At 39.6% G+C, this 136,295-nt stretch overlaps 4 protein-coding genes and 1 long non-coding RNA gene across 9 annotated transcripts; 1 reads left to right on the top strand and 4 right to left on the bottom strand.

Moving 5' to 3' along the window:
• Positions 1–2,561: 2,561 nt before the first annotated feature.
• Positions 2,562–7,276, bottom strand: calua (calumenin a). Of its 2 annotated transcripts, XM_036576792.1 has the most exons (7): positions 7,153–7,276; positions 5,773–6,009; positions 5,450–5,643; positions 5,151–5,317; positions 4,311–4,371; positions 3,846–4,045; positions 2,565–3,665 (listed from the first exon to the last, which is right to left on the bottom strand). In XM_036576792.1, the coding sequence occupies exons 2-7, from the start codon at positions 5,991–5,993 to the stop codon at positions 3,561–3,563; spliced, it is 948 nt and encodes a 315-aa protein (XP_036432685.1). In that variant the 5' UTR covers positions 5,994–6,009; positions 7,153–7,276; the 3' UTR covers positions 2,565–3,560. The 2 variants fall into 2 exon arrangements, with proteins under 2 accessions (XP_036432686.1, XP_036432685.1); XM_036576793.1 differs by lacking the exon at positions 7,153–7,276 and having other exon boundaries at positions 2,562–3,665.
• A 1,461-nt stretch (positions 7,277–8,737) lies between these two features.
• LOC118812085 lies at positions 8,738–11,096 on the bottom strand. The gene is made up of 3 exons (XR_005007523.1): positions 10,988–11,096; positions 10,513–10,703; positions 8,738–10,420 (listed from the first exon to the last, which is right to left on the bottom strand). It is a non-coding gene; the product is annotated as an uncharacterized LOC118812085 (long non-coding RNA).
• Positions 11,097–21,045: 9,949 nt separating this feature from the next.
• On the top strand, positions 21,046–43,555 carry impdh1b (IMP (inosine 5'-monophosphate) dehydrogenase 1b). 4 transcript variants are annotated; one of them, XM_036576789.1, is made up of 16 exons: positions 21,046–21,297; positions 23,194–23,292; positions 23,375–23,449; positions 30,715–30,763; positions 33,866–33,967; positions 34,057–34,131; positions 35,747–35,953; positions 36,627–36,714; positions 36,955–37,154; positions 38,551–38,641; positions 38,731–38,826; positions 39,057–39,200; positions 40,584–40,728; positions 40,891–41,034; positions 42,085–42,168; positions 42,925–43,555. In XM_036576789.1, the coding sequence occupies exons 2-16, from the start codon at positions 23,195–23,197 to the stop codon at positions 42,944–42,946; spliced, it is 1,620 nt and encodes a 539-aa protein (XP_036432682.1). In that variant the 5' UTR covers positions 21,046–21,297; position 23,194; the 3' UTR covers positions 42,947–43,555. The 4 variants fall into 4 exon arrangements, with proteins under 4 accessions (XP_036432682.1, XP_036432680.1, XP_036432683.1 ...); XM_036576787.1 differs by having other exon boundaries at positions 23,372–23,449; XM_036576790.1 differs by lacking the exon at positions 23,375–23,449.
• A 1,486-nt stretch (positions 43,556–45,041) lies between these two features.
• On the bottom strand, positions 45,042–85,140 carry LOC118812083 (proline rich transmembrane protein 4). The gene is given in 5 exon segments (XM_036576786.1): positions 45,042–47,152; positions 47,154–47,974; positions 59,680–59,769; positions 77,528–78,932; positions 84,928–85,140. Coding segments are annotated over 4 exon segments (3,456 nt in total). The 5' UTR covers positions 78,858–78,932; positions 84,928–85,140; the 3' UTR covers positions 45,042–45,937.
• Positions 85,141–101,639: 16,499 nt separating this feature from the next.
• On the bottom strand, positions 101,640–103,619 carry lepb (leptin b). Its single transcript, XM_036575507.1, has 3 exons — positions 103,547–103,619; positions 103,209–103,356; positions 101,640–102,012 (listed from the first exon to the last, which is right to left on the bottom strand). The coding sequence occupies exons 2-3, from the start codon at positions 103,353–103,355 to the stop codon at positions 101,677–101,679; spliced, it is 483 nt and encodes a 160-aa protein (XP_036431400.1). The 5' UTR covers position 103,356; positions 103,547–103,619; the 3' UTR covers positions 101,640–101,676.
• Between the last annotated feature and the right edge of the window lie 32,676 nt (positions 103,620–136,295).

Genomic DNA, 136,295 nt, shown 5'->3' with positions numbered 1-136,295 from the left:
TTACAATACATATACTGGATTGAGGAGATATAATTGTAAAAGTCATTTTTAAATGCAGTGTAAGATGGGATTCTCTTTGTAAATTTCATTTTATGGGTAAAGTATTTACCAAGTAGAATGAACAGATTAAGCAAGTAGCAAATGCCCTTTATAATAAAATAAAATATCAAATATATCTATTCTTAATATAATGTTCATTTTTTGTCCAATATCCTTCATTGCATCATATCAAAAATTCTTAGAATGAATACAGTACAGAAGAAGATTACCACAAAAGTTACATATATTCTCTACTTGTAAGTTATATTTTGAGACTATACTGTTGCAGAGGTAATATTTATGAAGGATTTTGTATGTTACTTCTTTGACTTTGTTATTTAATGCATATTTGTTAGAGAGGGTCCATACTATGTTCAATCAATGACAAATTTTGATGTCCATTGAGCCAATGCCGTGGGAATACTTCTTGGGATCAGACTGTTTTTAGAAGCCAGATAACTAATGTTACTGCTAGGAAACTGAATACCTTCTTGCAAATGACCTGGCAGATGAGAACAACAAGCTAAAAGCTAAGGTTAGCAAGATAGCAACCTGTTTATCTCCATACCTCATCTCAGGTTGGCTTCTTTTCTCTGACATTCTTCTGTTGTATTGTCTTTAATAAAGAAAAAAGCTCTGTTGTTTGAAAACTCAGGTAATAGTTACACTGATGCAGCGTTATTTTTGTCAATGAAAACTATGACGAAAAATGATATAATAATAAAATAAATAAACCGGATGTTGTTTTTTGGACGCCAAACGCCTCATTGTTGGATTCCAAATGAACTCAGTATTGTACAATAAAGTAAAAGAGTACGTGTGTTACATGTTTGTAATGCAACAAATTTTAAGTTATTGTTTACAAAAAGTTAGAAATAAATAATACCTCTAAAACAGTAAAACCTTTAAAAATGAATGACTAAAATTAGACTAAATGTTTTAGACATTTAATTGACTTAAAACTAGATCAAAATGTTTTTAGTTTTCGTCGACTAAAACTAAATCAAAATCAGCTGCACAAATAAACACTGCACTGATGCTAGTTTGGTAGTATTTATTAGCCTGTGGTGGCTAGGCTAGCAGTCAGGATTGGTTGAGCAATACAGGGATTCCCAGTGACTTTGGGAATGACATATTTGTGTAAGTCCTGCTGGGTATTGTACTGAGTGGACATTGATGAAGGAAAACATAGAACAGATATAAAGCTATACATCTGTTGAATAGATGGGGCTGAGGGATGTAATTCTGAACTACACAGTACTGCAAAACATTACAAATAACATACTAAAGGGCCCATATCATTGGGAAACTTCATTTCCCTCACTTTTTTTTTTTGAAATAAAGGAGTTTGAAAATATGTTAATTTCAAAACGTGCCATTCACTACGAAGTCCATATGAGCCATATATGGAATCCATGCTGCAAAGAAACCCTGCTTTGAATCTACTGTTTCTGTAGTTACAACATTTACATATATCCACCAATTCAGCCTACAGCAGTTTAGCCACGCCCTTATCGAAGTTCTGAGTATTGTTTCAGCTCTGAGTGCTTTTTGAATGAATCACAATACAGAACAACAAGTCAGAACACAGTTTATCTTATATCTGTCTTAAAGCCACAGTAACAAAAAAGCCTACTTAATTCTAAGGGATAAAGTGAGCTTGGAAAAAGTTTACATACAAAAATATACACTTAAAAAGGATGGTTCTTTAGCAATGGTTCTACACTGAACCATGAACACTCAAATAACCAGGAGAATATGTTGTATAAGGTTCTAGATTTCTGCTAGTGTTTTCAAAAACACTTGAAAATCCATGATTTTCAAGCTTGTAACATTAAAAGAACCCTTCTTGGTGCAATATAGAACCATACACAACATATTCTCCATCAATCTTTCTCCGTAAGCCTTTCTAATGACACTTTAATAACATCAAGGGTCTAAAAAGTAATCTCAGTTTACATCGCAGTACAGTTTTAGGTGATAACTCAAACAGATGTGTTTCAGCAAGTAGCATCCAAAAGAAGTGGCACATGCTGATTTGGTGGTGAGGTGTGGGGGATAAATAACACCCTACTGTTAATTACTGCAGTGAAAAACAGGTGGTGCCTTCCCTTCAAGAAAGCTCAGTACTACCTGATATTCCCATGGATCGATCCTTTATGTTGTTCTGGATTAATCTAAAAGCCGCTGTGCTGTTAGCTACTATAAAGTCAAAGAAGCTTGCGCATTTATAAGTACATCTCATGCAAAACTTAGAATGAATATTACCTCCTGACATTTTATGTTTTATTTTGTTCCCAATATGTTAAATTCAGTAAAAATCTTAGTGGATTATCATGTGTTCTCTGTAGAAGACGCCAACTTATCTTCCTTTAGATAATCAACGCAACATTTCATTTGACCAGGAGTGCCCAAACTTATGCATATGACTGTATATACACACACCAGTACCAATATGTGAATGCACTGTTTACTTTAGACAGTGGATGGGTGAAGGCATAAGACAAGGATTCAAACCATCATTCTGTGTACTCATTGATGTTTTACTGAGAAACAGTTTAGAGATCATTTGAAATGTTAGGTGCTCATACAGGATATAAAAACTCCTCATTTGCGAGAAACCACAATACATACAGAACTGAAATGAAATACAGTGATTACGCTCATAGGACATAAGCGTAATCAGGGCCTGAATGAGCCAAAAAAGCAGCAAGGGATGCAACTCGTCTCTGTGGCTCCTTTAACAATCTAAACTCAAGTAAGAAGCTAGTGAAGGTTCTACAGCAGCTCTGAGTTTATCTGAACACATTATCTTTGGATTCAACTCAAAAAATTGAACCAGTTGCTAATCCAAATACCAACCTTGCCATACATTTCCTCAGGGGTGACAGTAACAGAACAGTACAGGGTGGGTTATATCCAGTTCCCTTTTTACAAACTGGATACCAAGTGAGCAGAATGAAAGGCACGAATTGCAACAAGGAGAAAATATCTGAATAACACAGGGGCCATCTCATGAAATATTCAAGGATGCAGATGGTAGAGGAAATCATTAGATACATATGAGTACAGCCTGAACATGGTCTTTTGTAGCATTAGTGTGACATGGACACTTTCCAAAAATTCCACTCACTGCTTTCGGAGAATAACAGTGAACAGCCCCAGAGTGCACCTATGACAGTCGTGCCTCTATACAGTACAAATCAATATACAATATTACTTCTTTGTAATATGAACATGTATACACATGTATGGTAGTTAATACATTGAAATTATGGAATATAGAAGCCATAAATCCAAGACTGAAGCAAAATCTCCCATTTCCAAAAATAACAACAACCAGAAACAAATGTAAAAAAAATAAAAGGAAGTATAAATGTGAGTGCACAACAAACAACAAACAGTATTATTCTGTGCTATCTGATGCTTTAGTGTTGAAAAATTATGCCATATAAAATAAATTATATTACTTACCAGCTCAAGTTAAAAAGTTCTTAGCTATTCAACTACAAAAAAAATATCTAAAACTCATCATGTCGTACTAATGCTTCACCAAAGTCAGTGGCTTGACTTCCCACAAACAAGTCATACTTGTTGATTATTTCCTCTTTGGTCAGTTTGCCATCCTGAAAGAAAAAGTGCAGCCCATTTAGTGAACATGAATAGTTAAAAGTTGGCAAAACAATAGAAAGAAAATGAAGTATGTGGAAATGACTACATTAGAAAGGTACAGTATTTACACACACAAAATAAATAAATAAATAAATAAACAAACTGTACTTGCTTTTCCACCCGTCTTAACCCACCTTGTTGGAATCAGACTCGTAGACCAGGTGCTTGGCCTCGGCTTCAGCATGGTCATAGTCAGCAGGCAGGATCCAGTCCATTGTCTCCTCTTTGTCCATCTTTCCGTCCTTGTTCTTGTCTCTGAATTCAGAGAACTGCTCGCGCTCTGTAGCTACCCATTCTGGTTCATCCATTTCATCTTCATGGTTGTACATATCACCTACCATTCAGAGACAAGCATGGAGAGTTGTGAATAAGACAATACACCCATCCTAGGTTTCCTTCCCTTTGCCTTCCTGTTTTTAACATTGCTAACAAATCCATTCTTGTCTAAAATATGGCTTCATATAGCACGAGTGAATGCAAGGAAATAGATAAACAATGTTACAGTTACTCACAGAGAAGAGAGAGCCTGTCGTTTTTTCAGTTTACTGCCATTGACAAACCATTTGCTAAAAAAGCCACCAACACACCTCACTACTCACCAATGTACTCTTCCAGATCAATAAATCCATCCCCATTCTTATCAATGTCCTCCATTGTTTCCTAATGAGAATAAAGATGAAGGGCACTGGTTAAAGTGGTGTTAAGAAGGCATAAGTGAAGGTTTATAATAATGTAAACAGAAGGCAAATTAGCATTCCAAACTCCTTACAGAACAGCATATAGCTATTCTACTACAGCCTTAATACTGATAACTGACATTTGAAACTACAGCCCTATTCAAGCTGGATAAGTTTTACCAGAAGAGGTCAGGGAATGTAATTTGTTACGCATTCAACTGGCCAGGTTGTGTAAGATAAAGTATGTGTGTAATTTCCCCATATTACAAGTAGCCTGGGTTGAAATGTCACAGCCTGGACATTCTCTTTAGCATTAAGATTAGAATTAAACAGATCCAAACAAACAACAAAAAACTCACTCCCAGTTAATACCAAATAGAATAGCATTAGGCTAGTGAATTGGGCTCATTCAACTTAACAAATGTCACCCAACAAGACAGAAACTGAAGTACCTTGGGAGAGAAAGAGATACATATTTAATTTCATTCTTCTTGGAATGAGCTTATATTGTTTTTTATTACAGTAGTCCTGTTTTGAAATTAAGGATACAGGAACTGTAGCCAAGAGCTCCATTTTAGCAGACAGCCTCATTTCCCGGTCACCAATAAAAGAGGTGCCAATGACCGTGAGGTCGATTCATACATACAGGACTGCTATTACTGAAGGAGCTCCGAATTTCATGAATTGAAGAACATAATTCACTACAGAATTATCACTTCGCAGACTTGTAAAGACTATGGACTAAATGACTGTTAGACCTACCAGCACCACAATCTCTTTCATGTGTTCATACTCCTCAGGATGAAGGAAAGCAGTGAACTCCTCTTTGTCTGCAATACTGTCACTATTTCTGTCTGCCATCTTAAAACGTCGCTCATCTCTGGCCATCATCTGCTTGTAGTTGTAGCCATCGTCCGGCTCGGGGTCATCTATGAGGGTATATAATTCACATCCACTAAAATAGCACTTACAATAGCCTAATGTAGAATTATAGAATGTTAAACTTATCCTGCCCTCTCAGAACTAGCATAACACTAAAAATGTCATATATTCAAACTTACCGAGGTAGGTGCCGTATGTGACGTTCTTGTACTCATCCCAAGAGATCTTGCCATCGTTGTTCATGTCGAAATCCTTCCACTGTCTGTCCACGTTGTCATAGATGTACTTCTTCTGGGCTTTTTTAATCCATTCCTTAAGCTCTTCCTCTGTCACAAAGCCATCCTGATCAGCATCTATCTTATCCACAATTTTGCTGAGGAACCCAGACAGAAAGAAGGCATCACATCGTGTGAAAGAGCACTATTTTACATACACACTGCTTTACTCAGAACATCTCTAGACCATCACCTCGAACATCTCAACAATTCCCAATCTTCCTTACCCGAGTCTCTCCTTGCTCTCTTCCGGGGTTAGGTCATCAAAGGATTTGGCCACGTCTTCTCCAAGGAAAGCGTCATGGTCATAGTCAAAGTTTTCAGCATCGTTGTGCTCCTTGCTGCTCAGTGGTGCCTCATGGTGCACACGGTCCTTCTTCTCTGTGGGCTTGCTGGTGGCGTAGACCACGCACAGCGCAAAGCACATGAACAGAGGTCTGACCTCCATCTTAATCACTGGATCTCTGTAACAAACGTGATCAGGATCAACGCACAAACATGTTCTCACCGTCAGAGCAAAACCTTGTATCTCAAAAATGGTAACTTTACACGTACTGTTTCTTTTTTTGGATATACGGATCACAGAGTCAGATTTAACTTGTAAAAGGAAAACTTCATCTCAGCCCTCTCAGCCCAACTACTTGCTGGTAGTGGTTGCAAGAAACTGCAAAAACATTTGGTAAAACTTGCAGTTGGAATAGCTAACTTCACCCTTTTTTTTCTTTATGTTTAATCATGGGGAAAGATCAATACAGTTGTTTGTTCTACTGCTCACCCTCACAAATTGGGGTAGCCTGTGGACTTCAAGGAAAATAGTTATTAATAGTTATTATTATTATAAAATAGCATTTTTTTATGATTGAAACCTAAAGTCACACATTTTTGTCAAATGTCAAACTGTCGAGGAAAGTTGGACAGCAGAGCTTGCTTACTGTCTTGAGTAATAACTTTGCAAGCCAGGGGGAAATAAATCATCAGTTTTGAATGGATCATCCCATTTTGTAATGCTCTATACAGTGGGAATGGGAAAACAGCATCACACCTCAAATTACAGCTAAACTGAGGAGGCCCTTGTGTTCAGCTTTGTAACAAGTTACACAGATACCAAAGAACAGCCAAATACAAGACTAACTTTAAGCTGCAGCAGACTGGACTATAACTTATTCCCCTAACGGCAATGCACGTCCTGTCCAGAACGCATGGTGTGATTACGACTAAACATAATACATTTTAAAGTCCCGATCTGAGGAACTTAGCCAACATAGCTTTTACTACACTTTGTACAAACAGCAGAAACGAAAGGGTCATCAGTCTGTCTATCATTTAGGGACAGCATCAAACGTGGCGTGGCAGGATTACATGTACCTCATAACGGATCGCGAAAGGAAAATATTCAGACTGAAACTAAACGAGAGGAATAAACTGAACAGGTCCTCGTAAAGTGGTTAGCCTGTTAGTAGCTAGTCAGCTAATTCAAGTGCTAGCACACCGTTATGTGACCCAGTATTTTAACATGAGATGAATCAGTTCAGAAACGTTTAAACAGTCAGCGTCACCACACATTTATCAAAAACTCAATGTGATCAAATGTAGACATGAATACTTACGAAGTTGAAAATCCGGACCACAGCAGGCAAAGATGTCCCACACACCCCTGAGTCCGCTGCACAGGAGAAAACCAGGCACCCAATCAGAGCGCAGAGTGTGTAGAGCTGCTCGCTCATTGGTCCACTTCAGCATGACGACACCGGGATGAAACGACCTCGCGGTGTTAAATGCAACGCAGGCTCCACGCGCTGCTTTTTGATTGGTCATTCTTTTTCGACCATCCAATCAAAATTCAAAACGGACACCGCGGTTAACAGCCATTGGCGGTCGCGTAGCAGTGTGCGCGCTGCTCAGAGACTCTCTGATTGGCGGCGACTTGCCACGTCCCCAAATTTGAGATGGCTACAGATGCCATCAGGCGGTTTGCTCGTCCTACCGTTATTCCGTGAGGCAATCGTCTTCTTATCTAAAGCAGACATTACAGAAGAGTTTCAGCGAGTTTGTCTGACGTTAATACCACGTCAGATTCTCGCTCATCTGAAACGCTTACTGTGCTTGACTGTCAAGAAAACGTGTGTGTTTAGTAACATTTATACAGGGCTGGACAGAAAAGGTAGAGATGGCTGAATTCGTCACACTGGTTTATCAGTCTACTCAGGCTTTAGCAGGAACTGCTAAATTTTACTGTTTGTAAAGAGGCCATTAATTGAGGTCCTCTTTAGAGTGCATTTAACGAGCATGTTTGCTACATGCCTTTTGGTGATTTTAAAACTGTTGTTGCCCAGTTTGTGTTGGTCATCCTCAAGTCCTTCATCAGTGGTCACAGGACGCTGTTGGCTGGATGTTTTTGGTTGGAAGACTATTCTGGGTCCAGCAGTGACACTGAGGTGTTTAATAACTCCAGCAGCGCTGCTGTGTCTGATCCACTCAGACCAGCGCAACACACACTAACACACCACCACCACGTCAGTGTTACTGCAGTGCTGCGAATGATCCACCACCCAAATAGTACCTGCTCTGTGGTGGAAGGGGGCTAATAATGTATGCAGAGAAACAGATGAACTACAGTCTGTAATTGTAGAACTACAAAGTGCTTCTATAGTAAATGGAGCTGTTAAAATGGACAGTGTAGAAACAAGAAGGTGGTTTTAATGTTATGGTTTAATATATATATATATGTAATATATATATATTTATATATATATATATATATATATATATATAGATATAGATATATACCTTTTCTTTTCTGGTCAGTCTCTAACCACTGGAAAAACTTTGGCAAACTTTGTCCTACGAGTTTTTAATAACATGTGTCTCAACACACTTTTGGTAATTCACTTGCTAGATATTTTTGCTAAAGGTGAATGTGTCTGAGTCATTGGTCATACTTTCAAATGTTTCTTTTTCTTAAGTAACAGCTGCACTTGATGTCGCTAGGATAAGACTCCTCTCTAGGTACTTTTGATTGCTTTCACTTCTCCCACATAAATATTGTTGTAAGTGATTTTAAGTACCAGCGTATCTACAAATGACTAAGTGTAACAGCATCCTGAGGGCGGAATTAAGTCCTGTGTTGAGCAATCTGAAGTTCTGAAGAAATGATCTACAGCACAGCTGACTAATCAGGAAGCAACAGTTTTTTATTGCACTGGTAGTCACATAAAGCCTCTCAGTCTGAGGCATTCTTAATTAAAGAGTTTCATTCCAAAATGCTGTATATCCATTTGTAACAATTTTGGATATGAGTGTCTGAAAAGAATAACAGCTGATGTATAATACAAAGCACATTTTTATTTCTCTAATAAAGGTGGCATTAACTGTAATTTAGCACTGACAGTTCTTGTATGTGTAAAGCCCACTCCAAACAATGTATATGATGGAAAAAAACAGCTTTTAACAGGCGAGACATTCTTGTTTTCTGGAAACATTGTGCCAAGACCAGTACTTGCTCCATGTCCTAACTGTTTCCAAAGTTAAGGGGAATTCCACTAGTTTTTCAAAACTTCTGCCAACTGCCAACTGTTGAAATGTAAACAAAGTCATCCAGGTTTGTTTGGAGTGAAATGCTCTGTTGTAGAGAAATCTGGTGAGTCAGAAATGTTCACAGCAGTTCTGATAGGAACCAGGTGTCTGAAGAGTTTATTGCCTGCAAAAGCTCCCTCAAAGGCTTTTTGGCTTAAAACTATAACTAAAACTAAATATTCTTTTTAGATACACTCATGGCGAAGAGATACATGTAGGGCGTTGTGAGGCAAAACACTCCACAATAAAACTGATGTTTTTTTTTCCAGAATTACTTATATTTTAGAATCATTGTTGCATTTAAAACAGGAGGATTTCCTGGGTCTTATCACCAGCACTGTAAAGAAATCCAAGTTGATAAGTTTCTCCACAGTGGAGCATTTCAAACAAACCACTCTGAGTAACTTCATTATTAATGACTGAACTGAGCAGAGGTTTTGAAAAATTGGTGGAATTCCCCTTCAACATGTAAAGTGACTTGCATGTCTAAGTGCGTTAATCACACATGCAGCAAAATTAGAGCTTGTAATTCTCTACGATTTAAAAGCACTTTTGAGATGAAATGTTTTGAAATACAGTAAGTGTAATGTAGTCGTAATCTTTTAATGTTGTGAACATAAAACAAAACAATGATCTTTTTGTTTAGATTTAAACGATTCTGTACAACAGACAGCTAACAAAACCCAACACAAGGAGTGATGTCTATTCTTAAGTTCAGACATGACAGCTTCTACAAGTTTAACAGGTTTTTTATACACTTTTTACAAAAAATAAAAAAAAAAATAACACTGGCTCTTAGTGTGCGTTTAAAAATCAGTAACTACGAAAACACGGTTTTTTGCCTTTCTATCAAGTAGGTAAGTCGCTATCTGATGACCAGCAGGTAGCTTTACGGCAGTCTTCCTCGGACAGACAGGTTTGTTTACAGGCTGAAACCCTGCAGCTCCACTCAGCGACTCTCACTGCAGCAGTTCAGTAAAGACTCGCAGCTCTTCCTGTTCATCCAGTGCAAATGTAGATCTGAGACCCACGGGTTTCAATAGCGGAACAGCGAGGAGAAGAAATCCGGAGGTTCATCTCTGTCCGATGTGTTTCTTAGCCGTGCTCCTGCCCGGAGAAGCTGCGGGGGCGTCTTTGACCGCCCACTCTACCTCCGTGTGGTGGCGAGTGGGGACAAACATCAGACCACCGACCGAGTCAACCAGACCGTAGAGAGCCAGCAGAACACCAAAGGCAGTGCCGATTAGGAAGTACATCTTCACCAGGCTGACTGCAGGCATGCTCGAGTCCAGGCCACGAGACCTGAAGAGTGCCAACACAAACACACGAGCTCGTTAGCTTATCGTACCGACTTTTACAGCGAAGACACAACGAGAGAGAAACTCGGCTCTTACCGACACTGTCCTTCTCCAGAGAGTCTGCTGTCGTGTTTTAGAGACTGAAGAAGCTGCTCGAGTCCCTCCAGTTCCAGTGTATCGTTAGTTCCTCAGTCTGAAGAAGTGGGCTGGCTGGGAATGAGCGCTTTCGCTTTCATGACAGATCACTAACCTAGTGATGTCCGGGAATTTCCGCGCTCTGACGAAGACTGGAAGAAAAAAACAATTTAACCGTTTAACGTCTGGAAAAAAGATGTAACGATTCAGGGACACCGTGGGGGTGTTGAGGGGGGCTGATTTAAGTCAAAGTCAAGTCAAAGTTTATTTATATAGGACTGCTAATGCTAAAACAACAACGACAACAACAACAATAATACAGAGATCTGAACTTTTAAATAGAGAGTAATAAATGCCCATGTGTGCTTGTTTTAGAGTGGAGTTTCTCTTTCTTTCTTTATGTGTTTTTAAAAATCTGCAGTAGTTGCACGTTTACCTCTGTATTTTCACCACAGGGAAATGAATCACTTCCCTCGACCACAGCTGGCCGCTGTGAGCTGCGACACTGAAACACAGGCGGGCTGAGGTTCAAAAAAACAAAGTGTATGTAGAGATAGAGGCCAGTGGTGAACACCACAGCAGCTTAATACTGTTTAAAAGTATCTAACGTAATAACAACGTTTTATCAACCGTTATGTCTCCCGCTCGGCGAAAGTTTCAGTGGTAAAACTCACAATGTGACCGTGGCCGTGACGCAACCGGTTGCCGCGTCACATAACAACAATCTGATTGGTCGCCGCTCAGCTCATTTGCATAAAGACGATCAGAGCATCAGCGGTCTGAGGGGTCAGTTATGGGTGTATGTTGTCGTCTCGCACCTCATTGTAGTGCAGTATGACACATTGTGTTTAAAGCGTCAAAACACCTTAAAACACCTTCTCGTGTCCCTGTAAGAGCTGCTAAGAATGTTAAAACTGTAGGCCTAAAAACCTAAAACTTTGAAACAGAGTGAGAAAGGATGAGTTTGAGAAAATGGTACTGTACTGCCACAGACAGGGAACGAATCAGAATAAGCATGTTTTCTCCTGGAAATGAAACTTGCATGCCCACCATCGTTTCACTGTGTGGTTTCTCAGTATGAGGAAGCTGACACAGCAGTAAATACTGCTGAACTCTTACACACTGGCCATTAATAAAAGGATTCAGTGTGAAGTGGGATTAAAATTATACACTGAAGGGAAACCTGTTTCCGGAAAAGGCGCAGTCTCCAATAATAAACAGGAAAAAATAAGGATTAAATTTAGTACATGGTCAACACTCAAAATGTACCTGAAAGGCTTTCACAGTTTGGTTATACGAATATTGATTGGACTAAATGTGCTTTTAACGTTAATGGGTAAAATATTTTAGTTATTGTTTACAACAAATCCCCAAACACCACACACGACCACTAGATGGAGACACCAGCTCAATCTCATATGGCTTCCTGGGGGGTGGTCCACGAAGCGAGCTAACCCAACACGCCCGGCTAATTTTCGTCAATTTCGGTTCCACGAAAGAGGCTAGTCTTACGCCCCGCTCAGTCACCATGACAAAATATACTTTTGGTCAGACCCGCTCTGTGTCAGGCTGAAGACGAGGCTTATAGCGCAGCGTGATCAGATTCATTGGACGAGCTGTGTAACGCCATAGGCTCGCCGGGTTGAAGCAGTACTCTAGAACAACGTTCCGCCTCAGTACTGTCCGCTATACTGCTGCACACGGAGCACATTATATTTAATATTTTATTATGAATGTCCCGTGGGGCCTAATAAGATTTGACATTAAAGGTATAATTACTCATACGATTAAAAAGCCAAATATAAACGAGTATAGGTTAATAAACTAATATGGAGAATATATATAAAAAGTCTGCATAGGTGATTCAAATCAGAGGTTTATTCAGGGCAAAGACATTACAGACCCCCAAAATATTAATTACTATTGCCTGTGTAAACGTAACTGTACTTACTACTTACTATTGTGTGTGTATTTTCTGGCCTACTGTGAGGAGTTAGTAATGTCTTTCTGCACACACCCGTTTCAGAACCTGCACTTAATCACTTAGAGTCCAGTTTTAACCAACTGCAGCATCTCGATCACCCCACAGAGAGCTTGTGACACAGCCTGTGCATTACTACACAGTGTGAATGATAATGATGTTTTTAGGTTCTTTCTGTGAAAGAGTTTCTGTGCCTTTTCAAGCTGATGTATTGCTTTATCTGCGCTCCACTCTCTGGGCTGCTTAAACATTGCGTGCACGAACAGGTCATATTTTGTTTGTCCTAGTCTGGGCATCTATCACTGTTAAAACACTTCAATCATAGGTATATAAACGGGGAATTCCACTGATTTTGTTTTTTTCAAAAGTTCTGCATTATGCAACAGTTAAGATGTGAACAAGGTCATTCAGAATGTTTTGATCCACTGTAGACAAACTTACCAGATCAGAATAGTTCACAGTGGTGGTGATAGGAAGCAGATGTCAGAGGCGTTTAATGCCTCTAAAAGATACATCACAGAAAGTTATTAGGTGTTTTATTAATACACTGCCTAATTCCTGCAACAGCATTTTACAATAGTTTTAAGATAAGCTTTTGGGCTGAGATATACTTACATGTTTATATATGGCACTGTAAGGCAAAACAGTACCCAAAGAAAACGTACTTTTCACTATTTATCAACATTACACACATCTTCTAAGCCGCTTCTCTTTCTGGGTCATGCTGGAGCCTATCCCAGTTGTCATCAGGTGGAAGGCAGGATACAGCCTGGACAAGTCGCCAGTCCATCGCAGGGCAGACAGACAGACATACACATTCATACACTCACACGCAGATACAGGGAGAACATGCACAAAGAAAGGACCCTGGTCGCTTCCCACTGCGCCACCGTGCCACCCTTATCAACGTTACATAAAATAAAACCTCAAAGGACATGTGTCTAGTCATTTTAAATTGTAAACAAAATGGCTAAATTTGTGTCTACAGACATCACAACCCCTGGTTCCTGTCACCAGCACTGTAAAGAAATCTGAATTTGGTAAGTTTCTCTTTAGTGAACCATTTCACATCAAACCACTATGACTGACTGTTTACATTTAAAAAATTAAATTCCATCACAAATCTTGAAAAATTGGTCCCCATATTCCATATTGTGGAAAACCAAATGTTCATCATTTTGAAATAAGAGTCTGATGTGTTATGTGAACACTGCTATGGTGTCAGAACATTCCATTCACTCCCCAGTCCATAGAGTCCATGTGTGAAAACTGTCAAAACAGACAATTTTGAATGAATTCTTTTTGTCATAAACCAGTGCATTTATATATATCCACATATCCAGCTTACAGTTTTTAGACTTGTCCATTCACACTGAAGGTATAAGATTGTTTCAGCCAGGAATGTTTTTTTTTTTTGTTTTGAATGATACACAATACAGGCAGCCAATCAGAGCAGAGGCCATTAACATGCAGAGTAACAAAAACAGCCTGTTTAACTCAAAAGGCATAAAATATGCCTCATAACTTTAAGAAAATCCCATTTGATTCTGTTCCACTATGAATTAAAGAAGCTCTTGAATTTAGCCATCAGGTCATTTATCATTAGTTTATGTGTAATAAAACACTGTCTTCTCACAGAGCATTAAAAAAAAAACAGTAGAATTATACATGATGCATCTTCCCTTTCAGGTTTAATGAGTGTGCTTGTAGTTACTTGCAGAATTTGGTGCTGAAGTCAGCTGACAAAGCACACTTCCACACTGCTGTGGGAGCAGTACACCATACACTAATACCTACACAGTCTCTTGCTCTTTTACTCTGTCTCTCTTTCTAAATAGGCGAAGACCTCCATGTCATATGCCTGCCTTTGACACGCTTCATTTAGGGAAAACCACTTTCCACATGAGACAAATTATCTTTACCACAACCATGTGAGGAATGAGGCGTAGAAGAATAAAGTTCACCAGCAATGAATCAAACTCTTTCAGGTTTTCCTCTAAACACAGTTTCATGGTCCTCAGTGCCTGCAGCCAACTTGTGGCAGCTCTTGCTCACTGTTATTAACGCTGATTGGGCAGTCGAGCAGTAGCAACCTCTCTAAACGGTTAAGAGGATTTTCCATGGCCGGAGTGCTTAAGACACTTCAGTGCTCTGTCACCTGCAGATGAGCTTCACAAGAGTCTGAGGACGAAGAGCAAAAGCAGTCACAGTTCTATATCTGTTAGTGAATATCTTGCCGTTTCATTATGTTGTTTTCAAAAGTGAGGTAAAGACACTGCTGTGGTTTATTGCAAGCTTTGCACCATTTGGGGCCGTTCCATTCTGACACTAGACCACTTGAAGCCAGTGCCAAGTATTCTCTGCTGGAAATAACCTCTGTGTTGTTGTGTAATTCTTCTCTACCCATCCACAAACCCCTAGGCACATCCACAATTAAAGGATATAGGAAGTGAGCGTATTTAAGTGCCCTTTCTAGGTTTACTCCACTTTACATTAATTCTCCAATCCTCTTTGTGAGAGTGACGTGTGCTCCTGACATAACCACAGCTGAGCAAGAGAGAGAGAGAGAGAGAGAGAGAGAGAGAGAGAGAGAGAGAGAGCCCCGTAAGTGAGCACTCAGCAGGACAAAAACACTCCGTCTCCTCCTTTCTCTTACTGTGTCCTACTCTGCAGCTCCCTCAGGCTCTTTTGCTATCTCTCTTTCTTTCCTCTGCCTACCTACAACACCCAGCACTTGCTCCCGCAGAGGCCAGAAGCTCGCAGAGGTGGAACTGTCTCCACGGCGACTCCCTTGTCTCCGTGAGAACAGGTGTGCAGGGCAGGGATCCTGAGAGCTGCTTGTGAGAACTCCGTCCAATCGGCCTACTTTGTTCAACACGCAGGAGAAATGGGTCGTGAATAACTGCTGTGGAATCAAAGGCAGCGATCCACGTCTGTTTTGCTGTGTATCAGCACTGGCACAGCTGTGAGTTTTGTGTTGTTGGGGTTGTTCTTTTTATTCCCCAGCTCCAGTCTGACTTTTGAATTCACTGCCAGGCTGATTTGAATGTGATTCTTTTGGTATTTGCATTCGCACTGAGCTGAGACCAGCCAGACGGACTCGGGCAAGCCAGTAGCGAAGAGGCGGTGCATTCTCCAGAGAATCCCCAGAAACATGACTGACGTGGACAGTGTTTTGGTAGTTTCAGAAGGGGACCTCAAGCAGGTGGACGGTCATAACATGGCAGACACTTCAGAGCATGTTTTGAACCACCATTTTTACTATGGGATCCCTCATGGAGGCTGGCATGGGCACCGACACGAGACCGCGGCCCAGCGCTACACAGCCACACGCATACAGGCCGGCTTTCCACCAAACAGGTGCGTCAAAGGGTCATGGGGGGTCACATACATCTATACATTGAGTTGGCACTTGATTATATACCTTATCCCTACACTCATTGGCCATTGTATCAGGTACTCGTGTGACTGTGGCGCATCGGTTGCCAACAACCACTACTCTAGAGGTGGACGATATGGCAAAAATGTAAGATCACAATATTTCAATATGTTTTCGTGATACACAATGTCCCGAATATTTATTTTTTTTTTGACATCTGATAATTTGGAAAAGACAAAGTAGCGCCACATTTAAAAAATACTATCAAAGGATTTAAGATTTATATTCAACATTTCACATACTGTGCTATAAGTGTGGGCTAATTATGTTCTCTTTGTAATCAAAATGTGTTTTTAAGTACTGAAGATGTCCACGATATGCTCAGAAAAGCATATTGACAATGATATATTGTCATATTTCCCAGCCCTACTTTAAATTGTCCATTAATTTAAAGGAACTACCACAGAACTACCGCTGACCAGACATTATTCAGGTGGTGGACAAGTTTCTGCCACTACCAACATGGTAGTGGCATTGGACTGTTTGCTGCGCTGGTACGAGCTTATCTGGTATAACCAACATTATCAGGATTTTTAACCATCTCAGCATGACTGCTGGGTAAAGAATAATCTACCAACCAAAAATATCTAGTCAACAGTGGTCCTGTAGTCAGAAACTGACCACCAACAAAGGGCTAAAGGATGGCTAACCAAACATGGAAAAAGATGGGTGATAGTCCCTTACTTTACATCTACAAGTTGTCTCAACAAAGTAAGTGTTTCTAATAAAGTGGCCATCTTGAAGTATCACTGTTCAAGCAGCTATGATTCTCCAGCAATATTTAGCAGCGCTTTCTTCTCTCTCTCTAAAATGATAGCACATACAGTCTGTATAACCAAACTTCAAGGTTGCCTGGCACCATGTTTTTCCAGTGTATTTTGAGTGGCAATGGCCTTCAACTCAAATCTCTTGTTTACTTTAAATAACTTGTTGAGACCCACTAATCACCAGTGATTTAAACACTAATAAAGATGGGCAGTGCATTCACAGCCTGGGCACAGCATAGAGGAGAAAAGAGTCATGTATAATTGAATGGCTTCAAATCTGATGCTGGGACAACAGAGTTGGCCTTTAAGAAGCCTCTGAGCTATTTTCGGGAGAACAGATCACACCCACCCCTACTGGTGCACACTCAGGCAGGAGCATACAAAGCCTGGGCAGGCAAAATCCAAATGAGTTAGAATCAATACTTAAAATAGCCCCATGTACAAGAGAAATCTCTGACCCATATATCTACTGACCCACATGTGGAGAGCCACACACACACAACCAGCGTGCATTGTGTCACCTTGCAGGGTTGATGGTGCACTGTGGGAAAGAGCCAGTGGACAGAATCAGCACTTTAATTCTGGACTGCTTCTGGGTTGTGCAGTAGTGCTTTTGGTTTCTTTCCAATGTATGTCAAGGAGCAACATCCATCTGAACTGCTGTGCCTGTAAATGGCCTTCTGTGAGAGCCTGTCATAAGTAAATAACTACTATGTTGTCCCTAGATAATATTTTTCATTTATTTTTAGACATTTTCATCGTATGATCACAACTGGTCACCACTCTCATACAGGATACAGAGATTTTAAAACCTTTCAGGAATTGCCTTTAGTGAAGATAACTGTGTGAGCTGCTTAATTTTAATCCGGCATTGCAGTCCTGGAAATGCCTATTTTTGTGTGTGCATGTTCAAGGGCGTGAATAAACAACCAGAACATACACCCATGAGCACCGTGTGTATGTGGTGTATATATGCTGTAGCCCATTTTTCTGCCTAGTGCATTTGCTCTTGGCTAAGGGAGGCATACAGTAAGTACTACAGCCAAGAATACTTGTTTACTTAATCTGTTTGGTCCCAGATGGACAAAAGGTTAAGAAGTGGTAAGAGGACTAGCGATGAAGAAATTGTTGATCTGAACAAAACAAATTTCAGCCTATTACTGTTATAGGTCAGCCAAAAACAGTATTTGTGGTAATGCTTACTATAGCTACTTTGGCCTGTTAGCTTCTATTCATGTTTAACTCCAGGGCCTAGAATTTCTGTCCATGCAACTAGTATACATTTGTTGTAGAGTTTGATACTGAGACTCAGGCATTTTTGTGCAAAACTGGGCCTTTTAGATTTTAATGGACATATATATTTATTGAAACATTGGAAATAACTCAGATTTTCTAAGATTCTCTAAGATTTTCAGTGCATTTTTCTTTTGTCTACATGAATACAGTCCATTAATTTAAAGGAACCACCACAGAACTACCGCTGACCAGATATTATTCAGGTGGTGGACAAAACTCAACACAACAGTAATGTGTGGACAAAACCTTGCATGTACCGGTTTTAGTTGTACACAGTATCATGTCACATGACATCTAAACCAAAAAGAGTGTTTTTTAGGACAAAGATTAAGGTTAGTGTTTGACTAAATTGTATGATTAATGGTGATTATGCATTGTGTGATTCTTTACTCTCCAACAAACATTCTGTACAAGACTAGAAGTAAGCCTATTAGGCATATTGTATAATTTTTAAAGTAGGACATTCTCAGCAAAACAAAACTTGGGAATAACCGGAAACCTTGAAATAACCAGAAACCTGGTTAGAACCTGAAACTTAATATAACAGAAAATTAAAGTGATCTACATTAGTTCGTGCAAGTTAACTCTGAAAATTACTGCACTGAGACAACCACCGATTTAAGATCAGAATGAAAAATAAATAAAACTGAGATATTGAGAAGGGAAAAGAGAACTTCAAGGTATTCTTTGGATTAAACTACAATCACAATTACAATCATAAACACATGGGGGGAGTGGCCATTGGGAAAAAATCCATACACAAAACATTAGGCCATTACCAGAATATGCTGAATAGAATATGCTGACACAAACTTGAGTAGGAGTAAAAGTAGCAAATCAAAAATACACCTTGAGTACTGAGTTTCTATAGAACTGCAGAGTATCTTCTTTGTAGGGCAGAGTGGGGCACAACCTAATTTTGTTTTTTGGTAAATAATTGTAAAAGAATCTGAGGATTTTTTTATACAAGCAACTAACACATTTCTGCTACAAATGAAAGCACAAACTTTGTGTGTACGCCTACTGATTATAAAGAATTCAGCCAAAAGCAGAGTTAGTACAATGTTAGGTGGGGTTAACTGTAACAGGTGGAGGAGCTGGTTTTGGCAGCTGCCGAAAAGTAAATCTTGGCAAAACACAATTAATTCAATACAGTTCTGCATTGTTTGAACCAGATGAGCTTTCCAAATCAACATATGATAAATATGATATCACAATAAATTGAAATATATTTAATTGACATCTGTAGTATGTTTTTGATTAATCTTTGCATAAAAACTTAAAAATATTAACTGTTTTGAATTTATGTGGCAGGATATAGACCTCTCTTGTTTACTTTACGAGGCAGTTGTAACACTAACCCCACCATATGGAGGCTGTACTTTAGCCTGGCTTGCTCTAACTGGGAGTTATTTACATGCTTCAAAACAGTGCTCTACTACAGCCACCAACAGTTTGATTAAAATAAAACAGGTGTAAATTCTGTAATTTATACACACAATGCAATAACTGAAAAATGCTTATAATAAAAAACACTTTTTTTAGTATAAAAACAGAGTAAAAAACAGTCTTCAGAGTAATATTATCTCTCTTGCTGACAAAATTTGCAGATTATGATGCAGTGAGAATACGACAACATAACTAAAAGCACATTCTACAGGAACCTTTTTAACTATATAAAGTTACGTTTTACTTTGTGTTAGTTATACCCTGTCCTCCCCTACAACCACCATCTTCCAACTATATTTGTTAAGTGCTTTTCCTCTCATTTTGGGATCCCTTTGGTTTCGAATAAAACACTGACGTTCTGAAGTGAGAGGTGTGAGATACAGCAAAATAGTCCAGGTAATCCTAGAACCAGGGTGGTCTTGCACTAGGCAAAGGGAGGCAGCCACCTAAGGGCCCCACAAGTCAAGAGCCCACTGAAAATACAAATAGATATACTGTATATATTCATGGTCTGGTCATAGTTATAATACACTATTCCATGTTGTGATGTAATAACACAACTGTGGAAAGACAGACCGGTATGAACAAGACAATTAAGCGATAATCTACATTATGAAGAAGAGATTCTTTTTTTTGGCCTTGAGAGAAAATCAAGTAAAGTCATCTAAGGGCAGCAGAAAAAAACACAAAAATAGAGGTGAAAGCAAAGGCTAACTTTTTTTCAGTCAGAACAGAGTGCTGAACATACTGCTAGCGTTAATGTTAGTATAGATCGCTCCAGTTTTGCAGTAATTACTCACAAAAGTAATCCCTTATAAGTTCCTTCTCTCAAAATGTAATGTACATATTACATCTTGGAAAAAGTGATCTCATTACTTCTACATTACTTTGTACCAAATTATGGCACTATTGACAGATCATTTTGCTTGTTGCAAATTTCTTAAAACAAGCAAAATCATCTGTCAATATAGTGTAGTAATTTCACTTATCTTGACATAAGTTCTTACACAATGTCAAGATGATAAATATTAGATGTACTGATTAGATCTAAGATAGCATTTTTGCAGTGTAGATGGTGGCACTACTAACGTGCATCCTGTCTTTTGCCTGTTGCCCCAGAATCACTAAATTAGCTGCTCTTGCTCATAACACAGTGAAATTAAACCCAAAAAGGAATTAGCAACTAAATAAGTAGGCCGACGTGATATTAAGGATAATTTCAAAATGCTGAGAAAAGAATAAATCCACCAAAACTGTACTTGAGTACATGGAACTAGACATAGCGTAGACCTGAGTGACTGGCCGGACGTTTGTAGGCCTGCAGGTGGAGGTGGTAGTGAAGTCTGTCTGAAATGCAGCACTGATTAGACTCTCTGTACGCGACGAATGTGGAGCTGCATCGAGTCGTGCGGCTCCTGTTTGACTCAACTGCTGTAAATGTGCCTGATAAGTCTAAAAGTTTGGGGAAAGCGTGTGTCTCCGGCTGTGTAAGGGTTAACTGCACCCCTCACCACGTGGATGCTGCTGCACTGCTAGCACGCGGGCGGAGGATGTGACGCGATCCGTCCAACCGCCTGTGCACATAAAGCCCAGCAGACGGACAGACAGACAGGCGGAGAGGAGAGAGAGCGGGACTCCGATAGAGAGAGACGGAGAGAGGAGTCAGTTGAGGAACAAAGACACAGTCAGAGTTCACTGATAGCCTAGTTAACCGAGAGGACAGTCATATTTATACACGTTTCTCCATCCAGCTCCAGCCCGCAAAGACGCGTGCAGCGCAGGACGCCGTGTGGTCTTCTTCATCCACTCTGAAGGTCTGAAGTCTCCAGATATGTGTAACTATATCTGTAACTGTGTCTGTACAGTGTTTTCATGGAGAGAGTGATAACCACAGAGAACGGAGACTCGGTCTGAACGAGAAGTAAACAGTGCAGAGCGAGTGAGCTTTGAAACGTTACCGGCTGTTTTTCATGCGGCTGCATTGGGAATCAGTCGTGTTTTTCCTGTTCAGTGTCCTCAGGATTTACTGGGTTTCAGAGTTCACCGATGGGAGCAGGAAGCTGTAATTTCTTTTAAAAGCCCACTCTAACTCTGACTTAGACTCGAGCCGAATATTTAGGCCACTGCTCCCGTTTTTAAAGCTGGTTTAGCCCCCGGTTGTGGCTGCTGGTGTGCTGAGAGCTTTGTTTGGCTCCTCAGATTATTAGCTAACGGTTACAGAAGTGATGGTGCCTGTTCTTCAGGTTGGTCACAGATCTCATCACGAGGCTGAAGTCAGTTTGTTCTTCGAATTTTCCCGTTCCACCTTAAATGGTGCAGCAGTTACATTCTGGCGCCTCATGCTGCTGCACCGTTTAAGGTGGAACGGGAAAGTTCGAACAACAAGCTGGTGAGTAGGGAGCCGACTTCAGCCTCGTGGTCTCCTCGGCCGCGTTTCAACGTCTCTGAGCGGCAGCCTGCGGTGATAACCGTCTCTCGGCCGTAAGCTCGGGGGCTCCTGGCTGTAGATCAACCTCGTGTCGGAGTTGGACTGGGGGTCGTCGACTGTCAACAGAGCCTAAATGTGTGAACGTCCCTGCGTGTGGTGTGTTTGTGTGTTTACAATATGTAGGTCACCGGGCCAGCAGTTGAGTAGGGAGGAAATGCGTCACTTGGTAAAAATCGTGTTTTCGTTTCGTTTTTAACGGAGCTGCAGACTGAAAACCGGAGGATTTATGTGCGGAGAGAGCCTGTCTCTGTTAGAGTAAGGTGTGTGTGCACGATAGTGTACCAGATGATAGCAGGAGTTGTGGAAATGGATCAGTAGTGAGTGATGACAGTCTCCCTCTCCCTCCCTCCCGTGTTTCTCTAACAGGAAGCTGAGGTGTCCTCGCGGTGCAGCCACTGGTTTTACACACAGCACGTTTTTGCTTTGTTTATTTTCATTGACCAGAACGAGATTCTTTAAAAGTGGTCGTGTTTTATGTGACAGAAAAATTTAAGGAGGATTGGACCTTTTTCTGTACATCAGTGAACGGTGCTGGCTCAGGTTCGTCCTCAGGACCACATTTCAGTCCAGTGCGCATAAATGATGGGCTTTTAAATAGAAGCAGGAGTCAGTAGGAAACTAACGCTTGGGTGTGTCAGTTGGGGCTGAGCAGTATGACAGTATTTACCCTTATTGCGATTAAATTACATCATGTTACAATAGGCTGTTTTGAGTATGTTGTGGATGTTGTCAGTACCTAAAGAACACTGAACTACTGTACGCTTTATTGCAAGGAGAGCATACTTGGTTATTTTCAGTTGGATTTAATGCAGCTGTGTGTGTGTGTGTGTGTGTGTGTGTGTGAGAGAGAGAGAGAGAGAGAGAGAGAGAGAGAGAAATTATTTGTATTTAAAAGTGAAAGAATTGTGATTTCCTGTACCATGAAAGTTTATCGAAATACCATAACAGTTGTTACAATATCGGCCGCCTACAACAATACGTTCAGTGCCCGGTTCACAAAAGTGTGTTCACAATTCAACATTCTCAAGATATTTTGAGTTAAATTTGATTATAGGAATCATTTTGCATTCAAACGTACTGGTTAGTGCTGATTGTTTGAACACTGCAGTAGCACACAATATCGCCACAATATACATTGTCAATTTGGCATTGCGAGGTCACACACTCACAATGCATCCCCTTTGACCCCTTGTTAAAACTGCTTTTTTTTTTTGCTTTCCAGCATGGCAGATTACCTAATAAGTGGAGGAACGGGTTACGTCCCGGAGGACGGGTTGTCTGCTCAGCAGCTTTTCTCAGTTGGAGATGGGCTCACCTACAAGTAAGTGTGGTCTGTCTCCACATCGTGAGTTTGTGTAACGCCTCGGCGTGTGTAATGGGCTGCCACGTTACGTTTTCAGCAGATCAGACCAGCAGTCTGTCCAAGACGGACTCACAGCGGAAGAGCTATGCTCTAAAGGGGACGGTATGACTTACAAGTGAGTAAAATGGCACTTCATTTGATTGTCACCACAGTGAAATCCTCAGTCTCTGTGTCATATGGGGAAGCAAATAGTTCTCGCCTCAACACAGATGATCTCCACAAGTCAGCTTGATATTGAGGATGCTTAACAAGCAGACTGTTTTGGTCTTGGGGAATTCCCTTAATCATAATCTAAAAGCTACAAGTAGAGAGACAGCTGTCTGCCTGTATCGGATACTGACTCATTCTCCCATATCATTTATTATCCTGATTTAGTACCGCTATTAGCGCGGATAAACGTCTCTTAACTTGTCTGAAACATTGCAGCTGAACGGGCAAGGAATTTATCATTTTTCCAGCCATTCCAATCATCTGTTTAATAGTGCAATTGAATATTCTAACAATTGTGCATTGCGCTAGTAGCTTTGCTAAATCAGTTCTTGTTTCTCACAGATTTGCACTTTTGAAACACTCTTGCTTTGAAATCACTGCCTGGTGATCAAAACTAATCATTCCCCTCCAGTATCCATGAATGGTATTTGCTTCCAGTAATAATATGACTGTATCCTGAGTGCTGGGAAGAACTATAATGCATGAAATCCTTCTGGATTCTTCTCGGTCAGTCTGTAAGTTGACCACTATCTTTCTTCTAGGTCTCATCTTGTCAGCCTTCACACTATCTAAACCATCTAATGAACCATTTGCAGATTTCATGGCTAGATACCAGTTTGCCTTATTAATCTCTCTTAACTTTGTAAAACATACTGACATGCTAACAAACATTCAGAAAGGGCTTTGGTAGCAGATGCAGATATTGAATGCAAACGTGGCAGCTCTGTTTGTGCTCTGCTACCGTTGTCAACTTTTTCAGCTTAGTAGATGAAGCTGGTCTTGGCAGAGGATGGCAAGCTGGTTTTAATGTGTCCTCGTAGTAAGACTAGCTTTGAATTTGGTAACTTGTCTGTGACGTCATGTCTGCTGTGAACCTGAGGCTGAAACCTTTTCCATAGAGGTGGAAACTTCCCAGGTCGGTATGTAGGATTTAGCAGGAAAAACGTCGTGCCCTTTGAGACAGCAGTAAACTGCTTTGTGTGATTCAAGTTTGTTTACTTAATGAGATGATTAGACAAGCGTCATGTGGTGAGTGGTTCAGTTGGTAAATGAATGTGTTCAAAATCAGAAATTATTTGCTTTAGTTCTGGACCCCCAGTCATGAGTTAATGATCAGACAAACACAGAAAGACAGCACTTCAGAGCGTTAGCATGTAGCAGTGAGTGAGGGGTAGGCTATGTAACAGTATCAGCATTGAGAGAGTGCAAAAGGGTAAGTGTGTGTGGTTAATTGAAAACCGAAGGCAGGAGTTGATGCATTTGGCCTGGTTTATAATGAAATGCATGCAGGGATGCAGTATGGGCCTCATGATTTTCCTTAGACTGGGTCATGTGATAATAGTTTGGGGGAGGGGAGTTGCACACCCAAGGTTTTGTACACGTGTATGAGTGAAATACACTTGCTGTGTGAGAGAGACAGAGAGGTATAGGGAATAACCACAGTGTGCCGAGGTAATAAATTAGAGGTGCACCAAACTGTTTTCTCTTTTTTATTTATTTATTTGAAAAGCTTGCACTGTGTGGGCTAAATGAAAACAATCACATTTCCAGTACTTTCATTAGACAAAGTCACAGTTTACATAACTTGAAGTTAAATTAAATAACATGAATCATATAAAGTGCAGCATTAGCAATAAGAGGCCACTGGCTGTTTAGCACAATGAGTTGTGTGTAATATGCTGCGGCTTTTTATTATAGGAGTTTCTGCAGCTAGTGTAGCGACTGCACTTACTTGGCTTATGTTATTTACTGTGTTAAAATTGCAACAGAGATCGGACAAAGAAAAACAATAAATTGGCTGATTGCATGTCTGAAATCTGCAGATGCTGGTTTTGTCTCTTGCAGATCATGCATCCCTAGTAATAAATGTAGAGGCTGAACATGTCTGGTGTAATACACAAAGTTTCTAAATGTCTTGTCTATATTTATAAGGTACAGTTATATGCAAAGGTTTGGGCACCCCTGGGCAAGTGACATGTTTTGTTGATTTAAGTGAGAGTAAGTTAACACATCCTCTGCAGAGACAACACTTTTGTACATTTTAATGCACATCTAATGTTTACTTGCTATGGCATGTTTAATATATTTTATATTTTCTGATATGATAAATCCAAGAAATAAAAAGAAAATGTGTACTAAAATTTGTAGGAAGATGGCATATTTAAGTGTGTTCTTGGTGGGGAGTGCTTTACCTTTTCACTTGGAAAATCAATAAAATATGTAATTTGACCGGGGGTGTTCATACTTTTGCGTATGACTGTGTATCTGACAGAGACTACGCTACTGTCTTTTCTGCCTGGCCTGTATGGGCCCCCATATGACGTTTGTGGATGACTGGTAATCATGTTAAATGTCTCATACAGGTGCCATGTAACTGTGCTTCGATGAAGCATGAGCAGAAGCTGTCTTCACCTGTTGGTTGTTTTTTGGCACTAGTGTTTTGAATCTCTAGAGGGTTATAGTGCTTTTTGCTGCAGTGTTGTGTGTTTTAGTTATGAAATGTGCTTTTTAGTTAGTATAGGGTATATTCTGTAAAGTTTGATGGGATTTTCAACTTTACCTGTACACCCTTAAACAAGGGGTTCTTCAGGGGTTCTTAAGTAATGAGAACAAGATATCACAGTGTATTGACCAAGTTATTTATAGCTGAAGTTTTAGACTGCTCACTACAGTTTCACTCTGTTCCCTGAAAGTGCTTAAATTATTTAATAATTTAATAATCCACCCTGAAGCAAGCCAGAAGTTTGTATAATATGTGCTGACAGAGGTTTTTCTTTTTGTATACGTGCTAAAAAATCAGATGAATTGAGGGAGCCAGTGATTGAAGTTTTCGTCATGCTCTACTCACTGATGACGAGAACACTTCCAATTCAAACCTGAACACACAAACCAACTAGGCCATTCTCAGCTGCATGGCCATGTGCAAATGGACTTCACCCACTGGCGAGTGAGATGATGATGATGATGATGATGATGATGATGATGAATGGCATAAATGAATAGCAAGTTATGCTGCACTGTTCTCCCAACCACAGGCAAGCCACTTCTAACTGTACAGTGGGCTCTAAAGGTGTTTGGGCATTAACCATTTAACCATTGGTAAACTTTTAATGAAGTTCTTTAGGTTACTTCATAAGATGTTTAACAAAATGATGTTTTTGAGGAAAAACATCCTTAGCTTAACATCAAACTGATGGCAGCCCCTTTTTCTGGAGAATTCCAACCAGACTAAGACTGCTGTGCAGCACAGAGATGGAAACGTCAGTTAGCTTGTAAGCGTTAACTAATGTAACATTTTACACTTTTAAACACAGATTTGAGAACATCCTGTGCATATCAGGTTCCTGTGAAGGATTATTGTTTAAAGATGGGATGATAGCCTTCAGTGATTCTGGATTCCTTTTTAGTTAATCATGAATTTTGCACTGGTGGCACAAACACATTGTGGTGCAGTTTTAAAACGCCTTAATATTAATATTATAAAATATTAATATGTAAGTGTTTTTTACAAAAATTTAAAAGTGACTGCTTTGAGTAGCAAAAGTGGGAGCACACATGCTCATTCGTTTGTAGACTGACAAACTGATTAGAAGAGTGGAATCAGGTGTGCTCCTGTTTGGAATGAAAACATATAGCCACATCAGCTGCAGATAAGATTGGACACCCCTGATCTAATACAAAGACATCAAATGGGTTAATTTGCTCTTAAATGAAAGTACTGTTTGTGTGACCCATGCAGTGAAGTGTTGGAAGTCCTGGAAGGCTTAAGGCCTCTGTATACTTCTTGTGGACATGATGTCCGCCTATCTTTGGCGAACAGTATGACACAATTGTGGAGAAAAATGAACAACTGCGGATGGTTTGCTCACGGTGTCGTGCACATGGTAGCTGGGCAAACTCTTTAGACTAACGCACTACGTAACAAAGTCTGTCATTGGATGGAGAAAAGAGGCTCATACACAATAGGAAATTTGAAACCACAGAGTGTGCAAGCCTGTAGTTAAACATTTAGGAAAAAAAAACTCACAAAGTTTGCACTAAGCTGAAATCACATTTGCGAACTTTTGTCGCCTAGATGTTCACGGCCCTGGTCACATTGTAGTTTTTGCTTATTTTTTGTGGTTTTGCTTCAGTGATCGCTTTAGAACTTTTATAAAAATTACTTTTTTTTTCTTTCTTCTCCCCCCGAACATTATACAACATTTTGTAACAACGTTATCGGATTGCTCAGAGTATGTAATTGTCCTATTCAGTTGTTCATTGTGGTCATGTATTCGAGCAATAGAAGTAAACAGGTATGAGACAAAACAGTAATGGGTAATTTTCATCCCTTTTCACTGCTTCACTGATTGATTGACCTTATTACACCTGTTAAAGTCCTAATGGCCTTCTCAGTCACTGAGGCTATTTTTGCCACTCTGTGACAGGCTCCGTAAAGAATGAGAGACTGAAACACTGAGTCAGGGAGATGAGCTGAGCCCACTGAGATGGGCTGGAGATTTATTTTACAGTGGAAACATGTTTTATATGGTCTGAGCTGTGAATGATCGTAGCTCAGGCTTTGAGCACTTTCTTCTGCTTTATTGGTCATATTTGGTCTAACAGGGAGCGCACATCAGTCTGAGATTAGTGTAATTGAAGGGTGTGTTTGTTATTCATCCCCCTTATGTGTGTGTGTGTGTGTGTGTGTGTGTGTGTGTGTGTGTGTGTGTGTGGTGTTTTTTAAATAATTAATCCTTTTATATAACCTTGACAGAGAGAGCGAGAACCTCTTACAAGGCAACAAGGTTTTATGACTAGTCCTCAGTAGACATAACAAATTTGGAAGTGCTATATTTAAAGTTTCGTTCCTTCAGCCAGACCAAAGATATTTGAAGTGTGTTTAGACTTGCTTGCGTGATAATTAAACATTTTAGAATGGCAACTGCTGACTGTGATTTTGAAGCCAGTGGATTTTATAAATCCGCTTCCTGCAGTACCTGGTAAGTAGTGAGTTATGCCATGTTGTTTGTATCTTGGGCAGCCTTGTGCATGTTTGATGCTTACCAGCATTTCCACTCAAGGTGCAATCGTGTTGCATGATGTTCACAATTTAATGCTTTGAAGCAAGAATTAAGGCACTTTTCCTTTTAAGCATAAATTAATACAAATTTTTGGGTAAACAGATTAAGATGTCTTTGGAATGAGTACATCTAAGATGGCATCCTGTCCAATCTTTGATTACATTCAGTACCCTTTATTTAATTTCCATTCAAAACAATCATTAAGTTAATTTTCAGGAGTTATGATAGAAGGTAATGCACTTGCATAAAAAAGGGAAAAATCAAAGGAAAAAGGTGGGGGGGTAGGATTTTCCAAGCTGGATTTCAAAAAATGATTAAAAGATGTTAAGAAAAGGGGAACCCTAACAACCTGGTGAGACCTAGTGGATCACGAAAACTGTCACCATCAGATAAACAGTACTTCACGCTTTCCCCTCTGGCTCCAGATCTTAAAAAAATCTACAGGTTTTTCGTGCTCTCTCCTTCCACTGCAAGAAGACGGCTCGAGGCTATGAGTCTGAAAGGATGTGTAGTTAATGTTACCAATAAAAGGATATAAAAGAAAAAGAAGAAAAACTGCCAGTTTGGTTGAGTAGTTTGTGAATGAATAACCTCTGGCTGGAAATTAAATAAATGATGGTTAGTCTCTGTCTTTTACACAGAACTGTATTTTTTAAACTAGCTTAAAACTAGGTTTTTTTTGTAATTGGGGAACCAGTTTATCCAGTGTTGGCCGTTTTCCACATGGTGTTTTCTTGCTCATGTAGGTAATAGCTTGATGGGCTTTGTTAAAGGAAAGTTGTTTCAGATTTAATTTTTTATTTTTTTTGCCTAGACTTGTTAATTGTGAATGCGCCGGTTATTGATTTTGCCCAGTCTCTTTGAAATGCTTCAGGCTTGAGTACGTGTCCATTTCAGAGTTTGAGGAAAACAGCAACACTTTTTCTGTCTCTCGTGTTGGTGTTTGTGAGTATGTGGTCAGTATGTTTGTGTGTAGACACACCCTTCACTTTCCCCTGTCGGAGCACCGGTTCCCATTTGAGCCTCAGTTTGCTCACCATGAGCGGAGGAGGACAGGGGAAGTCATTGGGATGTCTGAGTTATGTCAGACAGGGTTTGTCTTGCCCCTCTGTGGCTTAAACGCGAAAAAATTATGCCTATTCCCCTTTTTGGCCCTTGCTGCGTTCTTGCACTCGTCCGCCAAACCGCATTTTGACTGCGTGAGGAGCATGCTCGATTCCCTCTCTGTCTGTTCTTCCCTGCCACTGGCCAGTGTTGTTTATATAATCTGCTTGCTAAGGTCTGCTGAATTTATACTGTACATTCCTGTGGTTTTCAGGAGGCTGGTGAAGGCTGGTCTCTCATTTACTGGTAATGTACCCAACACCATGTCAGAAACAGGAAGATTTTGAACATGTCTAGACATGTGACCTCATCACTATTCTGGTCCTCTTGTAATAAGGGCCATGTGTGTTTTTCCTCTAGAGCCATGCTTGACCTTTTAGATGTCCAAGGTCAATTAAATCACTCATTAAGAGCCAGGTTCCCACTTGTCCTTTCATGTTCTCTTGATGAACCACCTTCTTGTGATATCACATGCTCCTCTTTGAGATGTAAGATGCAAACTAAATTGCACAGGGATCATATTGTGTACTAGTGCTCGGTGATGTATCTGTATATTTATATAGTAACAGTTTTGCTTTTTAGTATTGATGTATTGATTAGCAAAAAAGTGTGGATTACTGGGAGCTTCAGATTGTTCTGAAATAACACTGTAGAATCCATTAAAAACTAAATGGGTAGTAAAATTTCCATTGAATTGTGTTTTTGGGTAACATTTTAGAGGACTATGTAAGGTTGTCTTTGGTGTAAGTTTAAGAGAAGCAGAACAAAATGGTCCAATCAAAATAAGCCATGTCTGGTTTATAAGACATTCTTTGAGCATAGAGTAGCAGCACTAATGTGTTTATTAACGTCATTAATGCAGTTTAAAAATCATGTCGTGGTATAGTTGAGAAATATTGTGGTATTGGATTATGACCCGGCACTACTGGGTTTAAAATATCAGAACTTTGTATGTGATGGACCACCATATAATGTGATCTTTTTCTCTGTCTCTGCCTTACAGTGACTTCCTGATTCTGCCTGGCTTTATTGACTTTACCTCAGACGAAGTGGTGAGTCCCTCCCTCTGCTCTCTACTCACTTTATTTTTGCAGGGCTTGTCTTCAGTTTAACAGCCGCCTGTGGTTTGTCCATGTGCACTGTATATTTAGCCATGTGTGCCCTTCCTGTGGCTCTAGAGGGTGGTTGTCTACAGAGCTCAGTACTTCAGCTCTCACATGCACACACTCATACTTTCATGTACGCACTCACTATTTTAATTTATCTTATTTTTTTTTTTTAAGTCTGGCTTTTACTGTGTGGATTAGTCTGTGTCATCTGTCTGTACTTTTATCCAGAGAGTTGAATGTGAGTTTTCTGTACTAAACAGGATTACAGGGGAGTTGTTAATCGAAGTGCAGTATTTGTTGTGACATTTGTGCCTGAGCTTTGGAGAATCTCTTTTGGTTGGTTAGCATTAGAAAATGCTTTAAATCAGTAGATCATGTATATAATTTTCTGGCTAATATGGTGAGTTAAATTGGGTTTAGATTGAGGTGTGTGTGTGTGTGTGTGTGTGTGTGTGTGTGTGTGTGTGTGTCCACTTTTTCTGGCTTGAGGCTTGACCCCTGAATGTAGTGTGCCTTAAAGCCTGTAAGTTGTGGTATTTGTCACAACACATGGAGGTTATGTTGCTGCTGAGCATTTGAACTCTACAGGCAGTATACAGCTGTGTTATTAGGTTAAATTTCCCCTTTTTCCCCCATTTTTGATAGTGGAGGCTATAATTTCTAAAAAACTGAACTCTTTCAAATTGCGATTTCGATTAAAAAATGATTCATCTTTCAGCCCTAGCTCTGTTTAACACAGTCCATTATATTTCTAAAAGTAATACCATCAACTTAAAAATGCTGCTCAGCTCTCATAACTGGATAAAAATGGAGTTAGTTTCTCCAGCTTCTTATTCCAATTTTTTGTTCCATCTTTAATGGTGCAGCACCTGGCACCTGAGGAGAATTTGAATAAGAAGCTGGCGGATAAGAAGCTAACTTCAGCTTTGTCTACCTTTGCCAAGCTGTCTGAAATGGCAAGTGGAGAGAGCAAACCTGAGCTGGTACAAGTCATCCCCGCATTCATTGCCTGTTTGGAAACACTTTGGTTTCCCGGTCAAGTGCAATAATGACATGTAAACTGTGCCCAGTACTCATGTTCATAGCTCAAAGGTTCTAACTCCTTTGTGAAGACCTCACCCAAATATGTTACCGGAGAGAGGAGAAAACGCAGCAACTTCTTTTACAAAGAGGATTCGAACAGCCTCTGTGTGCCAGTTCTGGCAAAACGAATAACTCCACAGTGACGTTTACACGTTCAGATTTGCACCACTACTCCGCTGTAGAGAGTCTGCAGTTTGCTGGAAGTGATTGAGTACTCTCAGGCACAAGAACAACCTCGCTTTATATACAAAAACACAAGGTCTGACTGTAAATTTGTTAAACTTTTGTTTTACTTTTATTACTATGAGTCATAATAAGACACGTTTGGCAAATACATATGTGCAACATACACATCTTTTACTTTTGTATATACACCGATCAGGCATAACATTATGACCACCTCCTTGTTTCTACGCTCTTTGTCCATTTTATCAGCTCCACTTACTATATAGGTGCACTTTGTAGTTCTACTATTACAGACTGTAGTCCATCTGTTTCTCTGCATACTTTGTTAGCCCCCCTTTTTACCCTGTTCTTCAGGGGTCAGGACCCCCATGGACCCTCACAGAGCAGGTACTATTTGGGTGGTGGATCATTCTCAGCACTGCAGTAACACTGACATGGTGGTGCTGCTGTGTTAGTGTGTGTTGCGCTGATCTGAGTGGATCAGACGCAGCAGTGCTGCTAAATGAAAATAATGCGTGGCCACAACTTAGTAAGGCATGGGAACAAGATAATTAAGTCATGGCTACGACTTAGTAAGGCGTGTCTGGAAGGAGAATGGTTTATGATTTCTGACCAGGTGACCTTGAAACGTGCATTATTGTTGTGTAAGTCACCAGTCATTTCTGGCTCATTCAAATGGTGCGTTTTAGATGATATTTTCCTGCAAATTGTCACTGATAACCTTTCATGCATGTGTATGAGAGCGCCATCTGTTGAGATTGCTCATTCATTGGCTGGCCCATCGATGAATGACATGAATTCTTTATTGTGTAGAAATAATTATTCATTGTTGTCATTTTGGGGAATTTGAAACTCTCATTATCTCCCGTCTTCTCCATCTGACTGTGCATTGTCATGTTTTGGGAACTACGGATGGAGACGTGAGAAGCAGGTGGTGATGAGGAGAATGTTGAATGTTTCTGAGCTTATCTGAGTGAAAAGCATTTCTCAGGCCTGCCACTGTGTCTCTGTGAAGGTCACCAAGAGATGCAATGGGGTGTTTTTGTGATGTGTCAGGCATTTTCTGATGTTCCATTCATTACAAACATTACGTTCATTGCAATCAATCTAAAATGATATTTTATGTATTTTGTTTCAGCAGCTTTGTCAAAATTGAAGTCTTCTCTTTGCAAATTAAAGGTGCAGGTGTTTGATCATATGCAGTTCCTGATTTGCCAAGCATGATTAGGAGAGGGCCTCTACGCACCATCTGTTGTTGTCAGTTAGAATATAAATACCTCCACCTTAGTGCATGCCAGGTGATTCAGGAGCCCCTCCAGACGAAAGACTGTGAATATCTTGGGTTTGTTAACTAACCAGTGTCTGACACACCATGTGCTCGTGTCCTGTTGTATGCTAATCACCCAGTGGAGTTGGTCATTCTTATTGTCTGGCTATTGAAAAGGGTAACTGGCAGCAGGGCATGAATGCACACCTGTGCTTACAAGTTAATATGCCAGCTCAACTTTCACCCTTCTTCATTCCTTTGTCACTTGCAGTCTATTATTAGGCTATTATCATTTTTAAATGAGCTATGTTGCTTAAAGATAGTAAGAATCGCTACTGCCCTCTTATGGTAAAGTATATTACTGCACTTGTCATGACACCTGATAGAAAATGAGCTGTTAAGAAAATGTCAGGTGCCTGAAAGGTACGCATGAGAAGCTTTGTTCCTAAGATTTTATCTGTTAGTCATACGTTATTGCATTCCAACATTTGATCTTGTTGTATCAACAGGACTTGACTTCAGCCCTGACCAAAAAAATTACTCTGAAGACGCCTCTCATCTCCTCCCCCATGGATACTGTAACCGAGTCGTCGATGGCCATCGCCATGGCAGTAGGTTTTGGTCTTTATCACACACCTAATCTCATTGAATTGAACATTTGACTGTTGTTTAAAGTAACTGCTGTGCATTTGTTATCTAGCTCATGGGTGGGATCGGCATCATTCACCATAACTGCACCCCAGAGTTTCAGGCTAATGAGGTTCGCAAAGTGAAGGTATGGTTGCTAAAGGACTTAATAAATTATAAGTGACTCTGTATGCTTTATTTTTAGCTCTGTGAATGTGTGTTGTGCTGACATGTTGCTCCTGGTGAAAAATGAAGGACTGTAATAGTTTTTAAGTGTTTTAATGACTGATGTCACTGTTTTAGAAACTTGACAATTCAGAGTCTGACAGTCTTCATTATGTGGATTTGTAAGAGTTTCTATTAAAATTTTTTTCTCCCGAATGTTGTCCTTAATACAGGTTATGAACTGTAATGGTGTTTTGGGTTTACCAGTTCGGCCTGTATTGGTGTAATAGACCATTCTCACACTTCTGTGTTTGTTAATGTGGTAGAGTAAATGGTAGCGTTAAACGGCTTCTGGAGGCACTGTAAACAGTAGCTGATGCTGCCTGTAATCATTGCTGCGTTCTTAAATGCATCAATAATTGAACTACACAGCCTTACCTGTGTTTCCACTCGATCAAGTTTAATAATGTTCTAATTCAGCTGAGATGATGTTCTAGTCATGTTTCACTTTTAACAAGGTAACTGATCAAAAAACTGAACTGCAGAGCGAATGTGGGCTGTACAGTAGGAGACTTACTCACAATTGTGATTGAAAATTCTCAGTTCCAAGATAAATATTTATTCACTGGTGTATTTACAATCCTGGAGATTGTCATCACAGAGGCTTGCTTATAAACCTTGAGAAATGGACCTCTCACCACTGTAGCTTGGAAATAAGATGCGTCTCTGTGCTGGTTGTGCTGTTCAGGGCTTGCTAATGTTTACACGGGTTGAGTGCAAATCTGTTTAGGGATGTGTGATGTGGTGTTGACCATAAAGATCCGCTCAGCTTTTTTCCTGCTTGCAAAACATGTCTCAGGCAGATGCAGATTTTTTATTTTTTTGTGGAATCTGTTCTGCCGTCGAGTTCTGCTTTGAAACGGAGATGCGCTTTCAAACGTGGGATGCGTGGTACAGTCGTCTGCTGCGATGTACTCCATTTACCGGGTTCGCCCTGAGCTCTGCACAGCAGTAAACAGGGTCTGCAGAGTTCAAATGTCTTTGTTTTATGTGACACACTTTGGCCAAGTCAGACTAGCCTTTCTGCCGATGTTGGAGGAACTACCAGACATGCCTATTAAACGCGCTGAGGCGGAAAGAAAGTTTTCTTGGAGCGACCCTCCCTTGTCGCTCTGTTAAACGCTACAGGCGGAAGTTCAATAACACTACTATTTACAGCCGGATTTGATGACACAGTGACTGTGAGAAAGGTTTATACAACTCACCTATGTGAAGACTGCCTGAAAGATAGTTAAATTAGCATAATGATACAGGACTAATTTAGCTTTAGGATTGCAGTCATCAGAGGTGAGTAACTGTAAATTATTTGTCTGTATAGTATTAGTTTTTTATCAGCAGTGCTGTAGTGACGATCATATTTCTGGGATTCTGCTGGGCCTGTGACAACAAATATTATCATGATTATAGTTTAAGTTTAAATTAGAAAACAGGAACCGAGAGTTGATGGGTTGTATGTTTGTCTGTCACTTTGTCTGAAGCGAGTTTCGTATACTGTCTTCTGTAAACGTGTGTGTCTGTGTGTATGCATGTGTGTGTAGAGGTTTGAGCAGGGTTTCATCACAGATCCAGTGGTAATGAGCCCACGCCACACAGTGGGAGATGTGTTTGAGGCAAAGGTGCGACACGGCTTCTCTGGAATCCCTGTCACTGAGACCGGCAAGATGGGCAGCAAGCTGGTGGGCATAGTCACCTCCCGAGACATCGACTTTCTCTCTGAGAAGGACCATAACAGACCTCTGGAGGAGGTGAGTGACTGCGAGTGGGTGTGATGAAGGAGGAGAAAAAAAAGAGAAAAACTGGGTTAACCTGCAAAATTGTCTATACTTTGTGAAGGGCTATATTATTGGTTACTGATGTATAGGTTAGGTTTAGGCTTAGAAAATTAGAACTCCCCTTTTACAAAATTGTTGCAAAAACAAATAAGCAAGTAGAATTAAACATCAACTGGAGTAAATATTTTGAATGTTGTAATGTGGTTTAAAAAGTAAATGTAAAATTACTTGTGTAAAAATGCAGTGTGCTTGGAAATCATTCCAGGGCTCAAGCACATTTATCAGCATTAGGATTTCTTCATTCTCTACAATTTGAAATGAAATATAAATAAAACAGAACAGTGCTATATAAATAAATCTCTGAGGTAAAGGAGAGTTTGGCACCAAATATTGCTGGAAGCATTGGTTGTACTGTCAGTAGCATGTGCACTCTGTGAATAAAATGCAGAGCAGCATGCTCGGCAAGACAAAAAAAGACCATAGACTGCTGCAGCAAGAATAGTTAGCCACGTAGTTGAATCAGGTGTGTTGGTTGGGAAAATGTTAAACTGTGTATCACAGTAATAAGTTCAGGTTTCACTGCACTGTGTGTTTTACTTATCTCTGAGAATTATGATGGCATTAACTCATTGTGCCTGTCCTGTAGGCTATGACTAAAAGAGAAGAGTTGGTGGTTGCTCCTGCTGGTGTCACACTGAAAGAGGCCAATGACATTCTGCAACGCAGCAAAAAAGGTCAGAGGCTAGAGATCCTAATGGTGCCTTTTAGGCTACACACAACTTGTTATAAGCATAGTTCACACATTCACAAAAGGTTGTAGCTTGGCTTTATTGATTCCAGTAAGAAAGTCACTTGGCACATGAAATACAAATAACCTACTTTATGGGATAAAGTACCAGCTGTTTACCATAGTTTGTATGCCCACATGATGCATGCAGTATCTTCAGTGTGTTAACCATGAACTTTACCCCTAGGTAAGCTACCCATAGTAAATGATAACGATGAGCTGGTGGCTATAATTGCCCGCACTGACCTGAAGAAGAACAGGGACTACCCCTTGGCCTCCAAAGACTCTCGGAAGCAGCTGCTGTGTGGTGCGGCCATCGGCACCCGCGAGGACGACAAGTACCGGCTGGACCTGCTCACACAGGCTGGTGTAGATATGGTGGTTTTGGTGAGTTTTACAGCCGGGTTCATATATAAAATGTGCCTCACAGCATTTGTCTAAGATTTGACACTGTAAAATTAGGAGAAGTGCAAAACCTGATTTTGGGTCAGTGCTCTGATTATTTTGCATATCGTACAGATGGCTGAGGAAAAGTTCACATACTTGTGAGGATTTGCTTGCGCTCAGCCACAAGAGCATTAGTGAGATCAGGAACTGATGTTGGTGGTTTAGCTCTGTGTCTGAACACTTTTGGACATTTATACCTTGTGCCCTGCACCCATTGTGGCCATGTTAGCAGGTATACCTACCATATATGCACTACCAAATGTGCCCTTTGTAGGTTTAAGGTTACTGACTGTAGCTTAATGATGCTCGCTCCAAATCGTTCAGAACATTTGATCAAAATGTCAAAATCTGGGTTTTGCAGTGTGGCCATTGACAGTTTCGCGCACATTCCTTTTCGCTCGTGGTGTATGAGCACACTTGGGTTTTCTGTGCATGGAGTTACATATGTGCTAATGGAGATGTGAATAAAACTTCATCCTACTAAGCTTATTCACTCATGACCTTCTGCAGGTGCTGCTGAGACTTCGTCCTAAAATTGTAAACAAGGCAAACTTTATTACAAGTAATATGTGTATCATGGAAGTACCTGCTGCTTTCAGCAGTGCATTGTCCGTTATGCGCTAGAATAAGACGTGTATTCAGTGTTATTGTATCCTGAAACATCAGATGCACAGTTAACTTCTTACATGGTCAAGTTTTATTACACACTTCTATAACCTAAGAATAGTTCAACCAGTTTGCATTGAAGTCCCTGCAGTTATAAGTTGATAAGCTGGATAAGCTTTAGAATGTAATAAGCCTGTGATTTTAAAGGGTTAATTCGGATTGGTGCAAACTGAATCGAATATGTGATGGAGTAGAGAATGTGTGTTTTGAACTGTTTTAAAGCCCTCTGCTTAGAAACATCTGCATACCTTATCAGCCATCTTGTACATTGTAGTAGAAGTGAAGGGGACCTTTAGAAGTACAGGTTGTGTGTTTTTATTTTTTTATTTTTTTTGACTATTCTTGACACAGAGTGACCCTGCAAGTGATCCAATTAGTAACTGGTCTGAAGTAGTACTGTGATTGTCCACACACAGTTTAGCTGTCAGGTTACAGTGAGTAATTGTAAACCTACAAATGCACCTAATATTGTTCGTGTATCTGATAAAATGGCCAATGAATGTAGGTATAAAGTAGCTGCACCTACTGAGCTGTTGTATTTCAAATGTTAAGTTGTAGGAGTTGGATTCTGTGAGAACGGTTCAATGAAGAGGTGGCTGTGCTTGCTCTGTGAACATATGTAGTTATTGAAGGAGAACAAGATAAATCAATGTCTTGTTTCTTTCCTCAGGATTCCTCACAAGGCAACTCTGTATATCAGATCAACATGATTAACTACATCAAACAGAAATATCCTGATCTGCAGGTTGCGGGAGGGAACGGTGGGTCACTCTTCCTAGTACTTCTTGTTCATGCAAGTCCTTTTTGTACCATGATTACTTACTTTAAAGTGATGTTTGTGTGTGTGCAGTGGTGACAGCAGCACAGGCGAAGAATCTGATCGATGCAGGAGTCGACGCCCTGAGAGTGGGAATGGGTTGCGGCTCTATCTGCATTACTCAGGAGGGTCAGTGTGAAGCTTTTCACAGCAAGTAAAAGTGTAAAAGAGACTTGTGAAGTATTTCACTCTACAGCTGAAAACTGCTGCCGTTGTTAACACATCAGGCACCACAGTTTACTGTGCAGTAACTAACAGTTCATAAAGCATTATTTGGACCAGACTTTGTTTCATTGTGGCATAGTGCAAAATTCTTTCTACAGTTCTTTAATATTTCCTCTCTCTCTTTTGATTTGTAGTCATGGCATGTGGGAGGCCTCAGGGCACTTCAGTGTATAAGGTGGCAGAGTACGCTCGGCGGTTTGGAGTTCCAGTCATCGCCGACGGGGGCATACAGACTGTGGGCCACATTGTGAAAGCTTTATCACTGGGAGCATCCACAGGTGTGCTTTTTACTTGAAGGCCATGTTCACATTACCTAGTGTGTGACCCAGATCTGATGTCTTTGGAGCTGTGTGAAATGTGAAAACATCTGATCTCAAATCAGATCTGATCACTTTGTGGGTCTAGGTCAGGTAAATGTTCCAACAGATTTCTGCCCATGTGACCTTAATGAAACCAGTCAGATCATAATGTGTTTCTGTTTTTGTTTTCGTTAGGGGGTGTCACAATATGAATGTTTTTGTTTTTGTTTGTTTTAGAGAAGCTGCTCGCTGTGAATTGAATATGGTTGTTTTCATGATGAATGCGTGATAATAATGGTGGTCTTTTCTGTAGTTCTGTTTAACACAGTCCTTGGTAGTCCTGAAAAGTGATAACCACGAACATAAACTCCACTGCACAGCTCTCCAAACTGGAAAGGACGGCCTACCTTGGATGGTTGATTAGCTAAGCTGTTTGAAATCGTGCAGTTTGTTAGTTGAGTGCAGTAATGAAGTCCAAAGAGTGATGGTGTTGGGCAGCTTCTTATTCAAATTTTCTGTCCCACCTTAATTGGAGCAGCAGTAAAATGACACACAAGATCAGAGCCACACGTTATATACAAACACAAGATCAGGTTGTAAATGATCTTGAAATGCTCAGTTTAATATCGAGATGTAGCCCTACAGTTTACATTTTTTGGCTTGCTTTTATATAGATATTGAAATGTTGTTTATTTTTTATTATTTTGTCTTTTAAGAGAATTCTGTTAGAGAAGTTACAAAAGTAATGTTAGTTCTTTTTTTTGTTTTTTTTAATTTAAATTCTGTATAGAACATTTATGATGCAAATGACCATGCATCTTGAAAATATTCATTTCACCTCTTTCTCCTCATGTGGGTGGGGGGGTGTCATACATATATGTGTGTGTGTGTGTGTGTGTGTGTGTGTGTGTGTGTGTGTGTGTCTTGCTGCTGTTGGAACAAAACCTGATATCTCCAAATTGATGGCTTGAAAGGAGAAGGAAAAAACCTAGGTTACTTTTAATGTAAAGCTATGGAACCAGACTTTTTTCTGAAAAAAAAAATTGACAGTTTCTTTTGGTCCATTCATCTTGACATTTACACTCAGTGTAAAGGGTAACAGGCATGTTCAGATAGTCAAAAACTGAAAACTGACAAAAATGGAGATACGAGACAGCAGCGTTATGTATATATGATCTTTTTCTAATTATGTGGTCCTAAATGACTAGATCAGATACATGCCTTTGTGTCTGCAGTGAGAACGTGAATATTTTTTTTTTTTAGGCACACGTCCTCAGTAGTAGTATAAAGTGATCTCATTTTCCCCCATGTAAAAATAAGTCATGATCACCAGTCTTAAATCGATGAACTTTGTTTCCATAGTTATGATGGGGTCGTTGCTGGCAGCAACCACAGAGGCTCCTGGTGAGTACTTCTTCTCTGATGGAGTGAGGCTGAAGAAGTACAGAGGGATGGGCTCTCTTGACGCCATGGAGAAAAGCACCAGCAGCCAGAAACGCTACTTCAGGTGAGTGTATGTGCACAGATGTGGATGTGGAATAATTTAGACATTTTAGAGCAGGGAAAATATCGTTCTTTGGCTATGTGAAAGAGAATGCACAGTTATTTTTCAGGGAAAGCCTAGCATGTTATTAATGATTTGTTGTTTTTTCTGGCACCTGGTTGACAGTGAAGGGGATAAAGTGAAGGTTGCTCAGGGAGTATCGGGCTCAGTGCAGGACAAAGGCTCCATCCATAAATTTGTGCCCTATCTCATCGCTGGAATCCAACATGGCTGTCAGGACATTGGAGCCAAGAGCCTGTCCATGCTTCGGTGAGTTTTGCTAACAGTGCTTTGTTCATCTGTATAGTGATTGGATTTTTTCTTTTTTTTTTATTATTTATTCCATATTTCACTATTACTTCATTTAACATGCAAGCCACCAGTTTGGTGAACTTGCTGTGTGAATTGCAGGACAACAAAATAAACCTATTTTCATTTCAGTAGAAAATCTCCATTCAAAATCCTGTCCTGTTTTCTTTACAGCTTAAGTGTCCCTGTGGTTAGTTGAGTTATGAAGATGCTGCTGTAATGACAAAATGGAAAGTCTTGTTTTTTTTTTTTTAAGGGATCCCTGACTGTTAAGACACACAGGCATGTTGTGTACATGTCCAATACCATTCAAATACGTTGTATAAACCAAGCAAAATGCTTTTATTTATTATTAAAAATAGACAAAATCCCTTTACTTGTAGAAAATTTAGGCTGCCATTGTTGCCACATCAAATAGTTGCTCTCTCTTGTCCACTGAGCGAGGAACAGCAAGCTAAATATCTCATTTAACTGTAATATATCATTCAGCCTTTCCAGCTTTAGCTAGAGCATGACGTTAAACATTTTTGATCTTATTTTTCTGTAGGACGGACTGCACTGCAACCATATGGCATCACTGCGTGTTAATGGTGGCCTAGTAGTAGAAGAATTTTGTCCCTTTGTCAGGTTTTATTATAATAAACAAAACCTTTTCATTTGGCTTATGTCATATTTTAATAGTATTGGACATGTATGTCTTTAAAACAGTGTACAAGCCTTAAGTCAGGGTTCCCTTTAATATAGAAGCCATGTAAACATAGCTGCATTCAGTCTGAAGTTCCTCCAGCAGTGAGCGCTGTTAGCACGCAGTTCATGTTTATTCTGCACCTGTAGAAGCTCGTAAATGCACGTGTTTGTGGTAGCACCTATCATAACGACAGGTGCAGGTGAGGGGGTGGGCGTATAATTGATAATACAAAAGTAATTATCGCCCAGGAGTAGTGCAGTTTGAGCCTTTTGTGTTGATGTTCTAATTCGTGTGTGTGTGTGTGTGTGTGTGTGTTCTCTTAGCTCTATGATGTACTCTGGAGAGTTGAAGTTTGAGAAGAGGACCATGTCTGCACAGGTGGAGGGAGGAGTGCACGGTCTTCACTCGTGAGTAAACGGGACACCATAGCATACGTTACAGACTATAAACTAATATAATCAGCATTTCTAACATTCAGATTTGCTAAACTGAATCAGCTTTGCACTTCAGGTTTTAACTAGGGAAGTGCCCTCATATTCTAAGACAAGCGAAAGGAAATGTTTAATTTATGTAATGTTACATTTGATTACAATTGCATTACATTTGACTAGTGATGCACCAAAGAAAGAACAGAATTCAGACAATAATCATGTCGGGAAAAGAAAACTGACCGAGAACTAAAGGACCAATTTAATTGTAGTTTGCTAAAACAGTAGACAGTATAGTGATAATTTAATCCTTTGTGGTTTCATAAAGGCATCTAAAGCTGAATTTCAGTGTCTTTGCTAAAAGACACTTTGGTTTATGGGAACATTGTTTTTATTACCACTATTTCTTATTTTCAGTACCATCCAAATTATGATTTAGTATTTATTTTATGATGAAGTATTTATTTTGATACTTCATTGTAAACCTAGTTAATCTTTTTGGCCAAAAAAAAAAAAAAAAAATTTTTTTTGGGCTTTTTTTAAAACTGCCACTTTCAACCATTTTCAGACAAAAATTTTTGGTGGCCAAACTTTTGGTGTGTCCCTAGATTTGACATTGCTTCCAACTTCAGTGTTCTTAGTAAACAGTCTTTCTAATGATCATTTCTGGTGGTCAGTCTGTCTGTAATGTGACTGTTTATTACGTCTGACTGATTATTTTTTGTGTTTTTGTAGTTATGAGAAACGGCTTTACTGAAGTAGACGTACAGTGGTGGACAAGCGGAGGCCGGATGTTGTGACCCCGGCAGTGACCAAACAATTGCCCCAACTGACATCCCCAAACTAACACCCTATTAGCCAGCCCAACTCTGCCTTGCCGTCCTTCACTGTCACTGTCCTTCAGATAGAGAGAGATGAGGAGGAAGAAGGAGAGAGAGGTAGCGTTAACACAACTGGTTCTAACGAAATTAAAAAAAAATACAAAAACGCACAAAAAAACCTAACAAACAAAAAACACTTTGCACTCATGGAGTATCAAGGTTTACCAAAAACAAGATCTGACGCTGCATGTCCTCAATCTGCGTGTGTGTACGCAGTGGAAGTGAAGGAGGAGTGTAGAGAGTGTACTAGAGAGTAAAGACTCTCCTGCCTCAGCTGTGATATTGTGCTGTACCACACTGCGGACCCTGCTTCTGTCAGCAAGTCTGCGACTAAAGCTTCAAAGCCAGCATCCTCAACCATACTCCCTGTGCGAGAGCCTCCAAAAAAAAAAAACAGTGCGCTAGAACTATCGAGCCAATCTTTTGTGTAGTTTGATTTGTTACATTTTTTTATAAATTGATGAACAAGAGGTATGTTACTTCTAGATTCCATTTTTTGTGAATGAGTGCCCGTAATTATGCCCATTATTATTAGTGTGACACATTAGTGTGTTACTCTATTCTGCTGAAAAACTACTGTAATCTATTTGTCTACCAGTCAGTATTCCCAAGCCAGGATAATATAAATGATGGATGTCGTTTAGTGTCACCTAATCCTGTCACCTGTCACCCAAATCACCTAACTTTAACCATGATTATGACTTATTGCTGTTGAAGTTCGTTAGTGATTCGCTTGACATTAATTTGGACCAAAAGGTGGAACTGGTATGGAGCAGTGAGGTCAGTTACTAAGTACTGGTCATTTGTGACTGGAATTCTAATACAATGAATGATCAGTTTTGTACTGAATGCAAGTGTGACTCTGGGTGCTAAGCTTGCATGAAGGGTTTTGATATGCATGCTGTTTTTTTAAGCCATAACGTGGCTATATTTATACTTCTCTTTTTACAATTTACGTACTGCCAAGTGCATTTGCATTGTTTTGTTCCCTTCCCACCATGATATCTAATCTGTTACTAAAGCCAAAATAAATGTTTCCAGCACTGTTGGGCAATCAGGGCCCCAAAGTTTATGTTCCGACTGTGTCCGATCATCACCCACAGCTTTGCCTGTTGGTAAAACCAGTGATATGCCTTGAAGCAGGGAAAGTGATGAACTTGACCCAAAAAGCTCCATTTGTTAGATCCGCTCGCTCTGTCTGTATAGCTTCACGTTTCTTATCAGATTGAAATATAAAATTCAGATAATGTTTGACAAGTGTAATGTGTAATTTACTGTGTACTTCGGTTTATCTGGCTTTTGGTCTTTGTAGACTATTCTTGAATATGTCTAGCTCAATGCATACTATACTGTAAATCACTATCTGACATGAACACAACCTTGTTGTGAGGACAATTTACACTAAGATGTGCAAAGATGAAATCTGCATCCTTTCGTTAACTGGATGTTGCTTGTTTAGTCTCTTTGACCACTGTTGGAGCCCTTACACCTGAAGTCAGCTTTGTTTACTGCAGTATGCCCATACTGAGGTTGCTTATGCCATTGTTGAAGAAATAAATTGAAATAATCAATAATAAACAGAATATTTGTTTTTTTTCTGCTGTTTGTTTGAATGTAAGTGAAAAATGAATTTATCAATTTTTGGCAGGGGCCTCATTTATGAGATGTACTTGAATTACATTTTTAAATTGTTCTTGAAATAAGTTCTCAGCATTTGTGTATGACTGATTAATAAAAGCAGTTTTCATGAACTGCACGCTGCATTGCCTGTAGCACATGGACACTGCCATTCGTATGTCAGGTTGGAAACTTGCATTTATCCATGCACATTTTCATGTCAAATGAACATTTTATAAATCACAACTTGTACATGAATTTTCACATAAAATTAAGACAGTATGTACACATTTTACAAATGAGGCCCCAGTTGTATCAGGATGCAGGATGAATCAAACTATGCACTTCCAAATGTACAAAAAGTTATTTGCCTTTATTTTAAAATGCATGGAAGCAACGGCTTGAGACTCCACAGATAAATAAATTACTGAAATTCATATCAAACGTTTTAAATGAGAAAGATGGATGGCAGTCACTCAAGTGCTTAGTCAACTTGATGCTACAGAAAAGCTTTAAAAAAATGAGTTTTTACCTAAAGCTACCAGCAGAGGGTGCTGCATTGGCAGTATAGAATCCCCTGAAGGTATGGGGCTAGTTTTCTCCATCTAGACCTGCAATCCTCAAACCATGGCAAATTTTGTCACAGGTATTTGCTTCAGAATAACAAGATGAGAAAGCTGTACAAATGAAGGCTTAAAGCAAAACAGGCCTTCTCTAAGGATATTGGCTGTTGACGTGTTAATATATATTTCATATTTAACATCTGTAGTGCTATTACAGTTCAAAATACATGTATTATATTATGGTAGTCAGTAGTCTTATTTCACTCACAGTATATCCATATCGCCGAGGAGTCAATATTGTACAAATCTGTACAAACTTTCAAATTACTTCAGAAAATCCATAAAAGCTTTACAAATGTTCATGACCAATAATCTTGAGAAATATTGTACAAAAACCTCTTCATAGCTTTTGGCAGCTGATGGCACTTAGTTATTCAGAATGGAATAGTCCCATAAAGGTAGCTTATCCACTTATTGATAAATTCTTATCCATCAAACATTTGGCACGTTTCCATCTCACTGGACAACATTTGTTTTTAGGCCACAATCTGGAGCAGGCAAGATCAGCTATAGCACCTTAGTGACAATCATCAAACCTCTCGCTCATATACTTTCACTGTTACTCATTCAGTCCATTGCCATCAGTACGGTTCTATATCCAAAATGTGCTCTATATGAAGGTTTACTTTACAGATCAATGGTCTCACTGCAGACGCTGAGAGCATCTATCTGTCTGCACACACTGATAAACTCCTCTTGCACGGACTGATCAAGCTCAGGTTGCTGCTCTAAACGTTCCTGGGAGTTCTGAGTCCTGCAGTGTCTTTGCTGGCTGGCCCCCTGGGGGCCAGTTGTGGCAGGGCATCCAGAGCCATCACTGATCGTACAAAGGGCAGGGTTGTGTCCTTCTGGGCTGGAGCAAAGCTTCAGAGAAGAGCCTGCCAGAGATGGCCTGTAGAGGGAGCAAGAGCTGGAACTCCCTCTCCAGCGCTCTGCAGAAGAACAGCAGGACGATGTCAGGGATGGAGATGGAGAGGGAGGGAAGGCCAGGGATGGTGCATCCTGCTGGGCTTGAACAGGGAGAGGTGCTTGGGCCTGCATCTCCATGCAGGAGGAGGTCCGGTACAAGCCTGGATCAGATGGGTGGGTGTCTCTAAGGGTTGGGCCACTAGTAGAACCTGTGTCCCTGCCCTCCAGGGAGTGGTCACTGGAAGTGAAAGGCCTCATAGGGCTGAAAAGACTCATTGGGAAAAGTGCTTCGCTGAACAGAGCTTCGTCAATGCTGCGGCGCAGGTTGATGGGCGATGGAGGACGCAGGTCTGCTGTGGAGTCACTGGTGTATGAGGAGCCCACTGACGGAGCTCCGGTATTTGGCACAGTTTCAGGCAGATCCAGGTCCAAGTCCCGATACGCGAGAGCCCGGTTACTGTGGTATAAGAGGTCCAGTCCGTTCAGGCTGCCCATGCGGTCATCCACAAGTGTGTAGAGGGGCAGACATTCTATCTCACCATGTCCGATTGGGTCGCAAATAGCCAGCTTCTCCTGCTGCGTCAGGGTCCACTGGTAACTCCCAGGAATGATGGGCGACTTGGCAGCTAAGAGTTCCATCCAGCAGCTGCCAGGTTGCGGAAGGTGTTCAGAGCAGTAAACGGGCTGGGACACCACTAAGGCCAGTGTGAGACAGACTACAGCCTCACATACTCTGCAACTTAGCTGGAAGGCCCACCAGGGCCAGGGCTGGAAGACATCAGCCCCTCCAGCAACACCCAGAGCATGCAGCATGGCATAGAGCTGGAGGCCAGCACAGGCCAGAGAAAAGATGGCTGAAAGGAACATTGCAACTGCAGCTCGGTCCCAGTCCTGGCTCTCTGCGAAGGGACAACGGTTGTAGCGTTCGGCAGGGGGTTGGTGATGTGTTGTTCAGATGGTAAATATGCTTGGAGTCGGCACGTACGTAGCAGTAGAACACAAAGTAGGCAACAGATAAGAAAGTTGCTAGAGCCACAAAGGCACCTCTAGAGATCAGAGAGAGGAAGAGGCAGAGTGGTGCCCCCCGCTGGTCAACCCGGAGTAGCGTGACTGGACCGAAGGCAGCGGTGAAGTGCAGCAGAACCAGACAGGCCAGGAAGCAAGGCCTCTGGAAGGTGGAGTAGGAGAGCTGCATGCGGGAGCGCATGGACAGGAGCAGGAAAACCAGGCCGAAGGCTGCAGTCATGCAAGGGAATGGGGCCTCGTATAATAGCAGGGATGCCTCTGTGGAGGCCATGCGGTCCTGGTGTCCATAAGCATCGTAGAGCAGGGCAAAAGCTCTAGTGCAGCCAGCAGCCAACAGGAAGAGGCTGACCAGAGCAAAGTAACCACAACCCGATGGGCAGCACAGGGGCAGACAGAGAAGGTTTAGGGCGGAGGCCAAAGAGATCAGACAGAACACAGTGCCCAGGCCATAAATGTGAGCTTCCCATGCCAAACCCCAGGCTGCCATAGCACTGTTCCAATCAGAATATAGTGGCACAAACATGGGCAGGGATGGAAACAGCATGGGGGTCTGTGATTGGTTGGAGGAGCCGGTGGGTATGCTGTCATTGTTGCTGTTGTCAGGAGGGTAAGTAGGGGCCCAAGGTATGCTGTAGTTGCAGACTCCGGAATGTTCTGCATTGCAGTCTGGGAGAGCAGACTCTTGGGTCATATCTGGCAGCCAGTCTTCAGATACTGTGGTGGGCATCTCTGAAACAGAAAAAGAACTTGGGGTTAATCATGTAAACATACTGGATTTGTGTAATCCCCTGTACCTTGGCCTCATTATTTATTATCCATAGCCATTCAGTTTTGTTTTTTTTTTTTGTCTTTGTTTTGTTGTGACCTCTACTAGCTCAGCTAGCTAACATTGCTTGTGATGGGCTTATTAGGAATGGACTGTCTGGGTGATCATAAAGTTTATGAAGGGCTTTCTACCGACAGACGAGTGATGAAAGCCATCACAACCAACCAGATGCCAGTTCCACAGTAAAATATCTTAGTAACCAGATATTCTTATGGAACATGAGGCATCTGCTACCAAGATTAGGTTAATTATTAGGGAGGAAATCCACTAGTTTTTCAAAATACCCGCATTGCTCACTTGCTGAGATGTAAATGAAGTCCTTCAAAATTATTTTATGTTAAATGGTATCATTGTAGAGAAACTTACAGACGTGGATTTCTGTACAGTGATGGGAACCAGGGACCACCATATCTACAAAATAAACACGTTATAGGCCTCAAAACTATTGAAAAACAATGTATATGCAATGTAAGGTATCATGCAGCATATTAGTAAACATTTTATGTGATAACTGTCTAAAGGGGGCTTTTAGAGTCATTAAACTCTTTGGACGTCTGGTTCCTGTCACAACTACTGTGAATAAATATGACTTGATAAGTCTTTTGAAGAGTTGGGCATTTCACATCAAACAACTCTGAATGAGTTGGTTTACATCTTAATGAGTTATTTATGCAGCAATGTTGGAAAATCAGTGGAATTTCCCTTTAATACCAGTAACCTGTTTGAGTCATCAAAAATAAACCATTGGAGGGCAGTGTTGAGGCAGTGGTACACTTGAGACAACAAGATAACTGAGAATTCATGCTGAGACACAAGCTGGCAGGGGCTCAAAAGTGAGAGTGTGTGTTGCTGTCTAATGTGTTAATCCTGTATTAAAAGCAAAAGCTCTCGCAGGGCTGCTTTACACTGGAATATGGGGCAGTAGAGTGAGCAGAGACTGAAGAGAGCAAGGCTGTGGGTGGAGACCGCAAGCTCTTAGAGGAGAAGAGACATAACATCTGCTCTTTCCATATAAGTGTAATTGCGATTGTATCGTTCGTGTGACAGAAGGGTGTGGGAAGAGGTTGTAGTTTTGGATTTGGTGGCTTGGCTCAGCCGCTGAGGAGTGTTACATACATTAAGGCTCGCGAATGCTTTCAGCTGCATGTGACGGAGTGCTCAAATGATGTTATGATGGAGCACTAAGTGAGTTTTCTTATAGTCCAAACTAACATCCAGTGTCCCGTGCAACTGAGGAAGACCCACTCAAGCTCACTAAGTGCTGTCTCACTCTGAAGATGTAAATAAATCAGTACAAGCAAAGCAAGACACTTCAATGCATTTGTCTTCTGAAATGAATGGCATTCTGTTCTACAGTAGTATCTGTGATGTGCAAAGTGTTGGGAAATGGCTGTAATCCCCACAGAGACTGACACGTCTAATTATCTCCTTTACAAAGGAGATCAGAACTGTAACATATCCAGTTGCTGTCATATTAGACACCCTCTCCGGTGTCTTATACACCTCATTTCAGTGGTTAAGATGTAAACAAAGTCATTCAGAGTGGTTTGATGTGAAATGGTTTATTGTAGAGAAACCTGCAGACTCAGTGATGGTGATGGGAACCAGGGGTCGCATTATCTACAACACAAATATAATATAATATGTTTTATTCACTATCCAAAGCAGTGGTTCCCAACCCTGGTCCTAGAGTACCCCCTACCCTGAACATTTTAGTGTTTTCCCTGCTCTCAACACACCTGCTCCAACTTAATATGTAATTAACAAGCGCTTCCCTTGAAATGGGTGTGTTAGAGGAGGAAAACAGTAAAATGTCCAGGACATGGGGTATTCCAAGACCAGGGCTGGGAAACTGTGGTTCAAAAACAACCAGGGAACTTCTTTGTGTCCTCTGAGTTTGTATATGTAATGTTGATGGTGGTAAAATAATGGTAAATCTGAAAAAATATGATTTCTCAGGGGACTATTTTTCCTGACCATGCCCTGCATGCACTCCTCCACCACGAATGGATTTTTAAAAATACATTTTAGGCCAAAGTCCTCTCAAAATGATTGCAAAACAGGTTTCAGGCAGTGTATTTGTAACCATTTCATGTAATGACTTTGAGTGAGGGAGCTTTTAGAGACATTTAAAGGCCTGTATCCTATGTTTTACATGTATTTTATTTTTTCCTTGTTGTCCACTTACAACATTTGTGTGGTTTTATGTACCAAAAGCAGTCACATGGCCATTTTCCAACCTCTCTTTATCTCTTAGAATCAAACAGGCTGTTCTGCCTTTAAGACTGATATATGTAAGTGACCTCTGTTCTGATTGGCTGTCCTGCATTGTGCTTCATGAGCTGAAACACTATTTATAACTTCATGAATGGGCGGAGCTAAACTGCTGTAGGCTGAATATCTACTGCTGTAGATGGATGTAAATGTGCTGGTTGTTGTGACATCACGGAAACAATGAATTCAAATCCGGCTGTTATTGCAGCATAATTTCCATATATGGACTGAATGGATGGGGAGCGAATGGTACGTTTTGGAACTTTAGCAACATTTACATATGACTTCAAACTTCTTTATTAATCAAACTGGTAGAATTCTGCTTTAAAGCTTTTTACGGCTGGCAACATTAATCAGATGAGCAAAATAGAGAAAGAATAACCATATAAAGCTACTGTGGAACTAACATCTACAAGCCACAGCACAAAATGTGCTGTTTCCACTGAATACATCATGTCTGGACTTATTGTGTGCTGGTGAGACCCTGTCTCATTTTGAGCTGTTTATATGTTTTTTTATTTTTTTATTTATTTATTTTTTTTACACACATCCATTAGTGAGCCACTTCTTGCTACACCCAGAGCCAACTGCATTGCTTTGTTTATGACATTCTCTTTTTTTTAAAAAAGGAACCCTCCACACAGAGTCCCTCCCAGAGGTGGGTTTGTTATTTTTGCCCTGGCTTTAGCCTCCCTTGCTGATGACCACCACTTTCCCCAAAAATAACCAGTGAGCCTAGTCAGTGGTGAAAAGTGGCATCCATTAGAATGCAGTGTGGGTTGCTTTGAGGAGAAATGCATGCACCATGCTAGCAGAGCAGAGTGGGGATAATGAAGTCTGGCCCTTTCTGCGTGATTAATGGCTAGCCTGCATGTGCACATGAACACGTGTGTGGGCTGCACCTCTGAAGTACCTCCAAATCTGGCCAAACAGCGTATTTACTTTAATCAAGAACACCATAACATTACTTACTCAGAATGCACATCAGATCTTTAAGTTGGATGCTTCATGTCAAGAAGGCCATTTCTGTAGTAGGTTAAATATAGGTTACTGTAGAGCCCTTTCATCTGCTGGTCTCGTCAACTGGTGCGCTGCATGGCATAGCAAATGTAGTCAAATGTCTGGGGAGCTTCAAGGCCTTTGATTCTGTGACTTCTTTAATAAAACTGTCAAATGACAGAGATAACAACTGTACCAAAGGGCCTGTGGGAGAATTTATGCCAGAATTATATTTTTGTCTGTCATTTTTAAGCACACAGCATGAAGCGTGCTTATCTCTCCCCTGCGAGGTCTTTACTGAAGATGTCTGAGACGTGTTCTGATGTATTTTGATCGCCTGCTATATTTTTAATGATCACAAATGAGATGCAGTTAAGTCAGTCCCCTTGTGTGGCAATAGCATTATTACTGTGCGCTGTTATGATTGATGTTAAGAAGCAGCTTGAAATGATTATTTTACCCAAAGGATCTGCAAAGAGGTCTGTCGACATGGAAAAAATAGTACAAAACTGAGAAACAACAGAGACACTGATGAAAAAATATGTATTTGATTCTGTATCTGATTGCCAAAGCATAATGTAACTTAGTATTAGATAATCATATTAGTCCACTGCAGGAAAAAAGCTGTCTCATTTAGCAGACTTAGTGATGAATAATTACTCTCTGCGTGCTTTATCCTGTATGACTTGCTAAGGCCTGGGAGTAATTAAACCCAGCGGACTGGGAACATAAAGCCAGCACTGACAGGAAGAGGGTGGCGTGAAGGCCTGGCACCGATAAGAGGGAGTACATGCTGTGGCCTTTCTCCTTGTTTACTTTCGCCTGCTGATGGCCTCCAGCCTCGGTGATGTGGAAAACATGACCAGCCTCTGGACACAGGCCAGAAGTTCAGCCTAACAATCAATCAAACCTCAATGCTCTGATGCTTATTAGGGTATGAGCGTGAATTTCATCCAGTGTGGGCTGCTCGCCCACCGGTGTAACTATCTATCATGAAACAGATGAGGACGAAACGCCTCGGGACACCAATCAAAGCAGTCACGGATCACATGAGTCACAGCCAAATATCACATGAGCTGCTATCAGGGTCGAGCTGTGTTTTCTTTCCCGCCAACATTATTATTAGATGACTCTACAGAGCTAGGCTGGACGGGACAGAGAGGGGAGTGGACAGGAAACTAATTGGGGTAATGTCTCCACTTATCTACAGGGGGTTCTGTGGGCTTTTCCCTGTAATGTATACATAGAGGGACTATTGTTGTGTGTTGTCTGGGCGGGTCTTTGTGTACTTTTTGGTCTGAATACTTTTAGTGTGTATTTGAGTACATGATTCAGTTTTACTCAAGGGTTGATTTGGTGAAAAAACAAAATTACACAATTTTTCCTTACCCTAGGGGGTCGATTTGAGGGTGATGCCATGACCTCAAATACCGTCCCTTTTGAAAAACAAGAAACTTACACTTTGTGCCTTATAAACAAGTGGGTATTCTAATCACAATATAAGTTTAGAGATATAGTAATATGCAAAACTTTTAAAACCCCTGGTCAAATTACAAAATATATATAAAATGTGACAACTTCTGCACAGGCCATGTTTTGTGTTTGTTTTTTTCACTTAGAAAATCAACCGAACAAGTAATTTGACCAGGGGTGCCAAAACTACAACTGTAAACATTTGAATAAAAACATTACTTGCTAAAAAAAATTACTTGCTAAAAAAAGTAAAAAAAAACCAAAAAACCTATAGAACGTTCGCCTAGCACCCCCCACACAAACACACACTTACTTCTCCAAGTCCAACGTCATGAGAACCCAATATTTATTTTATGTCGGCTACTGCTCACCTAAAATGAAGTCAGTGAGCCAAAGCATGTTCAATGTTTTGTACTGGAGCAATATACAGTATATTGCCTAGCCTTGCTATTGGCTAAAAACAGTAGCAGTAGCCATCTTGAAGCCTGAATTTTGTCCACACTTTTGTACATTTTTGTAGTTAACAGTATGTCATACAGCCTCACAAACCACATAAGCTAGTTTATTTCAGATTACATCAAATTTGAAGTGGTTTGAGGCAAGTGTGTGATAATTTTGGCATACAGCTTGCTAACCTAGCGGCTACTACTTGTGAGCCTCGTTAGCCTTATAGCTCCTGTGAAAAACGTAAGAAGCTAACTTTGAGCACCAAACGTCTTCACTGAGTGACTACAGTTGATGGTTGGTCAAACTGTTGCTTTCAGTAAAGAATGATTTTATGGCTGGGGTATGGAAACCTGCTAAGACTTACAAGCTAGGAAAGTCTTCTCTTCAGTCAGAAGTTGTACGTTATTGTCAGGACTGGGCACTGTTTCACCATGAAATCATCCAGAGCCTGTCTTATTAGTTGTACTCCAAGCATGCAGCCTAGAGAACAAGAAACAAAGCCCACTTTTCCATTTTTTTTCATTTCACTCTTTACAAGAAAAAGACTGGGTTGGATTTGAAACACACTTTCTATACCTCATAGTGGTCGGGGCTGGTTCCATACTGTGGTGGTGCTGTATGCCCGGGCAGCACTGAATTTGGAATCAAGCCTAGGATTTTGGTTTGGAAGTCAAGATTAAGTTCTTATTGTACGTAGCACTGCCCAAAGTGTTCTTGCAGACTCAGTCTGCTCCCTGTTAACATAGCACGAGAGCCAAACCATTACCTAATGGTGCATTACTGTGTTTTTTTAATTTTGATTTTATTTGAAAAAGCAAGTTCCATAAGGCATCTTATTACATGACACATTACATAACCACACAGTGCTTTTCCGCTTTTCCAAAACATGTTTTGCACGGCCGCAGCGCTCGCTCCACAGCTGACTACTGAAGAGGAGGTCAGCTGTTCTGCTCTGGGCATAGTTCATCTGTACACTGAAAAGCTCAGAGTTTTGGGTTGGATTCCAGGAAACTAATGTATTCTAACGCTTCTATAGTCGCAGTTCTTTATCAGCTCTTCCCCTTTGGCTTAAGCAAGCCTTTTCAGGAGGTTTTTGGAGGGGCAAACAATGGTAATGGTAGGTGGTACCTGTAAAAAAACAGCTCACAAACTACTCTTGTTACAGTATACAAGAACATTTTCCCAAAAAACATGTTTATGTATAACATAATAGTAACTGTACTTTTATTTAAGTTTATTTCTAATGAGTATTAGCTTTTCATTTTTAACAATATTAGAGACCATATAGCAAGTTAACTCTGCTTCCAAACTGAGAATGAAAATAGCTGGCTGGCTATCAAATCTTAGTTAAAGAAGTACTGTTTTATTTACTATTTCCTTTTATTTAGTCATTTTACAATAATATACGTGAATGCTATTGATTAAATTTAACATTTAATGCATACATTATTCAATATACATACATTTTTTGTTTTTGTAATAGAAATTATATAAAAAATATATATTTTTAGGTGGGTGCTTTGCATTTAGTTGTTATATGGCAGCAATAGTATTTTATTGTTTTTATGAATAAAAATTTGTAACATTGTTTTTTTCATTTGTTTTTTTCATTTGTTGTGCATTGTAAATATCTAACTACGCACACACATGCAAAGGCTTCAAAGGCTTGGCCTCACCATGTGATATGTGTGTAAGGTGAAACTTAAGTAGTCAGGTGTGCGTCTGTAAAGCCTGAAATAATAATTTAAAAATCAGAAGCTTCAGATTTTGTGGGTGTTTTTTTTTTACCACATCTTTATGTGTTAACGTCACACACACAATGGCACAATGTTTAGGTCTCGAATGCAAAATCAACATTATACTGATGAAGATATGATGACTACAGTAGATAATTCACTTACATCCTAAGAAGACACGTCCTTCACTCAAGTTTTGAGTTCTCTTTCAACATTCAATGCATTTGCAAAAGTCAGGTTCATCAGCTTGGGGAAGGGGTCTCAAGCACAGCCGACATAACAGAATGCTCTTCCCCACGCACTGTGCAGTTCCACATTTCCACCAGAGAGGTCTCTAAATCCCCAAAACCTACATAGTGCTACTTGAAACTAACTTAAAGTAAGTGAGTAGTTTTGTAATGAACAAAATAATTACTCCTTGTTCATTCATACTTTTATCATACTCTTACACACTCTTAAGTAGAAACACTACTCTTTTTCAGTACTTGTCACTACCACTTCTTTCAGGACATTGTTTGAAAATAACTAAACTGCTTCCCTGTGCTAATCAGCGGTCTACGGGGAAAAGAATACAGCTGTCCAACCTCGCTGATGTGATATTGACAGTATTCTCTCCTTACTAAGGCGTCCACTGCTGTGGCATCTCACCAAGCGAAGGCTTGTTTAGTTTTTATCTGTGTGGCTTCACTTTCAATTTCCCCCCTCTCTATAATGGATGAGTGGACAGTGTGACAACCTCATACATATTGAGGAGGCGTATGCTGTGTTGGCTTACAGGAGCCATTGAAGAAACAGCCAGAACATCTAATCCAAAACCAACTCTTTCCCCTCAAAGCAGCTTATGTATCAAGGTCGAGTATGTACTAGTCTGTACTAGTCTACAAAGCTGTCTTTTGATATTTGTATCAAAAGTCTTAACTGCTACTTTTCCCAAATGCTGCTGTATGACGTCTTTGAAGCTTCATTCAAATAAAAATATACATCCACGAAACCTACATGCAGCATCCGTGAGGCACATTTGTCCATCTATTAATGGAATTTAGGTTAGCCCACTGAATGCGGATGGCAGAAAGTGGGTTAGGTGTCGCTACAGACTAACTGGGTCTGAGAGCTACCTCAGGAGGAGGCCTTTTAAAGTAACACACTTCTATCTGTATGCACAGAGCTTTGGTCTGATTGAAGAAAAGCTTGGCTTGGTGCCTCGACTAACGCTTTGTTCCTTGCTTAAGGTAACTGGGATGTGCGAAAACGATGCCTTCACCTACAATTTGCCTCTGTTCCCTCTGGAAGCAATTACAATCAGGCAAGAAATGCCGAGATTGGATTCAGTCAGCCAAATCGCAGAGATAGATTGCAGGTAGAGGTGCTGGAAATAGATATTTTCCTTTAACAGATGGGGAAAAGGGTAAGAAATGCCTGTAACTTTCTGTTTATTACCAGTTTCTGTTTATTACCCTTCTGTTTATTATCAGTGTTTTTTTCTAATCTGGATAACGAGAATTATTTAGTGCTATGTAGTTTGGAGCTCTTCAGGTCACATAACCTTGAATAGCTTGAGTATCAACTTAGCTGTACAAGAAAACCCACAATTGATCTGTCCATGCTTTGTTCCATGTGCTCTGCTCATCCAACATTTCTTCTGAAATCAAGGGTATTAAGAGGAAGTTTGTCCCTCTTGGCTGCATTAACAGCCTCTACCATTCTGAGAAGGCATTACTCTGGATGTTAGAACATTGCTGTGAGGACTTGATTGCATTCAGACACAAGAGCAGTAGTGAGGTCAGCTACTGATGTTGAATGATTAGCTCTGGTTCACAAACTCCACTCTAATTCATCCTAAAGGTATTGGTTGGAGCTCTATCACCATCTTTGAATTCACTAATTAGAAGGGGTGTCTGGATACTTTTGGATATCTAATGTGGTTATGTTGGCTTGAAAATGCCAACTCACGGTTTTCTTTTTGTTCTTAGTATTCCACAGTCAAAGTTTTTAACACTACTCCTACAGCTTTCAAGGCAGAACCATGAAACTATGCATCATACAAGTATGTTAACAACCACTTGGGATACCATAGCAATAGCCTGGCAGTACCTTAGCAACCAACTAACAACCACCAAGCAATGCCCTAACAACAAGCTACCATATCAACCTCAGAACAACACCACAGCAACTACCTGGAATTGCTATATAAACCCAAATAAGTTACCAAAAACAATCAACAGTGTTCTGCTACTGCTTTAACTTTTGAAGTGTTATTAACTGGCTTTGTCAAGCCAACTTCAGAGTTCATCTACAAACTTGCCCTCTCTAGTTTCACGTCATACGCTCCAGCTGACGTTAGGGTGGCGTCTACTTTATCATTATTTTCATATTGCCCTAGTTTGTATTAGCTACAATAACATAGCCTTATCTTAGTAGCACATCAGTTTAAACACAACACTGAAGCAATCCGATGATCTAATTTACATATTTTGTGTAGTACAATTTCTCATTAGGATTAAAGAGACTTTTGCCAATGTTCTGTAAATTCAATTAGCAGCTTTAAAACACACAGTATCTCATGATCACAGATGTGCTGAGGTCTAATACATTCCATAGCCTCAATTAGGTGATTTGTATTCCTAGCCTGAAGCTTCATAGGCTAGAGCAGGGTTTCTTAATCCTGCTTTCAGGGACCCACTGCCCTGCACAGCTTCGCCTATTCCCTGCCCCAGCACATTTGATCTAGCTCATTATCAAAGCCTTCATTGGATCAGGTGTGATGGGACAGGGAATAACAGATACTGTGCAGGGAAGACACACTGTGCTATAGTAATGATATAGACATGATTAGTTAAAGCTACACTATGTTAAAGCTACACAGTAGCATGCGCTACTGTGAGTCAGCCTGTAAAGTCTGAAATAATAATTTAAAATCAGAGGTATTGAGTTGGATTTCACAGGGATGAGGTCTCCGATGAAAAATCAACATTATACTGATGAAGATATGATGACAATAGTAGATCATTCACTTACATCCTTGCAAAACAGTTTTGAGTTCTCTTTGAATACTTTTTTGGTACACTCACAGTCATAAGATTCATTCACTTGGGGAAGAGGACCACACAAGATGTTCTTCTGTACATTGTGTGCAATCATACGTTTCCACCAGAGAGGTCTCCAAATCCCCAAAACTTACATAATGCAGCTTTAAGCATCTTTAAGCATGTCCAGTTGTGACCAACCGTCTTTGAATAGTTTTGGAATGATCTGGATTTCTGCATGATCTGCCTTGTTTAACAAACACATGCAACATTTCACAGCGCCATGTTCCATGGTGGGTAGTAACGGATTACATGTAATCTGGATTTCAATACAAAGATATTCTAACTGATCACCTTTATCCTTTGATGAAACATTTCTATTCTGATGAGGATGGTCTTCACTAAGATGGCAATGCCCCCATTCACATTTCATGAGGGGTCATTGAATTAGTATGAAAATGATATAAATCACATGTTATGGCCTCGACTGACGCAATATCTTTTGGAATAATGGTGTTCCGTCCCCTAGTACAGATGTTCTAGCAGCTCAACAGCTATTAGTTTTTCCTTTAATTTGTCATGTATTTGTAGTTTTTAAATCAATTACCTTGACTGTTTAAACCACTTGTTAAAACATTATATAGCACTGTAAAATGTTGTTTGTTAAACAAGACTTTCATTAGTAGTGATGCACCGAAAGGATAAATTGTTGACTGGAACCGAAATTCAGGGCACACTCGGCCAAAAACTGAAACACAGAAAGAATGTATTCTTTTATACATAATTTTATTTATGCCTCTGAATTTGTGTAAAATTGCTGATGGGGCATCAAAGGTGACAATGTTGTGAAAAAGAATTGGAAACCTACAGTACTAATTTAATTTTAAACAGCTTGCTAAATGATATTAAATATTTAGAGTTGTCAAATTTATGGATTCCCCAAACTATCTAAAGCTGAATTCCAGAGCACCTCCACTATAACATCAGAATTACCGTAATATGTTGTAATGTGTAAAGCATGTGGGCATGACTTTGGAACTCCCATCTAGCAGGCTGGAGTTTCTATTAGCTATTAGCACACACGTTACTTTAATTTGCCATTTAGTGAAAAACAGCTATGAAGCCCAGTAGGATCTAACAAACAGATGTGTGAAAAAAATTCATACCAAAAGACATTGATTGGATTATTATTTATGTGATTTCCAATAAAGAATATCATTAAATTACTACATGCTGAAAAGCATTTAAGCTAAAGACTGTATAGAGTGCAGCTGCAGCAGACTGTGTATGTGCATTTCACTGTTGATCTGCTGCTGCTCAAACTGTTTGAATGCATCTGTCCTGACTGGCGCAGGAGAGCAAAGGAAACAAACAGCATCTTTAATCACTGTTTCTCATATTCATTATCATCTCGATTAGAGTTTGACACGTCATTGTAGACGTACTTAATCTTTTGATTTTTTCAGCCAACACTTTCAGCCTTTTTTCTCTTTCTCTTTGACCATTTTCTGCTGAAAAATTTGGCAGCTGCAATTTCGCTGCATCCTTAGTCTTTATTTATTATCACAACTTAGATGAAGATCACATTTTAGAAGCCATTCATGCAGAAATCCAGATCATTCTAAAGTAAATATTAGACTGGGAAAGCTGAATCACCTGTAGTCTTCAGTGTTGTCTTCAGTGTTGTCATGCTGGTGAGCTCAGTGGGCTTTTCTGTGTTCGCTTCTGTCTTTTCCTTTTCTAAACCTGCGGGAGAAAACAGAGGACACGTGTCTCAAAACGTGGTGCTTTGAGACAATTGATTTCTTACAGGAAGCTGAATCTTATAACATGCAGGAGGGTTTGTAAGATGCAGTGAGCATAGGATGTTTTCTAACCCAGTTCTGTCAGGAGAGTCTCCCTTATGCACTTAAACAGATCCAGCCATCCGTAGCACCGGAGCGTTCCCACTGTCTAATTACCTTTACCTTTCCTATTCCGCTCTTATGTGTGTGGTGCTCTGCATTACAGATGGACATCATTATGTATCTGCAACTACTGACAATACAAGAGTTTGTTAACTATAACAAATTTATGGAGAACAGTAAAGTAGAGCAAGAAGAGATGCTGGGGTAGTTAGTCTGAAGGATGATGTGTGTTTGTGCATTTGTTCCTTCTGTTCCACTGAGGAAAACAATTTACTTCAGCCTTCATAACTGGACCGAATTTTGGAAAAATAATGAAAAGCATGGGTCCAGCCAATTGTCAACCTTCTCACTGCTTAGCTACACATTAGAAATGAAGTATATTTGTTATTTGAAAACTGAAGTTACATTTTCACATGATTTTCTAATGAAATGAGCTGAAAGTGTTGCCTCAGCATGGACAGTTAATTCTTGGTTGAGTGCGATATGACAGAGCCTCCAAATCTGGGTGAGTTCTCGCACACTGAAGAGAAGGCTGACACAATCATGACACGGTATTGTATAAGTTACCACCTGCTGGCCGCTGACCTCCACAGATATGGCTCTCAATGTGACTGCAGTACTGAGTCATTTACAGACATACAGACACACTACTGCGACATGCAGTGCTGTGCAAAAATATATATAAAGCCATTTATCTGGGCAGTAAACATGCAATTGTTAAAAAAACACTAACAATAGAATAAATACAAATAAACAAATTAACAATACATTAGGATTCTATGTCTTTCAGTGTGTTAGCTTAACTATTTCCAGACCTCTCCTCAAGGAAACACAGTATTTACAGTTACCATCCAGTACCTGCTTCAGCTAATCAATCCTTCACTAAATTAAATCAGATGCTGATGGAGTTTAACAAATCCGTTCGAAGGCTGGAGTTCACAGAGAAGTCTTATAAATAAACATATTTGCATTTATTTTAATTATATATTGTACATATTGGCACTGTCATGACAAAACCTCTTATCTCCAAAATGATTCTTACCTTTGAATGGAAGTTAATGTAAGAAGATCATTTGGGAGCATTTCTATTACTCCACTCATAAAACTCGAACACATTGTAATGAAGAGCTGGTGTTTTCCAAAAACAGCAAATATGGAGATACAAGGTTTTCTTCTGACTGCGACTATATAGTATAGAATTTTTACTGGCAAATACATACTGCCAAGATTTTTTGGGTGCTTTTTGAACACTACTGTATGTCTAGAAGCAGTCTACTGTGTAGACTTGATGGTTAAGATTATGTATTTGGTATTACAAAGGTTATGGACTTTCTGTCCTGTTCCTGAGAAATGTAAACAACACACACAAGCACACACAAACCATAAAACTGCAATAAACACCTATTCATCTGAACTGTCATGTAGAATTTCTGTGTGGATGGATATTTGTGATATGAACTATAAATAGCTTGATGTGTTTGGTCTGATCTCTGAAGCTTTCGCCTCTGCGGCGGCTCCTCTCTGTGCTTTAGCTCTCATTTGCATGAGTAACAAGCTCTGCACCAAGCCAGGCATGGAGGTAACGAGGTGTTGGTGTGTGTGCACGTGTGTGTGTGTGTGTGCGTTTGTGTGTGTGTGTGTGTGTGTGTGTGTGTCTCTATCTGCTCATCCTTTCCTGGCAGAGCTCCATGCTACAGCAACTAAACTGTCAAACACCGCTACAACCTCCTACTACACCTTGAAGCTCTCTCTCTCTGTGCACCAAAAACAGTGAGAATGTATCACAACATTTACACATTTTTGTATATGATTATTTTTTACACAATTAACAGGAGATCAGGGAAAATGGAAAAATGGACATCCACTCCTTTTATATACAGTTGTATGCATAAGTCTAAACACAAATTTTTAAAATTCAACAAATTTTAGCGCATTTATAGCATATGGAATGTACCATAACTCTTACACAGGCCACTTTTTGGTCAATATGTTAAATTTAGGCAATAAACAGCAATGGTGTATTAAACTGTGCAGAAGTGTGTTCTCTGTAGAGGATGTGTTCACCTACTTTCTCTTAGAAAATCAACAAAACGTTTACATTTACAATACATTTGTATTTGAAGACTTGAGTACGGTCAGCTGGATTCACCATGATCCTCCTAGCTCCTTACCAGTTTAATGGGCACACTTACTTTGTACCTACACTCATTGATCACTTTATCAGTTTTACAGTTATTGACTGTAGCCCATCATTTGCTGCACGATTTATCAGCCTCACTCTACCCTTTATATTGATGGGAATGGGGAACCATAGGACCACTGCTGACCAGATATTGGGTGGTGGCTTGTTCTCAATACAGCAGTGACACTGTTATGAGTTTACAAGGCACAGCAGTGTTGCTGGAGTGAACACCTTGGAGTCACTGCTGGACTGAGAATAGTCCACCAAGCAAAAATATTCCACCAGCAACATCCTGTGGTCAGAAACTGACCACTAAATAAAGGGTTTTGGGATGATTAAAACATTGTGTGTGGAAAAAAGATGAACTACAGGAAAATATGAGGATTATGCACCACCTACTCTGACAGGAAAGGGACGTTTGACTGACAACCAAAATAACCAATAACAGACTGGTGAGGGCAGCTGGGAAACAAATTGGTAAGTGCTGGCCAACATGCGAGGATATCACACCTAAAAGCTACTAAGTACTTCAACTAAAAAAGCTATGGAATATGTTTTAAACATGTTATGATGTGAACTTCATAAACTTTTTTCAATCCAACATCTATGTGGCTACAAAAGGCTCAGTCACAGCACACAGAACAGATCACTGTTGGCAAAAGACATAGAGAAGCGTTCACACGTACGTATAGATTCAGAATGGAACTCACCAAATCACAACAGTGGTGGCAGCTTAGCTTGGATTTTAGACACTCCGTCTATGTGTCAGTGAACTGACTGAGACTGTGGCTTCCCAGCACGTAGCATAGAAGCAGCCTGCTTCATTTAAAAGCACTTCACAGATTTACATGTTTAGTGTGAAAATAATGTGGTGATTGGACATTGTGAGTCAAATTTGGGTGAATTCCTGGAGGGTCTGCAAATTCATCACGTATTTCCACTGACAAGTACCATACCTGAGTACTTCTGCTGAATTTGGTTACGCTTCTCACTGGGGTACCAAGTGAGCCAAGCTGGAATGTAAAGCTAGTAGTGATGCAAATCGTAGATTGGTCAAACACTAGCTAGAATCACTGTCTGTGACTCTCACATAAAACAAATCCAGAGTAAAAGGTAAATCAGAGCTTGTAGCTCCTCCATTGTTGCTACAGCTGTTTCTGTTAATCCCTAGATTTACTTGAGAAATTACCAAGCTGAAGAGAACTCCACCTACTTTCATGGTTTTGTGATGTGATAACAGGTGATAACAATGCTGTACTGCACTGATGCTGTAAGTGCACATGATGGCAGCAGTGACTGTGTGTGACTGTGTCTAACACTAATGAGGCCTGCTTTGCATGATTTTGGGTGGGGGGCACTGAAATAGGTATTCTGCACCACTTGCATCATTATGCATTAATGCTTAATTTCTGCATGGCTCCTAGCGCTGACTGGAGAGCCTCTGAAGATCTTTTTTGGGCGACACTTTAAAAGCACATTCTGAACTGCTCTGTCACACACTGGAGGGATTAAGCATGTTAGCGAAGCGAGACAAGCAAGACAAGCGTTCCTTCCACTGCATTCCTTCAAGTCATTTGTGGACGATTGATTCTATGTGCATTTTTATGAACATGCATACAAAAAATCTGTGCCTTTGTCTGACAGCGGTCTTCTCTCTAATGTGAATCATTTGAGTATAGCATGGTTTTCTCAGGCAGGCTCTAAATGGGGCCCACTGTGACAGTGAAAAGGACACGGATCAGCAGCTTATCCTCATACAGTGAGTGCACGCTAGTGACGAAAGCACAGATACTCAAAGAAATTGTATTCGGGAGGAAAACATCACGTTACCCCTTTAGCTCTGTCAGATGTGACAACTCAGGCTCAAGGCAATGCTCTGACTGAGGACACTATACCAAAGCCTGCCTGAATAGTCTATGACAGGGGTCATCAGATAGATTTGATGTGCATTTTGACCCCCCAATTCCCATCACTTTTGTTATTTATAAGCATCAGGCACCCCACATGTCCAAAAGTATCCAGACACTTGCTTTCAAAAGCATTACAAATAGAACAGCACTCTGTGGAGCAGCTGCACGTGAGTCTAAGGTCGCCACGCCCAATACCAAGCATCAGCTACAGGGGTATAAAACCCCTCAGCATTGGGATGTGGAGCAGTGGGACTGTGTTCTCTGGAGTGATGGAGCTCCATCCAATACGTTTGGGATGAGTTAGAGCGAAATTTGTGATCCAGAGCTAATCATCAAACATCAGTATCTGACCTCATTAATGCTCTTTTGGCTGAATACAATCAAATCCTCACAGCAATGTTCCAACATCTAGAGTAAACCTTTCTCAGAAGAGTAGAGGCTGTTACTGCAGAAAAGAAGGACTCCCTATTAATACCCTTGATTTCAGAGGAAACACTGGATGAGCAGGTGTCAAAAGATTATGGGCAGGTCAATTGTGGGTTCATTTAAGGCAGCACTGAGTTCAGTTGTAATGTTCAGCTTATTGCTATCTATAGGTTGATTCCCCAGCTGTTCAAGGGTACACTATATGATCTGGAGCTCTTTAAACTAAATTCTGGTCTCATTATTCAGATCAGAGAATCACTGATTGGCATTACATACATTGTAAAAGATCTAGGTGTAAATGACAGTAAATTGTGGCTGCTAGTTGCATTAATTTCACTTTCACCATGTTTCGTGCTGTGCATGCATAGAATATCTCACATATGCCTTTTTAAATGCAAATTTAAAAACACTAATTTTACAGGTAGTTTAACTTTGCTTTTGATTTACATAAACATGACCAAAAATCATATCTGGCAATGCCAACACGTCAGTGTTTCAGCATTTAAACAATGAAAAAACAAACAAATAAAAAAATAATATTAAAAACAGCATACATGTCTTAAAACCACCAGAATCCGAATCGTCAGAATAAGGAATCTTAAAAAAGTTTTCATTAAAATGTTAAAAAAACACCTTTTTAACTCCCAGTTGCTGTCATATCCCATTATACTGTACAACTCACTGTCAACCTCACATTAATTTGCTGTTATTACAGAAAATGTTCAGATGTATAGGAGTTACCGCATAGTATAGTGAATAATGTATAGTAGTTAGTAGGGGTGCGGGAAAAAATCGGTTCTTAGATGCATCACGATGCGGACGTGCACGATTCTGAATCGATTCATTCAACGTCAAAAAGCGATTTTCTAAATATTTAGTTTCTAACGTAATGTTGACAGAACGCAAAGGGCAGAACTTGGAAGTGGGTAAGTGCAGCGCCCGGACAGTCTGTGCACATAACAAAAACACGAGTGGATGAGTGAGAAATCCGAGCGGCTCCCTCTGCATTAAAGCCAGGTTAGGTCAGGAGTCACAACACAAATGATAAGAAGAGCCATTTTGACCTTTCAACAAAAATCAAACCACCTTTGGAGCCACAACATTTAATGTCCAGTATGTCTCAGTGTGTGATAATGTCCTAGTATAGACTGAACAATATAAACGAAAATGCAGATTTACTTCGCTCTGCTTTAAGCTTTAGCTATAGCCGCTTTCCTCCCATCTCCGCCAGAAACCTTTTCCTCAGAAGTTGAATAGTTTCTTGTAAAATGTCTTTCATCTTTCGGCTGTTTTACGAGGCTGAAGTCGCTTCTCATTCGCCAGCTTCTTGCTGAACTTTCCCGTTCCACCTTAAATTCTGACTGAGGCGCTGAAGGTAAATGCGGCACCATTTAAGGTGGAACGGGAAATTTATAAAGAGAAGCGACTCCATCTTCGCAACTTTTTAGTGTTTGACAGTCTTTCATTGCAGATTTAACGTATCAGGAAACCAACTACGTTGCTTATAAATGCGAATAAGTCTGTTCGTCTCCACATGTTCGTCCGTCTTTCTCTTTTCCTTTTTCGTTCGCTACTAGCCAGACAAAACCTTGTTGCTGGGTGACCTGCAGTCTGCACGCCAATTCTCAGTCGTTGAGAACCAGGGCTTTCGCACTATGTTGCAGACGCCCCGTCTCAAAGATATTTTACTGACACAGCGACCCCCCCCCCGTCTCTACCACGAGACCAAAACCGAAGTTATAAAATCACTAAAGAAAACAGGCAGCGTCTCCAAACAAGAGCAGTGAATGAGAGCCTTCCAGTTCACTTGCCACGTCACTTCCATTTGTTTTATTAATAAAAGATATTGGACATAAATGCATTATGGATCATTACAAATACTTAGCTTTAAACGTACCAAGTCCTCAGACAGTAAGAAAATAGAAATCATGTATAGAAAAAAAAAGATGCATCGAGATACATCGATAATCGTTTTATAATCACATCGCAGCCTCTGAATTGTAATCGAATCGAATTGTGAGGTGCCTAGAGATTCCCACCCCTAGTATTTAGTAAACAATACACAGTAGTTAGTGAGAAATGAATAGTAGTTAGTGAATAACGAATAGTATTTACTGAAAATACATCTTAAGATTAATTACTGACTAACAAACCTGTAATTTGTGTCTGTAATGTAACCCACACATAAAAGCGTTTAGCAGCAGGGTCACTTCAGGTCATCTCATATTCAGAAATATCTCCTGCTTTTGGAGTGGTGAAAGCAAACAGTCTTTGAGGCATTATCTTCCGCCATGTGGCAACACTGTATGCAGCAGAGCGTCATCATATGATGAAGAATGTGCTCTGAGAGCTCATTTATCATTCCCGTTTCTCTCCTCTCGTTTCTCTTCCTTTCCTCTCCTCCCCCTATCCTATCTCCTCTCTTCATCAGCCTTTCCCCTCTCTATCCTTCTCTCTCTCTTGTCTTTCCTGTCCTCTCTCTTTTCCTCTTCATTAATAAGGTGGGGATTAGATCAGAATGTGTAATTACGTCCTCTGTACTGCAAGAGAAACACCGTGTAATCACTCTGTCTGTCCTCCATGTTCAAAAACACTGTGTGATATGAGCTGTGTTAGTGATCCAGGACAGCTGGATGACAGAGACAGATATTCATAATCTGAACTTTATTAAAATTTGATCTGGGTCCTGAATTACTGAAGTTTTTCCATAAGTTCCTTTACTGAAACTGTCTTCTCTTTTCAGCTGTGGGCAATCACACAAACCCCTCTATTCCTGACTTATTCTGTTAGCATAGGCCCTCTGGGAAGAATTAACTCTCTTTATTATGTTTTAAAGCATCTTAGTTTTTACAAATCACAGTGAATACAGTTTTCTGTCAGCAGTTCCTGATTTAAAGAGGAATTCCACTGATTTTTTCAAAATGTCTGCTTAATTCAGTCATTAAAATGTAAATAAAGTAATTCGGTGTGGTTTGATGTGAAAGACTCCATTCTAAAGAAACTTACCGGGTCAGAATAGTTCACAGTGGTGGTGATTGGAACCAGACGTCTGAAGTGTTTAATGCCTCTAAAAGCTCCCTCACAAGTATTACATGAAATGGAGGTGAGTGCACTGCCTGAAGACATTGTTTTTTCATTGTTTTGCCACAAGGTTTTGGTTTAAAATATGTTTTTGAAAATCCGTTCATAGTGGAGAGGTACATGCAAGGTGTTCCAGGGTCAAAGTATTCTGTACACTTTTTTTTGCAAATTGCTAATTTTTGAAATATGCAACAATTATCTACAATTGTCAACATTAAATCTACAATATATATATATATATATATATATATGTATATATATATATATATATATATAAAACTGGGGACAACTACTTTTGCCTACCTGTGTAAAATGATCAAATTGTAAGTTGCTCTGGATAAGAGCGTGTGCCAAATGCCATAAATGTAAATGCAAATATGTGTTGGTTCACTGGTGGATGGTAAATAAAAAGAGCCTATATTTGTGCTGTAGACATTGTGACCCCTGGTTCCTATCACCACCACTGTAAAGAAATCTGAGTTGGTAAGTTTCTCTACAACAAACCACTTCACAGCAAACCACTTTGAATGACTTGTGTTTACATCTAAACCACTGAATTACGCACATTAAAAAATCTATGGAATTCCTTTTTAATGTAATGTAGCACTGATTAGCCAAATCAGGTATTTGACGGTAACTACAAATTATATGGGCGACATTATATAAGGAGACATTTAAAAAAGGTTAGACAAAGAATTGACCTACATAAAATCACTTCTTATTGTATCAATATTATTTATGTTTATTTGAAAATGTATGTTTTTCTAAGCAAAAATGCTTACTGCACAGTTAAATCCTTTTTAATGTTTAATTATAACAGTCTCAGCTATTTGTACTGTACTGTATGTGCATGAATTCTGCTTAATATATCATTTGTTAATCATTATCGTGATATTGGCCTTTGAAGTACTGATATCAGGAGGGTGCAACATGCAAATGAGCCCTCTAACCAATCACAGTTTGACTTAGTGAGTGCTGTTTGTGTCAGAGTTTCAGTTCCAGTGTTTCTTTGCATGTTTTGATATTCATGTTATCCAACAAAACATATGCAAAGGAAACTTACTGCCATATGTGTTTCACAAAAAAGTAAAAATGGACACCATTACATGTATTTCATCTACATATCATACATGAGTATATATATTGGTATATATTTAAAAAGTCAAAATGGGCCCAATTAATTATATCTAGCACACATATTGTAAAACATCACATACTTCACACATCTTGCAGACACATTCTAATATGTGTAATTAAATGTACATATATTTTTCTTCCATATGGGAAAATTGAATTATTTTGGTAAAAACTGCATGAGAGAAAGTGAAACAAGGAAAGGAAAGTGTCCATAGCTTTGCTCTGTCTTCAGCCTCACACTCTGAATAACACGGCTACCGACCCTGTCGTAAGTGTTGTCATGACAACATCACAGCAGCCACTCAGCTGTACCTCTGATTCCATCGCAGTTCAAATGCATCATACATGCAGCATATCAGTTTCAGTTCTGATGTTTTTGAAGTGGTCAGGTGATATTTAATCATTCTGTGGCTAAGAACAACTGTGAAAAAAGTGTAAAATACAGTCAGTCATACAGTCACATGCTCGAAGAAATTAGTTACTGTCCAAGCAATTTTGGAGCATTTCTGTCGGTCCATTCATTGTGAAATTATCACACAATGTAAAGGACAGCTGCCGTGCTCAAATGCTGCAAAGAAGTAAAAATAATAAAAAAATTGGGATACTTGTTTTCCTTTGGACAGTGACAATATGTTGTGTTCTGGATGTTGGTATGCTGGCCAACCAGTATGACCATGCTGGGTGACCAGCTAAACCTGCACAAGCTTAGACCAGTGTGGAATTCATGGTTATGACACCAACTAACATCACATAAACTGCATCCCTAAATCATCTCACACTTGCCTGAAATCAAACTTTAAGTTCATTTCAGATGACTTGCTTATCCTGTATGATACACTGTTATCTACAAAATTGGGCAAATGTGTGGTGCATAGCATCCATCTGAACGCCTAAGACAGACAATCATGTCTTTTCTGATCGACTACATTTGTAATAAGGGGGAAAACTATGTAAATTTGATTTTTTGCTGAACTATCACTGTAAACTCTTAAATCTTTGCAGTGCAAGTGTTCTGCACACTGAATTCAAAACAACAGGAAAGAGGGTGCCACTCATCTGTGTTCTCTCCTCCCCCTCCTCATCTCTCCCTCTTTTTCACCTCCCCCTTCTTGGCTCTCTTCTATCGTCTTCCATCTCTCTCCTCTTCCAGACGACGCTCTTTCAGCCCGTGCCTGCTCCTTCCCCCTCTCCTCTGCTGTGGTAATTGACCTTGCTCAGACTGTGCCTTGGAGGAGGGGGACATGCAACGTGCTGCTGCTTACACCTCTGAAGAACAAGGTGACTCAAGCAGCAGTCAATAATTTGCTGTTTCACAGAGAGAAAGAACCAATCTGTTGAAAGGTTCTTTAAGGAAGCAAAAGAAAAACCATGGCAATGGTTACCAACCTGGTTCTCAGGGCCCCCCAGATGGTTGAGTTGGAGCAAAAAATGTGGATTGTTTGGAGGGCCCTGAGGACCGGGTTATGGGCTACTGTTCTATGGCATCACTTCAGAGAACGTTTTGGCAAAACCTGGAAAAAACGTCCAGTGGGCACACTGCTGACATTTCATCAGCAAAAGTAAGTATGAGAAGTCAGAGGTGGTAATCCATACCAGAATAATAAGTTATCCTTGGGTGAGATTATGCATTATTGCCCTAGATAACATATCCAGACATCTATAACTGCCTTGAAAACACTGCATCGGCAAACACATTGCAGAAGCTAAAAGCATACAAATCGCCAAAATCATATAATTAACATTATCTAGTGTGGAGCGGCCAGCAATATTTTGTCTTTTGTACCATCAGTTGCACCATCTAACATCGTCATGATAGCAAAAAACATAGATAGCTACGTATCTATGTTTGGGTCAGTCAGTGTTGACTTAACTTTAGCTTAAGCTAACATAAGCCCTGCTAATGTTCTAGTGTTAACTGCATTCATTGTCTAGCTAAAGCATAAGAGAGCTAGACAATAATAGCTAGACTGCGTAAGTCAATCATTATTCAACGTCACTTGAAAAATGATGAAAACTATAAATTCATCCTTCACCAACTGTCTACCGGTGAGAGACTGATGAGAGCAGACTCTAGTAATGTTATGAAGAGATGGCTGGAAGTTTTTCATGTTTGTTCTGTTTATTCTATCCATAGTTTTCTCCGCTTGTTCAGCTCTTTGGGCTGGGATGCTACAAAACCTTACACCATTTTGTTTTTTGTTGCTGTTTTCACTACAACCATGAACCATGCAGCACACCAGGGCTATATTTTGTCTGCCCAGATGCTTTATTAACCAACAGCGTACAAACGGTGACTCTACGAGCGCCTCTGTCATGACAAGTGTGATGTCAGTTGAATACTATCTATTGTTCATAGTCTCAGTCAGATGCTGTGTCTGTGCATAGCCATATATGTAGCTCTTTGTGGGGAACAAATGTCTGCAATCCAATTTGGATATTGTGAAGACATTTAACTGGTCCACATGATTTCTTATGTTTTTAGTTTTAGTTAAAAATGTAATATGTAAAGGAAATTACTGTTGGTTCCTGAGGTGAAGGTTAGGGTTAGTAGCATTAAGCTGTATTAATCCATTTAATCAATGACGACTTAAAAGGGAATCCACTGATTCTTTTCTTTGTAGGCTATTTTGCCTTAAAACACCTTGCATATACATAAAAAATACTAAAATCCTATTTCAAAACTATCATAAAACAATATTTTAGACATGGCGTAAGGTATTTGTAAGTATTTTGTTTAACAGCTTTCTGTGAGGGAGCATTCAGAGGCTTTAAACTCAGATGTCTGGTTTCTATCACCACCACTGTGAACAATTCTGATTTGGCACATTTCTCTAGAACGGAGCATCTTAACCATTTCAATCATGCAGAAATTTTGATAAATAAACAGAAATGGATCTCCATTTAATACATTTGGGATGAGCCGGAATGACGTTTGTGATCCAGAACTAATCACCCAACATCAGTAGCTTACTTCACTAATGCTTTTGTGTCAGAAAGCAATCAAATCCTCACAGCAATGTTCCAACGTCTGGTGTAAAGTCCTCTTAGAAAAGTAGAGGCTGTAACTGCAGTAAAGGGGGACAAACTCCCTATTAACACTTTTGATTTCAGATTTTTGAACATCAGATGAGTAGATGTCTACAAACTTTTGAACATATAGTTCGGCCTGTCACAATTATTACATAGCCACCTAATCACAGTTATTTAAGCAGTTTTGTTGGTTTGGGTTAAGACATATTAATGCAACTTCATTATGACACAGCATATCTCTGCTGTCGGAAGAAAATCTTGTATCTCCAGTTTTTGTTGTTTTTCAGTTTTTGTTGTAATTTAAAAAAAAATGCCTGTTGCTCTTTAAATAGTGTATAAATTTCATGATGAATGGACCAAAAGAAATGACCCAAAACTACAGAAAAAAGTATGGTTCCATTTACTTACATTAAACGTAAAGTAGGTTTTTTTCCTTCTCCTGTAAAGTTACCATTTTGGATGGTTTTCTTCCGACAACAGCGATACGTCTAGTGAAAACAAGACAAATTTGAACTTCTAACTCGGTGGTATAACATATTTAGAGCACAGTGTGAGTAAGATTTGTTTAGTTATGAGCTATGTAGCTAAGGCAAATGTTTTAGCATGGATGCTAAAAATGTGTGTTTCACTTGTATTTTTACTCTCATGAAAAAAAATGTAGCCTTTCTTGAGGCCAAGTAATTTGTGTTTGTGTGGGCACACAGCAGTGTAGTGTATCATTTAATGTCAGTACAACTTATGTTAACTACTAAGTGAACTAAGCTAAGAAGCAAGACAGAATCAGCCAATCTGGCCACTTTAGGCTTGAACTAGTTGCATACGATGAACAAAAAAAGACAATTAAATCTTCAATCATGATTATTTATATGGCAATTATTGTGAGCTAAAATTTCATGATTGTGGCAGGCCTACTTCATAAATATGAGAATGCCTGCTTTCTATGTTTGCGCATGCATTGATAAGAGCGGCTTTTCTGTTTCAATCTTTCCCCTTCAGCCAAGAGCGATATCTTAAACATACACATACTGACAAATCTTATCCTGTACATTGTTTGCGAAGCAGAATTAAATGGTATTGGAGAGAGGACTGAAGTGATAAAAAGGAGAAGAAAAAATAAATTGAAGAGAGGAGCACAGAATGGGCCGTAAATTCAAAGGGAGGTAGCAAAGCTTGAAGGGAAATAACAACACAGGAGTGGCAACAGAGGCTTACAGCCAGACAGCGAGGAATGAAGGAAACTAACTAAATCACAAGAAGGGTATATTACTGAGAGAGAGCGAGAACGAGAGAGCATCAGAGGCAGAGAGAGAGACTAAATGGCGAGAGCGGCATGTTCAGCATGTGTGAACAGGCTGGGGGGGAAAACAGATCGTCCCCCAGGATTCATTGTTGTACGGCTGACTCTGCCATCTGAATACTGATAACAGGCCTTTTGCTGAGCTATCCACAGATCCACACTCAAAAGCGCAGATACGCACACAACAAAGAGGGGGCGACTGGTCTTCAGCCCAGCTGCCTGCTGCCACAATACATGCCCTGATATATTTAGATCAAACCTGACACTTATAGTGCACATTCACACTACTATACAGTACATATAATCACAGAGACAGACAAGCACAATCAGAACTACTCAGTCACCTGTGACAAAAAAATTTGTGCTGCAGTATAAATGCATAAGCCATTATTCAAACAGCAAAGGCTTTCAGAGAAGGTGTAAGGATTTCAGAGAAGGTGTAAGGATTTCAGAGAAGGCCCAAAGATTTAGTCATGTCTGTGGCTTTCAGTTCATTTTTATATAGTAGAATCATGCTTGTATTTAAAGCCCTGTAAGTACTACAGTACTACTTGTGTTCCACTGTTATATTCTGGATGGAAACAAAAGGGTTAAATTCTTCAGTGGATAATTGACCAATCAGGAATTCTGTGGTTTCTAAGTAAATAAAGCTAAGCAAGCTCTCCCACTGAATTGGACCTCCAGAGCCACATAGAAGTCCTAACGTGTTAGATTAACAGCATAATTATGAAATTACAGATGAATCAACTAATCATGTTTTGATGTCTAATGGTTCAGACTCATTTTGTGAGGAAAAAAACATCACTCCAGTCACAGACTGTGAATATGTGGGGCAGTCTAATTGGTGGGTTGTCAGAAATGGAAAACAGCAGCAGCTCACTACTGAAAGAATCACTATGAGGCTGTCACAAGTTAACAATATATGCTTACATGCCCAGCACAAGCTCTAACTAAAACAAGTAATGTCTTTTAGAAGCTTGTAATGTCTGTGTTCAATCTAGTATCGCCAAAAACTGCTGCAAATGGGAGCTAAGAAGCTACTAGAATCCCATAGGGGTGCTAGTAGAAGACAGCATTACCATGGAGGTGTTTTTCCTCATGTTTTGACCAAAGACATCTAGAAGCTATATATCAAGCAGCATTACAGGATTAAATTGGTAGATTTTCTCCCTATGCCGAATGTTTGGTGTGACATACTGTTCTCTAATAAAATAAAATGTAAAAAGTACAGATGAATTCCAGGCTTCAAGGTGGCTGCTACTACTGTTTTATCTATGCAATGTACCTTTATCAATTTTTGTATACAACAGTATGCCATTCGGCATCAAAAAACAAGTCTATGTGAGAATACTTAAAGGGACAGTTCCACCATTTTTTCTAAATGTGTGCAAAACTCAATCATTGAGATGTAAACAAAGTTATTTAGAGTGGTTTGATGTGAAATGGTTAATTGTAGAGAAACCTGCTGACTCTGAGAAATCTTCACAGTGGTGGTGATAGAAACTACAGGTTGCAATATATACAATTGTAGCCATTATATTTACTATCCAAAATGACCAGTGAACCTGCATGTGTCTTTTGTGTTACATGTAATGTTTATAATGGTAAAATGGTGGTAAATAAATAAAAAAGTCTTTATTTAGTTTCTCTAGAACAGAGCATTTCACATCAAACCACTCTGAACGACTGTTTATATCTTAATGATTTAATTACGCAGAAATTCTCCTTTAACATGATTTGAAGAAAGTGTGTGATGTGAGACACACAGTCGTATGCAAAAGTTTGGGTGCCCCTAGTCAGATGATATGTGTTTGCTGATTTTCTAAGTGAAAATAAGTTCACACATTCACACATGAAAATAAATAACACATTCTCTACAGAGAACACACTTCTGCACAGTTTAACACAGTTACTGTTTATTTGCTAAATTTGACATCCTTGTGGGGAAAAGCAAACATAAAATGTGGCCTGTGCAAAAGTTTTTGTTTTTATATGTTTCATGTTAGCAAATACATAGAAATTGTTCAATAAAATCTGTAGAAAAAATACCATATTTAAGTGTCTTCTCTGTAGAGGATGTCTTACCTTATTTTTACTTACAAAATCAACAAAACATGGAATTTGACTGGGGTGTTTAAACTTTGGCATACAACTGTATAAGCTTCCATTAGCCTACTTGTTGGGTACGTGTGGCTCCAGTGCAAAACTAAAGAAGCAAATGCTGAACACCAAACGTCTTGGCTGATTAACTGCATTTGGAGTAAGAAAACAGTAAACACTTTAAATATGACTTTTTTTTGCCAAACTATTTACTTAACGTAGCTATGAGTCTTAAATGCCACAGTTGGCTAGACGATGAAGACACTGTGATCCTCTCTCGTGGGAAAGGCTGTCTGAGGTATAACTGACAAACTGCTTTGACATTTTGTGATGTATGTTTCTCCTCGTTTAGGGGGGAGGGGCACTCTCACACTCATTAAGCACACACGCATCAGATGAATGTACAAAGCGGCTGCGGGAGATAACATCACATAAATTATGCATTTTGCATGGATTGCTTTATTCATACTTGACGCATTGACTTTAAAATCTGTTGATCAAATGATCTCAGGTTGAAGTGATTACGGAATTCTAACCACTGCAGGCATTCAGATGGAAAGATGAAACGTTAGATGGAAAACCACTGTAAATGCTAAGTTTAATCACCTACAACTGAAACACCTATCAAGTAGGGCTGCACATATTGGCTTTTGGGATACTGATTTCACAAGAGGACAATATGCAAATGAGCCCTCTAAATTGGGGTTTCATAGGGGCGCAAGCTCTATTTTTCCATTGGTGTCAACAATGTGGGAACAATACTGTTTAATTTGTGTGGTACTATACAAAGTTCTCATTACTTATAAAAATGTGATTAAAACAAATAGCCTATTTGCTTTTGTCTTAACGGCTTAAAGGCAAGTGTCGCATGCCATCCAATCAGATTTGGAAACATGCTTCTACTGTAAACCCAGCCTTCCTACCTAATATAGATAACCAATTTAACTCTGTTCAGCTGATTGGCAATATCAACCTATTAACACTACTAACCAGCTAGCTGGGTGCTATTATAAGCCTTTAAGTACATACAGTAAAAATCTAGTCAGATAAAGCTGTCAAATTCAGTGAAAACAGATTTACATGGAATAGACCTACTGTACGAACAAATGTCTGATATAGCTACCTCTGTCATGACAGCTGTATCTGGCTATGCTGGCTACGTCCCTACACAGCAGAATACTTTACAACAGTGGTCTCCAACCCTGGTCCTGGAGAACTGCCTTCCTGCAGAGTCTAGTTCCAATCACAGTTTCCCACACCTGCTCCAGCTAATCAACCTCTTCCCAGGGCCCTGATTGGCTGGATCAGATGTATTAACATTAAGTAAGGGGTGGAGTAGCTTACTGGACACAGGTTGAAGCTAAACTCTACAGGATGGTAGATCTCCAGGACCAAGGTCGGAGACCACTGCTTTAGAATTACACTCTATGTCCAAAGGTTTGTAGACACCTGCTTATCCATCGTTTCTTTTGAAATCAAGGGTATTAATAGGGAGTTTGCTCCCCCTTCACTGCAGTAACAGCCTCTACTCTTCTGGGAAAGCTTTACACTAGATGTTAGAACATTGCTGTGAGGATTTGATTGCATTCAGACACAAGAGCATTAGTGAGGTCAGGTACTGTTGTTGAATGATTAGTTCTGGATCACAAACTCCACTCCATTCCAAAGGTACTGGATGGAGCTCCATCACTCCAGAGAACACAGTTTCACTGCCAGAGCTGGGGCTGATTAGTTGGGGCTGATTAGTTGGATCAGGTGTGTTGGGAGCAACACTAAAAAGTGCAGGGCAGTGGGCCTCCAGGACAGTGGCAGTGCTTTTCTATGGAGGTTATAGAAGATGTGCGTGTGCTAGTTGAATGCCAGTCTCAGCAATGGGTGCACTTTAAAGTAGTTGAATTAACTAATTAGACCAAGCGTCTGGATACTTTTAGACACACAGTGTAGGTTTTACAAGATAAATAACAACAAGTACTCTAGGCTACTTGAACAAATCATGAAATAGCAGGAAGAACTCAATGCTGGCTTACATGACTGTGAAATCTGGTAGAATGGTATAAGGAGGACATGCCACATGATAGTGTTACATTATTGATGCATTTCTAATATGTCGCAAGATGTAATATGTGGAAAAATAATCGCAATGCTACTGTTTTATCTATGTCGAGCAGCCCCTAACATCAAAACAATTCAACAGATGTTCAAGCAGGTGGAAAAATGTTATCTGAAAGAAAACCCAAGCATTTCTTTAAAGTAGCCACTGCTAGCAAACAATAACCAAACAGTGTCATTTTTCAGCGCCATCAGCAATCAATAAATTCTCACATCAGACTCCCAGAGACAATTTCATGGGTCATTACTGTATTGACTCGGTATTGCGGTCACTTGGGCTCTATCACAATAACAGCCAGGGCAGGGCTGGATTATCTTGGCTTACCTCCTGCTGATGAGGCTGTGGTTAAGGCAGTGTGAGTTACATTCGGGATGCTGCCCAAGTGTCCCTCCTGTGGCTTGCTTGCACTCATCACCAACCATGGAAGTCTATCAGGAGGCCCGTTAGTAGCTTCAACCTCAGGAGTCTGCTGGGGAACAGGAGTCTCCTCCACAATTTGCGTGGTGCTGAGGGAACTCTCCGGAGTGGTGGTCAGACTAAGCTGCAGCTTCGTGGTGGGTTCAGTGGGCAACGATGTTGAAACAGCTGGCTGTTGTTGTGTAGTTGTTGACTTAATCACTTTTGGTTGAGAGGTCATCAGCCTGGGCTCTAATGATGTCAATGACTGGAAACCAGTGGTTGTGATTTGGTCATTTTTGAGGCTTTTTGTCTTAGCATTTTGAAATTCAACAGATTTTGTGGTCTGCTTGGTCCTCTGGTTTACCTGTGTAGAAGAGGTTGTTGTTTCCTGTGATGTTCCAATGACATATCCATTGGTTTTTTGTGTAGAGACTGGAGGAGGTGCAGTCTGTGGAGTTTTTTCTGAGTGTCTGCCTCTGTTGGAAGGCCAGAACTCGAGGTCAAAGTTGGGGTCAGGCTCGGACAAGGTCTTAGGCTTGTCTGTTTGCTGTCGTCCCCTGAGCAGATTATTTTTGGGAGGTTTGGTTCCCCTCTGTGGAAGCAGAGTGCCTATCTGCGCTGGGCTGGTTGGAGTTTCCTCCGGCCGGAGTGTGATTATCTGGTAGGTGGGACTAGTTGGAGCTTCCACAAACACTGCGTAGCCCTGTGAGGTGATATTTGAACTTGCTGGTGGCCTTTCACTTATTGGATTTCGCAGGGTCGTGGCAACCGGTGCCTCCACAGACACTGTGTGATCTTGTGTGGTGATGATGTTTGAACTTTCCGTTGTTGGATTTTGTATGGTTGTGGCAACCTGTGCCTCCACAGACACCGTGTGATCTTGTGTGGTGATGCTGTTTGAACTTTCCGTTGTTGGATTCTGTATGGTCGTGTCAACCTGTGCATCCACAGACACTGTGTCATCTTGTGTGGTGATGATCTCTGAACTTTTTGGTGGACTTTCTGTTGTTGGATTTTGCATGGTTGTGGCAACCTGCGCCTTCACATTTTGTGTCAAGAAAGGAAAGGGCAGCTTCAAAGATGGAATGGGCATATCCGGAATCCATTTTCCAAAGTCTGGTACTCCCCATGTGCCTGAGGCTCCTTTTGACTGTGTGGTGGGCTTCGGCCCGCTTCTGCCGAATAGCCCACCGCTGGCGGAGCTGAAGAACAAGAGTAAGAAGCAAACCACCAGTGTCCTCCGCAGAAGAAGCATGCTGCCTGCCTTTTTCTGGTGTTCTGCAGGTCACATGGTGTCCTCTGTCTAACAGCCCACTAGACTCAAAGTGACCTAAAAGACAGATTCATAAAATATAAGTCCACAGTCTTCAGTCTTCAACAGCCTGACTGTCACCTAGATTTCACCTTTAGAATTAAATAATATAATTTGATACTTGTTCACCACAGTAAACAGTCTAGGGAAATTTGGTCTACCTCTAGGTTATAAACCGACTGCTCAACCAGCCTCCCTGTGCTGAGTGAACAGTGATGATGTGAATCTACATTTTATCCTTGTTTATTTACCATATGGTCTGTCATTTGAAAATTATACCTCCTTTCATGTTGATGTTATGAAGAACACTGTTGACTGTGGGTTTGTTTTAGGTTGTAATCAACAATCCTAAGATTCCCAGTTAGAGGTTTCTGGCCCCATATCGTCTTTACTACTTCTTATTGACAAAAGGGCAGCTTCAGTGTTCTATTGAAGCTCTACTTATAGGGAGCTCTTTGAGAGTATGAATGGAGGAGTGGGGGCTCCTATGTGCATTTGGGGGTTGGGTTGGGGGCTTTTTTGGAGTGACGGGGTAATTTAGGGGTTCAAAGCCAATGGGCTGTTGCCTGAGTGAAGTGAGTGGAGCACCCCTGGAATTTCTCTCAGAACCTAGAGAGAAACCTGGGTGCTATAACTGGGCTTCCAACTCTCCAAAATTACCTCTTCCATCCGCTCTCCTCTCTCTCCCTCGTCTTTTCTCCCTCTTTCTTAAACACACAAGATTGATTTCTTCTTTAATCCAGGATAAACTGCCTGAACCCTCCTACTGGGAACAACATCAGTTTGTGCTCAGTCTGCCAACAGAGGAGCAGCCATTTTATATCTCACTTCTCCTCCACCTCTTCCCTCTCTCCTTCCGCCTCTTTCTCTCTCCAACTCTCTTGGTGGCCTCACTAACAGATATTCAGCCTGCACCCTTGGGCTTAATTCCAGTGTCTGTATGGTGTAGAGGGATATTGTAGCTCTCCTCATCATCCTCATCTCAGAGATGACCTTCCTTAAGGGTCTGATAAAGATTCAACTTTCTGACCACTGTCCTTCAGTTGGCCATATAAAGCCTCAGGGTGAAAAAAGAACAGAGAAATTATACTTGTGAAAGTAAGAGTACTGTGTCTAAATCGAATTTATGTAAAAGTGAAAGTGTGGGGAAAAATATACTTGAGTGAAAGTTATCCACATACTCAAGCATGTAATGGTGCATTACTGAAACATATTGTTATTTGATAAACAATACAAACACCTATTATTGGTGCTGTGGACCAACCGCTGGTCTATTTTCTCTACGGTCCTGTGCTTAATAGTAGTAAAGTTGTAGTTAGTGTAAAGTTGTAGTTGTAGTATATTTCGAGAAGAATTTATTGTGTAGTGTTGGTGTAGTTTGACTGCATTTATTAACGGCGTAATGATCAATACTGACCCTTTAAAAAGACAAATTAGCACAGTTGTAGGCAGTTTTATTTTACAGTGATGAATTTAGTGTAATGTTTTAATGAGCTTCTGGGTTTTAAGACCTAAATAAAAATGTAAGGGGCAAAAAGTATGCACATCTCTTGGAAATGTAAATCTGTAAAACTACATGTATTCAATTTCGAGTAAAATATAAAACTTCCATGACAATACTTTTGATTTTTGATACCGATTCCTGATGGATACTTTCCCCGATAGCTTCTTTGTAATTACAAACTAAAAGAGGGTCTGGCTTAAACCAGAAATGAGTGTGAAGTGGGTATATTTACTGACCACAATGGGCCACAGACTAATGAAGTAGCTCTGACATTAATAACACAGATACTGAAAGTAATTTAGACAGTCTAGATTTTAAAACAAGCATGTCTGTTGGGTCACAGATGCCAGGACCAACATTTAGGTGCTGAAATTTGGAACAGAATAAGATCGAGAATTTTTCCATACGTGGTCGTATTGAACTCATTCGGTCTATATGGAATTTTGGTATCCAGCCCTTGTCCTGCAAGACATTAACATTGTGTCATGTTAGCTATGCATTTCATACTGTGGGGTAGAACGCATGAAAGTCTACTCTTAGATGCTCATTTTAGGTGAAGTGCTTCAATTAAAACCAGCTAATGTTAAAGCTTAGAGGTTTTTAAAGAAATATCGGTATCAGTACAGGTTAAAAGCTAAGGGGCTTTAGCCTGGTGGGGGCACATTTAGATGAACAGATTCTGTCTTTCTGTGAACAGTACTAAATTGCTTTCACTGTGAACATAATTTAGGCCTCCTGTGGGGTTTTACAACTGAACAGTTCAAGGTTTTTGGATATTCGACAAGCCTTTCAGAAATCTGCTTTTTTTGTTATGGAGTGAATTAATTATTGAGGTTCAAGGTGATACTGCCCTGAAGCCTCACTGCGTTTTTATTCTGAGTAGGTGTACTCAAAGAACGTTTTATATGTGAAAGAAACAAGGCAAGATTCAATTGGAGTTCTCTATTTCTTTTACCACTGTCTCTCTCTCTCTGTACATACCTTTTTCATCCAATGCCCCCAAACCCTGAGATATAGGCCAAAGCACAAGCAGTCTGAGGTTATGTAGCTGCTTGTTTTTTTCTATTCTTAGTTAGGCTGTATGTTTAGAGCTGCTGATATAGGGCTGTTGAACTGTAGGCTACTGGAAGATTGTTCAGTCTGCAGGGAAACTGTGTATGAGTCCTCCACTGCTAGACTGAGTGAGTCAGAGTTTGATGCTCCCCGTAATTCTCCACTCATCCATACTCAAAGCAAAAGCATATGGTATAGCAGGGAGCTGGACAGTCGGGAGAGCTTCCTCACTGTAGGAAGCGCGGTATTTATGCAATGCGCTTCAGGAAAAGTATGAATAATATCTGGGACACTTCAGAACACGTCAGAATGTGACATGATATTGCCTGTGGAGAAGAGGAAATGGAGTCTAAATGAGTAATATTTACTACTGAAGCTCTCTCTTTATCTCTCTTTCTCTTTCTCTCTCCCTCTTTGCCCTTTCATTCTTTCACTGTCATTTAGTTGCACTATGACGGGCCCTATCATAATGAGATGTGTTCACTCAAGTGGAAAAAGACAGAAAGAGTGGGAGAGCATGATGAAGAGGGAGAAGAGGCCAGAAGACAAGTAAGAATCTAACAGCTGTGGAGGGAATAGTATACGGAGTAGTAAAGAGAGAGCTCCTGAAATTAATTTCATGAACTCTTAGATGTAAATCCCTCACTCTGCCTCTTTATATCGGATAGTGGGGTCTTGCTCTGTAAAGTCCGCATCCTTTGATTTTCTTCTTCTTTTGTGTCTTAGATTCCCTTTTCACTCTCGTAATCTCTTTATAATATGGATTAGCAGCTCTTTTCTTACAGTACTGTATTGTTTCCCGCATTGACGTCTTGCAAGAGCCATAGACTATAATGTAATAGCGTACAGTGCTATGCTGCTATATTCAGCCCTTCACCATGTTTGTTGAACTGCCTTTTAAATGCCCAACAATGAGGGCCAATCAATGATTATTGGGTTTGAGGGAATCGTTAATGGGTTTAGGGCAATCGATGATGATTAGAATAAGAAAAAAGGGAAGGTATGCGATATAAGACCATTAGAGGAGAGAAATGGAGGATTGTGGAAGAGGAGTGTGGGCCTTCACTATGTGGAGGGTTTCAGATGAATTTCTATCACTGAGGTGTATCGTAAATGTTGATGGATTAACTTGTCATGACACCGCTTACTTCTAACACGTCCCTATAAGTGCACAGAGGCGTTTGGAATCAATAGCCTACTCCTCTCAGTAATAGGCTGATTTATGGGCTGTGAGTCTTTCTCCTTGTGTGGGTTCTGGCTCATAAATACAGACATAGGAGTGCATTTGTGACCCTAAACATTGCCAATGGAAGGTGATCTTTTGAGATGATTTTACAGGGAAGGACTCTTAACACATTGCCATTTCAGCAACTCTAGCCTTGATACAGTCATATGCAAAAGTTTGTACACCCCCTGGTCAAATGACATGCTTTGCTGATTTTCTAAGTGAAAATAAGTCAACACATGTGTAAATGCTAGTGCACAATTTCTATGCAATTGCTATTTAATATATTGGAAAAAATAAAACAAAATATGAAATGTGTGGTAAAACATTTATTTGGATGGTCCACTGTAGATGCTTTGTAGATGCTCAGTATATCTTTAAGTAACAATGAGTATGGAAGATTCTATTAAATCTAACCATAAGCCTAAACCTAATCCTAACTCTAACCTCAAGGTAAAACCTACACCTACTCCCAAACCTAACCCTAACCATAATGTTGTTGATAATCAACTGAGTATCACCAGAAAGTTTGTTAATGATTTAAGTATCTGTAGATCATCTATAGGGGACCATCCAAATAAAGTGTGACTAAATCGTGCTCTCTGCAGAGGATATCTTAACTTATTGTCAATAAATCAACAAAACGTCATTTGACTGGGGCACCCAAGCTTTAGCATACAACTGCATGCCAGTTCCTATTTAACAGATTAACAATAAAACGTTAATTAAAAAGTTAATTTTTTCCATTTTTTCACTGTAACGTTAGACTGAATACTGCTAACAACATCACTTCGGCACCCTTTAGCTCTCAACAATCATGTTATCTAGAAGCCTTTTTCTTTAGGCCCCCTGGTGGCCATTCTGGAAATGAATCTGACTCAAATATTTTGGATTAAAATAATGAATTATACTATTTATTTTATCAGATTAACTAGGACAGTGTTGTCTCTCTATATGTGAAATGTTTTGACTCTGTGTTGAGCTGCTAGTGAGCAATTATGTGTGATAGGGGAGGGGTGAGAACCCCCTGCTGTGGCAACATTTCAAATGCCTAAACAAAAACAGCTGTGATGAGATAATCGAACAGCGCAAATGAAGCTTCCTTCATATGGCTGTTTACAATAAAACAAACACAATACAACACTTTTATAAATGTTGGCTTGCTTGCTCACCTATGAAGATGAAAATGTAGTTTGTTTCTGTTTTTTTACATCAAAATATACTCGATCAACGTTGAAAAAACGAAGCAAAAAAGCCAATCCAAATCCAAAAACAGGCTTTGCATTTTATGGCTACTGTGAAAAGGGGTTTAATGAATCGTGTCTATATCAGATCTATTTCTGCATGCATGTTGTTGATGGCAACATATTGCACTGTGCCAAACTGCCCTCAGCCATCGACTGATGCTGGCTGTCCTTGTTTATCTCACGCTGGGCTCTGCAGTGTCACAGTGCATAGATGGACCCCGAAGGTCACAGCTAGACTGATACCAAACATCCACCATTGACTTTAAAGCATCAATACATTAGTGGTACAGTATAACCTGTTGATTGGTTGACTGTGTTTATATTCAGCATCCTTGCAGCCTTTAGCTGAGCCTCTATCCTCTACACACATGTTGTGTTTTCTATCCTGAAACACACACACACACACACACACACCCACACACACACAGAAGCATGCAGTGCCACACCACAGCAAGCGAGTCAATTATGCCTGGCTGTGAAAGTGTGATTAATGAACTGTCACGTTAATGTTTTTATTGGGCGTTCGCTCGATGCATCTGGATCACCTGATTATTTCAAACGCTCCCTTCCAAAGCCAGCCTGCTCCGCTGGCCGCCTTCACCATGGTTACCGGCCGAGTATGTCTGGCTAAAGCATCCGACGGGGGCTCTTAATGCACATATATATAAATATGGCACCTTAAAGAGTCCTTTACTGCTGTACAAACATCTTTATCTGTTTTTCTGTCTCAAGAGTTATAGCCTGCATCACATTGATAGAGATGTCAATGAGCAGCAGTTAACAGGCACAAACACAAGCTTACTCACTGCTGACTGTACATGTTCGTGTCTGCAGGTTTAACCCTACCTGGTCATTCTACACATTAGCTGGCTGTGCTGAGTCTCTCTCCTCTCTCTCTTTAAATCCCCCTGTGTGTGTTGCCCTCCCCAGTGACCAGATCTTCTGTAGTAGTGTCCGAGCCGAGATACAGCGTGGGTCACTCACCCTTTCCAAGCTGGAGAATATGGAGTCCTGCACTAGAAGCTGCAGTAGTAGCAGTAGCAGCAGTGGCGCTCAGCTGCAGGAGAGATCAGTCTGCCTGTGCCTGTGGGAGAGAAACTGAGCTTCAGTCCGGCTCGCTCTCTCTCGCTCCCTCTCTCTATTCCTCCCTCCCTCACTCTCACTGACTATGCCTTCCTCACTCTCTCTTTCGCAAAAGCCGTGCCTCTCTCTCTCTCTCTTAAAAGCCATGCCTCTCTCTCCCTCCCACCCTTCCTCACTCTCACTAACTGTGCCTCTCTCTCTTTCTCCTTCTCTCTCTCCCTCTCACAGAAGACATGCCTCTTTCTCTCTCTCCCTCTCCCACACACACACACACACACTGACTGTCCCTCTCTAATTTTCTCCAAATGTATTTCGCACCCACGCATACATACTTTTATGAAATGGTAAGTTCATAGAATTAGGAAAGAAACACATTCTTCGTTTTTAATGCACATTAATTAACAACATTTTTTCCATGTAATTTGGAACATTTCTGTTCATTCATCCTGTAGTTCAATGGAAAAGGCAGATGGTGATTTCAGATGGTGAAAAAAATAAAAAGAGGTTTTACACTGCAAAAAGAAATAAGGGTCATCCCACATCTAGTAAATATGTATATATTATATACATAATATTTCTCATTCATTTTGTTTTGAGTCATTTTACCTAGAGTAATTGTCTTATTGCGCTGGCAGTTCATTTCACTTCCTTCAAACATTACTTCTTAAAACAAGCAAAAATATCCACTGAAGGAATGAAATAATTTCATTCAATAAAATTTCCTAAAACAACCAGAAATGTATTGAATTATCCATTAAAATCCTTTTCCTTTAAGAATCTTTTCCCCTCTTCTTATAAGAATCATATAAACAGAAACATTAGATATTACTGACTAGATTTAAGATTATTTTACTTGCCAAGATGTCATTTTTTGCCACATAATATAAGAAGCACTATATGTATCTATACATAAATGAGCTGAAACATTATGACCACTCACAGATGAAGCGAATAATGTTGATTAGCGTGTAACAATGGCGCATGCCAAGGTCAGGGATATAGAGGGTAAGTGAACAGTTGGTTCTCATAGTCGACATGTTGGATGTTGGACCTTGGAGTAATGGAAGAAGGTTGTTTGGTCCGATGAGTCCCATTCTCTCTTTTCATCATGTGGACGGCTGGGTACATGTGTGCCGTTTACCTGGGGAAGTGATGGAACCAGATTACAATGTAGGAAGAAGGCAAGCTGGTGAGGGGAGTGTGATGCTCTGGGCAATGGTCTTCTGGGAAATCCTGGGTCTAGGCCTTCATGTGGACACTACCTAATTTAACATTGTTGCAGACCAGGTACACCCCTTCATGGCAATGGTATTCCCTAATATTCCTCTTTCAGCAGAATCATGCGCCCTGCCACACTGCACACATTGAACATGATGAAGAGTTCAGAGTGTTGTCCTGGCCTCTAAAATCTCCAGCTCTCAATGCAGTCGATCATCTGTGAGATGTGCTGGTAAAACAAGTCTGGTTTTGGTGGCACACAGAGGACCAGTAGCATATTGGGCAGGTTTGGCTTATCAGTGTATATAAAGTACTGTGCAAATGTGCTGTTCAGAACTGTTTATCTCAGCAAGGACTGTGTGTTTGCCAGTAAAAACAACATATGGCTTTAGAATAAATACAAATAAACATAAACGCTATAAAATCTTTCTTTAAGATTGACTCCTCAGGATTCATTGGATAGAAACTGGACTTCCTCAAGGAGAGTTTTGGAAACTTTTTGCTTAAGCTAACACACTGTAAATTGTAGAATGTTTTTGTATTTTTTCTAATTTTTTATTAATTCTAATTAATGTGTTTGAACCATTAATCTCTCTGTGTCTCTCTCTCCCTTCTCCCTGTTAGCTCCTGCATCTGTAGTCTAGTGTCGGCTTCAGCCTCACAATAGCCAGGGTCACACCTCAGTGAGCAGATTGTTCATTTGCAGACGCAAGGCAGCAGAGCCGACTAGCGCATGGGCGAAACACTTTTACCCACAAACATTAGCATGCCATGCTCTTCACATGACTTTTGCCACATTTCAGTTCCCCATCAATAACACTATCCCCCACTTCTCAAGGCATTCTAATTTAGCTCCCCCCATTGTGTTCCCACAGAAATAGAAGGTTCTGGATCATAAATCTGCGATCCCCGGAATTCTCCACATTTAGAAACAATCCAAAGCACCCCTGCCCAAGGAAGTGTAATTTCCTGATTGGCTGTGTCGCCTCCATGCCAAATTCCTATCAAATCTCTCCAACTGGATGAGGCTTGCGAGTCTTAAAGTCAGTTTGACCTCTCACACACTCACACATACACCTGTTTTTACCTCTTCATCTTCATCCTGGATGACTAGATGCCAGGAAAGTGGTCAGGATGAGACCATTGTCTGAGAGTTTTGAGGTGGCTGGTATATTTTTGAATCTGAGAATATGAGTTAGGTCAATTTTATTCAACTGGAGATGCACTTTGGTACATAAACTGTAGCCAATGTCTCGAATTTATTTTTCAGTTCTTCATGGAAATCTTTCTCGCAAGTTGTCACCAGTATGAATGAAACTCACTATAGTGACAGAAGAGAATGCTAAGCACATATCATATACCCACCAGTATAGCTACCAGGTCGACTGGCTATTGAAGGAACACTTCAGCCAGGAAAACCCCCTTCTGATGACATTACTTGTAGGTGGGAGGAACTTTTGAAAACTATAACTACTTTAGGGTTGATATTTGGGGGCAGACTGAAATGTGCTTTCTAGCTCCTTGAGTAATGCTAAAGATGTTTGACTCTCCACAGGTTGAGAACCAGGTATTATCTTTTCACAACTGGATTTTCACATCTATCATAGTAGTGGGAAATACGTTAAGACATGTATATGTATCAAATGAAGTATGCATGTCACATATAGCAGTTAAGTAATGTGTTTTCTAGCTTCCAAGGAATAACATTAGCTATCTAGCGTACTTCAGAATTCGGCTAGTGAAAAAAGTAACCAAAAAACAAAACAAAACCTTTAAAAGGTTCGTCCCACCTTCAAGATACATCAGCAGGGATGGGTTTGCTAGCCTGGACAGAGTATTCCTTTAATGTATGTTGCATCATCCTTCAGTGAGAACAACACCAGCTGTACCATGGACTCTTTTTTTTGATAAACACTGCTTTTGATAGTGCTTTCAGGTTTTTATTTAAAGGTAACACCATTGCAATAGGATCTTTCTGCCAGAGCAGACATCTCCATGTTCCACAAGCTTCTACTGAGGACGATCATTTGGAACATCACCTCAGGGACCGCCTGTGCTGATGAAAATTGTTTATCATTTAGCTCAGCTCGGCAAATGGAGGCTCAGCACAAACCCTGCTGTTTCCGACGAATATGTGAATATTTCCCATGGGGGCCTACTTTCTGTCTGCGTGTTCTCCAACTCCTTTCAGTGTGTTCTTTACTCCTTTCAGTGTGTTCTGTTCCTACACCCATCGGAAAGCACAAAGCCTGCTCAGATCTTTACCTCATTTATCTGACATCAAACTGAGGCTCGTACATGAATGTACCAATAAAGCTGCTTTGATTATCGCTTATATTTGTAGTTGATCTGATTGGGCCACAGCATAGAGATTTCTGACAGTCTTTCTAACAGTGTCGTAGATTGTTAAGTAATGCTCCTGATGTTTGAGTGTCCACAGCTTGAGAATATATTCCACAGAGAACAGCCTTTTCAAGCAGGTATTGTCTTTTCACAACAGACCTTTCATGTCTTTTGTAGTAGTGGAAAGCATGATACGTCATTTACGTGCATCGAAAATAGTGTGTGTATCATGTGTAGCAGTTGGGAAAAAGGCAAGTTATTATGGACACACATAGCTGCCTCTGTCCTCATTACCCAACCAAGCCAATCTGCCTCCTATATTCAAAAAAAGCTAACAATGGCAAGTTATGTGGCACAGTTTGTAGGGAACAATGGCCTCTGACCGTTTACATAAGCACGGATATCAGAAAGACTGTTCTTTAATGCGTGAAATAAAATGAAAGGGCATGCGCATAAATCTTAAAACTCTAATTGTGGAAAGCATTGTAGACATAAGGGCCTACAGTGTTGTGCAAATGTCAGAGACCACTCTTTATATATTTAATCTCCAGTCAAAATGGTAATATACTATAATATATGAGTTATTCATATTTTTAGTGTCAGGAATAAAAGAGCAGAAACATTTGTTTTACACAAATTACACAGAAGCCTCAATAACTAAATGTAATATACATATTTGTTCAGTATGTAGTGTGTCCACTCTTTGCATCCATTACATCTTTAGCTCTTTTCAGGAGACTCGCTTTCAGCGTTTTAAAGAAATCTGCAGGGGTATTTTTCCACACCTCCAAAGTTCAGTCTTACAAGTTGGTTGCATTTTCTGCTTCTCACCATCCAAGTAATCCCAAACACATTCAGTGATCTTCTGGTGATATTCTGGTGGTGGTCAATTGTTTTGAGAATGCCAGCAGCTTCAACCAATGAACACCTAATTCACAATAAAAAATCCTTTTCAAAATGAACTATATTGATCACTTTTAGCTGTTTCATTCAAATTTCAACACCAGGGCAATGCTAATATCTATTTAATTTACAGACAAAATGGCCATTAAGTACAAGTTATTCATTTTCTAAGCATCAGGAAAGAAGCAGAAAGCATATATTTAAAAATATAATTCTGTAAAGGCCTGGGTCGCTTTTATAGGACTTTAAACATGAAATACCAAGATCATTAATGGGCTCTAAAGTGTGCTCAAAGAATTTACCGCTGTTTTTGTTGTTTTAGTGAAGCATTTGGAGGGCAGTGGATGCTGTTTTTGCCATGGCAGTGTAAAGTCATTGTGCCTCTGGTCCCTCCTAACGGCAGCTGGTGGCCTCCCTCTTGATATTTAATTAAGAAATTGCCAAAACTGTGAGCTCTGATTTTAAAAGAGCATAGTCAGCATACTGTTTGTTTTACTGCATGTGATCTTATAATGTTACTTGAAAGTCTCTGAGATGACATCATCAAAAACTTGCCTTCCAGTGGAAGTATTCTTTTAATATTTTTCTTGACTGTTTTGTTTGCAAATTTGCAAATATTTTTATTTTTGTTTAATTTCTTTTCTCAGTAAGGGCTTCTTGGCAGCTGCGCATCCTTTCAGACTCATAGTGTTGAGTTGTCTTCTCACAGTGGAAGGATGGACAGAAACAGCTGATTTGAAGTAAGAGTGGAGCTTGATTTTCTCCTCTCTCTCAAAGATGAAAGCTTTAAAGTGCTGTTTATCTGCTGGTGACAGTTTGGGTGGTCTACCAGGTCTTGCATGCTTGTTAGGGGTCACATTTTCCAAACATCTCATAATAATCGTTTGCACTCTTTTTACTTTTCTTTGACTTTATCCGTCCTTACGCAAGTGGATTATCTTATATCTAATCTCCTCAGAAATATCTCCTGAAAAATGAACATCTTACATTTAATGGATGTTTAAACTGGAAATTAACTAAATGAAAGGGGGTCTCTGACTTTTGCACAGTACTATACAAACACAAAAGCAATCATCTAAAGTAAAACGCACTCGACAAATATGCCGTGTAGCCTATACTAATCCTCAGAGGGGACTAGAAACAGAAATGTTCACACACTGTATATTGTCATAGTACAAACATGATGTTCTGTGGTAAGAATCAATATCAGTGTTGATCAGATCAATTGATTTACGCTTCGTCGTTTCTTCCTTTGTTTTTGAAAGCTTATGAAATAAGAACAAGGAGCTCATGGGACATCAGCCAATAGCTAGGAGTAAATTCTGTTTCTCTCACTTTCATCACCCTCTCTTTTCTCTCTCGCTCTCTCTCTGTACACTCACGGCAGATGGAGTATGAGGAAAAGCCTCCAACTTCAGCTGAGATATTAAATATAACCACCATGGCTCTGCATGGTCCCTGCTCACTTTGAAGCAGAGGCTGAATGTAGAAGTATGTGTGGGTGCTTTTCTAGGGATGGTTGTGCACTGCTTGTGTGAGAGGACCTTTACCCCCAGCATATGAATGTCACTAGAGATTATATATGTATCCAGTAGCATGCTTGTGGGCGACCAGCTGGTGAGTGTAAAACCTGTATGATCTCACATGTGATTGCGTGTACATTTTCCGTGAGTAGGCGTGTGGAAGCGTTGTATTAATGCAAGTGAAAACCCCCAGAGAGCTGTATAGCAGCTTTCTGCCAGGATTGTGTGCTAGATCGAAGACAGTATGCTGTTTTAGTGATCAGGGGCCGGATTCTCAGAACACAGTAGGACAAGCATTTCTTGCAAGCTTCGGTCATAACCGGCTTCTCCAGTGATTCTCAGATATATTATCACATCATCAGCCTTAGCTGGAGGCATGACTGTAAAACAGAGGCCCACCTCAGAGCAGTCCTAGTGGGATAAAACCAGGAAATATTCACAATATGAAGAAGACTTACACTTGTTGTAAACTGCACTAAAATCAACTAAAAAAAATCAAAACCTTCAAAGAATGATACATGAATTTAGCCTAAATGAATGAAGAATTGAATTTGCCTAATAGCAGTAAAAATGACAGGAGGATGAAGTTGTATTTATATCACAATATCACTTTTTGAAGAATGCAGTTAATGAAGCTGCTTAGAGAAGACAGTGATCAAAATAATATCTTTCAATAAACTGCGCGAAGAAAACTCATTTATGAAAAGGTCACATGTGCGGATCCCTGCTGTCCTGCAAAAATCCTTTTTTTGTTCATTGTCAAAAGCCAGTTACCCTTTGCTTTGTGTTGAAATTTCAATAGAAATGTTTCAGTATTACAGTATAAAAAATCTAGTTATATTGTCTTCCATTACAAGTTACATGTCAAGAAGTTACATTTTTTCCTTCTCCTGCAAAGTTACCATACCAGTTACAAGGCTGTGTTCTGACAGCGACAAAATAATCATGAATATTTTATTAAAATAAATAATTGAACATTCCATTTTGTCTCAACCAAAATAATCATAACACTATTAAAACTTTACTGATGTTTCAGCAGTGACTGTTTTGGTAGTGAAAGTTTTAGCTAATTTTGAGCATGAGTCAAAAATGCTAGCCAGTACATGACTAGCAAACACAGATTTTAATAGTCATAATATGCATTTTCTTTTAATTAAAACACAATAAATTTTATTTAACGGCAGGAAATATATGTTTTCGTAGTGTTACACACTGAGTTTCAGACTTTGGGACACGTCAAACCAATGGGTGTCATTCACCAATATCTTCCTAAGTTGTTTCTTAAGTTTGTTCTTGAGACATGTCCTAAGAAATATTCTACGTCAGGTTCATGATGTGTTCTTAAACCACAGAACTGTTCACACCTTTGTGCCCTTGAGTGTTTTTCCCTAATCCCAAGTAAGAAAACATTGGTGAATCAGAATCTTTGTAAAAAATGCGAACGCAGGTTTTAAGAAGAAATTTCTTCTTAGAATTGGTTGGTGAATGAGGCCCAAATCTAATTGCTCACCATGTGGCCATTAGGGACCGGGTTACAGGCTCACTTCCTGCTCTAAAATGCAGGGGTGTGGCTAAAATAAGGCTCCGCCTATAGACTAAAACTATGAAAATGTGGGTCATCATTTAGTTTTTTTGTTTTAAAAATTAAACTAATTTTAAATCTAAATCTTTCAACTTCACTTCATAAGAAATCAAAAAAATCTTTAAAAAGTGTTCAATACAGTATCATTTTCACAAACTGAAATTTAAGGGTTAGCGTTTGGGACAGACACCTCCCACTTTCTAACCCTAACCCATAAATTTCAACTTATGAAAATAATGGCTTCATCCCGCACATCCTATTGGCTGTAAACATGTTGGAATGCTGTCCTTGATAGATAGCAAAACAACTGATCTTTCAATTTCCCTTTTATGTTTAGCCCAATGTTGTGCCCAGTGACTATACCTTTCTGCTTTTCAGAATCACTCTAGGAAGTTGACGAGCTGGTTACAAAGCCGTCCTAGTTTAAGAGGGTCATTCGACCATTAGAATAGCCATTGTTAGTAACCTCCATGAAGCTTTGAGAATCCAGCCCCCTGGAAACATCATGGACGCATTATGCAATTATAAACATACATTCACATCACAAAGTTCTTTAAATGTCCAAGAAGATCAGTACTTATACACAGTTTCTCAGCCTAGTTCTCAGAGCCCATTGGATGGTCCACATTTGTGCTCTAACTCACCTCCCAAAACACCTGAACCAAGCCAAGAAACACACTGAATACCCGGCACAGGTGCACTGGGAGCCAGATTAGAGCAAAAAAGGGGATAATCTGGTTACATTTGGTCAACATAACGATACTAGAAACTTGCGATGAGCAGCATTTCAGGTGTTAAAGCTATATTTAAGCTATATTTTTCAAGGTTCGTGGCTGCTTTTCTCTGATGTCCTTTTTGTGCTTAGGATAGAGTCACTGTTTTCTTCACTGATGACTGGGTAAGAGTTACACTAATGCTAGCTTGGTTGTATTTATTACCCTATAGATCAGTGGCTAGGCTAGCAGTCAGCATTGGTTGATACCACAGAGATTCCCAATAGTTATATGACATATTTCCATAATGCAAGCTGGGTGTTTTAGTGAGATAACACTGATTAACGAAAACATGAAAAATTGTGAATTTTGTCAAACTGACGAGGCCGAGGGATATGATGCAGCACTACAGAACGCTAGATAATACAACAAATAACATATTAAATTCAAGTTTTGGGTCAAAATGCCCCTTTAAACATCTACCCAACACCAACGGTGGTACTAGTCATAAACCAACACCCCTAGTTTTGTTGAGAAACAACTTTGTGTCACAGCATTTGTAGGTTATCTATTATGGATTAACCAAATAGTGGGATGTGTGTGTGTGTGTGTGTGTGTGTGAGAGAGAGACAGAAAGAGAGAGAGAGAGAGAGAGAGAGAGCAGGAAGCTGTGAAGGAAGGTTGACCCCACTCTCATTTTCTGGCCCCAGTGTTGGACAATGGAGGCTCAAAGAAGAACAATGACCACAGGGTGGGCCATTTTTGCACAGAGGAACTGACGTGGGGTGCTTGATGGTACCCAGGGTCAACAATGTGAGCGAGGGGCTCTGCGTTTCTGAAATGCCTGTTAATCTGCCTCACTGCCTCTCAAAGTGAACCTGCTGAGCAAAGCTCTGGTTCTTAAAGAACGTCCCCCATACACACACATCAACATAAACCAGCACACACACACACACACACACACGCACACATGATTCCACTCAAAGCTGGGACGTGCTGGAGCAGCACCTCTGCAAAGCTGCATTAATTCTGGCAGAACTGCATTAATTCCCCTTAATGGATTCTTGCGCCCTCATTCACAAATACAAACATACATACATCAGAAGAGGACAGCACAGTAGCTTTTGCTGACAGCTGCATATGAATCCAATCAGTCCACAGCCACAGCAGCATTTTCTTCACAGTAGAGAAATGGAGGAGCAGGAGTAAGCCTTTACTGACCCCCTGTGGCACTTAGTGCTAGTTACACCTGAGAGTATGATCAAAGCTGAATTTGTGTATTTCATTGCTATAACAATACAATTCATTTATAATTGACACATTTTTGTCTTATTTGGTTAACTATTTACTGTGAGTTCTGCATCTTACATTTACTAGCAGTTGTTACACCTGAATGCATGATCACTTGTTTTTTTGTGTGTAATTCATTTCTAGAATTGTAGAGGGCGACATGGTGCATAGCATAACTAACTCGTTCTATGGGGTAACTGCTCCTACTCTCATCACATCTCCACCTGTATAATATTGATTTTGCATTTGAGACCCAAACATCAAGCCAGACCTTCTTTCTGAGTCTGCGTGTGTGATGTTAATATGTAATGGTGCATGATGTGGACTGAAAAACTGAATTCTAACCCGACACCTCTGACATTTAAATTACTATATCAAGCTTTCCAGGCAGCACATACATACCATATTTTAGTGTAATTTTTGCCATTTTCATCTAATTTGTCATGTCCAATACCACTTGCTAGCTAGGTCTCCCACCACAAAGCACAATACCACCAGTGCTAGGAGGGCAAAGGCTATCACATGCTCCCTGCTTGTCACATAAAGCCAGCCACCACATATTTTCAACTTCCACTAACACATCATTGGACAGCTAAGCATGCTTGGAGGAGAGCGCTAACTGACAGCTCTGTGGTGTTAGCCAACAACTGCTGCCCAGCATCATTCATGTTTTTTCTCCTGACTGCATAATACTACTACTTTGAATTTTATCCAAAAAAATCTGACGTAGTGCAGCTTTAATACTACCTTTTCCCTGTCTGCTGGTGCATGATGATGCAATCAAAAATGAAAAGACATTTTAGAGGCAGGCGAAAGTTACAAATTTGATTTCAGGTTGACTTTAAGAGAATGAAGTTGTCACTAATGTATTCTTACTCTTGGTTTTTACCCTCCAACGCAGGGTTTACAGACTATAATGGTTATAATATATGATGCTATAATAAGTGTGTTGTTTGGATTAGAAGCATTCATAGTGAGTGGACTTTGCACTTGGCACTTCATCTTCAGGTCCGGTATGTGTTATATTCCCACCAAGTTCTGGCTGTTACTGCTAACATACAAGGTCAGTTTGATTGTATGGCATTAGCAGGGAGGGCAGGGTGTATGCGTGACAAAGAAATCTCATGTAAGATCAAGAAGGTAAAACACTTGAAATATGTATACAGTTTTGGCCTTTAAAATTTTAGTTTATTTTGTTGGAAACAGATGCTGTTTCAGATACAAGCATGTGTTTAAACAATGGTTGCACCCACAATGATCAACCTTGAACTGGCCTACTTTATTAGTGACAAACATGTTGATACAAACCTGAAGGACACTGTGTTCCTCAGCCTTGGCATAGTGTTTGTGTATGTCTAGTGCACTGGCACCATCACATCCACGTTCACTAAAAAAAAAGAATTAAAAGGGAGAATATCCAGAAACAAAATGTTAAAATAAAATTAAAATGTTAAAGTACTGATAAAAATAGCCTTTCACTCAATCACATCACTAACTTGATCTGCCAGGAACATGTGTCAGTTTATGAAATCTCTATAAACCTCTCAACTAACTTTTTAAATCACCTCACAGCATCTTTTGCTGTTTTTCATACTATTTGCAGTGCCAGTGTTACCATCTGATACAGTCCCTGTCAGACCACTGAGGCAGACCCCCCCCCACCACCTCCCCCAAGCTGTCTATGGTTCCACTAGCCAGACATTCTCCCTGTCTTCCAGCAAACTATCATGAATCATAAACAGAGCTGAGAAAAGAAAACAACATTTCTGGTTTTGAATTATTGTGGAAAAAGTGAAGACGTGTCACATGACTGTTGTTGCTTCAAATGCTGCATTGCTGAAATATTGCGTAATGGAGTGTGTTTTTCTCCCATCCAATGTACAAGAACTGAAAACATGTGTGAAGAGCAAGCTATACAAATAAACACGTAGTCTAGTGTGTAGTGTTCCCTTATTGCCTGTAGTGTAGACAAGCTCCTTTTATCTGTTATTGTCATGCTTAACTTCGACATAATTATAAATGACACATTTATGAACGTAGCAGTGAGCCATAGTTTTGGCTTAATGGCTTAGTAAGTAAATTACATGCAAAATCCTTAAGTTCATATTTAATACAGAAAGCTTGCCAACTAGAAAATCAAGTCTGCTTTCCAAGAAGGTCCTCTGCTTTCTGTGAATGTTACAATGGGCTACTGCACCCTCTGCTGACTACAGAATGCACTTACAAAAACAAACTGGATGGCCTCCTCTTGCTATGCAATAAAGACAGGCCATAAAAGTTGTGTAAGAAAACCTGTGGTACATGTGTTTTTGTCATCAGTAGAAAAAGCACAGTAGAGTTCCAAGGTCAGGAGGGAGAAAGCTAGAACATATGTCAAAATTTTAGTCCTGTACCTCACTGAACTGTTTCATGTTTACCTTGTTCCATAAAGCCTTGATCAATAGTTTACGACTGAGCACAGTGGACTGCGAACTATGTAGGACAGCTCTGCTATACAACTATAGAACCATGGATGGGTTTCTGTGTAACATCATCACAGAGATGCGAGCGCAACAGAACTCTTCATGGCATAAAGCTACAATGACAAAGAGTTGTTGTGCAGTGAGCTGCACCAAACACAGAGAAGATGGTTGGAGAATGTTTAATATCCTCAGAGGATCACATCCCCTCTACACCGTAGAACATTATGGATCTTTTTTTGATGGGGTGATTGGCTATCAACACATCTGAACTGTAGTTTTAATACTGGTAGCATTTTCTGACATGGTGATTTAAACAAGGCTGTGGTCAAGTTCCCGTTAATCAGCTTCTTGTTTGAATTTTCCCGTTCCACCTTAAATGGGTGGGCAGCGGCCTGAGGCACCAGAATGTAACTACTGAATGGGAAAATTCAAATAAGAAGCTGGCGAGCAAGAAGCTGACTTCAGCTTTGTGTGGTCTACAGATCTATCTATCTAACCTATCTATCCTACCTACAGTTACCTGTAAATATGTGTTAAAGTCAAGACATTTCAACAAGGTTGCACAGTTCATCAGAACACCTGTACGTTTCTATTTGCTATCATTAACTAGTTAGATAGCTAATGAGTAAGTTAGCGCTGTGCGTGATTCATATCAATGATAGCTAAACTAAATAATATTGGTTTTTGTGATTTGGATAGCTCCTATTAGCTAAACATTGTGAATAGCAAACTCTTTGCGGTGTTCACAGAGACCTGATGTCTAGCCAATGCTGACAGTGAACAATGGCTAATGTTTTACATGATGTTATATTAATATGCAAAGGAAAGACAAACAAACAGATTCAACTCAGAAACGGCATTTCATATTTGAGTCAACAAGAATTCACAAACAATGCAAAACCAGAACGGGTCAGAACGGTTCATAGTGGTGGTGACGAAAACCAGACATCTGAAGGATCTGATGCCTCTAAAAGCTCCCTCACAAAAAGTTATTGCATAAAATTGTTAGAAATACACTGCCTGATGTCTGAGACATTGTTTTATGATAAGTAATCAGCTATTGGCCTAAATATACAGTGGTGTGAACAAGTGTTTGCCCCCTTCCTGATTTCTTATTCTTTTGCATGTTTGTCACACTTAAATGTTTCAGATCACCAAACAAATTTAAATATTAGACAAAGATAACACAAGTAAACACAAAATGCCGTTTATAAATGAAGGTCTTTATTATTAAGGGAAAAAAAAATCCAAACCTATAGTGCCCTGTGTGAAAAAGTGATTGCCCCCTAAACCTAATAACTGGTTGAGCCACCCTTAGCAGAAACAATAGCAATCAAGCGATTGCGATAACTGGCAATGAGTCTTTTACAGCGCTGTGGAGGAATTTTGGCCACTCATCTTTGCAGAATTGTTGTAATTCAGCCACATTGGAGGGTTTCCGAGCATGAACTGCCTTTTTAAGGTCATGCCACAGCATCTCAATCGGATTCAGGTCAGGACTTTGACTAGGCCATTCCAAAGTCTTAATTTTGTTTTTCTTAAGCCATTCAGAGGTGGACTTGCTGGTTTGTTTTGGATCATTGTCCTGCTGCAGAAACCAAGTGCGCTTCAGCTTGAGGTCACGGACAGATGGCCGGACATTCTCCTTCAGGATTTTTTGGTAGACAGCAGAATTCATGGTTCCATTAACCACAGCAAGTCTTCCAGGTCCTGAAGCAGCAAAACAGCCCCAGACCATCACACTACCACCACCATATTTTACTGTTGGTATGATGTTCCTTTTCTGAAATGCTGTATTACTTCTACGCCAGATGTAATGGGACATACACCTTCCAAAAAGTTCAACTTTTGCAATCACTTTTTCACACAGGGCCCTGTAGGTTTGGATTTCTTTTCCCTTAATAATAAAGACCTTCATTTGTAAACTGCATTTTGTGTTTACTTGTGTTATCTTTGTCTAATATATAGATTTGTTTGGTGATCTGAAACAATTAAGTGTGACAAACATGCAAAAGAATAAGAAATCAGGAAGGGGGCAAACACTTGTTCACACCACTGTATATACAGCTTTGAAAAGCATTCAGAGCAGATATGTGCTGAGAGGACGTTGTGAGGAAAAATAATCCCCGAAGATGTGTTTTTTCCTCGTTAGGGAAACGAGGGCTTGTTAAAAACGATGTTGAAACGGACCCTCAGCTAGAGACTAAACTGAACTAAACTGTATTAAAGTGAAACCGAACCGCTTCAGGCAAGTTTAATGTTCACTAACTGGAATTATTAGTGAATGTTTCCCTAAAAATAAAAGTATGTTATCGTTATTGGGATTATTTAACAATTTACGAATGGAAACTATTAACGTTTCACTTGGACGAGTTACGTTCACCGTTAGTCTGACTAAAGATCTGTGGGTAATGTTAGCTTAGCTAACCTAGCTAAGCTACCTAACCTAGCTAACAACTCAACGGTGTGCTTGTCTGTGTTAGCGGTAGCTGAAACGTTTCAGTCGGTGTAAGATAACTAGCAAACTAGCTGTTTTCTGTGTCTGTCCTATAGTGAAAGACGCTGGTAGAGTTGCGGTTAACTTCTGGGTTAACGTCAACAGCTTTTCTGAGAAACTGAGCCAGCGTTACCTGTAGCGCTAGTTTAAACTGACCAGAGCGGAGGGAACACGGCTCCAGTCAGTGAGTTATGTGGTAACGGTAAAGTGTCATAAACCATTTAATAATTCACATGTGAAGGAATACTAATGGAAGAAGGAGTTTTATGGATTTAGGGAAAATCTGTGTGGAATGGGTGACTGAAAATCAATGAGGCTAAAATCACAGGGGCAGATTGGGCACAAACGGGCTAATGAGCTAGTTTGCTTTTCGTCACCCAGCTGTAGACAAAACCGTCCACTCTGGTTTGGTGCCCAGCTGTGTCTCGCGGTGTTTTGGTTACAGACCTCTGCGTAGTCTCGGCTCTAATCGCAGCGGCTCATTTGATTTTATGAATAGTGCACTCAGGACAACAGCAGTTTTACTAAAATTACTGTCTAAAGCCTTTAGCTCGGGTTAGGAACCGAGCAGCCTCCATCTAAAAAGAGTCCAAAGCCTGTTCTTTCGTCACAGCCGCAGAACTGCCTTCTTTATCCGTGACTTGGGGTGACCAGGCGAGAGAGCCAAGCCGCCCTTCTACAGAAAATGTAGCGGCGAAATGTGTTTGTCTGCAGACGAACGTCTCTCTGTTGGACTGTTCATGTAGGGAATAGAGGCCACTTTGGTCTCGATCTGCGTTTCGTGTATCACAGCATCAAACATTAGATCACATCAGCGCGGGACTCGTCCAGTGGTCTGTTAACGCTGTATAGGAACACAAGGCTGCTGTATTCGGTGAAACAAGTCTGTATCCTGCTTTCCAGCTTTGTCTGTGTCTGTGTGTCCACGAGGCCCACATGACTTTCAGTAACCTTATTTTTCCCACTGCTCTTCTGACAAGCTCCGCCTGCTTTGCTGGGATTGGCTTGCAGTTCGGACTAAGAGGCGGTCCGCGGCGGGAGACTTTCCCCCAGTATGGGTAGAGAAAAGCGCTTTTACAGCTCAGAAACAGTCGCGCTGACTGAATATGAAAATGGATATTAAGGGTTGTGGTTTATGATGTTACAACATGAAGCAAGTCACGACAGAAATAATTCATTTTTATTGCTTAAATTGTGTTAGGAAGTACTAGATAACAGTGGGTTGGAATACACGTAATATATAAATATATATATATATATATATATATATATATATATATATATATATATACATATATATTATATTACACGTGTGTGTATATGTAATAATAATAATAATAATAATTAGTATTATTATTACTCAATTAAATAGCGATCATAGTAGGAAAACAATATGGAATAGATGATGATAAAATCCAATATGAATGAAGAAAAAGCGGAATTCTTTTTGGTCACTGCTTTTCTTCTCTGTTCTCCTTTAGAGACTATCCCCTCAGACAAAGAGTATCCCTGAACAAAAGGCGTGTAATAAATCATTTTGGATACCAGTGTTTTTGTTAGAAACAAACTTTTTATTCATAAGAGATCAAGCACTACAAAACATCAGTGAAGAGTGTTCCAACAAATATTTAGAAAACATTAATACATTTTTACAATTAAATACTTTATAACAATCACCAAATACTTTATGCCATAGTTTCATCAGTTGTAGAAAACCTTCAAAGACCCCTCAAAAAACATCTTAAATTACAAAATAAAGCAACAGTTTATCTGTAAACATAGTTATACAAATCATACCTCAGTGCCAAAATATCAATATGTGGATCAGAATGTAATCTATAAGGCAAGTGGCTTGCAATGCAAAACAAGTTCTTGTTTTATTTTAAAAAAAGTATAATGGAAGCGCTTTAACCTCACTATTTAGAGAACTGATCCTGTAGTGTGTGTGTGTGTGTGTGCGTGTGTATAGGTACGTGTATGTGTGTAAAATGTGTGTGTGTGTATGTTTACAGGGTGTAAATGTATGTATGTGTGTATTTGTGCATTCATGCTATGTGCAAGTATCTATGCATACCTTGAACGTTTCCAAAGCTTAACATGTGTGCTGCTACTTTGACTTTCAGCAAGATTTTAACTTGTCCAGGTTCAAGCAGAGCTTCTCCAGGTACCGCTGCAGCTCCAGCAGGCACAGGTAGTTGGATGTGATGGGGAACGCAGTCTCGTCTTTGTGTAGGTTACTTCCAGGCTTGGGCAGTGGGCAGCCCTGAGAGACGGCCATTCTCTCCAGATTATTGAGCAAAGTCTCTAGGTCTGCCTGGAGCTGCCTCAGGTGGTGGGCCGGGGGCACTTGGAGCCTCATCTGCAGGTAGCCGAGATGCGTCAAAATGGAGGTCAACCCCTCGATTGGTGTGTCAGTTTCAGGGCCAAAGTCAATTTCAGGTGACATCTGGAAGTGCTGAGAAGACAAAGCCGAGAAATGAGAAAAAAGTCGGTTTACTTTGGTTATTCGTGTGAAACACAATGGAAAAAATGGGGTTGGATCCCAAAACATGCTACAATTGTAAAGTGCCCTTTTTTCTCCGGGTATAATTGCCTGAATAGAGCAGAAATTAGGAACCTAGGTAAAATCAGCGCTATTAATGGATAGTGAGTTCCTTAATCACCATGGGGCATTACATGTGCATATGATTTTAATTTTACATCTCAGATAATCTGCTTGTATGGATCACTTAAAGGTCGCTAATACTACTCCATAAACACAACGTCTCAGCGATGCGAATTTCCTCAAACTTATAAACAGTTGTAATAAAGCTAATGAGGGGTTTTTTATTGTTCTCAGTTGGTTTATTAGATGACTGCAGCAAGTTGGGTGCTGTGTAAAACTGTTTTAGTCCGTTCGCTCTTTTAAATACTGACTGGATGGCATGCTGACCAGATGTCAGGTATATACCAAACCCATTGCATATTTTAGGTACTAAATCAAAACTTTTATAATACAGTCTATTTAACATATCAATTTTAACTTCTATCTTTTTATACTGCTTGTATGTCTGCTTAGACATATCTTTCATGGAAAATGTTGGTTTACTTCATGAAGCATCCGCTTAGACTATAGGCTTATTTATATGCTTATTCAGAAAAGGGTACATAAAGTATGACTTTTGCTTTAAAAACCTTCCAGGATTTCCAGTCACAGAATATATAAATGCTATTTCATACAGTTTAGAACTTGAAAGTTTCTTTAGTAGCTTAAAGCAGTGCCGGACAATTGATACCTCAGCTAAAGCCTGCAGACACAAGTTCTCTACGGTATTCAACCACTTTAAAAGTTCTGACATAGCTGTTAGTCATTGTTTATTAAGAATCAACTTCCATCCTTTATGCCGATCGACTGACAACCAACATGCATAGATCCAGAGAGGATGGCAAAGGAATGCTTACAAAAATTGTATACATAAAACATAAAGTACTACAGATAAAGTAACATAAAAAAAAAAAAATAACCAGAAACTTCTAAAGGTCAATTATCAGTGTTAAAATATTAACGGACTAAAGTTAAGCTAGAGATATGATTATATGTTATATTAGAAATGCTTCATTAAAATGTGTGGCTTTTGAAGCAGTAGAATTCTTCATGTTTTTGCGGTTTACCTCATCTTTGATCTTTTTGATTCTGCCCACAGCAGTCCTGGCCATGATCCGGACCGTGTCGGCGGTGATTGCAGGATAGCAGGCTGATAGTGCCACTATAGCTGCCATTAAGGTGCAGAGAAGAGCCAGAGAAGAATACACCTGCATTCTGCAATGAAGTAAATATCACTGTGAATGCATGTTTTACTTTACCATTGTGCCTGTATTAAATTTCTGAAGTCAACGAATTGAAAAAATTGAGACTTTTTTAAATTGAGACTTTTTTAAAAATTCAGAAAATCTTTACGAATCAAAAGCAGCAAGAGGGGAAAAAACACTGAAAAAAACATTCAACTTACAGAAATTTCGGCGCGCAGGTCTGTGTTGTCTGACAGCCTGTAAGTGAGGTGGCTTACCTCTGTGTGGAGCAGGACATTGAGAAACTAAACTTCAGGCTTGCTTTCTTTTATAGCCCCGTGATTGACTCATCGCCCGAGTGAATCACCCCCTGCACCAAGAAAGGCCTTTTGGAATCACCATGTTGCCCCCCCCAATTCATCCACCAACACATACACTCCTCCAAAGTCATTCCTCGAATGTACAGGTAAAATCACACCCGAACTGGGATGGAGAAGAGGTAAAATAGTTTTATTTACACTAAAAAGTAGTTGGTGGACATTTCCTTCTCTTTTTTTGACATTTTTTGGCTTTTTTTTGGTTATCTTTTTGGACCTAAGTTAACCCTTGAATGAATGAATACATTTCTGAATTTCCTTTTTTTGTTTTTTGATCATTACTGTGCATTAGCAGTGTAGGACTTGTATTAAAAACTGTAATCACACCAGTCTGATTACACTCTATAGTTTAAAGGGTTTATACTAGTAAGATTGGAGTTCTCTGTGAACTGAACTTCATTTACACTGCCCTTTCAAAAAGTGTGGCCACCTAACTTTTCAAAATGTTTATTTCAAGTGTGCATCTTTTCTTTGTTAGCTTATTGTATTGTATTAAAAAAAATCATGTTTGGTTGATCGCTTATGTATTAGTAAGACAAATTATTTTATTTCGGTGTAAGACGTCAATATGTGTGACAATATATATATGATAGTATTATCTAGGGAAAATTGCCAAATCCAACATTTTGTCCCCTTGTTACAATGTCTGCACTCATCAGCACTCAAACCTTTCAGCCGTTTAACTCACCGTTGTGCCAAGAGTTCTTGCTTCATTGAAAAATAACATTGAGACAATTCAAATGGCAAAAGGAAGCTCAGTACTAAGTACTATGAAACTACTATGTAGTCTACTAGGTGTGTGGTTATGAAATTGAAGAAATGTAGGCCTGAGTAGGTTAGAGAGTACCGTTTGAAATTAATAAGTGTTTTCATGTTCAGTTTATAGTGAAGGCAATATGTACAAAATGCTTATTTTACATTCTCCTTTTCCTTCATGAAGGAATTAGGATTGAAAGACATTAAAGACGATGCAGTTTGGCCCTGCAGCTCATTATCAATCCTGAAACACATTTACTTTTAATGAAGAAGGAAATTCAGTTGAAATGGTTTCATCAGTGCTATTTACTGTGATGATATACTTTGCAATTATGTTCACTTTATTTATGATTTCCAGTTTAGTCATAATTGAGATTATAACATAAATGATCATCAGTCATTAGTATAATTTATAGAGATGTTTAAGATGTAGAGAGATTAATATATAGATCTACAGGGAAAAGTTATATGGTTTTTGGTATATGTGTCAGTAGAGATAGTGGTGGCTGAGACACAAGATAATTGCATACTTGCATGATTTTTTTTTACTGTAGAATTTAAACAGTTTCATTTTTTAATGTATTTGCTATGAATTAAATGCAGCCTCCTTTGCCACATACCATCCTTGTAAGTATTTGATTTCATATGGGGCCTTGTCTCTGTTGCTCTAGTGCGCATTAAATAAAATCATAGATGTTGTAAAGCACTGTAAAAGAAACAAACGTATTATAGTGTTTTAGCTGTATGTATTACTGTGTACATTTCTAACACACTGAAGATTTATTATATCGTCTTTTTTTTACTCGTGCTTGTTGATCATGGCCTGTGTGATTCCTCATCGCTGTGCTCGATCCAGTGTCGTTCTTTTACTCATCTTCATTGAATGTGTGCTGTGTGATTCCTCATTGTTGTATGCGATACAGATGATTTAGTATTTGGTGATTCAGTGCATCTGCGCAAAGTGAGTTTTTTTTTAAAGAGTGTGATTTAGAGTGACGGTTCTGCGCATTTCAGTAGGAAAGATAGACAAGTTTAGCATATAACAGGGTTTTGTGGAGAAAAATGAATGTGAAGGTAGCAGCAAGCAGAAACTGGAACAGAGCGGCTTGGACGTATGGGGGGAAAGAGCTGCTCTTGAAAGAATTTGTCTTTGAAATTACTGAAAGATTTTGCATGACTTAAATACTTTGGAATTTTGCTCAAATGTGTTTTTAATAGATAGTGTGAATTTTACATTTGACGTCATTTACATTGCACATGTTTAGTGTCAGGCTAGGTATTTGGTTGCCCATACAGTATGACAAAGTGTACATGTTTGCGTGCTTGTGTAAGATGTGTTGGGTTTCACTGCTCTGCATTCCTCTGACTGCGTCTGAAAGGTGGCTCTTTGTGCTCCCTCTGCTGATGTTGGAGCACAGTATGACGCTCTAACGCTGATGAAGAAAGCAGACACGCACGGAGTACATGAAGTTTCTTGGCGTAAATTTATGTGACTGTGTGATTAGATGGCTTTGTGACAGTACAGTTGTGACTAATGTTGACTAGTTGTTTGTAAGCATCCTTTATGTAGTTAGCAGTTAAAGGGGAATTCCACTGATTAAAAAAATCTGCGTAATTAAATGGTTAAGATGTATACAAAATTCTTTTGGGTGTTTCCATGTGAAACGCACAACTCTAGAAAATCTTGCCAAGTCAGAATAGTTCACAGTGGTGAACCAGATATCTGAAGAGTTTAACACCTCTTAAAGCTACCTTGCAGAAATGTATTACTTGAAATGTGTTGCTTGATGTGTAAGACATTGCTTATGAAACAGATACAGATCATTTACATTGTTTACAATAGTTTTGAGAAGATTTTGGCCTAAAATATTTTTTTTTAAATTGATGAAGTGGTTGTAAGGCAAAATGTTTTATTTTATGTCTTCTGTGTTTCAGATTTAGCACCATTATCAACATTACATATAAACACACTCAGAAGACGTGTAGATTCACTCGTCATTTTGGATAATAAATAAAATGGCTATATTTGTGTTCAGGGTTGGGATATAACGTCATGTAAGTATTCGGAAAATGTATTTAAAATACAGAAATGAAATATCTGTATTCATTCAAAGTTTTTAGAGGAACATATTTTATATATGTAACTATATATATATAAAAGTACATACATCAAAACCGCTTATCCTTCTGGGTCGCGGTGGGGTGCTGGAGCCTATCCCAGCTGTCATTGGGCAGAAGGCAGGATACACCCTGGACAGGTCGCCAGTCCATCACAGGGCAGACAGACAGACATACACATTCACTCACACCTAGGGGCAATTTTAGCATGTCCAATCGGCCTGACCGCATGTTTTTGGACTGTGGGAGGAACCCGGAGTACCCCCACGCAGAGAACATGCAAACTCCACACAGAAATGACCCTGGTCACCCGGCCGGGAATCGAACCCAGGCCATTCTTGCTGTGAGGCGACAGCGCTACCCACTGCGCCACTGTGCCACCCTATATAAAAGTATAGATATATAAAATATGTATACTTAACTATATATATATTAACTAGTTTAAAATCAGCATGCAGTGTGTAAACGCATACTCTAAAGAAGAACTTAAATGGCTTCTTTACAAACACTGAACAACCTGCTAAAGCCTGATTAATCAATTTGATAAGCCAGATATTATTCTCAGTGTTACTGAGCTCTGCTAAAGCCTGAGTAGACTGATAAATCAATGTGATGATCAGTTATTAATCTCAGTGTTACTGAGCTCTGCTAAAGCCTGAGTAGACTGATAAATCAATGTGATGATCAGTTATTGATCTCAGTGTTACTGAGCTCTGCTAAAGCCTGAGTAGACTGATAAATCAATGTGATGATCAGTTATTAATCTCAGTGTTACTGAGCTCTGCTAAAGCCTGAGTAGACTAATAAATCAATGTGATGATCAGTTATTAATCTCAGTGTTACTGAGCTCTGCTAAAGCCTGAGTAGACTGATAAATCAATGTGATGATTAGTTATTAATTTCAGTGTTACTGACCTCATTGAGGGATGAGTTAATGAACATGGTAGTGAGTAATGAGCTTATCACTGGTGTGTGCTGGCATTTTGTGGCAAGTTATATATGTCATTAACTAAAAATCACATAGCTGCAACTTATAGTCAACTTTGTTATTGGAATATGGCAAATTGCCTGCTTAGCTTTTGAAATGTCATGGGAATTGTGGGAGCAGCAGTGGACTGAAGCAGGCGATAAGAGCCAAAAAAAAAAAAATTGTAACTTCATTTAAATAAGTGAATTTTTCAAGAAAAATATTAACAGAAAAAAAACATGAAGAAGACCAGTAACAGCAAGCAACAGTGTGAACTAAATTAAAAAATTATATGTATAGAGTTAGTGTTATGTTACTAAGTACATTCAGGACAGTGTATTCAGTATTCTCCCATCTGTACTATTTCAGTGTATTCTGCCCAAAAGTGTTTATGTTGTAGATATTGTGACCCTTGGATCTTATTATCAACATTGTAAAGAAATTGGAAGTAAGTTTCTCTACAATGTTTGTTTTCACAGAAAAGATTATGCAGAAATTTTGTAAAATCAGTGAAAACTTTTTAACTATGCTAAAAAGAAGACGATTTATGAATTTCCAATCAAATACTAAATGCTAACTGAATAATATTTAGTTTGTTATTCCAACAGAGTAGTAATTGTGATTGTGATAATGATTAGCATAATTACATGTGAACCTCACCCTATAGACAGTGCAGAGTGCATCATAGGTCGAAAACAAGACAAAACAAATGTTCTCTCTGCTATAAGATTCTAAGAAATGCATTATTTTTTTAGACTTCTAGAAAGTCTAAAATGTTGCGGTCTGGTTCTGTGGAAGTTTTACGATATAATGAATGAGCATCTACATTCAGCAGTTGGATGATGTAAAACGTAAAACATGTTGCACACTGTGGGACTACATCAGACCCAATTATACCAATTTTAGCTGCATTTTTGTGGTTTAGTCCAGGAAGAATTAGTTCATCGAAATCCTGCCATAAAAAACCTCCCTACAGTTAAAGAGTGAATAAATGAATGAATGAAAGAAGACTGAGGTTTCCTTTTTTCAACCCAATTTCTTAATACCTTCATTATAAAAAATATTATTATGCCAGACAAATCGGTCATCAAATGCTAATTATGTTGTAGACTGTTGATGGTGTACAAAAAACAGCCTAATGTGTCCACAGCCATTAGCCATTAACAGCCAGGGACTGATTGTCGTTGACCAAATGAGGGGTTCAGTTATTAGAAATGAGAGTTGTTCACTGTTGTCCCTAATCAAGAACAATGACTCTGTACTTTTAGGCCAAAAAAAAAGTTTAGTCACCAGGACACTTACTGGAAGGAACAATCTCTTACGTCAGCCCTGCTTTTATCAAAGTTCAGTCAGGCAGCAGACTAACTGTAAGCTAGAGAGATTTTTTGGGGGCTTGGGATTCGTTTGTTTTGGCTTGGATTGAGACTTTATATCCCTCATGACAATTCTGGGGTTCTACTGAGCCATGAGCATGTGAACTTATGACTGCGCAAGCATGCATGTGCACACAGACAGCACTAAATGGATGAGCTTGATGAGTTACTTATCTAATTGATGCCAGCCCACATGCCCATTCCGTTTTCCATTCTCTGTGTGTTGTTTTTAGGACTGTTAATATTATTCTCTGTGTTAATGAGGGAGTCAGCACTGACCCTTCACTTCCTCTTACCGTAAGTTGAGCTGGCATGGTGTTTCCTCGCATGGATTCATGCCTCGTTGAGACCTAGTTACGTGAAAGAGTTGTTGGCCAACGTGACATTCATACGAGGCAGCTGTCTCAGCTTTAGTCACTTGTTTTGTGCTCAGTACAGACGACCAATAAAGGAGTGAGTCTGTGATTGTGCATAGTCATAATTTGGCATGCGCATGGCTCAACGGCATGTCGCAACTGTCAAAATCTGAAATCAAACCAAGACATACTGGTCCGTACAGCTCGCATTCACACATATACGCATAGTTCTGTGTGTGCACAAGCACATGCACACATGGACGCCTGGCTGGCTGACTGCTGACACGGTACGTCACTGATGGTAATCATGTCTCAATCTTTTCTCGTAAGCTGATACTTCATAGAGCTTCAGGTTTTATTATTTTTTTCTTCAGTGCTGTACATGCTCGCTTCCTGACCAGCTTCCATTTTCACAGTCCAGCTTAAGCCACCTCAATTGGGGTGACTACCAAACGTGGAATCTACAGGGATTAGCGCAGTCATTCACAAGAGATCAAATATGTTATTCATTCCTCAAGGATGCCGTTGGCCATCATTACCTTACATTTAACCAACTAGTGTATTTGCCAACAAAAATGGAAAAGAGTAGCAGCAATTTCCTGTTTTTAACAGCCTATTAGACATGCGTTTATTAGATGATTTTGTCGAGACGCTCGCATCATAGCTAAGAAATGTAAATCCCCACTGGAAATGTTATGGGAAGAGTGTGAAGCATTCACGTAAAAGCCGTCATGGTCCATATCTCACTTATTTACAGTGTAGCATTTTCACACCACTCTTCTTACCCAAATTTAACAGCACACACAAAACGAACACTTGCAAAATCATTCATATGACTTTATTTTGTCCAGCTTTTGGGCTTTGTTCTCACTGGCTTTCACTTTTGGAAAAGTGAAAGTTGCCATGGCATTCTAATTCTGCACAGTCAGCTTGGACGAGGAGCTGTTTTATGAGTTGGACATTCATAAACGTATTAATCCTCATCTGGGAATGGTTAAGCAGTAGACAGGAAGAACAGGCTGCCAGTAGATTTCCACCAAAGCCTGTAGCTACAGCTGCCTGTGATCTCTAAACTTTCAGCCTGACATTTGACCTGCTTTAATGTTAAATAAGCATTCCAGTAGGGCCCAGGTTACGGGCAGGGAACGCATGTGTGTCTGCACAGCACATGGTTTAGTATCACGGAGGGAAAAGTAAAGTCATTTTGGCTGCCTAGCGTTTGATCACCAAACCACATGAAAGACTTTTTGACAGATTTTTTTCTTTTAGAATGGTTCTGGCCTTTTCTCTTTTTTTTTTAAAGTAATAGCTTGGAATTTTCTTCATTCTTTATCCATTCTTTTGATAATGACGTTTCTCCTCAGGTATACACTGTAATCCATCAATATGGGGTGATATTTAGTTTTAACAAAGTGAACCTCACTGTTTATTATTGAAGTCTTTCTAAATCAAATATCATTGTCAGAGTTGGACTTCTATCATGATCAGCAATAGTCAGTAGATCACACTCATATTGTTGCAGCTGGGACAAAACCTCATATTTCCATTTTTGTGTTTTTTTTTTTTGACAGCTCTATATGCTCACTACGCATGTTGAATAGGACCCCGCAAATTACGCAAGGGCCTTTCTCCACCTTGTATCAAAGCTACTTATTTTTTACAACTTCGATGAGAGGATGAAAAGGTACGTACTACGTAACCACCAACACCATGTTAATTTTGTGCAAGCACATATGAAAACTTGCGCTTTGCAGCAGTAGCCTCTGTGAAGACCAATCCAGTCCAGACAATTTATGGGCATGATGGCACCCCCCTCGTAGGTGCACATCATTTTAAAACAAAACAGTGGCCTCTTGTCTACTGCAGGGCTGAATATTTCTGAACATGGAGGGTAACAGTTTCACTGGCTTTTCCTCACGGACACGGTTCAGCACAGTTTTTTCGGCACGGTTAACTGTCCGCGCTCTGGGTCCAGAGCCCTTTAGTGGAATGATGTAACAACGTAGCTATTTGCTCATTAGTTCTATGTTTGTCGGTGGTGTGCCACAGCATCCTACTGCATTATTTCAAACCGGTAAATAAATCAAATAAGTTCAGTTCGCGGGCGGCACGGTGGCGCAGTGGGTGGCGCTGTCGCCTCACAGCAAGAAGGGCCTGGGTTCGATTCCTGGCCGGGTGACCAGGGTCATTTCTGTGTGGAGTTTGCCTGTTCTCCCCGTGTCTGCATGGGTTTCCTCCGGGTACTCCGGTTTCCTCCCACAGTCCAAAAACATGCAGTCAGGCCAATTGGACGTGCTAAAATTGCCCCTAGGTGTGAGTGTGTGTGTGAATGTGTATGTCTGTCTGTCTGTCTGCCCTGCGATGGACTGGCGACCCGTCCAGGGTGTATCCTGCCTTCCGCCCAATGACAGCTGGGATAGGCTCCAGCACCCCACTGCAACCCAGAAGGATAAGCGGTTTAGATGATGGATGGATGGAAGTTCAGTGTGCTTACTTGGACGCCAAATAAATGAAAGCAGTGCACGACTTTTTTTGTGTCAGTGTTTCCTGGTTCTGATTTAGCGGCACAACAGATGGAAAAAGAAACCATAATAAGTCTCACGAGTCCAGACCAGCACGGAAGAGCATAGTGCGGTCCTGAGAACCATTTTGGCTCGACAGTGGAAAAGAGGCCGATATTATCTAGTCTCTCAGTCAAGGTTTAGCTACAACTCTAGACTAATGTAAAATGGATTGCAATAGATATTGACTATTGATGAAATATTGAATTTAAAATGTTAATTAGCTGTGCATACTGGGCAATATGGATGCACATCTCTAAAAAAATAATAACCATCAAGTTTTCAGCCAAGCCATAGTATAAATAGTATTTTATATTTGAAAATGTATGAAAGAAAATCTGGGGGAGTCAGTTTGAATGGGCCTGATGCAGCTGATAAAATTAATGATAGTGTTATAGGTCTACTTATTCTTAGACCAACAGATGGAGCGAACTGTTTTAAAGGAGGGAGGATTGTAGTGGGAGAACTGGGCTGTCAGGGTGACTGTGTGGCAGTTGCAAATGGTTCACATAGCTCATGGGTCAGGTAGGAGGGCCCCTTTGCAGAAGTTTGCTTAGGGCCCCAGGAAGGTCAGGACCGGCTCTGATCAAAACTTGGCATCTTTCAGAGTAAAGTGGAAGGAAAGATTGAGGGGCTTATACTGTGCAAGACTGGACTTTTTGGCTGAAGAGCTTAAAAATTCAATAGTTTGTGATTTTTGAGGCTTATTTTATTAGAAGATGGTGCAGCAACACTGAACTTGCTGTCTGTGTTTTTCTCTATATTTCCACTGTTATGTAGAATCGACTGATGTACTTGACAAATGTAATGAACAGAGGTTCTGTATGCAAAAGTCAGAAATGATTCATTCTCTTGTTAAGTTGTTAATTGGAAGATAATTGGATGAAAACGCAGACTTAATTTCTGAAGTGGTTACAAGTAGTGATGTTCATTCCAAATCATTCGAAATGTTCAGGCTAAATTGATCAATTGCTCTGATCTGATCCAAAGTTTCGAAGCCCAGGATTCACATATGATCTGATGTTACATTGCTAATGTTATCAAGAATGTTACATGTGTGAACGGTATGAACTGTTTGATTTTATGCTTGAACATTATATACAGCCCCACTTATTTTGTGTGCATAGATCTTCTTCCAATATGTGTTGATTTATAGTGATATGTTTAAAAAAGATTCTGTTAACCTTGTGTATTAACATTCAGTAACTGCTCCTGAGAATTCGTCCTAAAAAGTAAAAAAAAAAAGTCCAAGGGAATACTAGTATTAACACTAGTATCAAAATGTTTGTATGATGTTAAAAAAGAGTTATAATAAACATTTGGCGAAATTTGATTGTAAAAACCAAGATAAATAAAATATGGCTTAAAAGTCACTTATCAGACTTGTCTGAGAACTGTTTTTGGTATGGTCCTTATACTCTGATGAGCATGTTTGACAGCCCTCACTCCACGACCCTCAGACTGCTACGACACTGAAGTAGAAGTTGAGACAAGTGCATTCAGTGGGCTGGAGGCGTAGTACGAAAATAAGTACAGGAGTTTCAAAACTAAAGTTTAAAAAAATGAATAAAGGTATAGAAAAATTGGACTTACAACCATTCAAGACCTGGTACAACAGTAATTTAAACTTTAAACCAAGAACAATAGACTAGGCCCGTCATAGTCCAGAACATCATTGAATGTGTTTGGATTATTTGGATCAGCAAAAGCAGAAAATGCAACCAACTTCTAAGACTGAACTTTGGATGTGTGGAAAAATAACCCTGCAGATTTCTTTGAAAACTGAAAGCAAGTCTCCCAAAGTGGAATGCAAGCTGTAGTAAAGGAATGGACACACTAAATACTGAAGAACATGCTACTGTGCTGATATTCTGTGCACTTTTTTGCACAGAACTGTATGTCATTAGTGAAGTGTAGTCTGTTTCAAGTGCTTGGCATGAGACGACTGGAGTTTCCCTTCATTATGAATCCCAAGTATTCAGTGCTGGGTTTCCCTGTACAGTTAAATTTACAATTTTGCCAACGGTTCCATGGAGGTTGGGGAGGTTCTTTTGAACCTTAAAGAAGGTTCTTCACACGCTCGCATCTCATTTACAAAAATAATTCTTTAAAGAGTCATCCACTGGCAGGTTGTTTAAGGAACCAAAAATGGTTCTTCTATAATGTTGCTCTAAAGAACCCAGTTGGCATCTTTATTTTTTTAAGACTGTACACTCTTAGGCAAAAAAATGGGCCAAGCCCAAGATGGAAAAACATGACGCTTTTAATGGTCTTAATAACAAATCAATAAACAAATAAAAAAGTAACTTAGTATGGGATATTTTTTCCCTATGATTTCTTTAAATGTTGACGTCTTGAGGGTAAACTAGCAGACAACCTTTTACAGACAGAAGAGTCAGTATTTTTCCACTTGGCACTGATGGCTACAAACAGCTGAAAAACACTGCTGAGCTAGTTTGTGTTTAATATGAGACCGAACATTCTCTATAGAGTTCAAATCTGGATTCTGACCAAGCCAAAACCATCAGTAAAAAACATTATATTTTGGCCCATGTTTTGGCTAAGGAGCGTATTTTAGTAGGGTTGGGTATAACAGGAGTAAGGTATTCTATGGTATTTAAAAGTGATTATTGGTATTTCAAAATTATGACATTTTAAAAAAATGATGAGAAATTTCTATTATATTTTAGAGGAGCTCACGGATTGGTGGTGTGGGAGCTCACTGGTAGGTAGTGCTAATAGAAAGAAAGGAAAATCAGAGCCAGAAAAACTAAGCATGATAGTGGCTCAGCACTACAGCGCTAAGAGCTACACTCACCACAGAACACGCTTAATTTCAGCCTTCAAAGGCCGTCAAATGCGAACATGATATAAATAAACAACACGTAAAATATAGACAATTCCATTTGAGATGCTTTTGGAAATACAGATCCACACAAGACGGGATACAAAACAAGCAAGGCCACATGTCTTCAAGGGCAAGTAAGACGGCCTTTGCTCCTCACCAAACGAGCAAATGACCATACTGGGCTACTTTCTGTTTTGGAAAAGTAAAAATAGCAAGCTTCATGTCTTCGTGTCAGCAGCTGAAGCTTTGAGTTCTGCCGTGTACAATTCAGATGTTTGTAGCTCAGTTTTAGCTGCTTTTGGGGTTTGTAATCTTTGTTACATGTGAGAAAAACTTCCTGTTGCTGAGACTTGATTGTCGCCAGCCAGTTGCTAGTTGGTTGTTAGCCAGTTAGCTTTAGTTAGGCAGAATCGAACATATTCTGTGGTAAGCAGAGCAGTTATCATGCCAGCTAAGCTAATCTAGTTAATGCTAACCAGTCAGCAGCACTGTTCAACATTTGTCAGCTATTAGATGGTTTGACATTTAATAAATGATGCCTTAAAATTGTGCACTGTGTATCTTGAAATAACGCAGGATGAGATGTCACCTAATAAGCCCCAACCCCACAGCCCTCCCCAACCCCTCCCCTCCGCATTATTGCCATATCGCTGTTGTCCAAAGAAAACCTTGTATCTCCAAAATGGTAACATTGCAGGAAAAGGAAAAAACCTGCATTATTTTTAATGTAAGTCAATGGAACCAGACCTTTTGGGCCATTTCTTTTGGTCCGTTCATCATGAAATTTACACACGAAGTAAAGGGCGACAGACATTTTCAAATTATGCCAAAAACTGAAAAATGTCAAAAATGGAGATACGAAGTTTTCTTCCGACAGCACTGATATACAGCTGTAATATTCGCAGACAGTTTGAAGGTATTTAAAAAAAAGGAGGTACCTTTTTTCACCGATATTATTTCCAGCATCCAAATTGCTTGCTTGACGCTTCTCACATCTTCACTGGATAATGGCCATGAATCTAAAGGCATGCATCAAAGTCAGCTGCTGGGCTTAATGCTGGAATACATGATGAGTGCCTTTTCAAGTAACTTAAGTGTATTTTGTTTCAGTATGTGTGTAAAATGTGAGGAGCTACCTAGACATTAGAGTTCTGTATCTTTGCCTTATCTTTTCACAATTGTATGCCCATGTGACTACCCCAGTTGCACTTTTTATAGTGTAAAGTAAATAACCCTTGACAATGTAGACAATTAAATAAATTTTAAAACTTAATGTAGACAATGAAATCTTGTTCCTGTTGCAACAAAATAATATTACGTTTAAGGAGCTTAATTTTTGTTGTCATTTATGTCTCATATCTTTTGAGTTGTTTACTCAGTACATTCAGTTAGTTGCATTAAATTTTCTTGAATGTGAAGTAGTGCAACCAAGTTGGATGTTTTATTCTTGTCAAAATCCATAGCATTTTTGTTAGTTTTTGTTAATTAAGTAAATTTTTCTTCAGTAGTCAAAGTTTTTTTGTGGTGTGATATGCTGTCTTCATGCTGAAGCTTAGATGCACTTGCTATTTTAACCAAGATGGTTAATTTTTTTTATATTGCATTTACCAGTACAGTGCAACTGGTTACTGAACTGGTTGCATTAATAGACAGATAATCTATATACAGATTAATATATAGATCCTGCCATACTATGATGTATTTATGAATGAAGCAATGTATCAGGGAGGATCTCTGAGCTTGCAAAGGACATTTAGAGGCAAGAGTCATTACATTTTAATGGAAGGTTAAGGGAAAACAAAAATTCTGTCTTTTAAATGACATGAATAATTGTGTTTACACAAAATATGACCTGAAACATAAACCACCGAGGTTAAAAAAGTCCATTCTGATTTTAGGTTGATTCAAAATCCACATTCGTTCTGAGAAAAGATGTGTTTAAATGTTGTAATATATTATAGGTCATTAATAAATATTTGCTGGTGGGGCTTTTGTTTGATAAATTCACAAATCTTCAAAAATGTCTGCTTCTTTGGCCCTTTAGTGGTTGGGCCCTACTGTGTAGAGTCCCCTTGACTTAAAAAATACTGCAGCCAATACAAAATGGTCTGTGCAAACTCTTGCCTTATTTATTTGTTAATAGGCTTAAGTGATAGGGGTAAATTATTTTATAACCAACACAGAAAGATCAGTGCAAACTGTTGCATTTTTTAAATAAATTGAACACTTTTTACAGCTAAAAAAATGAACTTAAGTGTTCCAATACAGATGAAGTGAACTATGTATCTTTGTAACAGGATACCCTGTTCTTATACAGTATATGAGGCCAGGATTACCAGACTGAACTGATTAGAGATTTCCTTTTTCCTTCCTTTAGGACCATAAAGTGAGCGGCCTTTTTGGGTGCAGTTCCCATCTTGACCTGTAGGAGGATCCAGTAGCTCAGGGTTAAAATGGGTGAGAATGTAAGCAGCTGGCAGAAGAAACACACAGTGTGTAAAAATGAAGATGCTGAGGAAGTACAGACTGCCCCTTTTTAGTAATAAATGGTTATTTGTTCTTATTATTTTCTCATTAAACGTCTAAAATTAAAGAATATGAGGTTAACAAAAAATATCAATATTAATATTTGTTTTTGCAGGCTGGTGTGATTTTTGACATTGTGACCAGTTAATTTATCCCCTGCCTCTCTTTTTTTAACTAGTCTGCACAAAGAGGTAAAAATCTCTGAACTCACAATGATTTGATTACATTATTATTCTGTATCTTGTCTTAAATTTCACCCTGATTTGATGGGGCAAATCAAAGTTATTCATTTTAAGCATTGAATGTTCAAATGTGACTGGGAAAGCTGTTACTGTATAGACAATAAAATACACCAGGCTTTTAAGGGGATTTTTTTATCCTGAAATTTTATTTTGGCCCATAAATAAGTGCATACTATATTGGATATTCTAATATTCGATCATAATTGAGTCTAACATTCCAAAGTCAATGCATCAAGATACATAAAAGCATAATTGTAGAGGAGAAGTCAAGTTTCTTGTATTTAGAATAAGCCACTGATAGGTCTGTTGCAATTTATACAGTCAGATGTAACATGTTTAACCCTTCACTGAATCCTTCCCTGGAATTCAAACTTGCTATGCTTTACAGATACACTGGTGGTATCTAAGACAAATACCAGCAATACTTCAAATACATCTACACATGGCAAACACCATGTTCACTATTTATTCATGTTTCTGTCAAAGGATGAAATGCACTGAAGATGCCTTTTCAGAATGAAGTCTGCAAGCTGCAACTGAATAGTATGTTGGGTATCGCTTCAGTTATGGGAAATTATCCAGTTTTCACTGCGCTTGATTGTATGTATGCCTTTGGCAAACAACCTATTTCAATGGTGCTAATTGATCCACGTTTGGCGGATGTATTAAAAATTGAGTTGCCAACCAAAGATCAACCAGTTCATAGCTTAAAGCCAATTTCAAAATGATTTATATTGATGAAGCTCTTTTAAACCAAATATCAACACCAGGTCAATGCTAATTCTGTTTTGCCAATGACATCGGAATCTACACTAAACCATTTTTTGAGGAGGTGAACAGTGTAGAACTGAATATGTTCTCATATCTGATGTTAGCATAGCACAGTGGAAATGTCAGAGACCGTCCTTCATCTATTTAACTTACAGTCAGAACGTCTGTTAAGTGCAGGTCATTCATTTTTCAGTGTCAGGGAAAAAAAGCAACATGTGTATCTACTTTTGTTGATTTTTATTTTTCTGCATCTTTTGAGCACAGCAGCTATTCTTTACATTGTGTGAACATTTCACGATGAGTGGATCAACAGAAGTGCTTCAAAATCGGTTGGAATAAAATCTTTTTATATTAACTTACATTAGTTAATGTTTTGCCTTCTCCTGTACCAATACTCTTTTTCAAAATACATGTTTTTCTTTAGGCAATGATGATATATTTAAACACGTAATTCCTACACAGACACCTTAACAGGTAAATATAATATAATATAATTTTTCAGTATTTATTGTCCACTCTTTGGCTTTATTACAGCTTCCATTTTTTTCAGGAGGCTCGCTTTCAGTTTTTAAAAGAAATGTGCAGGGATATTTTTTTCACAGCTCCAAAGTTCAGTCTTAGAAGCTGGTTCTAAGTGATGTTGAGGTCTGGACTCTGGATAAAGGATGTCTTCCTTTATTTTTCCTTTTCTCATAGTGTTGTTGTTCTTACAGTGGAAGGATGGACAGAAACACCTGTGGATTTGTTTCAGATCTGAAGCAAAAGTGGAGCTTAATTTTCTCCTCTCAAAGATGAAAGCTTTAAGTACTGTTTATCTGATGGCGACAGTTTTGGTGGGCTACCAGGGCTTGCATGCTTGTTAGCGGTCCAATTTTTGACTCATCTCATAATTTTTTAAACTCCTTTTTCTTTTCTTTGACTTTATCCTTCTGTATGCAAATGGATTATCGTATATCTAATCTGCTGAGAAATAACACCTAAAACTCCTAAAACTCCTAAAAAACTTGAACGGCTGTTTTGGAAATTAAGTAAACGTTGTTTTAAAAGTTTTGGAAACTCCTGCTTCTTTCCTTTTTTCCTTTGACCTGCCCCTTCTGCATACAAGTGCATCATTATATCTATTCTCCTCAGACATATTGGACTCTTCCTTTAGTAGATTATCTATAGATGTTCAAATAATTAACAGACCGTCTAGTGAAATTCAGTTGATTCTCAACAGGGTTGGGGTTATGATTATTGCCAGAGTTTAAGATCAGGGTGAAGGTTAGATCAAGGATTTGGGAAAAGGATGATTAAGATGAATCTAATTAATCATTTGATTTGAATGTAAATTAAATGCAAGATAAACGTCTACAAAGCATCTGCAGTGGACTAAATAAAGAAAGAAAAATCTCCTGAAAAATGAATAACTTGTATTTAATGGCTGTATTGACTGGAACTTTGATAAATGAAGGGTGGTCTTTGACTTTTGCACAGCATTATTTGTTTTAATGCTTATCCGAAATTAATTGATTATTTTAACCCCTTTAACTGAAAAAACTCGTCACCTGGTCTTTTCCATTCCTCACTCTCATAACTGCATAACTAACGTATTACTTAATAATTTACAGTAGTTTTGAATGAAAAGCCAAATAGTAAGTCTAGAGTGTAAGGGGTAATTACAAACATCCTGCCCCAAAAACATAGAATGCTTTCAGGATTTGCCTTGAAAATGTTAGTCGCGTATGTCTACACAAATGAGTGTGTGTTTATCATAAAAAGAAGAAAATCACATGAACGCCACATGAGAATAAATCCTGAGCTCACTACATAAACAGCTTTCATTTTTTTTTGCTCTTTGCCTTCGACATACTGCAGCTGCAACATTAGATCAGAAGCAACATGGAGGCCCAAAAAAATGCCTCTGCCATGGCGCCTCCCTCACTGATGACATCAGCTAAGCACTGCTCTATTTCCCAAGGCTACATGGTGACACATAAATTGTGTGCCATGTTCTTAGTTCATAATTCAAAGGGACTCCCCCCCCCGAAATCTAACATAAAGGTCAATTAACCATTCTATGTGCTCAGACTTTAGGGTGGCCAGAGTAAATTTGATTACATTTGCAACCATCCTTTTGCCTTAAGGTGAGTATTAGTGATTGTCAGTCTGCTTTACTGCATAAAGAGGGGTCTGTTAGACAAGTTTTGTGACTGTAGTGATTCTATTCTTACATTTTTTATCTTGTTTTATAGCAGATGGTCATGCATGTGCTGTAGCGCATTAGCACATGGAGGAAAGCCTGTGGACATTAGTGTCACATGACCAAAAGCACTCAGCTGGTGTCCCATTGAAAGGGTAGGAAGCAATAAGGATGAATGCTCTGGGCATATGTGCACAATAGCTAGAAGCCCGGAGATCTGGATGGATACTGAGCTTGCGTAACATACAGCTGTCACAAGGCCCAAAATGGAACCATTCATATTCTTTACCATGCAGCCACATATAGGAGGAATGCCTATAGGTAATGAAGTTTAGAATTTCAGAGTGTCTGTTATTTCAGAGGGTATACATTTGTAGTTTCAGTGCACCAAAAAAAAAGTGTTGTATTGAGTGTTTGATTCAGTTGTGTACATTATTTCCACATGAATAAAAAATATATTGTTACAGTTTGGCTTTTAGTTTACTTTTGGCAAAGACTGTGATGCGTTTCATTCATGTGGAAATGCTGTACTCATTTGAATCGACTCTTTTTTTTCAGTGTGTGTTTATTCCTTTTTTCACCTATAGACTAGAACTGACGTTCTCGTGCTGCCAAACATCAGTCAGTGGTGGGTTTAGAATTGGTTGAGCAGTACATGTAGTTAACTAATCAAGTGAATCATCTTAAAGGTAAATTTCATCAGTTTTTCACATTTTATTTATAGTGAAATAGTTGGGATGTAAATAAAATCATTTAGTGTGGTTTGATGTGAAATGACAGATTGTGGAGAAACGTAATGACTTGTTTTTCTTTATGGTGATAGAAACCAGGGGTCGCAGTGTCTACAGCACAACATATTAGTTAATTTTGTTCATTATCTAAAATAAACAGTGAATTGCCACATCTTTTTAGTTTCTAAATGTATGTTGCTAATGTTTAAATAGTGAAAACAAATTACAACAGCATGCATGTATCTTTCTGCCATTTAAGTCAAAAGCTTATCTCAAAACTATCATAAAATAATGTCTCAGACATCAGGCAATGTATTCACAACCATTTCACATAATAACTTTCTGTGACGTGGCTTTCAGAGTTATTTAACTCTTCTGACGTCTGGTTCCTATCACCACCACTATAGTGACTCAGTACGTTTCTGTAGAATGGAGCATTTCACATCAAACCACTCTGCACTCTCAGAAAAAGGTAGTGAACTGTCACTGGGGCAGTACCCCTCCTGTCACCGGGGTGGTACCCTCAAGGGTACATATCCTGTACCTTTAGTCAGGGAACATAATTGTACTCTAATCTATTGAAATTATGTATTTTTTTATTAGAAGTTGTACTGACTCCACACACCCCGTCTCTTCTCCAGGCCTTTTATTTTATTGTTCTGTTTAAAAATATTAGATTCTGAAAATATACAAATATGTACTTTTCCACTAGGAAAATGAAAGGCACATTAAAGCACACAAATGGACCTTAAAACCACTGTTGTACCTTTGAGGAAACATTTACATTGTTTGTAACTTGAACAAAAAAATGTACCTGCACAGAACCTTTATTTCTAACAGTGTGAATGACTTTGTTTACATCTTAACCATTTAATCATGCAGATATTTAAAAAAAAGCTGGTATTTATAACAGTCTCTCAAATTTTTGGGCGGTCGCAGTTTGGCATGACACCTGCTTTACATTTTTATGCCCTTTTTCTTATAAATGGTAATGTTACTGTCCTTCAGCTCTGTGTCCATGCTACCACTTCACCCTTTACATTTCTTGTCCTCTGATTTCTCTTACTGGGCCAAGTAATACTGTTCCTTTAAAGCAATGAGAGTTGATATTTCCCTGCTGGGTATCATAAATAAGAAATTGTTAGATTAGGATTAGGTTAGATTGGGATTAACATTTTTGCATAATTGTTTTTTGTTTTCCGTGGTAGGCATCACAGAGTGGAAATGTTCAGTAGACTGGAGGAGCTGTCCATAAGAGCTCATAACCTGAGTACACTGGCAGTAATCCTAATGGTCTGTGAATGTGTGGCCAGTATGATGGTAAATTCAGACCTGCTGTCACTTATAGGAAGTGAATTCAGCTTTTAAGGATGATCAGGGGCTTTTATTTAAACTGCGTGCTGTTTATTTTAGTTCAGTCCAAGATTTCACTTAATTGATCACAGTGAAAAAAATGGGCACAATGTTATTGAATTTGCATGAGGAAATCTGTTTGGATGTTATGGCCCTCTGCAGATACTTTTTGGGGTAAGGGCTTCCTGGCTACAGGTTCAAGGAACAGCAAGCCCAGACCGCAAAAAGACCTGAAAAGGACAAAGAGGGACTTGGATTTCACCCATCTAAAGAGAGAGAAAGGGAGAGAAAGAGAGAATTAGACAGAGATAGAGATAGAGAGAGAGAGAACGAATTAAATAGATAGAGAATAGAGAGAGAATTAGAGAGAATGGGAATTAGAGAGCGAGAGGGAAGCAGCTAGAGTTAAACACCAGCACAATTTCACCTACACTTTTGAAAATAAAGGTTCTTTAATGGTTCTTGGCCGTATAGTTCTAAAAAAACTTTAACTGCTGTAGAACATTCTCCAAAGAACCCTTTTTTGGAACCTGTATTTTTAAGAGTGTAATACACAAACATCACATCCAACATGCCGAGAGAGTCGCAGTGAGTGGAAACACAGTTGGCGTTGTGGTCTAAAGAGCGAGCGACGGAGCTATTGATTATTACAGCACTGTTCTATAAATAGAAATCAGAACTACTGTTATGGACACACTATGAATACATTTTTAATATTCAGGAAGTGTGTGAGTGAGAGAGAGACAGAGTGAGAGCGGCATGGATTGAAGGTTTTTTGTAGCTTATGACGCAAGAACTCCGTCAGTCGAGATAAAAGCGTCAGAAATGTTGGTTTGTAATAAAGGTGTGTTTGTTATCACAGCTATAAAGATCATACAGGCCGCTGCGCTGCTGTGTGTGTAAGACACGACGTGTAGACGCAGGCCACATTACGTTTTTGGATCCAGTGACGGGGGGGCAGGGTGCGGGGGGGGGTGCAAAGGTGGTTGGGCATCATCTTCCATTTTTTTCTTGTAAACCAAAAATGAAGATCGTGCTGTGAATTTTTTTCAGATTTCAGTTGTGAAGGTCAGGAGAGAAAGAAGTGTTCAGGTGAAGCGGAGCAGCGCGTTGGTGCCGCTGTTGTTCAGCTGTTCCTCAGTTCGAGCCCTGAGCGGCCCCCGGCCTCACACAGGCCTCCAGTAGACGTAGACGTAGGCATGAGTTCAGCTCACCTCATCAAGTGCGTCATGTGTGTAAAATCCCCTCCCTTCTCCTCTACGCGCCTCGGCCATCATCCCTCTTTACAGCCCCTCTCTTTGTCTTCCACATTAACCAACTACATTTAATGGCCTTTAATCGTTTTTTACATGGCGGGAAATTATTTTTATTTATGTTGGGTTTTTTTTTTAAAATCGCCATGAAATCTGTCCAGTTTATCCATCCACTTCTGATTGACTTTCCTCTCTTAAAAGGAGACTGTGGAGAGGCTCCCGCTGGGGTGTTGAGTGGTGTTGGAGCTGTCCGCGGTGCTGATGGAGCAGAGCGCTGTCCGCGGTGCTGAAAGCAGCCGCTCCACCCACCGCGGTGAACGCCCTGCGCTGAGGGCTTCACATGGAGCAGGAAACAGAGGTGCTGCTGATCATTTAAAGCGCGCCTACAGAAGAGTGAAAATGGGGGGACAGTTCATCTCAGCATTTTCTTCTCCAGCAAAAGCATTCTGGTCACTTTTAATAATGATTTGTCCAACCTCACTATGTGGAGTTTGTGTGAGTGTCTGTGTTGTATGTGTACATGTGTGTGTGTATATATATATATATATATATATATATATATATATATATATATATAGATGTATGTGTGTGATATATATATAGATGTATGTGTGTGATATATATGTGTAACACACTATCCACTATATACACGTCCACTACATGTGTTTGTGTGCATGCACCGCCTCTGAATCTTCCCGTACATATCGCAGATTCTCTCGGTACTTGTTGCTAACGCTTCTGCGATCTTCTTCCCGCGGCGTGCTGCTGCTGCTGCTTGTGCTTCATGTCACGGTCCATGAACACACACACTCCTGTCTTATCATTTCAACTCTCTTTTACACCTTCTCGTCTCGCTGAACGCCATCCGAACCCAAAAACAATCAACACAGCAGATGAACACAGCCTCGCTCTGTGAGAGATCCGTGTCCATCCACATACCCAAAGGGCTTTGCGCATGGAGCCTGTTCCACCTCACCAAGTTAAAGCCACAAATTCAGTCACGAGTCAGCGTTTAACAAACGCGGCTTGAATTTCAGCCACAGCGACTGGACCGTTCGGAGAAATGACGAGCCAGCGATGCCGAGCGAAACCCTTTTCGACGTCAGTAAGCGGACCAGATGCGTTTTTTTTTTCTAACGCGCGCACAGCGAGCCGTACGCGTTATAGCTGGTCTATATAGAGGCTTATAAACGCTGCTCACATACCCCACAGCCAGTTGAAGCGGAGGGGTCTCCTTCCTCCGTCCCTGCCGGAGAAGCGGACACAGCAACATCACGCGCACAGACGTCCGTCCACGCAGCCCACAGCATCCACAGGCGCGGCGCGCGGACCTCAAAGAAAACCCAGCCCGGGCTTCACCGTGCGTGCGTGTGTGTGCGTGTATGTGTGTGGAGGTGGGGGGGGGGCGCTCCGTTTGGCCATTTTAAACCACAATTCCCGTGAACCGGACCGAGCGCTTTTCACGGGCTCTTCTTCTTCTTCTCCTTCTTCTTCTTCTTCTTTTTCTTCTTCTACTCCATGAAATTCTCCAAAAACCCTCCGTTTTTAATATTTCTAGCTCTCTATCCGATTTTTTGTTCCCCCGCGTTTTCTGGAAAATGCTGCACACCGGAGTGTGCTCGCGCGCGGGGCGCCGCGCCGCTCTGACCCGCATTGACGTCATTGCGTCATCAGGTTTCCCCTGGAAACACGGCGGCGCCAAAAATAGCAGCGCCGTTTAATTCCGCTCTCCGGCCGGGGATGGAGCGGCCCCGCGCGCGCGCTTCGGATCAGACCCAAAGATCTTCGCATCAACGCCCCCCCCCCACACACACACATACACACGACCCTCCCAGTTTCTTTCTTTTTTTTCTTCCTCGCTGAAGCGCTCAAGGACGGGCTGCTCACGACACGCGCGGCTATTTTAAGGAGCTGGCCGAGTTAGAGAGAGAGAGGGAGAGAGGGAGAGAATGAGAGAGAGGAAAGAGAAAGGAGAGAGAGAGGTTTGGTTTTATTCAGGAGAGAGAGTCAGTTGTAAGAGCGCGAGCAGCGTGGGGACTAAAATAGAAAGTGGCGCTCGTGGTGGTGGTGGGGGGGGGGTGATCACGGGGAAAATCGCGAGAAAAGCAGTCGAGGTTTTGGCGTTCCGTGTTCAGTGGATGTGGATGGAAAGCGGCTGCAGCTGCTCAGCGGACTCCGCACAGTGACCGCGCCAACACATACGCGCGCGTACATATGATCAACGCATGCACTATTAAGGGGGATTTTGTTGTACTTGGCAACCCCAGCACTGTGGTCTGCTCAGCATTACTTCCATTCATGTCTTTTGTTTGTTGCCAGATTACCCCCTCCTCCACCTCCACCCAGTGCTGCACTGTATTCAGCTCAAACAGCCATTCACATCTCACTCATTCATTTATTCGCTTCATTCATTCATACAGTCTCAGCGAGCTGCTGCTGCTGCTGCTGCTGCTGCTCCGTGACGCAAATCCGCTCAAATCGGTTTAGGTGGACCTCAGAGCTCTTAACATTATTTAAAGCTGCATCGACATTTGTTCATATATTTATTTATTTCGACATCTATCCGCGTGCGCTGTGAATAGGCTGTGCGTTTTTTTCTGAGCATGTTTGCGCACGTGCACATACGTGTGTATAAAAACAAACATACCTATCATTACATTTATATATACACTCGTCATAAAGATGGTTCTCCAAAGGCTTTTAGTAAAGGCAATGGTTCTATTCGGAAATTTGAGTTCTGTATAGAACCATTTCATGCTTAAATGGTTCTTTGCATGGTGAAATAGTTCTTCAGATTGATGGAGAATGTGTTCTTTATGGTTCTGTATAGCACCAAAAAACGTTCTGCTAGTGTTGCGAAGCTTGTAACAATAAAAGAGCCCTTTTAGAACCATTTTCAAAAAGGTTTACCATGCAAAAGAACTATTTAAGCATGAAATGGCTCTAAATAGAACCATTGCCTTTGCTAAGGAAGGGTTCATTTACAACACATTCTACATCAGTCTGAAGAACCCTTTCACGGTGCAAAGAACCCTATATATACACTTTCTCTAAATATATAGGCCTATATTTCATTGATATTAAAAATCGCCCCTCTTTACAGTCGTGCTTTTCCCCTCTTGGTAAGCGTGACGGCCCCTGTACTGCATGTTTTCAGTTGTTTTATATTCCCCCTCTTTGTAAGCGTGTACGCACAGATGCTGCACATATATATTAATTCTTATTATTTTTCTCTCTTGGTGAGCGTGCGAGCACACATGCTGCATGCCCCTCCCCGCCTCGTGACTGAAACGCGCTGTTAGCACGTGAGCCCGAGCTGCGCGCGAGGCCGTCACGCAGCGTGTGTTTCTGTAGGTTGAGGGGTGCTGAGTGAAGCGCGTACTGCGCTCAGTCCAGCAGTAGCTGAAGGTCTGTTTTGGCCTGATGAGAGACGGACCTGCAGTGGCTTTAGGCCCTGCCATGAGACGCGCATGCGCCTTTAGTCCGGCGGTCCACACAACTTGCAGATGAAAGGCTGATAATGAAGGGTCACGAAGAAGAGGCGCACAAGGATGAATAGAACAAAACCCTAACAGATTGTGTAGCATTAGCAAAGCCAGGATTAGATCAGTTAAAAAGGAGTCAACCAAAAGGAGCTCTCACATCACATCACACCCGTCTTACTCAGGCTGCACTCATTACTTCATTCATTCACTGAACAATTTGAAACTAAATAGGAGAAGGAAGTAAGGTTTACTGTAGCTTGGTAAGTGTGGCGAAAGGGAAGACAGCAGATGGACACCAGCTGACCACACTGTAAACTTACAAAGTCAGATGTTTGTAGCACTTATAGGTTTAAGGTTACTCACTTACAGGATTAGTGTTACTTACAGGTTTAGTGTTACTTGCAGGTTTAGTGTTACAGGTTTAGTGTTACTTACAGGTTTAGTGTTACAGGTTTAGTGTTACTTACAGGTTTAGTGTTACTTACAGGTTTAGTGTTACAGGTTTAGTGTTACTTACAGGTTTAGTGTTACTTACAGGTTTAGTGTTACAGGTTTAGTGTTACTTACAGGTTTAGTGTTACAGGTTTAGTGTTACTTACAGGTTTAGTGTTACTTACAGGTTTAGTGTTACAGGTTTAGTGTTACTTACAGGTTTAGTGTTACAGGTTTAGTGTTACTTACAGGTTTAGTGTTACTTGCAGGTTTAGTGTTACAGGTTTAGTGTTACTTACAGGTTTAGTGTTACTTACAGGTTTAGTGTTACTTAAAGGTTTAGTGTTACTTACAGGTTTAGTGTTACAGGTTTAGTGTTACTTACAGGTTTAGTGTTACTTACAGGTTTAGTGTTACAGGTTTAGTGTTACTTACAGGTTTAGTGTTACAGGTTTAGTGTTACTTACAGGTTTAGTGTTACTTACAGGTTTAGTGTTACTTACAGGTTTAGTGTTACAGGTTTAGTGTTACTTGCAGGTTTAGTGTTACAGGTTTAGTGTTACTTGCAGGTTTAGTGTTACAGGTTTAGTGTTACAGGTTTAGTGTTACTTACAGGTTTAGTGTTACAGGTTTAGTGTTACAGGTTTAGTGTTACTTGCAGGTTTAGTGTTACTTACAGGTTTAGTGTTACTTACAGGTTTAGTGTTACAGGTTTAGTGTTACAGGTTTAGTGTTACTTACAGGTTTAGTGTTACGTACAGGTTTAGTGTTACTTGCAGGTTTAGTGTTACAGGTTTAATGTTACTTGCAGGTTTAGTGTTACAGGTTTAGTGTTACTTGCAGGTTTAGTGTTACAGGTTTAGTGTTACAGGTTTAGTGTTACTTACAGGTTTAGTGTTACAGGTTTAGTGTTACTTACAGGTTTAGTGTTACTTGCAGGTTTAGTGTTACAGGTTTAGTGTTACTTACAGGTTTAGTGTTACTTACAGGTTTAGTGTTACTTAAAGGTTTAGTGTTACTTACAGGTTTAGTGTTACAGGTTTAGTGTTACTTACAGGTTTAGTGTTACTTACAGGTTTAGTGTTACAGGTTTAGTGTTACTTACAGGTTTAGTGTTACAGGTTTAGTGTTACTTACAGGTTTAGTGTTACTTACAGGTTTAGTGTTACTTACAGGTTTAGTGTTACAGGTTTAGTGTTACTTGCAGGTTTAGTGTTACAGGTTTAGTGTTACTTGCAGGTTTAGTGTTACAGGTTTAGTGTTACAGGTTTAGTGTTACTTACAGGTTTAGTGTTACAGGTTTAGTGTTACAGGTTTAGTGTTACTTGCAGGTTTAGTGTTACTTACAGGTTTAGTGTTACTTACAGGTTTAGTGTTACAGGTTTAGTGTTACAGGTTTAGTGTTACTTACAGGTTTAGTGTTACGTACAGGTTTAGTGTTACTTGCAGGTTTAGTGTTACAGGTTTAATGTTACTTGCAGGTTTAGTGTTACAGGTTTAGTGTTACTTGCAGGTTTAGTGTTACAGGTTTAGTGTTACAGGTTTAGTGTTACTTGCAGGTTTAGTGTTACAGGTTTAGTGTTACAGGTTTAGTGTTACAGGTTTAGTGTTACTTGCAGGTGTAGTGTTACAGGTTTAGTGTTACTTACAGGTTTAGTGTTACAGATTTAGTGTTACAGGTTTAGTGTTACAGGTTTAGTGTTACTTACAGGTTTAGTGTTACTTACAGGTTTAGTGTTACTTACAGGTTTAGTGTTACTTGCAGGTTTAGTGTTACTTACAGGTTTAGTGTTACTTGCAGGTTTAGTGTTACTTGCAGGTTTAGGGTTCTTTACTAACAAGTTTTGTGTCACTTACTGAAAGTAATTTCACTTTAAATTTACACAAGTAACCACTGTATAATTTAGGGCCTCACCTTATTTGTGTAGCTCTCAATAAATTATATATCACTGCTGTTGGAATGAAACCTTCTGTCTCAATTTTTATGATTTTTAATTTGAAAATACGTGTTTCCCTTTACATAGTGTGTTAATTTCTTGATGAATGGTCCAAAAGAAATGGCCCAATATTACCTGGGAAAAATTCGTGTTCCAGAATTTACATGGTTGATTTGGTTGATTTACATTAAAAGTGATGTGTGTTTTTTCTATCTCCTGTGAAGTTATCATTTTGGAGATACAAGGTTTTGTTCAGACAGCAGTGACACAGATGGTCATATTTATTATCAAACCATATGTTGAAAGTCTCAACAGTGTTAGGGTTAGGACTTGGTTTAGAATTAGCCCCAGGGTGAGGATTAGGTTTAGGTTTATTAATGGATAATTTGATAATAAGTCCAAATCCAAATAAAGTGTCACCTTATTTTGTGGAAGCTTATTGACTCAAATGAACATGTACCACTAACAAGATACATGTCATGAATTGACATAGAACAACTTTCTCAGAACATTTAAGCTACTTAAATTTCTTTGCTTTGCTGACAACACTTAATGACAGCACTAGGTGGACATTGGCATCAAGGAACATAATAATGGGCTGATTCACAGGTAACAAACAGCTGGCTATAAAATGATTGGACCTCAGCCACTTTAACAGATTTCTGGTTTTAGTTTTATCAAAATCTGGACTCCAACTGTTTACCTTTATATTAGCAATACGTGCTGAACTGGTAACCCTGAACACAAAACACTCTCATGATAAATACCTGTAATAAAGATAGCATGTAGGTAACATGTAATAACCTAAATTAACTCTACTTAAAGATAACTGATAAAAAATAAAAGAAAAGTAAAAAGTGATAAACAAAAACAAACAAACCTAATAAGAATGCTGGGAGGCTGGCTTTTTACCAACATACAATGCATCCAAAAGACGATGCCATACTTTGGGGCTCTAAAGAGGATGGTATCCATATTTACATTTGTCCCGTGCCCCTTTGCATCCTATTTTGAGTTCCGTCACCACCACACATGGTGCAGCTCCCGTCTGTGTGTACAAAAAACCATCCTTAATTTACTCGTATGCAGTCATTTTACAATCAGGAAAAATATTCATAATAAAAGGTTAATACATTTTTTTAATACATTGTTTAAGGTAAATTATTATGTAATCAAATAATGGACAGTTGGGAAAATGTGTGTTACCTTAAAGCTACATTGTACCATTTGACTGTGTTTGTTAAGGTGAGACTTCACTATTTTAATAATTGCATTTTTGAAGTGATGAGGACCTCTAGTTTCTTGAGAAACACCACAAGTTGGTTCTTCAAGCGTTCTTTAGTAGGCAGTGGTTCTATTTAGAACCATGAGTTCTAGAACAGTTTCATGCTTAAATTGTTCTTTGCATGGTAAAATGGTTCTTAAGATTGATGGAGAATGTGTTGTATATGTCTCTATAAGGAACCTTTTTGAAAATGGTTCTATATAGCACCTAAAAGGGTTCTTTTATTTTTACAATGTCACACTTGTAATACTCAAAGAACCCTTTTTAATGCTACATAGAACCAAAAACTCTTGACATTAAACCAAATTTAACATCATAACAAACTTTGCCTTAATGCGCCCTAAATATGCTAAAAATCATTTCAGAGACCCAGTATAGCATGCAGTTGGAATCTGGTTAGGAATTTGGCTGCAGTAGTAGCTGCAGGCACAACAAGAGTTTTTCTGGAACAAAGTCTAAACATGGACTAAATTACAGTTTTATTGGTGACGGACACTGACAAACTTGTTTATCTGTGTCTGGTAAACAGTGATGACTTGCTTAGGTTGTTTTGCATACTTTAAATCATAACATTTTAAGTCATCATAAAGGATGTCAAGCTAAGTCAAATAAAAGTTTGTCATCTTGTTACTTGCAATAACAGCATGTTGAAAAAAAAATAAATAAAGGGCCTCCTTCACCAATATCTTCCTTAGTTTTTTCTTAAATTTGTTCTGGAGAAAGGTCCTAAGAACAAGTCTATGTCAGATCCATGACGTGTTTGTAAATGTGTTCAGAATTGTTTGCAGTCATGGGCTGGAGGGGGGCAGTCATGGGCTGGAGGTTAGGGAACCAGCCTTGTGACCGGAAGGTCGCCAGTTCGATTCCCCAAACCGACAGTACATGACTGAAGTGCCCTTGAGCAAGGCACCTAACCTGCTCCCCAGGCACCGTGGATAGGGCTGCCCACCGCTCCGGGCAAGTGTGCTCACTGCCCCCTAGTGTGTGTGTGCTCACTAGTGTGTATGTGGTGTTTCACTGCACGGATGGGTTAAATGTGGAGGTCTAATTCCGATGTGTTCAGACACAGTTGGCTAAAATGTTCATTTCATTTCATTTCATTCACCTTTGTGCTCTTGAGTGTTCTTACATAATCCCAAATAAGAAGACATTTGTGAATGTCAGAATCTCGTGAAAACTGTGTTAGTGGGTTTTTCTTTTTAAGAGCGGTTGGTGAATGAGACCCATTATTCCTCTGGAATTTGGTGCTACATTGAACACAGAGAAGTAGTGAACAGAAGGACAAGATGACAACAGTACAAAAAATAATTCATACAATAAATACAGACAGCAGTCAATACACTGTACAAAACACTGTACAGTGTACAGGGGAGTAAACAAAGAGGACTAAACTATGAAATGAAGAAAACAACTGTAGAGCTGTATGAGGCAATAATTACTTTAATATTACTCTAAAAACTAAAGTAAAGGTTAACTACTTATTTGTAAGATACAAATCCACATTTAAACAAAATGTCACAATGTAAAAGGAAGCACTGATTCCTTTATTAATATGAAACTGGCTGGATATATTAAAGGGGCCTAGTGTGGCAACAAGTGACGTCAAGACCCTTTTTAGCATCAGTGGTAATTTTATGAAGGTATTTGGCTTCACTTTTGCACATCAGAAAGGTTTTGAAATGTAATCGTTTAATTTTACTGCAAACATCAGCACTGTTGTCTGCACACTACACAGATCTCTTTTTGTCCATTTTATGATGCCTCACTCCAAACTCAGTATGTTGCCTAGGACAGCAAATTTCAATGCAAGATCAACAAAGACAATTTTTTGTCTTTTTTTTGCAAGAATTGTAGACAATATTGCATGTAATTATAAAAATAGGATTCTTCAATAGAAATTCACAGTCATATCACTAGATGATAAGTGGTGGAAAAATTCATATTCAAAATGTCAAAGTTATCAGACACTATAAACTCTTTTTGAAAAAAAGGTAACCATATTTCTTAATTTTTAAGCTTAAACAACTGATATTTTTTCCAGTGTATTATGTCAGAATTGCTAGTTACACATTAGTAGATTTATATACTTAAATTTGCATCAGGATTTACAGAGAACACTTCAGGTTTAAATGTATTTGCCTCAAATGCCAAACCTGAAAAGTAAACTTAACACATAAGTAAAAAGCTGAGAAATTGAGAAATCCTGTGTGACAAATGGCCGCTTGATGAAGTCCACATAAATTACAGGTCCAGTCTGGTGTACAATAACAGACACAACACTCTCTATTTTATTTTTCATTGGTCAGTTTCTGATCACTGGACCGCAATTGGCCAGACATTATTTGGTTGACAGTGACATGGTAGACACATGGTAGAGTTTGTGATGGTATGAAAGAATTAGGCACAGTGCTGTGGCTGGGAGAAGCTCATTCACTGCTGCTGGGTTGGAAGTGGTCCACCTCCCAAAAAAAATGGCTGGCTCTGTGGTCAGAAACTGATCACTGATGAAGGGCTATAGGATGGCTAACACAAACTGTACATCAGCTGACAAGCCATCATCTCTAGCTATACACCAGTAAGGTGGACCTACAGGGTAGTAGATTCTGTTTGCATGATGAGTTAAAACATTTAGCCAGTTAGCATGTCTGTGCTTTCTTAAACAAGGGAATTGCTAACAAGGGTGGCACAGTGGTGCAGTGGGTAGTGCTGTTGCTTCACAGGAAGTAGGGTTCGATTCCCTTTTTGGGTACCCAGGGTCCTTTCTGTGTGGAGTTTGTCTGTTCTACCAATGTCATGGGTTTCCTCCCACCTTGCAAAGACATGTAGTCATGCTAAATTGCCTCTAGGTGTGAATGTTTATGTCTGTGTGTCTACCTGTCCAGTGTTTCCTGCCTTCTGACCAATGACCACTTTGATAGGCTACAGCACCCCCCACAACCCAGAAGGATAAGCAGCATAGATAGTGTGTGTGTATGTGTGTGATCATACCCAGCCTCCAGTAAATTATTATGGGTTAATTTATAGCTACATATTGAAGCAGTTTACTGATTCACAAACAGTAAAATTCCACAGCTGGCTTGTGCGTTGACATGTGCTTATCAATACAAACACAACTAGCCATCAGCTTTACTGCTATTTTATTACATTAGACCTTAGCAGTGGGTTTTCGAGTGTTCATGGTTCTATACAAAACCGTTTTCTTTAGTAAAGAACCCTTGAAGAACCATCTTTGAACATAATCCAATTTCATTTATTTTCTTGCGAACTGGTTTGGAAACATTTTGTTGGGGTTGTAACATAAGAATAGAAATGTTAAAATACTGGTTCTGCTTGGAGCAAATTATTTTTTCTGTTTCTGAGTTTCTGTAAAGGGGATGGTGAGTGACCTTTATCATACTGAGCTTCTTATTGATTGAAACATGACTACACCTAACTGGAAATGACAGAGCATTAGTGAAGGTATTTAAATTTCTTTGAAATGTAGGTAATTTAGGGAAGTTACAACCTTTCTTTTGCTATATTAAAAGCTTTGACAAATCTTTGCCCTACAAAAAAATCACATTAATTTCACGTGAAAGAAATGTGTTTTTTGCACACTTCACATGTTAAAAAGGTGTTATCACGTGAAAAAATGTGTGATCACTTGTAAACATGCGATTAGACCATGCACACTCACAGAGCAGGGCTGCCTGGTGCTGAAGCACATGGCACATAAAGCACAACAGCTGTGAAATGGAATTCTGTGGTGGAGCAGCTGTACTTGTGATATGCACAATGCTAAACATCGTATGGAATCTGGTGTAAAGCACGCCACCATTTGACGCTGGAGAAGTGGAAATGTGTACTCTGAAATGATGAATCATGCTTTTCTATCTGTCAGTCTGATGGATGAATCTGGATTCAACACTACCTACTAGAATGCATAGTGCCAACAGTAAAGTTTGGTTTAGGAACGTTAATGGACTGGGGCTGTTTTTTAGGGGTTGGACTAGAACTCTTTGTACCAATGAAGGGTGATATTAATGCTACAGCATGTAAAGATACTTCACATAATTATATCCTTCCAACTTTGTGGCAACTGCTTGGGGAAGCCCCTTTCCTGTTCCAGCATGACTGTCCCTGTGTGCAAAGTGAGGTCTATGAAGACATGGTTTCATGAGTTTGGTGTGGAAGAACTCCAGTGACCTGCACAGAGCCCTGACTGCAGCCCAACTGAACACCTTTGAGAAGAACTGGAACATTTATTGTGAGCCAGACCTTCTTGTCTAACATCAGTGTCTGACCTCATAAACACTCTTTTCACTGAATGAGCACAAATTCCCACTGACACTCTACACAATGTTGTGGAGAGTTGTCCCGGGAGAGTGGAGGCTTGTATAGCTGCAAAAGGAGGGCAACTCCATATTAATGCTCATGATTTTGGAATAGGATGTCCAACAAACACAGATAGGTGTGATGGTCAGGTGTCCACATACCTTTGGCCACATTGTGATTTCTGTGTAGAAACAAGGATGGAGCACCACTCTTATGAACAGAGTTGTTGCACAATTTTTAAAATCAAATTCAATCCTTTTTAATACCTCGGCACACACACACTTCAACATGGCATGTATTTAGTATCTATTTTATCCAAATCTATTGATTGAAAAAAAAGATGGATTGAAAATAAAATGCTTTAAGATTGAATGACCCTCACATGATCTTTTCAGTGTGTTTGACATAGTAATATTGATCTTAACAAGATCAGAACCCTTGGTTGACAATCACAGGCCTATAGCTTGTTGTTGAATAGTGAATAGGTGTTTCCTGTTTATGCATGCCTCCTGCTGCAGTATATCAGTTCATCTGACAGCACCCATAGTTCTCAGTCAGAACCATGCTTTATGAAGCCCATAAAGGTGCATACCAACAAAGACTTGAGGTGTAAAAGCATGCTGCACTTCTTTCTCTGGTCTTATGATTGTTCTTTCCTTTCTTCTTTCTACTTTGTGTGAGAAACATGTTCAGTTGTGTCACCATAACTGCCATAACTGGTCACTATGTCCTAAGCATCTTTGTTCTAGGTCATGAATAGAATGGCTAAACAGTTGTATGCAACTGTGCACTTCTGTACATTTTAATGCACAATTACTATTTATTTAATATTAATATTATAAATATTATTAACATATTGGAAACAAAATGAAACATAAAATGTGGCCCGTGCAAAAGATATGTGTATTTATTTATTTATTCATTCATTTATGTCCAATATATTAAACTGCGCAAACAAATAGAAATTTTGCACTAAAGTTTCCATAAAAATGCCATATTTTAGCATGTTCCCTTTAGTGTATGTGTTTCCACTTAGTAGATCAACAAAACCTGTAATTTGGGAGTGTTAAAAAAAAAGGTGTTAATTTTTGGTTGGAGTGGTT

Source organism: Colossoma macropomum, unplaced genomic scaffold (assembly GCF_904425465.1).
Source record: "Colossoma macropomum unplaced genomic scaffold, Colossoma_macropomum, whole genome shotgun sequence".
Taxonomy (NCBI): domain Eukaryota; kingdom Metazoa; phylum Chordata; class Actinopteri; order Characiformes; family Serrasalmidae; genus Colossoma; species Colossoma macropomum.
The sequence above is the reverse complement of the archived record's forward strand: the minus strand, read 5'-3'. Positions and strand labels throughout refer to the sequence as shown.

Excerpts from the sequence above, each read along its gene's own strand:
- calua (XM_036576792.1), bottom strand. The coding sequence starts at position 5,993 with ATGGAGGTCAGACCTCTGTTCATGTGCTTTGCGCTGTGCGTGGTCTAC. Across the intron at positions 4,372-5,150 it reads TGAAAGAGATTGTGGTGCTG|GAAACAATGGAGGACATTGA; the intron begins GTAGGTCTAACA and ends TATTCTCATTAG. Across the intron at positions 4,046-4,310 it reads TGATCTGGAAGAGTACATTG|GTGATATGTACAACCATGAA; the intron begins GTGAGTAGTGAG and ends TCTGAATGGTAG.
- impdh1b (XM_036576787.1), top strand. The coding sequence starts at position 23,195 with ATGGCAGATTACCTAATAAGTGGAGGAACGGGTTACGTCCCGGAGGAC. Across the intron at positions 35,954-36,626 it reads ATAACAGACCTCTGGAGGAG|GCTATGACTAAAAGAGAAGA; the intron begins GTGAGTGACTGC and ends CCTGTCCTGTAG. Across the intron at positions 42,169-42,924 it reads GGAGTGCACGGTCTTCACTC|TTATGAGAAACGGCTTTACT; the intron begins GTGAGTAAACGG and ends GTGTTTTTGTAG.
- lepb (XM_036575507.1), bottom strand. The coding sequence starts at position 103,355 with ATGCAGGTGTATTCTTCTCTGGCTCTTCTCTGCACCTTAATGGCAGCT. Across the intron at positions 102,013-103,208 it reads TCAAAAAGATCAAAGATGAG|CACTTCCAGATGTCACCTGA; the intron begins GTAAACCGCAAA and ends TTGTCTTCTCAG.